At 44.7% G+C, this 113,605-nt stretch overlaps 4 protein-coding genes across 9 annotated transcripts; 3 read left to right on the top strand and 1 right to left on the bottom strand.

Moving 5' to 3' along the window:
* The first annotated feature begins 8,430 nt into the window (after positions 1-8,430).
* RPP14 (ribonuclease P/MRP subunit p14) lies at positions 8,431-19,424 on the top strand. 3 transcript variants are annotated; one of them, XM_080826376.1, is made up of 6 exons: positions 8,431-8,459; positions 12,089-12,186; positions 12,285-12,369; positions 16,448-16,524; positions 17,003-17,081; positions 17,780-19,424. In XM_080826376.1, exons 2-6 carry the CDS (start codon positions 12,089-12,091, stop codon positions 17,834-17,836), a joined length of 396 nt encoding a protein of 131 aa, XP_080682502.1. In that variant the 5' UTR covers positions 8,431-8,459; the 3' UTR covers positions 17,837-19,424. The 3 variants fall into 3 exon arrangements, with proteins under 3 accessions (XP_080682502.1, XP_080682501.1, XP_080682500.1); XM_080826375.1 differs by lacking the exon at positions 8,431-8,459 and adding an exon at positions 8,738-8,878; XM_080826374.1 differs by lacking the exon at positions 8,431-8,459 and adding an exon at positions 8,849-8,949.
* On the top strand, positions 17,956-18,462 carry HTD2 (hydroxyacyl-thioester dehydratase type 2; the record flags this gene model as incomplete). Its single annotated transcript, XM_080826359.1, has 1 exon — positions 17,956-18,462. The coding sequence occupies one exon, from the start codon at positions 17,956-17,958 to the stop codon at positions 18,460-18,462; it is 507 nt and encodes a 168-aa protein (XP_080682485.1).
* Positions 19,425-26,779: 7,355 nt separating the features above from the next.
* On the top strand, positions 26,780-105,733 carry PXK (PX domain containing serine/threonine kinase like). 4 transcript variants are annotated; one of them, XM_080811816.1, is made up of 18 exons: positions 26,780-27,006; positions 53,298-53,348; positions 55,433-55,480; positions 64,796-64,982; positions 71,691-71,768; positions 72,309-72,382; positions 73,035-73,109; positions 76,239-76,343; positions 77,148-77,249; positions 78,779-78,940; positions 79,353-79,470; positions 80,737-80,815; positions 84,317-84,365; positions 90,376-90,453; positions 90,991-91,077; positions 91,722-91,791; positions 94,425-94,484; positions 104,447-105,733. In XM_080811816.1, the coding sequence occupies exons 1-18, from the start codon at positions 26,905-26,907 to the stop codon at positions 104,662-104,664; spliced, it is 1,743 nt and encodes a 580-aa protein (XP_080667942.1). In that variant the 5' UTR covers positions 26,780-26,904; the 3' UTR covers positions 104,665-105,733. The 4 variants fall into 4 exon arrangements, with proteins under 4 accessions (XP_080667942.1, XP_080667941.1, XP_080667944.1 ...); XM_080811815.1 differs by having other exon boundaries at positions 94,422-94,484; XM_080811818.1 differs by having other exon boundaries at positions 94,425-94,488; positions 104,384-105,727.
* A 703-nt stretch (positions 105,734-106,436) lies between these two features.
* On the bottom strand, positions 106,437-112,243 carry PDHB (pyruvate dehydrogenase E1 subunit beta). Its single transcript, XM_080811806.1, has 10 exons — positions 112,143-112,243; positions 112,010-112,063; positions 109,985-110,092; positions 109,831-109,893; positions 109,695-109,730; positions 109,268-109,553; positions 108,746-108,856; positions 108,093-108,184; positions 107,283-107,424; positions 106,437-106,984 (listed from the first exon to the last, which is right to left on the bottom strand). The coding sequence occupies exons 1-10, from the start codon at positions 112,182-112,184 to the stop codon at positions 106,839-106,841; spliced, it is 1,080 nt and encodes a 359-aa protein (XP_080667932.1). The 5' UTR covers positions 112,185-112,243; the 3' UTR covers positions 106,437-106,838.
* Between the last annotated feature and the right edge of the window lie 1,362 nt (positions 112,244-113,605).

The following is a 113,605-nucleotide window of genomic DNA, read 5'->3' as shown; positions in this document are numbered from 1 at the left end:
AAAATGAAAAACCATAAATCAAAAATAAACCTAGAAAAAAATGGAGGGAAATAATACCAATGAGAGCAAAAACCAATGGCATGGAAGGAAGAGTGGATATTAGACACACTGCTTGTTCCAATCTTTCATGTTCATCGAGAACTCTAAGCTTTGCGGTCCTGAGGACAGGCATCAGTCTGGGTGGGTTTGGGTGAGTAGGGACGGTGTCCGGGGTGGCTGAAGATGTCTCCAGCCTGGGGTGAGTCCTGCAAATTGGAAAGCATACGAGCTACAGAAATTGTCATGCCCTGGGTGAACAGCCAGTGAGAATCATATCCACAGTTGCTGCAGCATCGCCCACACACTGGACTCATCCAGGCAGGGGTGTGGGCTGCCCGTCCCACCAGGAGGACAGCTGGCGGGGTCTGCAGCGGCAAGAGGCAGCTCCTGCCTCCTTGGCTGTCATGGAACGCGTCAGCTGGAAGTCACAAGAAGGGCATATGAAAGAGTCCTTTGGACAGACCTTGGGTTGCCTTGCGCCCGCACCTCTGGCCCCACTGTGTTAGGGAGACTTGAAAACAGACACGCACAGCTCCCTCTTAGCACCCCACTTTTTGCCCTTGTGATGATAGCGAGTTTGCTGGTGACCGCCAGCTGGCAGTCCCCCAAGCCACAGCCCACTGGGGCCTGTGGTAGTCGCCTATAATGGCAGTCTTGGAAAGAAGAAAAGGGTCATTCAGAACAGCCTTGCCTGAAAGACTGCCAGAAGTTTCTGAAGTAACAGTGGAAAGCCCCGAGAATCACAAGGGGCCTGGCTCTCCCACTTCCTGGAGTGGGGCCTTCAGGGCTGCCGAGAATGGACTCTGCTGGGCATGTACCGAGGGTGCTGAGGGACAGGCCGTGGGTGGCTCTCAATTTCGCCATCAGTCTGGGCTTCCTGTCCAGCGCAGATGCAGCCCCAGGAGTGACTGGTGCAAGGAACGCAAGTTTGATGGTGCTGCCCATGTGTGTCAGTCTGCCTTCCATTCGAGGCCCCGTGAGTACTCCCCATCCCAGGGAACCGTCCTTGTTGCTTTTTCCAAAGGAAGTTCTCAGAAGGTACTGGGAGACTAGAGGGTAGGTCAGGCCAGCTGATGCTCTTCAAGTATGTTCCCTGCATCACCTTATGAAGTTCTCACACCCCTGAAAGGTACATACAACCTGCGCCTGTTTCATTTTTATTGCTTTAAGTTGTGCCTATTTTCAGCCTGAAAACTGAGGCAGGGAGAGGTGAAGTATCTTGCCCAAGGTCACACAAATAACAGAGAGAGCCGCCTGGCTCTCTGACTCAGGGTGGAACGTGCAACTCTTGATCGTGGATTGTAGGTTCGAGCCCCTAATTGAGTGTAGAGGTGACTTAAAAATAAAAAAAATTTTTTTAAATCTTTTAAAAAAAGATTAAAGAAAAAGTAGAGAGATGGAGACAGTTTATGATTGAAGGTGACTCGCAAAAACGATGTTTTTGCTGGTTCAGGCAGGAGCTTTCTGGCCCAACTTCCGGTGGAGGCTGGGGCCCTTGTTGGCTCACCTGAACCAGCCAGCGTGAGGCAGCTCTGGCCGAGATCACTGAGGCCACACCTCAGGCCCCTGCTGAAGAAGGTAACCTAGTTGTTCACTCAGCAGTTAAGGCTATCCCAGTGCTGAGCCTCTGCTAGGTAGGAAACAAGCTTACCTACATTCGGGCATCTGAGGGGGCCTCAAGGGACAGCCTGAGCATCTCCCAGTGTCTTCAATAACTAGGACACGTGTCATGTCCACCCTGGAAGGGCTCATTCACCTTATTGATAACCCTCATCCCTCTGCCACACTCTGGAAATGATCATCAGTGTTGTTTGCCCAAAGGAGTTTTCTGAAGGGGAGGTCTCCTCTACGTCTTGCCCCTCGGGGGTGAGGCTTGGCAAATGGTCAGTTTATTTGGCTCTGCTCCTAGCTGCCATTTCAGAAGGGGCCCAAGGCTCTGCCTGGGATCAAGTTCAGTCTCCCTTTGAAGGGGGTCAATGCCCCGGACTTCATACCAGCCAGGGCTTTCCCACTGCCTTCAGAAAAATTTTAGGTTTTAATTAAATATAAATGCTAACTTTGGGTCTCTCATTTACTTCCTAAGCCCTTGATATATTGATCTCAGGACAATTATTTGTTGATTAGTGAAACACACATTGTTCTAAAATGATGGATGCAAATTTTAATATCCACACGTACCAACCTTCTGCTTTGGGGACTTCCTGTCTTAGATCGAGAAGTCTTTTATTAAAAGTGGCAGTTCACTGGGTCTGTTCCAAAAATGTTAGCTGAAATACTCTTTGGCCAGGTTTGGGAGTATTTTTTTTTTTTTTTTAACTCTTAGTCTGTCTCTGTCTCAACTCCTCTCCTCCCTCACCCCATCTGTTTCACCACTTGATCTGTCTCCTATCCATCTGTCTGGCTCTTACCCACGCACACAGGCACACAGAGACATACTCTCCCCTGACAGGTGGGAGCCCGGCTCTTCTGATCCTTCGTCTTGTAGGTCTTCAACACCACTCCTTTAACCATACAGACTGGGCTTTCTCACCAGCCGCTTCTCTCCCCCCGACAAAGTAGGATGATGTTCACACACAACCCCCATCTCTGAAAGGAGGCAAAAAAGTAGAGAGGGGGTGGGAGTGGTCACAGATGGGGCACTGGAGATGTCTTCACATTACCTGCTAAGTCAGGCCAGCTGCCGTGGGGCTCTGGACTGGAAGTCACCAGCAAGCGGGCTTGCGGTCGCCTGCGAGTGCCTATGATGGGATGAGGGTCTTGCGTGACCGCATTAGCCTAGTCAGGGAGAGGATGTCGGATAGCTCCTTTCAGCAAAGGAAGGCCTTCTCCCTTGGCGCCTAGAGGAACCTTGCCTTCATGACTTGTTGGATCTTTGGTCTCTCTATCCTCCAGGCAATGACTAGGAACCTTAGGGCACACCTAGGGGGTGTCCAAGCTCCAATAGGAGATGGGAGGAGAAGGAAGGATTCTTAGGGGCAAGAAAGGGCCAACTATTGACATGGGATAGGTTTACAATCCGTTACCAAACCTCCAAGAGCTAGATGTGCTTCTGAATTCAGAAAGTTTCCCATTTTAGAAAGGTGTTAGGGTGTGTACACCCCAGATTATGTAACATCCCCAGCGGGGTCTGGGCTTGCCTGACATGACCAAATGCATCGACATTTCTGCTGTGTGATGTAGGAATATCCACGGTAAATGGGACAAAAGCTATAAAAAGCTTCATCTGTGTTCAGATTAAACACTGCCTGCCGCATGAAGATTTGGTTTTCACATTTTTCTTGGATTTCAGAATTGCAGATAAGGGAACGGCAGGCCTCTACTCCCTGTTTCCTCTCTCCTGCCTTGGGGTTGGGCGGTGGGGGGGTAGGAGTTGGGGGGCAGGAGGGGGCATCTTGAGGAAGAGTCTGTTCTTCCAAGTGGGAGAGAGGCATACAGATGGGTGTGGTCCATGGCTCCCTCTTGTGACTGTTAGGGGCAAGTCCTGATTTTTATTTAACAATTTTTTATTTGACAAATATTAAATTATACAAATAATGCCCTGTCACTTTAAAAGAAGTCAAAGAGGGACGCCTGGGTGGCTCAGTCAGGTAAGCGGCTGCCTTCAGCTCAGGTCATGATCCTAGGGTCCTGGAATCAAGTCCCACATCGGGCTCCTTGCTCAATGAGGAGCCTGCTTCTCCCTCTGCCTGCTGTTCCCCCTGCTTCTGCTTGCTTGCTCTCTCTGTCTCTCTCCGACAAATAAATAAATAAAATCTTTTAAAAAATAAAACAAGTTAGACAAAATGAATGTTTAAAAAGTATGCTTAGGGGCGCCTGGGTGGCTCGGTGGGTTGAGCCTCTGCCTTCGGCTCAGATCATGATCTCAGGGTCCTGGGGTCGAGCCCCTCATCAGCCTCTCTGCTCAGTGGGAGGCCTGCTTCCTCCTCTCTCTCTGCCTGCCTCTCTGCCTACTTGTGGTCTCTCTCTCTGTGTCAAATAAATAAATAAAATCTTTAAAAAAATGCTTATAGGGTGGTTGGGTTATGGACATTGGGGAGGGTATGTGCTATGTTGAGTGCTGTGAAGTGTGTAAGCCTGATGATTCACAGACCTGTACCCCGGGGACTAGTAATACATTATATGTTAATAAAAAATAAAAAACTTTTTTTTAATTTAAAAAATATGCTTATACATACATATGTATCAACAGAGAGGTCTCCACCGTGGGTTTATTGGGGGGGTGTTTTACATAAATGGGTTATGCTGGACACTACTGTTGCCGACCCCACACCGCCTGCTTGCTCTTTTCACTTACATCTATGTCTTGGGCCTCTTATAGGTCAGAACCCACAGATCCCCCAGGTTCCTGTAATGGAGATGCAAAGGCCTCCAGGGAAAGGTAGGGTACAGCAAGGGTGCACTTCTTTGTAGGAAGAATCTTTTTTTTTTTAACATTTTATTTATTTATTTGACAGAGAGAGAGAGATCACAAGCAGGCAGAGAGAGGGGGGGAAGCAGGCTCTCCGCCACAGCAGAGAGCCCGATGCGGGGCTCGATCCCAGGACTCCGAGATCATGACCTGAGCCGAAGGCAGAGGCTTTAATCCACTGAGCCACCCACGCGCCCCTTTGTAGGAAGAATCTTTACAGGATTTGCTGAATCCCTCAGAAACAATCTCTGAATTTTAAGAAAGGCTCTTGGGCCCCTCCAGAAACAGGCTGCTTAATTACAGGGTGGTTATCCCCTCCCCAAATTCTCCCTTCCTAGGGTCCTAGAGCCTTTTTCTAGGGGAGAAATTTCTAACGTCACTTGTGAGGAAAGTTCCCTCCGTCATTTAAATGCATTTCAGAAATGCTGGATGAAACAGAGTTAAATAGCCTGGCTCCCACTCCGACCCCAACACAAGCAGGGAACTCACTGGGAAGGAGCAAAAACACCCTCAGAAGGCAGCCAGGGATGTGGGGCTGAGGCAGGAACCAGGCCATTGTGCTGCTCCCCTAGATGATGGGGCTGGTTTGGACTTGACAGTTCTGGGCAGGAACTTCTGGCCTTTTTTTTACCCTTGACTGGTGAGCTGCACCCCAGAGTACTTGCCTGCAGCATGTGCTGCTAATGTCCCTTTCCCAGATCCCCTTTACTGACTGCTGCCTCCCCACCGCTGCCGAGGAAACACACTGCCCTTCTCCAAGGGAACTGCCCTCAGACACAGGAGATGCCTGAGAGGTGGTGCCCCATCCTCTTCCTCTCACCTCCTGGGGTTGCCAGACAAAATACAGGCTGCCCAGCTAAATTTAATGTAGCATAAGGATATCCTATTCACTGTGTATCTGAAATTCAAATTTAACTGGGCAACTGTATTTTTATTTGCTAAATCGGGCAACCCTACAGCTGGCAGTCAATGACGGGGGGTGGGGGTGAGTAAGTCTGATGAAGGCTTTCCCCCCTTACCTCCAAGGCTGGAAGCTTGCCGGTTATCATTTATGCTCCAGGGCTCCCTGTGGGATCAGCCTGAGGCTGGGCTTCAGCGGAACCCACATCTTTGCTTAGCTTCTTCCCCTGCCCATCCTACTTTCTTCCCCCCTTGCAGGTTTCCCATGAGAGCTGCCCCAATAAATTACTTCCATGAGGATCCCTGTCTCATGCTCGGCCTCTGGGGACTCAAAAACGTGTCTCCCTTTCAATTTCCTTTGAGGGTTGCCTCAAGGAGCAACTTCCAGCCTTGTCATCCCATGGGTTCTGGAGCTTCTCACCACCTTAGACAAATGACTTACCCTCTCTAAACTCTTTTCTCTTTTTTCATCTGTGAAAGGCACTAATGTGACATTGTGGGGTAGATGGGATAATGTGAGCACTCTCTCCGGCACTTGGCAAGTCTCCCTAAATGGAAACAACAGCTGTCATCCCATAGCTTTTAGCTCCTGGTCATTCTCACTCCCTTTGTCCTACCTTCTCAATCTGCTGGCATCAGTGGATATGATTCCCATGAGTCTGATGGAGATTTGTGGCTGTAATCCTACTTACGCCTCCCTCTTGCCTTTTCTTCCCAACATTGTGAAAGCACCTCAGTTTTAGCAAAAGTCATTTGGCACCAGTTCACAAGGCAGGGAGGGGAAAGCTGAACACGGCAGTGGGGAGGAAGTGTGGCCTCAACTCTTTCTTGGCTGCCATAGCTTCCAGGAACATAAAACACTCCCCGACCTGCCCCAACAACTTGGCTCTGAAATGTCAGAAACACAGTTTCTGGAATGGCTATCTTGAGCCAAATGACTCCACCAATGCAATGCTGGGCAACGTCTATAAAGACTGAGGCAAGTTCCTGTGTTGTTTTGGAGTGATGTTAAGATATATTGTTAAGAGGGGCGCCTGGGTGGCTCAGTCATTAAGTGTCTGTCTTCGGCTCAGGTCGTGATCACAGGGTCCTGGGATGGAGCCCTGCATAGAGAGAGAGCACCGCCTGCTCCATTACAATGGGGAGCCTGCTTCTCCCTCTCCCTCTGCCTGCTGTTCCCCTTACTTGCACTCACTCACGCTCTCTGTGTCAAACAAATAAAATCTTAAAAAAAAAAAAAAAAGGATACATTGTTAAGAAGGGAAAGCCCCTCTACCCTATCTCTGGAAGGACACTTAAGAAACTCCTACCAATGGATGCCCCTCTGGACAAAGGCTGGCTGGGTAAGGGGTGGGAGGAAGACTTATTTTTCATTGTTTATCACTTTATACTATTTGAAATGTAGGCCACATGCCAACAGTATCTTCTAAGAAAATAGATATAATTTAACTGAGAAAAGTCAACTACTATCTTTATCATTCAAAGGCATCTCTTTTATCCTAAACTCTGAATTAATGAGGCAACACTGAGAAAATTCAGGGAACTTGGAAGGCACTTCATTTTCAGGGTTTGGTGCAGAAAAGTGAAAATTACCCAAGTTCTTTGAAGTCTAAAATACATGAGCTGCTCTGGTTTTTCTGGGCTGCAGCCTGGCAGGTGGATTTGCCAGGTGGCTGGTTTGGGGGACCTCTCCCATTGCAGAGTGTTTCCTGAGCCCGATACTTCACACCCAATATTTTCTCCTCACAACTCTGAGGTAGATGCTACTAATCTCTCTGTGTGACAGATGAAGAGGATGAATAAGTGGCAGAGGATGTATTTGGAGTGAGTTTGGGAAGTTTCTGAAACCCAACCTCTTTTAAGAAAGAAAATGCCACTGTCCCTGGGGTCTGTGTTGATTTCCTCTACCTCTCCCCCAATCTGGAACAAGTCCTGTCTCCTCTGAGGAAAGAAGGAAGGGAAGCAGAGCCACAGAACCAGAGAACATGACTATAGCCAAGGACAGGTTGCAGGATGATACAGAAGAAAGTGGGACTTGGAGAAAATACACAAGAGAGAAGTTCCCAGCTGAATCAGCCTCGTGCGCGCCTGTGCAGGGCAACCCTCTGCCCTCAACCCAGGCAGAATCAGCACACCCACCTAGGAACTACTGCATTCACTAACTGTGTGCTGTTTGTTGAGTGCCAGGCACTGGAATGCAACGGTGAGCCGCACAGACAAGGCCTCATGCTCATGGGGCTTACAAGTTTTGGCAGCCCCAGTGCCTCTCCCACACACCTCCCTGACTCATGCCACACAACTGATGGTAGTATGGGGCGGTATGGACGGCACCATCTAAAGTCAGACCGCCTGCTCCACTGTTTACACCTGGATGATCTTGGGCAAGTAACAGCCTCTCGGACCTCAGTCTCCACCCCAGTAAAATGGGGATGATCACAGTAATAGCTACCTTAGGGTTGTGTGAGAGTACCACGACTTAACATATGAAAAAGTTTTTTTCATGACGCCTGGCCCGAAGAACGTACTCGATAAATATTAGCTGCTATTATTGTTATTGTTATTATATTATTATTATTTACAAACACTATCAGTTTCACGAGTACAGGGCCATATCTTCTTGTTCTCCGCTGGGTTCCCAGTACCAGAACATAATAGGGACTCAGCATGAATAAATGCATAGATGAAACCTGGCTTACATGTGAAGACAGGACCATCTGGAGCTTATGTCAACCCAAAGGATGAGTAGGATAACCTACTATGGGCTGGGCGCCTCAAGGGACATTAGGAGTGGCTCCAGTCCTTGGCGTGCTTGATGGAAGATGCTCAGCAGAAGAGACGCTACATAGAAAGCTGAATGAATGCATGCATGGATAAATCCACGACTACGAAAGCGAGCTCCTGGGACGAATAAATACGTACAGAGTCCAGGACCCCATATACACATTTGGTCACAGAGCTTTCTCTGGAGTGGGCACCAGGGGGCACTGAGCTCGGCAAGTCTGGGCTCCTGATCAGGATTCACGCCCAGGTTCAAAGGAGGACGCCGCGCGGTGACGTCATATCCGCGCCTAGAAATTACGCTTCCGGGGAGCGAAACAGACAGGAGCCAAACGTAAGTAACCCCGGAGTTTTCTGGGCCCGGGGGGAGGGGTCTGGCCATGGCAGGGGAGCTCCCAGCTTTGGTGGATTCTTGCAGTGAACAGGAATAAGGGAGGCGCCAGGTTAATCTGACCGAAAGCAGGTAAGTGGAAGTCCATAGAAGAGCGGCTTTTTGCCGGGAATGAGCTCAGTCGGCCACGCTGGGGACGCATGCCCGTGCGCGCCAGGTGCGCATGCGCAAGCGGAGAGTTACGGCGGCCGGCGCGCGACCGTCTGAAATACTTACCTGCTCCGGCCTAGGACGCAGTGGCCTGCTGGCGAGCTGCGTCCTCGCACCTCCCGGGGCATCTGTACAACGGGGTCTCTGCAGCAGATGGTGGCTGCGAGGAGTGAGCGGAATCACGTGTGCAGAGCGCATGCGCCCGGCGCCAGGTGGGCGCCAAATAAATGGCCGATGGTTGTTAAAAAAAAAAAAAAGTTTAAAACAACTGAAGAGTCCAAAAGTAGGGGACTGAGCTTTTTTTTTTTTAAATGATTGATTTGGCCCAAAACTTATATATTGGATGCATACTGTGTGATGCACTTTTCGATATCTGCGAAACAGTCGTGAACAGGATAGAACTCGGTTTCTTGCGGAGTGTATATTCTGTTGGGGTGGGGGAGGGAAGTACAAAGCGAATAAATGAATTACGTAGTTGTGTTAGAAGGTGGTTAAGTGCTGTGGGGGAAAACTAGAACAGGGGCGTGGAGGGGCTGCCGTATTAGAACAGCCACCGGACCAAATCGAGGGGTGCGAGTTGATCAAAGCCGTCAAAGAAGCGAGGGAGTGAGCCATCTGGTTACCTGGAGGAGGAGTATTCCAGCGTGCGGAAAAGCTAGGAGCGAGGCGCAGAGGCGGGAGGGAAACGGTGTGTAAGGAGGAACTAGGAGTCTGGTGGAGGGGGTTGAGCAAGGCAGCATGGTCAGAGCTGTTGGAGGAGGCAGCGGTACAATTCAGGTAAGGCCTTGCAGGACCTGTAAGTCCTTTCGGTTTACTCTGAGTAAAACGGAAACCATTGCAAGGTTTTGAGCAGAGGAATTGGCGAGGGCTCGAATAGGTCTTAACTGGCTCACTCTGCCTTAGAGACTAGATTGGGGGAGAGTGGGCAGCAGGTGGAATTCGGGACACCTATGACTAATAGGTCATTTAATGAGCATCCCTACAGCCATTACAAAGGCTGGCTTCAAAAATGATGATAGCAAGAGCTATGGAAGTTCTTTCATTGTTACGGTGCGCCTGGCTGTAGGAAGGGTACCCAGGCATGCTCTCCCTTAATCTCGGGACAGCCTGCAGAGGGCAATACTGTCACTGCCTCTGAGGCTGAGGCCTTTGTGGAGGTCACTGCTCAGTAAACACTTGCTCCTTAAGTCTTTTTTCGTGAAATATACATAACATAAAATTGCCATTTTTAAGGGTACAGCCCATTGATGCAAAGTATGTTAACGCTGTTATGAAACCATTATCATTATAAAAAAGTCTTCATTGTTATTGGCATCCTGAGCCTCAGGCCAAATCTCATTCCCCTAGCTCAGACAGCCAACTCCATCAAGGTTGATGGTGACTCTTAAAAAACACCCATCAGGTGCCAGACAATGAATGAAGTGATTGAGGGCCCTATTCTCTCTGCCCTTCTAGTCAGGGATGACTCTAATGATTGGGAAAAAATCATCAGGTGGTTATTTCTGCAGTCTTTCTTGAAACCAAAGGTATCCTTGAACATACAGGCCTAATACTTCTCACATTCAGTAAGTGCTTATTGAATACCTACTCTGTGCCAGACACAGTAATTATTCATATTTCTAAGTGGATGCTTGGATGTAGCTCCTTAACCCTAACTTCTTCTTTTCTCTGAGGATATCATCTAGGAGTGGTTGGAACTGAGCCTGGTGCAAAGGTTTTGTAAATGCTGGTTTATAGCTATGTGACCTTGGCTAAGTCCCTTTCTTTGGTTGGACCTCAGTTTCCTGGTTTCTTTAGTGGGGAATCAGATATTGAACAAATAGTATTAAGAGATTGCAGAACAAGTGAATTTAATTTAGAATAAGGTGTCCAAAAGATGGCTTTCTTGAGAAGGTAAAGTTCCTGGAAGAGGTGAGCTTTAAGCTAAAATGCAAAAGATGAGTAGGGGCTATTCAGAGGGGGAGTGAGGTAGGAGTAGAGCCAGTGACAGATTCTCCCCAGGGGACCAGCATGTTCTGAATTCTTGAAGGATCCAGTTCTGTTAGAAATTATATTGATTGCCCATTCCAGGAATCCCTCTTCTCAAACCCCTTGCTCTTTAAGCTCAGCCCTTTGTCGGGGGTAGGGGCTTCCAAATAGCTCTGTATACACCCGACCTTCAGACAGAACAGGCAGATCCAGCATGGGATGGAACAGCAGAGCTACCACTCTTCATTCTCCTCTTCATGTTCTGTGTTGACTGAGAGCAAACAAGAAGATCCTACATTTTATTTCTGTATGCTATTTTTTTTAATAAAGATTTTATTTATTGGTCAGAGAGAGAGCATGCACAAGCAGGGGAAGCAGCATGTAGAGGGAGAAGCAGGCTCCCCACTGAGCAAGGAGCCCAATGCTCAGGATGTCAGGACCCTGGGATCATGACCTGAGCTGAAGGCAGATGCATAACTGACTGAGCCACTCAGGTGTCGCTTTTTTTTTTTTTTTTTTTTTTTTTTTTTTAAATTAGGAGGCATTGTACCAGAGTGGTCTTGAGGGGCTCAGGAGTATTTGGAATCTGTGTGTCCTTGGGCAAGCGTTACCTCTCTTTGCCAAGCCTCAGTGTCCTCTTCTCAAAAATGGGTTGGGGGGAAAGTGGGAATAATAAGAGCTTTTCCTCATGGGATCATTTTGAAAACTTATGACTTAAGGCATGTGGGGCTTTTAGCCCAGAGCTAGGTACTTAGTAAGGAAAAATGTCCATTGGGATTATATTATTAGGATTTGAGAGTACAACAATGTGGCATATAGAAAATCTTTTCTTTGCATCTTTGTGGGTAAATTTGGTTTGACCAGAAATAAATGAATTATTATACTAGGAGTTCTTTTAAAAATGAAATGGATTTTTAAAAAAAAGAAAGAAAAGAAAGGAAGGCAAGGGGTACCTGGCTCGTTCAGTCAGAGGAGCATGTGACTTGAACTCAGGGTCATGAGTTCAAGCCTCACTTTGGATGTTGAGATTACTTAAATAAATAATAAACTTGAAAAAAAATCAAATGGGTCTGGAATGCCTAGCTGGCTCAGTTGGTAGAGCATGCGACTCTTGATCTCAGTGTTGTGAGTTCAAGCCACACACTGGGTGTAGAACTTACTTTAAAAAAAAAAATCAGGGGCGCCTGGGTGGCTCAGTGGTTTAAAGCCTCTGTCTTCGGCTCAGGTTATGATCTCAGGGTCCTGGGATCGAGCCCTGCATCGGGCTCTCTGCTCAGCAGGGAGCTTCCCCTCCTTCTCTCTCTGTCTGCCTCTCTGCCTACTTGTAATCTCTGTCTGTCAAATAAATAAATAAAATCTTTAAAAAAAAATTCTCATTTAAAAAATGGGGAGTGGGGAGTGAAAAACAGCCTGTACCTTGCTAATTTGTAGCCCTCTTTACTTTTAATTTCTAGATGTGTTCAGCTTTGGAAAAGATGCCAACCCCAGCCACCACATATGAAAGAATAGTTTACAAAAATCCCTCTGAGTACCATTATATGAAAGTCTGCCTGTAAGTTCAGTCTCTTTAGTTCTATTTGTGATTACATTTTTATGAATCTGCATAGTATGGAATTTAATACATTTTTTTTCTTTTTGACGTATTTGTAGAGAATTTCAGGATCGTGGGGTTGGACTGAATGCTGCACAGTTCAAACAGCTGCTTATTTCAGCCTTGAAGGACCTCTTTGGGGAGGTATGAATCACTTGGTAGATTGAACATTCCCAAGATTTTTGTAAGAAATTCCGAAACAGTGCTTTTCCAAATGCTTATTTTAAAACTTTAGAAACATACTTGACACTGGGGAAGCAGACTTTCAGAAATGATGAGTTTTGGGTAGGTCTGTTCTAATATGCCTTTGTGTATGTGACAAGGAACGTGTTAGACAAATGTTTTAGTGCCGTGCTACACCCACTGTGGCCCAGACCGACAACCTGCAAATAGTTTTTTGGGGTTTTTGTTTTGTTTTTTTTTTAAGATTTTATTTATTTAGAGAGGGTGTGTGTGAGCAGGGGGAGCGGCAGAGGGAGAGGTAAAGAGAACCCCAAGCAGACACCACATTGAGCACAGAGTCCAACTAGGGCTCAGCCTCAGGACCCAAGATCACAATCTGACCCAAAATCAAGAGTCAGATGCATAACTGCCTGAGCCACCCAGGTGCCCTGTGCAGTTTTTTTGCCCATTGTGAAGATTTGTGACTCACACCAAAATCAGCACACTCCTTCCTTTACTGAGAAAGTCTCTGTAAGTAAACCTTGAGGTGAGCTATCAGAAGAGCTCGCAATGCTTGATCTTAGAATCATGAGTTAGAGCCCCACGCTGGTGTAGAGATTACTAAAAATAAATAAATAAACTTTAAAAAAAACTGAGCTGAACTAAACAATGTACTTAGTGATATTGTTGATTTACATTGTGTTACAGCCTCTTATTTTATCACAGACCAGCACACTGAATAGTCCCGTGTTAGCATTTACTTGAAAAGAAGCAGAATTTTGAGAGAGAACAAAGATGATTCAGGAAATTATTTCCTGATTCATACATTTTATCAAATCAAAATCTGGTAAGCATCTCATTAAAGTTAAAAACATGCTCCACAGAAGACTCAGTTAAGAGGATGAAAAGACAGATTACAGACTGGGAGAGACTAATTGCAAACCACATATCTAAAATGTAAAAAGAACTCTTAGGCGCCTGGGTGGCTCAGTCAGTTAAGCGTCTGCCTTGGGCTCAGGTCACGATGCAGGGTCCTGGGATCGAGCCCCAAATTGGGCTTCCTGCTCGGCAGGGAGTCTGCTTCTCCCTCTCCTTCCCCCCATGCATGCTTGTTCTCTCTGTGTTTCAAAAATAAATGAAAAATCTTTTAAAAAATTAAAATAAAATAAAACAAATTCTAAAAACTCCGTAGTAAAGAAAACCAAACATTTCAACTTGAAAGTGAGTAAAAGACACAAATAGACATTTTAGAAAAAAAGATGTACTGTTGACAAAGAAGCACATGAATGAAAAGATGTTCAGCCTTATTAGCCATTAGGGAAACACACATTAAAAACACAATAAGCTCAGGGTGTCTGGGTGGCTCAGTTGCTTAAGCAACTGCCTTCAGCTCAGGTTGCGATCCTGGAGTACCAGGATCGAGTTCTGCATCAGGCTCCCAGCTCCACGTGGAGTCTGTTTCTCCCTCTGACCTTCTGCTTTCTCATGCTCTCTCTCACTGTCTCTCTCTCAAATAAATAAATAAAATTTAAAAAAACAACAACAATAAGCTCAAAAAAACCCCCACAAAACAAAATGGGGGTGGGGCACCTGGCTGGCTCAGTTGATGGAGCATGAGACTCTTGATCTCTTGACTCTTAGTTGTGAGTTCGAGCCCCATGTTGGCGGTCAAGATTACTTAAAAATAAAATCTTTAAAAAACAAGTAAATAGGGGCGCCTGGGTGGCTCAGTGGGTTAAGCCTCTGCCTTCAGCTCAGGTCATGATCTCAGGGTCTTGGGGCTCGTCAGGCAGGGAGCCTGCTTCCTCCTCTCTCTGCCTGGCTCTACGCCTACTTATGATCTCTCTGTCAAATAAATAAATAAAATCTTTTTTTTAAAAAGTAAATAAAAAATAAAAACACAGCGAGCTATCACTACACACCTAACAGAACAACTGAAAATAAAAATTAAAAAAAAATAGTGATAATACTAAATGCTGGTGAGGATGTGGAGAAATTGGGTCACTCCTTCATTGCTAATGGGAATGCAGAATGGCATAGACACTTTGGAATACCATTTGACAGTTTCTTTTTTCTCTCTCTTTTTTTTTTCATTTGACAGTTTCTTTTTTCTCTCTTTTTTTTTTTTTCATTTGACAGTTTCTAAAAGCACTAAACATGCATATGCTCTACTACCCAGCAGTTACACACCTAGGCATTTGTCCTAGAGAAGTGAAAACTTAATGTTCACACAAAACTTGTATGTGAGTGTTCATCGTAGCTTTATTTGTAAGAGCCCAAAAGCAGAAATAAGCCAGATGTCCTTCCATGAGTGGTTAAACATTCATAATATATTCATACCATAGAATATAATCAGTAATAAAAAGGAACAAACTGTAGATACACATAAAAACTTAACCGAATCTCCAGAGAATTATGCTAAGTGAAAAAGCTAATCCCAAAAGGTAACATTCTGGGTGATCCCATTTGTATCATGCTCCTGAAGTAAGTAAGTATATAAACTGGAGAAAGATAGTGGTAGGGGTTGTGGGGAGGAGTGGGTGTGACTAAAACTATGTAGAAGGAGAGCGGCAGTGTGATGATGATCTAATTCTAGTGATGGTATCTCACCAGATGAGATACCATCTTGGTGGTGATGGTAGTAGTTGCATGAAACGCTCTGTGTGGGAAGATTGCGTAGAAGTATGCACACACACACACACACACACACACACGCACAGACAAATATGAGTGCGTGTATGACTGGCAAAATCTGAATAAACTGGTTTTTGGGTTCGATACTGTATTACCGGGGGTGCATAGAACTTTCCTCTAAAATACACTGTACCTTGTGATTCCAATTTTTCAAAATGAAAAGTTTAAGAGAAAAGTGTGCACCTTCTATCAGGTATAATATCCCGTTCCAGAATGAAGAATGTTATGAGAGAGGAAGTAGATGGTTTCTGTATGTGAAACAGCCTAGCAGGCAGTTGAGCTTAATCCTGGGGATCAGGGATGGAACTTTTTCTTTTTTAACCCTGAGATCGAAAGTCTCCTGCTTGACTAACTGAGCCATCCAGGTACCCCCAGGGATGGAACGATTTAAATGAAGACTTGAAGGGTAAAGAGTCATGAAGAGTTACAGGAAGAACATTCCGGACAGGGATAATTGTATAATAAGCAGTCCCAGTACCACAGCACCACTAAATAAAATACTGCTTTTTTAGAGGAGAAAAGCAGTTGACAGGATTAGTTGTAAGACTTTAAGACTAGTGATGATGAGAGCTCCTGGGTAGCTCAGTGTGTTAAGCATCTGCCTTCGACTTGGGTCATGATCCCAGAATCTAGGGATGGAGCCCTGTGTTAGGCTCCCTGTTCAGCAGGGAGTCTGCTCCCTCTGCTCCTCCCCCTGCTTATGCTTGCTCTCTTTCTCTCTTTTCTCTCTCTAGCTTGCTCTCAAATAAATATAATCTTTTTTTTTTAAGATTTTTTTTATTTATTTGACAGAGAGAGATAGCAAGAGAGGGAACACAAGCAGGGGGAGTGGAAGAGGGAGAAGCGAGCGGGGTTCCCACCAAGCAGAGAGCCTAACATGGGACTCAATCCCAGGAACCTGGGATCATGACCTGAGCCAAAGGCAGACATTTAATGACTAGGCCACTCTGGTGCCCTCTAAATAAATAAATAAAATCTTAAAAAAAAAAAAAGAACAGTGATGGTAGAAGGTACCCTGCTGCCTCAATCACTGGAGCATGCGACTCTTGATCTCGGGGTTGTGAGTTTGGGCCCCACATTGGGTAGAGATTACCTTAAAAAAATAAATTGCGAGGGGAGCCTGGGTGGCTCAGTTGTTAAGCTTCTGTCTTCAGCTTGGGTCATAATCCCAGGGTCCTGGGATCGAGCCCCACATCAGGCTCCTTGCTCAGTGGGAAGCCTGCTTTTCCCTCTCCCATTCCCCCCCTGCTTGTGTTCCCTCTCTCCCTATCTCCCTCTCTCTGTCAAATAAATAAATAAAATTTTAAAAATAATAATAATAGATAGTGACAATAATAGTCTGCTAATAGTATTTTTCCATACTTAGGTTGATGCAGCGTTACCCTTGGACGTCCTAACCTACGAAGAGAAGACCCTGTCAGCCATCTTGAGGATATGTAGCAGGTATGACAGACAGAGGCACCTTTGTAGTATAACAGAGGAGAGACATGGATGGAGAAATAGAGCAAAAATACTCTTCTGTAAGAAGAGGCTTGTCATGTGAACTCTGAGTAGTTTTTGGAAGTTTAAACTGGGATGGATATGAACATTAATCCACCAGGAGCTTAGACATAAAGAACAAAACTCATGATTTGCTTACAGCTATCGTGTTTCCCAATTGATGGCCATGGTTGCAAACTCAAAAATGTGTACTTTAGAAACATTCCTAATTGAGGTTTATTTTATTCTCTGCCTGTGAGATACTGTGCTTTTACTTTTAAAGTTTTCTCATTTAGGGCTCTCTTTGGCAGCACATCTACTCAAGTTTTCTCATTTAAATTAGGTTTTTTAGAGCTAATTTAACTGTCTGGCCCATCACAAACGTACTAGGGAGATGTCACAGAGACAAATCCTTATGCATTCGTTGTTGATCTCTCTACAGTGGTCTTGTCAAGTTGTGGAGCTCTTTGACTCTGTTAGGATCCTATAAAGGCAAAAAATGTGCTTTCAGAGTGATTCAGGTAAAGATTTCCTTCACATATTCCAGACAAGGCTGAGTAGGGGTCAAACAGCTTTTTCTTTTTCTTTTTTTTTTTAAGATTTATTTATAAGAGAGAACAAAGCAGAGTTCAGGCCCCAGCATGCTTGGCCCATGAGAGAGAACGAACTTGTGGGGGGAGGGGCTAAGGGAGAGGCGAGGGAACGAATCTCAAGCAGACTCCATGCTGAGCGAGGAGCCCAACACGAGGCTCAATCCCAAGACCCCAAAATCATGACCTGAGCCAAAGTCAAGAGTCAGATACCCAACTGACTAAGCCACCTAGGCACCCCTCAAACTGCTTTCTAATACATGTCCCATTTTTTGCTTGCATAAATCTAGTATGGTTAACATTATCCACTGGGGGCAGTGGGGAGGAATAAGGACTACATTGTTTCTGCAAGTGTGAGAAAGCACTTAGATTTTAGATTGTATGGGAGATGTTTGGGGATGAAACTTGGAACTCTTGTGGAAAAGTCTTAACTTTCCATTTGTTGCTTATTAGAAGACTCTTTCTAAACTTATGATGACTTACGTATTTGAGGCTACCTCTAAGGGTGCTCTTTGAGATGCCACTGCATCAGCCTCGCTTACCCTAGGAAACTAGGCACGTTTCCACATGCCCTGTGTTGCAGTACAATTTCTCCCCAGATTTCCTTAACTTTTTTCTTTCTCTTACAGGTTTCTCCATTTCTGCTTGCCTTATCTGGTAATAGTAGGGAACTAGTATTGGATTGAATCGTCTTCAATTGCAGAAACATTCCTCTGCTCTCAAAAGCACCTTTTGGTGACAATAAGCTGTCTGAAGACTGAAGCCATTTAAAAGCTCTGATTGCCGGAATTTGACAGTGCTGAAGATGTTCCCAGTAATTTCCCGCCATCATCTGTGGTGGGTTGGGGTTCAGAGGAGAATCTGCCTGAGCCAACCAGTGGTGAGCCGGCAGCGCGTTGAGCAGACTCACGTCAGAGTTGGAGACCGGGCTGAACTCAGCAGGGTCTTCACACAGAGGGATGTGGCTGCCTTCTCAGAATTAACGGGGGATGTCAATCCTTTGCATTTAAATGAAGATTTTGCAAAACACACCAAGTTTGGAAAGACAATTGTACATGGAGTTTTGGTCAATGGACTTATTTCGGCTCTTCTGGGAACTAAAATGCCAGGGCCAGGCTGTGTATTACTTTCACAGGAAATTAGCTTTCCAGCCCCTTTATATGTTGGAGAAGTTGTTTTAGCCTCTGCAGAGGTGAAAAGGCTGAAGCGATTCATTGCTGTTATTGCTGTGTCATGTTTTGTAACAGAAACTGAAAAGACTGTTATGGAAGGCTGGGTTAAAGTTATGGTCCCAGAAACTCCCCAGTCCTGAACTGTGTTTAAAGATGCACATTCAGGTGCCAGTGGTACTGTTCTAGAGCCTCTGAGGAAAAGGGATTGCTGCTCTTCCCCCAAGGGATGGCTTATAGGCCTAGAAGCCCATGTTGGGGGAGGGGAGCAGGTAGAGGGGCGTTCCAAGGTCCACTGTCCAATTTGGTTTTATGTTTCACACAGACTTGAGTATATTCATCATCTGTCTAGGTTTTTAAAATGGAAAAAATACCAGGAAGGTTATTTAGCCAAAGGTTTTACTTTTAGGATTTCACATGTAGTTAGATTTGCATTTGAGTAACAAACCTGCGTCTATCTGTGCAGAGTAAGTTTGTCACTGAATTTATAGCTAGCATTTTTTTTTTTTTATATAACTAGCATTTAATTACTGAAGGCAGCAGCAGAGGGCAGGTCGTCTTTGAGCACCTACCTTCTACCAGTCCGGGTACTTAGATCCCGTCCTTCAGCAGTTTCTGGGTCAGAGTTTATCGTAATTTGTTACTATTTACACCACAATGGCACCTTGTTCCATCTTCAGTGGCATTTGCCTTTCGGATGGTTTCCCCATGATTAGAGAAGGGCTTATGTGCACGTTTGGACTCATTTATGTAAACTCTCTCAGGCTCACGTATACAACAGGGATGAGAACACCTACCATACAGGACCGTTGGAGATGCTAGGTACAAATAGCTAAGCGCAAAGTCCAGCCACTCATCCATTCTCCCCGTGAATGAGGTTAGAGGTTTTCCCAAGTTTAGAGCAAACTAGCGCACAATTAAACAGGTGACAGACTCATTTTTCAAGATGTTAAGCAGTCTAAACCTGGAATAGAGTTGGAATACAAAATTTCTATTTTAGTAATCCAGATTATTTTCTCCCTCCTTTGAAAACACTGGATTCTCCCCTGTATAAATAATACATGTTTATTTTAAAGATATTATAAATAAAAAGTATGAGGAATGCTGTGGAGGCCAAGTTCTTAAGAATTGAGGGGTATTGAAAATTTAATCAGTATTAAGAAAAAAAAGTTGGACACTGAAGAGGAAACGTATCTAATGTGTTTGTGCTGAGTGGTCATCCCAACACAACCAACACTTACAAGATAATCTATAACAGAACATCCAAATCTCTGTGACTTTATTTATTTTTTTTATTTTTTTTAAAGATTTTATTTATTTATTTGACAGAGAGAGATCACAAGCAGGCAGAGAGAGAGGGGAAGCAGGCTCCCCATCGAGCAGAGAGCCCAATGCGGGACTCGATCCCAGAACCCTGAGATCTGACTGAGCTGAAGGCAAAGGCCCAAACCCACTGAGCCACCTCGGTGCCCTGCTATGTGACTTTAGATGGTGGTTCTGATTACAGCTAGATGCTTTGATCAGGAAGATAGAGCAAGAGTCATTGGTGAGATCAACCTCCATTTCCTGGGAAAAGGTTTTTCTGCCTGGTGGATCACTAACTAGATTTTTTTTTTTTTTTTTTTTTTAACGTCAAGGGGATAAATTAAGCAGATTACTAGAAAAAAATCATTCTAGGCACTAGAGGGCAATGATGTGTATAAATGGTATTTTTAAACTGTTGACTATTGTACCATATTCTAGTTGGTGATGGTGAGATGAAAATATTAAAATCAATGTGAGAAGCAAGGATGCCGTTCTCATGAGTTTCAGAATGGGCAGCTGTGCGGCTCAGATGCACACGAAGACTTATTCATAGGGGAAGGCTACACAAGCTAAAACTGATACAGTGTTGGGGAGAAAACGGAAACTTGAAGCACAAAATACAGACTCAAAAGCCATGACTGTCTGTTCCCGTAGAACTCATTCTGTGGCTCTAGTAGCACTCTTGAGGACTAGGTCCATAAATGGAGTATGATATGATTGTTAATAACAGTAGCTACCATTTTTTCTTCAAATTTCTACCTCCCTCTTTTTTTTAAAGATTTTATTTATTTATTTGACAGTCACAGCAAGAGAGGGAACACAGCAGGGGGAGTGGGAGGGGAAAAGCAGGCTTCCTTCTGAGCAGGGAGCCCAATGTGGGGCTCCATCCCAGGATGCTGGGATCATGACCTGAGCTGAAGGCAGAAACTTAAAGACTGAGCCACCCAGGTGCCCCCATCCCCCCTTTTCTTTTCTTTTCTTTCTTTCTTTTTTTTTTAAGATTTTTAGAAAGTGTGAGTAGAGGAGGGGCAGAGGAAGAGAGAATCTCAAACAGGCTGCACACTGAGCACAGAGCCTGACACGGGGCTCGATCTCCTAACCCTGAGATCATGATCTGAACCAAAGCTGAAACCAAGTGTCAGACACTTAACCAACTGAGTCACCCCAGTGCCCCTAAGATTTTATTTTTAAGTAATCTCTACACCCAATGTGGGGCTCAAACTTATAACCCCGAGATCAAGAGCCACAGGCTCCACCAACTGATCCAGCCAGGCGCCCCACTGAGTCATTTTCTACATTAACTCTAGTCTCTGAAAACTTTGTGAATTAAACTTAATGTCCCATTTTATAGGCAAGGGAACAGACTGATGCTGTGTGACTTGCCCAAGGCTGTACAGCCAGTATGTGGTAGAGCAGGGATGCAAATGGGGACCTGCCTGGTGCCAAAGCATTTCTTTGCTCCATCTCCCTGTGGGTTTCCTAACGTTCCCATTACTGGAGCACTGTCAGCTTCTGTAATAGTATTGCGTCATGTGGCATTACAGTATTTGGAACCACGATTCTATAGAATTCTCTTTATATTCAAAATGTGCTAGATCTCACTTCTGTTAGAGTTGCAGCATTTTCCTATATACTATTACTTGATGGCTTCTACTCATAACCATCACCTACCCTTTTCCTCAGTTGACCCTCAGTGATAACTTGTCTTTAGAGCAAAATCATCAAAAGGGTTATTCTAAAGGTGAAAGGTTATGTGTAGGCCAAGTTTGGTGGGGAAAAGGGGAAAGTCAGGCCTGGCTGGTCACTGATACTGTGTAATTCAAAAGTAGCTTCTCAATATGACCGTTTTCATTTGTAAAATGGTCCCTGAATGCCCTGGTCTCCTTTGATCTCCGTAAATCAGTACAAGATTGGACTAGAGGAGTAGGCAAGAAGGGATACTTCTCTGTCAATGATGACTTCTTGTTTTTACTCAGAGATGCTCAAGCCACTCATGCTTTGTGAAAGCTGGCTCTAAGGGAAACTGCCTGGTGGTTGTTTTCACGTTGAGCCCTGTGGGAGATGCCAAAAAGAATGTGGCTCTTCTGATGAAAGCAGGGGTGACTCTCAAATTAGGAAATTCTCTCCGGGACCATTGAGAGGCGGCCCTGACGGTACTAGGTCACAGGTGGAAGTGAGTATGAAAGTACTGACTAAGACAGCAGGCCAAATTGTACTAGCACTTTCCACATAGGGGCATTGTAAGACTGCAATTTATGTCATGTTTGATTGTTACAGAAAGATATACCCATCTTAAGCAATTTCAGCCTAATGTACTGGAAAATTGCTTAACAGATTTTTATATTCTATTAGAAACATTTCCATATTGGTGAGATGCCACTCATTTCTTTTTCTGAGCAGCAAATCTTGAGTAGCAGCAGGAAGAAAGCCTCAGCACAGCCTCCATTCATCTTGTGGACCTGACTTGCGTATTCATCTAGAAAAAGAAGAAATTGCTATATGCACACCGGTACCTCTTAGGTAACCACAGGCCTTCATTTGGTGCTGAATTATTAGTCATTTTTCTTTTATGTTCTTCGAGTATGATTCAGAGACCAATTTACTCCCAAAGAAAATTGCTATTAAATTATATCTATTAAGTTTTTATATTAAAACATACTCTAGCAAGGGTTGACTGTCATTCTGAGCCACTGGGCCCCTCTGAATGCCTCATGTGTTGGCATAATTTATTACCTGGCTGTATCTGAGCAGAATGGGAGTGCTGTGAAATGACTCGGGTTGCAGGATCTCCGGGTCCCAGATGTTTTACTTTCTTTGTTCTTGGCTTGCCTTCATTTGGATTACAAGCACAGCAGAGACAAGAATTCTCAACATCTTCAGAGAAATGTTGGGTTGGACCAAAATCAACTACAAGAAACTATTTAAGTTCAAAATCCTAAGAGAACCAAAGACTGATGTTGACACTACATAAATAGAACAGGATTAATAGGAGGCCCCACAAACAGTCAATTTCTAGGCCACAATCAATTTCCAGGGTGGCTTTTAGCTGTGTATGACCTTCTTTCAAACCCTGGGCAAAATTCCTCTGTGATATGATAGCAAACATCAAAGGGAAAGAAAAATGATCAAATGTGAGTTTGATCAAATTTTATTGTTTTCTATCCAGATCATGAATATTTAAAGAAATAAAATAGGGGCGCCTGGGTGGCTCAGTTGGTTAAGCAACTGTCTTCAGCTCAGATCATGATCCCAGGGTCCTGGGACTGAGCCCCACATCAGGCTTCCTGCTCAGCAGGGAGCAGGCTTTTCCCTCTCCCTCTGCCACTCCCCCTGCTTGTGCTCTCCTGCTCTTTTTCTGTCAAATAACTGAATAAATTCTTAAAAAAAAAAAAAAAGAAAGAAAGAAAGGAAAATAATTTTGAGTTAGGAGGCAATTCTGCTTAGGAAACACTGAATTTTTCACAAGCTTCTGTGATTTGCTTTGTAGAACAGTTGCCAGGTCTGGAAGCAACCTCACTAAAGCATCCTCATTATCTTCAGCCTGGCCAAATGCCAAGTTGTTAAACAACCTGTGGGCCATCTACACATTTGGCAACATATAGGGATATAAATCTTTTTTTTTTTTCCCCCTGCTAGCCTGAGTAGTTGTGTATGTGGCAAAAACCAAGGTATACATAACTCACTCGCTTTGCTGGGTCTGAGGCTGGAAGCAAAGCTGATTGGATTTAGATCAGCTCTGGCCTGGGGAGGGTTTCTCCACATTCAACAGGAGCCACTTCAAAAGCTGTCACAAGTTTTGGGGCCTGGTGTCCAGAAGATTTAGGAGCCAGTTAAATTCAGGATCCTCAGGGGATCACTGATAAGGCACTGATTTGGGCAGTTGAAAATGAAATGACAAGGCTCGCTGTAGCACTTATTCTGAGGGCCTACTTCAGGTGAGAATTTCCAGAGAAAGGGAAAGTCTGATTGAGAGTTAGTCTCTGGCTTCATTCCATCCTATATCCGATTTCTTGCTTTCAGTTTCTTTTCCCCAGTGAGGAATACTTAGACAAGGCTGTTATTTTACAAACTTCGCAACATGATTGTATATTATTTTTTTCACAATCATACAAGTAAATATCTTCATTAGAGACATTTTGGAAAATGCAGAAAAGCATAAAAATGGAAGGCATTCCTTCCTAGAGACCCTCAATTGATATTTTGGTGTTTTCCCTTGTTGTTTTTCTATATAAACATGTTAAAAACTTGGGATCCTACAAGTGCACATACTGCTTTTTTCCACTCATTATTACATCAAGAGCATTTCTCGGCATCATTAAATATCTTTTGATAATCTGATTTTTAATCACTGCAAAATATTCTACTTATGATTGTCCCATGATTTGTCCAATTCCCTATTGTTAGATATTCATCATCGCATGCTATTTATTTGCACAGATCTCTATTATTTCTTTAGGCTACCCTTCCAAATGTGTGATTACTGGGTGAGAACATTTTCAAAGTCCTTGATATGTACTGTCAAATCCCAGCTCCTAGCACTGGGTAAGGTAATTATTACGTGGTAAGTACTCTGAAAATTATTGTTGAATAAATGCCTTTCAGAAAGGTGGACCAATTTATACTCCCACCAGCAGTATTTGAGAAGAGCCTTATCTTGGTCGGTCCACATTATGAAAGGAATTATGATTCAAGCAGAATTTCAGTTTCTGTGATTGTGGCAATGAAATGATCGATTTGCTTTAAAGAAATGGAAGTGAAAAGTGGAGGGGCACCTGGGTGACTCGGTTGGTTGAGCGACTAACTCTTGATTCTGTCTCAGGTCGTGATCTTCAAGGTTGTGAGATTGGGCCCCATGGCAGGCTCAGTGCTGGGCAGGGAGCCTGCTCAAGAATCTCCCTCTTCTTCTTCCTCTGTTCCTGCCCCTCCCCCTCAAGAAAATGAAAATAAAAAGTAAAAATTAAAAAAGAGGAAAAAGTTGAATGGTCCCTAAATGATATATGGTTGTGTTTTAGTAGACTGCTGCTTATAAACACACGGAGACAAAAACTGAGTGCTGGAATTCTGATTATATTAGGACTGAATCATGAAGTTCCTTGTTTCCCTTTCACATGTCGATCTGTTGTGGCTACTTGCCCAACAATTGCTGTAAGCTCAAGATTTGGAGAGGGTATTCTTTGGATACTGTCTAGGCCTTTGCTGTCATGTCTAATGGTGGTTACCAAGAAACTTTATTCTTTTTTTAAAAATATTTTATTTATTTGACACAGAGAGAGAGAGAGACAGCGAGAGAGGGAACACAGGCAGGGGGAGAGGGAGAAGCAGACTTTCCACTGAGCCGGGAGCCTGATGCGTGGCTCCATCCCAGGACCCTAAGATCATGACCTGAGCAGAAGGCAGACGTTTAATGACTGAGCCACCCAGGTGCCCCGAAACTTTATTCTCTTGTCTAAAATGCAAAAATCTAGGGGAGACAAATTTAAGAGAAACTCTCCATTCTGTGAACTGTAGGGGAAGGAAGTTAACAAATATTGTTAAGCAAAAATGTGCTAAGCCCCTTCCTGTCCTACTGCATTCCACATCCTAACCCTTCCATACAGGTTGTAGTATCTCCATTTTGCAGATAGGGAGCTGGGGCTCAGAGAGGTTGGGTAACTTATTCAAGGTCACACAGTTGGTAAATACCAGAGCCCCAGTGATCCTGGTCCTCTGATTCCAAGTCTAACTCCACTGTCCTGGGATGAAGCCCTTGGAAAGAGCGGTGTGGGTGGGATTCCAGGGGTGGGGTGGGGGGGGGGAGAGGAGTGGGTGGCAGGGGGAGTGCCAGTATTGTGACCTTGGTTTCAGAAAGACTGTGAGGGGAAAACATGGTGCTGGGAAGTTGATCTCCAAGCTCTGGGGCTCTGGGGTTGAGGTTCTTGGAGCCAGTACAGTGGGACGGAAGATCCCAAGTCTGCAGGATCTTGGTTGAGAGTTTTCAGGGGTGAAGGCTGTTAAAAGAATTCAGCCAACTAAGTCTGAAGATCTAATAGGCATTATTAAGTGATTCATGACTCAGGCAGGATCCCATCTAGCAAGCAGAAAAGACCTCTGAGGAGCTGTACAAAAAGGAAGGTTTTGGGTTTTTTTTTTTTTTTTTTTTTTAATAGGAAGGAGGGTGGGGCAGGGAAGTTATTAGCAAAAGAAAGGATTATTTCAGGCAAGGTCACTTTCCCTTAGGGGAAAGGCAAGGGGGTCTTACGGTGCAAATTACCTCATCTTCCTTTGGGGGGTAGGGGGGGGATGGAGAATCTGAGCGTCAGATTACCTCACTGGGGCTGGCCATTAAATTCCTGACTGACTGTTAAAACTACATTTCTGGGAGAGTTTGAAACCACAGTTAGGTTAGATAGTAAGTTCTGGTTTGGTGATGTGGCCTAGCATAAGTGACTCCATTTGGGGTCTATGGTTTTCTTTTGACAAGGCTTTTGTGGCTGGGGCCAAGGGTGGAGGTTGGAGTCCTGGACTGAGGCCCGGATTTTAGGATCCCCAGTTCCAAGAACATGGGTCTGAGGGTTCTGGGGTCCGAAGGCAGCAACTGTGGGGTTCAATTCTGAGCACCTAGCTCTTAGGTTCTTGGGTCTGAAAAGCTAGGATCAAGGGTTCAGTAAAACCTGAATCTTAGGGGGTTGTTTTAGAAAGTTTCTGGGTCTGCAGGGCTCGGACTGAGAGTCTCATCCTGAAGGTCCCTTTTCTGGCTTAGGCTCCTTGGACCTGGGAGGTCTGGGTGGGAAAGGTCCAGCTGTAAAAGTCTCAAGTCCGTTAGTCCCGGCTTCGAGGGCCTAAAGTGAAAAGCCCAACGTTGCGAGGCTTGGTTTGGCAATCTTTGGGCCGGAGATTTCCTGGATCGCAGGGCTCAGGACGCCGTGTCTTCGGATCTGAGGATCTCTGGACGTGGTTGCTTGGGGTGGAGTGTCCCAGGTCTGAGGTTGGATGCTGAGGGTACCGGGTCTGGCGGCTGTGAGGAGCTTGGAAACGCGGGGTCAGGGCAGCGGCGACCGCGATAGTGTCGCGCTAGGACCCCGCGGGAGGCGGCGGCGGGAAGGGCGGCCAGTGTTGACAGCGAGGTCTGCGAGACGCCGGCGCTAGGACCCCGCGGGCGCGGCGGGTGGCGGCGGCGCGTGGGGCGGCGCGTGTTGACAGCGGCGGCGGCGGCGGCGGCGGCGGAGCCGGGCGGGCGGCGGGAGTCGGCGCGCCTGGTTCCTGCTCTTGGTGTCGAGGCGGTGGCGGACGGGCGTCCGGGGATGGCCTTCATGGAGAAGCCGCCAGCCGGCAAGGTGCTGCTGGACGACACGGTGCCGCTGACAGCAGCCATCGAGGCGAGCCAGAGCCTGCAGTCCCACACGGTGCGCGGCCCGCCGGTCGGTCGGGCGGCGCGGGGCGGCCCCGGGCGGCGAGAGGGCTTCGGGCGGCCCGGCGCGGGTTGGGCAGGGTCTCCCGGCCGGGAAGCGGGGCCGGGGGTCGGCTGCCCAGGCCGGGAGGGTAGTGCCGTGGCAGTGGCTCTGGGTCAGGGGCCCCGGGGCCCAGGTGAACTCAGGTCTGCAGGGGCCGGGGGTGGGGATCTCAGTCCCCTGGGCCAAGCAGGAGGAAGGGCTCGGTGGTGCCGCTCCGAGTTGTAGGATTCCCGGGCCCACCTTGGCCAGGCGGAGTAAAGGGAACAGCCGGGACCCTCTCCTCCACTTCTGCCCGCCGCCAGCCTTCTCTCTGGGGCCGAGAGTTTTCCTCCCTTCAGTTGGGTAGCTGAGTGGCGGCGATGTGGATGTGCCTGGCCAAATCAAAGTGTGACTTTAGAGCCTACTTCTTGGGATAGCAGAATGTAAATGGATGGTGTCTGCCGCCCCAGTTGGTGGGCAGTTGCTTGGCCTAGGCGCAGGGAAGTGGTGAGGGAGGCAGTCTGGGGTCCTGCTGAGGCAGGTGTATGAGTGTGCTCCTTCCCTCCTTTAACCTGCTCTTTAGTGGGCAGTGGTAGCATTCATTTGGGTTTAAAATCCACCAGAGTAGCATAAAGGAGTAATAGGTCCTCATAGTAAACACAGACAGAGTTCATTTGTTACATATACTGTCTTTTATGGGTCTTTAAAACCAGGATTGTTTTCATTTGCCTGTACCTTTTTTTTTTTTTTTTAAAGAACACTGTGCATTGTAATTTACAAGCAATAAACCTAGAAACCAGCAGAAAAACAGGAGCTGTCAGCCAGTAGGACTTTGTTTGGGAAATAATGAATGGGGAGAGAGAGATTCCTTAAATTGTAATGTTTTGTCAGGTCACCAAATCAGATTCCAGCTCTGAGGCTTGTTTGTTTACCATTGCAGTGTGTTTAGGGTTCATCATCTGGAGGCTAAAGCCCCACAATAGCCTTCTGTTTCTCTTTTTGTTCAAGCTGTTCTGGTGACTTCAAAGAGATCTTTTATTCTGTTGTATTGAAGTGGGACTTTTTTGAACCTCAGTTTCCTCTTCCAATAGCTGTGCTTTGTAGGGTTTGGATTGTTCAAAGTGTTCATTTCCAGTTAGGAAGATGATTATACATTTTAAAAATGTATTTCATTTTCTTATTTATCTTTAATCCTCTTTTACAGACTTGGGAGAAGGCACTGTGTTGGACAGAATTTTTACCCTTTGTAATGTATACCTGTGGGAGTATGGGTTAAAGGTTGAAATTTAGGGCAGGTAGTCAAGAATAAATTCTGATATTAAATTAGATTTTTGACTTGACTTTTGGCACGTAAATCGTACAAACTTCTGAGGAGAAGAGTTGAGTCTTTTAGGTTTATTTTGTGTTGAAAGTAAAGAGATGCTTATAAGTACTCACAGATCACTTCTTCCAGGAAGCATTCCATGATGGCCACTGCCCCAAGCCCTGTGCTCCCTTCCACCTTGACCTAGATCAGTTTATTCTGTAATCACTTATTCAGTTTTCCTCTCCACCAGGATATGAGAGTAGGGACAGGTGCTTAATTTTGGGTCCCAAATCCTGGTGTCTGATAGGATCTCATATGTGTTTATTGAATGAATAAACAAATGAATTGCAACCTTACTTTGCCTCTTTTTTGTTTGTGTAAAACAGTAGTGGTGAAAATTGGAACAATGTGGCATCTAAGGTGCTAAGTTAAGGGGGTCAGTGCTTCAGCAAGATAGTGAAAGATGTAATAAGATTCCATTTCTACTGCCGAGCTTTTCTTTAAGAAATAAAATAATTAGAGTAGCGAATGGGAGTCCCTATAATGATGACTGATCACAAAAGATAGTGACTCACAGGAGACCCATAGAGGCAGATGTGGTGGAATAAAAAACACTGTAGCATTGTCTTGCGCAATTTTTGACTGTTCTATGTTCTTGTCATTTTAGCTGTAGAATTGGAGAGTGGGAAATGTTGCATCAGCCCTGAACTTTATTGAGAAAATCATATGCTGATGCAGACTTTCTGGATTATTAGCCCCTTATGAGTAAGTCCCTTTAAAACAGGAACTGTTGGAAATTATTTTGGAAAGAAGTAGCTGTTAGTGGTGGCATATGGAAGAAAAGAGCATTGTTTTCTATTGGGAAAACTGAAGGTGACTTTCCTATTTGTCAGCTGAAGGGAGACGGTGTCCCAAAAGTCAGGGCAGTCCCCCCTCTGAAATGCTGAAAAATGGATGTTGCTCCTTGGCTATAGGATAGAAACATACAGAGAGAGTATATAGTGGACAACCTTTGAGTTGGAAGAGCAAGACGTTAATATAGTTTTGGGCAGACACTTGCTAGTCTGTGGACATTGGTTGGGCAAGTCATAAGAAGGTTAACTTTTTGATGTGTATTTTGATGTTGTAAAGAGGGTAATAAATGCGTGCTCTGCCTGCCTTCTAAGGCTGTTACAAAGATCAGATGAGACAGTCTTTATGAAGTATTCCTAAAGGGCATTTCTTTCTTTTTCCATCTCTTCACTTCCTGGTGAAATAACACCCAAAGCCTTAAACATGGTAAAGTGCTATTATCGTAAATAGCTAATTTCTGTCCATGGTTCCTTCCCTTTACCAAGGTTGTTTAGCTTTGGGAAACAGAATTTACAGCAGAAAATTTTAGGTTACATAGGATTTAAAATTTATGGACTTGGGAGGGAAACATTCTGTGGGTTGGAAAATACAGATGCCAGGATGGAGGGAACACAAGGTCACTGCGAGAAGGCATATTTGCATGAGAAACTGGCAGAGAGGGTACAGATTGGTAGATGATTCTGTTCCTGACTGTGGTTTGAATGATTTTATTTTCACTTTTATGGAGCACAATGAATTTGGCTTCAGGAAATAGACCAGGCCTCTGCTGCAAGGAAATGAAACTTCCATAAAATCCAGAGGGACTATAGTTAGGGAGGATGCTTTCAGCTTGGGTGGGAGGAAAGGGAAGGATTTTCCAAACAAAAGGAATTTGAATAAAAAGCCGTACAGGTGAATTGTGGGAAAATTGGGGCTACTGAAGAGAAGACAAGGGAAATAGAGATGTTCTTGGTGACGTGAAAGGGAAAACTTCTAAAAATCAATAGACTGAAAAAGTGCTTACCTAACTGAAATAGAAACCAGAGGAAACCGACAGTTTTGGAGAGGGTTGTTATCAAATATGCATATCAGGTTTTTGCTGGTCAGTGTGCTATAGTGTGCTAACGCTTCATCTCCATTTTTGCCTTTTAAAATACTCTTTTGTGGGGCTCATCTTAATCAAGGCCCATTTACTCTGCATTTGGTGCATTTTGTTTTTGAGAAACAAAAGATAACTTTAGTGGTATTTGAGGCATAACACAATTTTTTTTAAATCTGGAAAGATAATATTACATGTTGAGATCTTTACTGAAAATAGGTCTCTCTTTGAACCTTTGATTTTTGGAAACTGTATTCTTACACAGTTTATTTATTCAACAGCTCTCATTAATTTGAGAAAAATGTGTTGTGTACCTACTGTGTGCCAGACACATGCTGGAGATCTGGTGGTATGCTAGATAGCTCCTGCTTTCATTGAGCTTTTGTTCTGTGGGATTCTGAGGTCTTCCGTTTCCTGAGGTGTAGACAAGTCAGTCAGAGTCTTTACCTGTCATAACACAGATGGTTTTGATCTTCCTTTTGTGGCTTGGATTATTGAGCCTCCGCTTATTTTTATTTTATTTTTTAAAGATTTTTTATTTATTTATTTGACAGAGATTACAAGTAGGCAGAGGGGTGGGGATGCAGGCTCCCTGCTGAGCAGAGAGCCTGATGAGGGGCTCCATCCAGGACCCTGGGACCACGACCTGAGCCGAAGGCAGAAGCTTTAACCCACTGAGCCACCGAGGCGCCCCTTTATATAGTCTTTTAAACTCTTTTCATACGTCCTCAGAATAAATCAATCAAATGTGATGCCAAATTAGCAGACCTCATTGCCTTCAGAGCCTGACATTTTAGGCAACCCAGTGCTCAAAATCAGGATCTCTCTGGGCTTCCTTTTGGGATGCTATTTGGAAGTTTCTTTACAATTCCAAGTTATACTGAATACTTTAACAAAAAAAAATTCCTTGAAGATATTTGTATAGGCAAATGCAGACCAAATGATAGTTCCTCATTTTATATGAAGATAATAAGTTTTCTTGAAACCTTTTTTATTTTTTTAAAGATTTTATTTATTTGAGAGAGAGTGAGAGAGAGAGATGAGAGAGCACACACACAGGGAGAATCAGGCTCCCCGCTGAGCAGGGAGCCTGATGTGAGGCTTGATCCCAGGACCCTGGGATCATGACCTGAGCCACCCAGGTGCTCCAAGTTTTCTTTTCTTTCTTTCTTTCTTTCTTTTTTTTTTTTTTTTTTTAAGATTTTATTTATTTGACAGATCACAAGTAGGCAGAGGCAGGCAGAGAGAGAGTATGGAAGCAGGCTCCCTGCTGAGCAGAGAGCCTGGTGCGGGGCTCCATCCCAGGACCCTGGGATCATGACCTGAGCCGAAGGCAGAGGCTTTAACCCACTGAGCCACCCAGGTGCCCCTGCTCCTAGTTTTCTTGAAATCAAACCACTTGTCTTCTATTTGGTTATGTATTTTTCCCACTTGTTTTTGAAATCTGTGTTGGATAGAGTTGCAAAAGTCTGAGTTGGAACCTTTTAGATAATGGTAATTAGTTAATTTAGAGATTGTAAGTAAACTGTATGTATTTTTTTTTTTAAAGATTTTATTTATTGGAGCTCTTGGGTGGCTCAGTGGGTTAAAGCCTCTGCCTTTGGCTCGGGGAGGGGAGTGGTGATCTCAGGGTCCTGGGATCAAACTCTGTATCAGGCTGTCTGCTCAGCAGGGAGCCTGCTTACCCCCTCTCTCTCTGCCTGCCTCTCTGCCTACTTGTGATCACTGTCAAATAAATAAATAAAATCTTCAAAAAAAAAAAAGAATTTATTTATTTGATAGAGAGAGACACAGTGAGAGAGGGAACGAAACCAGGGGGAGTGGGAGGCCTCCTGCTGATCAGGGAGCCTGATGTGGGGCTCGATCCCAGGACCCTGAGATCATGACCCGGGCTGAAGGCAGACGCTTAACCGACTGAACCACCCAGGTACCCCTAAACTGTACCTATTGAAGTCAATTTTTTGCAGACTGATTTAGGGGCTGTCTGGTGTTTTTTGTTTTGTTTTGTTTTGTTTTGTTTTTGAGTGAGAGCATGCAGGTGGGGGAGGTGGGGAGGGGTAGAAGCAGAGAGAGAGAACCCTAAGCAGGCTTCATGCCCAGTGCAGAGCCTGATTTCAGATCCTGACCTTAGCCGAAGTCAAGAGTCCAACGCTTAACTGAGCCACCCAGGTACCCCTAGGGGCTGATGATTCTTAGTCCTCATCACTTCTTTTGAGGATCATCCCACTAGGAAGATTTTTTGTAGTAGGAATATAAATAAGAAGCTGGCTGTATTTACCTGGAAGAAATATAGGACTCTGGGACTGAGGTTTATTTTAGAAGAAAAGATCTTACGTGTTTTGCTCCTCAGGGCAATATCATAAATATTCACCATGTGTATGTAGCCTCCATGTAGTTTGTGATCTTAATAAGATTGTTCAAAATATAGATTGTTGATTGATGGTCTAAATGGGTTCATTTGGGCCAACTAGAACCAACCTGTTTTCTACTGAGGAGGTAGTGGTTCCTTTTCAAGCTGCTAGAGATTTCTGAGCGGCTTCACATGAAATGAGGCTCCTTTATGTTCCAGCTTTTGGCATCCTGAAGACAGGAGAACTGGACTCGAACATTGTTTTGGAATTCAGAAGTGCTTGAGTGCTTAGGGGTGTTGTAGAAGGGAGGGTAATAGTTTTTTTTCTGTTGTTTTCTCCCTAAAACTGGAAGTCATTCTTGTCAGTGACTTCTTTCACAAGTAAGATGCACATGGTAGGGGAAATTAAGGTATGACTGTCTTCAGAGGAGATGAGAGAGACCTTCATTTTCAGTTTGAAAATGTTGACTAAGGACTAAGAGACAGGCACTGTATCTGGAGTAAATACTTGTACCCTTGAGGGAAAGAGTTTATGTGGATTGACTATTCAGTCTCCAGCTGATCTTGCTGACTATCAAATTTGGGGTGAGTCTGGCCATTTCCAGTTGAAAAGCTGTCACACATTTCCTCCTGCTTACTAGAAGAGTACATTTTTCCTGTGGTCTTCAGATAATTGAGTAGTTACTTTTTGTTGGCTTAAGAGGGTATTCCTATTAGTATAATATTAGTTTGGGGAACCCATTACAACAGGATTCTTCTAGAATTTTTTTTGCTTAGTAACAGCTTTATATATAATTCACATACCATACAATTTACCCATTGACTATACAAGGCAATATAAGTGTATTCACAGAGTTGTATATCTATCTCCATAATCAGTCTTAAAATTTTATGTATTCATTTCAGAGAGAGAGAGAGAAACAGCAAGGGGGAGGGGCAGCGGGAAGTGGGAGAGAATGCTCAAGCAGACTCTCCACTGAACACAGAGCCCGATGCGGGGCTTGATCCCTGGATCCTGAGATCATAACCTGAGCCTAAATTAAGAGTTGGCTGCTTAACTGAGCCACCCAGCTGCCCATCCCCCCACCTTTTTAGATTTATTATTTATCATAATGAATTTTAGAACATTTCATTACCCTGAAAGGAAGCCCCATACCTTTTAGCCATCACCCTGGGAAGTTTATAACATTGCAGGATACTAAACTCGAGACACATTCTTAGCACAAGTTCTTTGCCTCTCTGGGTTTACCTCCTTTCACAATCTTTTCAGAGGGACAAATTCTCTGTAAATGTTCATACGCATGTTAAGATAACCTCCCAGATCCTCCCTGGCCTGAAGTCTGCTCTTTGGCATTGAATCTTAGGTTAAGAATCACTGCTGGAGAAGGTTTTTCGAACTGCAAAGTTGGAGAAGTAGCTCGTATCTAAACAGTTTGTTTTGTTGCTGTATGAACCCTGCTTTCAGGAAGCTGTGGCTTTGGAACCGTAGATGAATTCTGTCCTGTCAGTGGGAAGGAGTTACTCTGGGTTGCACCTTGCCGAGGACATTGAGGTGTAGGTGCTGAGATGACTTAGTAGAGGAGCCCAGCGGAAGGCAGGGGCCTCTGTGCGGGACAGCAGGGTGTTGGCGCCCTGGCCACCTCTCTCTTTATGACATTTCAACCAGACTGCCATACTGCTTCCATGTGGCTCCTCTGAAACTGGTTATCTCTCCGCAGTTCAGTCAAGGCTGTTTTGGAGTGGCGGGAGGAGGGAGTGACTAGAGCGTTGGTAAGGGACAAACCTGGGTCTAAGATGCCGCAGCTGTTTCCGAGGTGCAAAGGGAAGGCAGTGTTGTTCTGCATGCCTGCATTCCGGCCTGCCCTTCGCCCAGTGACAGGGGACTGGTGGGCGGGGACAGGTGCACTTTAGTCCTGCAGGGGGAAATGGAGCCTGAAGCGGGCCTGCTCACACCACACTGAGCACTCTCACTGTCCCCCCAGAGCACAGGGAAGGGCTGGCTGACACATCGCTGTGCTCCAGACATCCCCGTGTGTCCCCCTGTGCATACCACATTCACTAACAGCCTTCTGCTCTCCACTTCGTGTTGCTTCTCGGGTTCTGGCTCTGGCTCTCTGATGGCCAGTGCGGTCGGTGCTGGGGGTGGGATGGTGAGCAGGCCTGACTCCGGGAGCTCTGATCATGCAGGACACACCTCTGTTCCTTCCTGCCACTCAGATAGCAAGGGGCATATGGGTGGTGCCTATGGGCGGCTTGTTCTGCCTCTGTCCGTGTGTCTTTCTCTCTGAGATTACGCCCCACTCCAAATCCAGCCTTTCATGTCTGTGTATTGTTACTTTGATTCCATTTCAAACTAGTACATTCTCTAGCATATAATAGTAAGATTCAGTCCGTGTTTGTTGAGTAAATGGATTTGTTGTATGATTGCCGTTATCTGAGCTACCTCAGGGAACCCTCCCTGGGGACAACTACCTTAGCAAGCTAGATATGCTTTTCTTTATTTTTTTTTTTTAAGATTTTATTAATTCATTTGAGAGAGAGACAGAGCACAAGCAGGGGAAGAGGGAGAAGCAGACTCCCCACTGAGCAGGGAGCCCGAAACAAGGCTCTGTGCCACATCCTGGGATGATGACCTGAACCGAAGGCAGATGCTTAACCACTGAGCCACCCAGGCGCCCCTGCAGAGCTGGATATGCTTTTCCTTCCTGTGAAATTCCCATTGAGCTTTATTGGTTCCAAACGTGCAAGCATTTTACATACCTGCTCTTTCTTTCTTTTTTTAAAGATTTTATTTATTTATTTGAGAGAGAGATAGTGAGAGAGAGCATGAGAGGGGAGAAGGTCAGAGGGAGAAGCAGGCTGTCCGTGGATCTGGGAGCCCGTTGTGGGACTCGATCCCAGGACTCTGGGATCATGACCTGAGCCAAAGGCAGAGGCTTTAACCCACTGAGCCACCCAGGTGCCCCTCTTTCTTTCTTTTTTAAAGGTCTATTTATTTATTTTAGATGAATAGGGAGAGAGAGAGAGAGAGAGAGAGCACGTGTGCATACAAGGGGGGAGCGGGAGAGGGTGAGGGAGAGGGAAGGAGAATCTCAAATAGGCCCAGTGCTGAGCCCTATGTAGGGCTCAGTCTCATGATCCTGAGATCCATGACCTGAGCCAAAACCAAGAGTCAGTGCTTAACGGATTATGCCATCCAGGTGCCTCCATACCTGTTATTTCTTACTACTTTGTTTTCTATTTGTAATCTCCCCCTCCCACACACGTGAAAGGGTAAGGCAGGAGCAGAGGGACAGTAACCTTAGTGACCTTGGACAAATGGTTTAATCTCTGTTTCTTTGTAAAGTGCAGATGATAAGAGTATGTTAGTGAGGATTAACTGAGCTCACACGTGGAACGTTCTCAGCAGAGCTCAGCACGTAAGTATCAGCTGTTTTGATGTAGCTTATTACCTCTGTATTTGCCAGAACACTGGTAACTAACTTCTCAGGTACTGGTACTTGCTGGGCGCTCAGGTATGTTTAACAGGAAAAGGAGAATTATTTATTTACAAGTTTGTCTCACTGTCAGCTGTGACTGCTTTACTACCAAATGGCAAAAAAGAGACCAGTGACCTGTCAAAGAGCAACTCCCCTGCCGCCTTTTTCTTTTTCGCTCTGAAGGAACCTGTTTTGATAGCCAGGCTCGGGGGATGCAGCCCGAGGTCCCCTTTCTGGGCCCTGCCCGGCAGCAGAGCCGGCTGTTGGCGTTCAGAGACGGCGGAAGAGGTGGAAGAGGCAAATGGGCAGGCCACGGGGCTAGGCCACGGGGCTCGGCCACAGAATTGGCAGATGGGCTCCCAGAGGCCTGGCCTCAGGGGGAGGGGGGCGCGCCTGGCAAATGCCCATTTCAGCTCTTCACCTCGAAGCTTTTGTGTGTCCCCAGCATCGGTGTACACACATTTGACCTGTGGCAGCAGGGTGAGAAATAGAAAGCCCTGTGCTCTGTTCTTGCCCCTGCCAAGTAGATCGTGCCAGCCGATACTTGTGAGGGGGCGGGCTGGGGGGCAGCTGACCTCTTCAGAGCACCGCTTCCTGAGACATGCACTTCTGTTCTGTGGAGCCCCACTGACTTCCTTTCCCCTAGGCAGGCTGTGGGCACAGACTCCAGGTTTGGGTGTCTTTCACTCTGTGAAGCACAGAGCTTCTTCCTTGTTGGAAAGCTTCTACGGTGTTGGAAACCTTAGCAAGCACCTACAAGGAGTCTCCTGTGAACTGGGCACTGGGCGGTGTATTAAGATAAAAAGATGAATGAAGCAGGGAGCTTCTTTCCTGGTAGAGGTGCCAGATGTCTGAACCAAAGGTGACCGTGTTGAAAGTGCCCGCCGGCCTGGGAGCCCTGAGGGGGCAGTGGGAGTGGCTCCAGCTGCCCAGGTCTTTCCTGGGGCTTTGCCCTCAACAGCTTCTCAGAGAACAGGTTCTAAATCAGCACTCCCCAGGCTGTTGAATTTGCAGACTCCTTTCATCATACTACTGAATTGTAAAAAACCCCCTCTGGAAGTGATTTTGAATTAAAAAAATATTTTATTCAGATCAGTACATTATTAAAATTATATTAATGTTTGGGATCTGAATTACATTGTTTTTTGAAATACAAGAGGCAGTGAGAATTGTGATAAGATGAACACAGCTTAAGGCTCTGATAATGAGCATCTTCGGACATTTTGCAGAATTACCAATTTTATGATGGTTCTCACTTCTCGTGTTTCTCACTAACTTCTCACTTAACTCATATTTTACCATTGGCATTCCTAATAAAAGCCTGTCTTTAGTCATGGTCCATTAATGGGTATAAATGAAACCATGTATGACGCAGAGCAAAATCAATTAAAAAGCGGGCGCCTGGGTGCTTCATTAAGCTTCTGCCTTTGGCTCAGGTCATGATCCCAGGGTCCTGGGATCGAGCCCCAAAATGGGCTCCTTGCTCAGCAGAAAGTCTGCCTCTTCTTCTCCCACTCCCACTCCCCCTGCTTATGTTCCCTCTCTCACTGTGTCTCTCTCTGTCAGATAAATAAATAAAATCTTTCCCCCCAAAAATGAAAAGCTATGTAGTGGCCCAAACTGTGATAAACCAAATAAACCATGAACACACTCATCTGATTTCTATGACTGGCCCCATGTTTCCTGTAAGTTCACTTGGAGGCTCTTAGTCTGTTCTGGGCTAAAGGGAGAAAAAAATATATGTTTTTTAAAGATTTTATTTATTTGTCAGAGAGACAGCGAGAGAGCTCACAAGCCAGGGGAGCGGTAGCAGAGGGAGAAGCAGGCTCCCCTCTGAGCAGGGAACCCAATGAGGGACTTGACTCCAGGACCCTGGGATCATGATGTAAGCTGAAGGCAGACGTTTAACCAATTGAGCCAGCCAGGGGTCCCAAAGGGAGAAAATATTTAAATAATTACTTTATTGATGCATTTTAAAAAAAATTAGATATGTAAACAGAAGCCTTGTAACCTTTAACACATAAATCCTTCCTGAGACTCTAGTTGTTCATCCTCTTCTAAACTGTTACTAACCCACCCCATAAGGATCTCAGTTTAAAATACTAAAGAATGACTAGCTGTGTTCTCTGAGGCTGGGTTGCATTTGCAGACTTCAGTTAATTCAGCGGATGCTGCTGTGAGCATGCCCTTTGTTCCTGGCACCGTGCTACGCACTTGGGGGTGCACATCAGAGCAAGACCCATGTGGTCCCTGCCTTTGTTTGTTCATTCCGAAAGGATCTGTCATGGAGGATTCTGATGAGAAGTAGAAGATAGGAAGGGGAGATTGGGTCAGCTCTGGGGTTCCTTGGAGGCCAGGCTCTGGGATCTGAACAGTAGTGAGGGACTTGAGCAGGTATGTAGCATGCGGAAGTGGTTTTTAGGAAGCTTATTTTGCTGCTGGTGAGTAGGGGTCGGTGCAAAGTGTGAAGGGAGGGAAGAGGAGAGTTCAGGGTGGTAGTGAAGCAATGGGATTAGAAAGGCCACATCAGGTCAGTGGCAGTGGGGAGAGAAGGACTGGAGAGAGGCAGGAACGCAATAGAGAAGTCTGCTAGGTAGAGGCCACAAGGGAAACAAAGGCACCAGAAAAGAATAGAGAAATGATCCAGGGTAAGTGAGCAGTAGCTGGTTTACCCAGGAAGATCATGAGTCTGAGTCTGGTTCTAGAAGGTTCGGGCAGTACTGAAGAGGCAGTGGCACTTGCCATGATAACAGCTAGCAATGTTTAAGTGCTTGGTATGGGTGGGCAGGGCCCAGCCCTGTGGTAAGTTCTCTATGTTACTTATCTCACTTCCTAAGTTGGACAAATGCAGGCGCCCATGTAACCACTGTAACATTTTCATCACTCCAGATACTTCCTTGAGGCCTCTTTGAGTCAGGATCCTTCCTCTGATCCCTGGCAACTATTGGCCGGCTTTCCGTTACTGTCATTTCACCTTTTCTAGAATGTCGTATATATAAATGGCATCTCATAGGGTATAATGGTTTGCATCCGGCTTCTTTCACTTAGTGTAAAGCTCTGAGATTCTTTCATGTTGTCGCATGTTTCTTTTTATTGCCGGGTAATATTTCACCTTTTGTTACGCATTCATGAGCTGGTGGACATTTGGGTTGTTTCCACTTTGGGGCTGTTGCAAATAGAGCTTCTATGAGCGTTGGGTACCAGTCTTTGTGTGGACAGACTTTCATTTCTCCTGGGCAGGTATCTAGGAATGGAATTGCTTAGTCACATGGTGAGCGTATATTTAACTTTAAAAAAGAAATTGCTCAAACTTTTCTAGATTCTTACCTGATTCTCATGACAACTCTGGATTGAGCTATTATCTCCATTTTTCTGTTGGAAGAAAATGAGGTGCAGAGAGGGTAAGTAACTTGCTCCAGGCCTTAGGGCTGGGGGTGGCAGAATGGTCTGTAGGCCAGTGGACTTTGAGCCATCCCCAGCCTGATCTGTTATCAGGGCCCACAGAGCCGTGGACTTGTTTGATGTCTCCACGAAGCCACCGAACCAGACACTGATTTGGGTTGCCATTTTCTCCGTTCTCCCACCCAGGCTGCAGAGGCCTGGGGTTAGTTCATTACATGCCGTGGAGGCTGTAGGGCAGTGCTGTCCAGATCACGCATATAATTGTAAGTTTTCTCATAGCCACATTAGAAAAGTAAAAAGGAAAGGTGAAATGAATTTAAGTGATCTGTTCCTAACCCAGTATATCCGGAATATTATTTCAATGGATAGGCAGTATAAAAACTATTAATATGTTTTATGTTCTTTATGTCCTTCAAAGTTTTTGAAATCTGGTGTGCATTGTACAATTATAGCATACCGCAGTCGGGACTAGCCACATTTCAGATTCACGACAGCTACATCCTGCTTGTGGCTACTATCCTGGACAGCCCAGATACAGACATTAAATATAATATCCAGATGTGTGGTTGCTAATATGAAAAGAGATTTGTCTTATATTAAGTGGGGGGAGAAAAGCAAGTCATAACACACTATGTTTACTGTGCTCCCGTTTTCATAAATAACTCATGTGTATGTCTGCAAACAGTTCCTAACTTAAATTTAATAAAATTAAATAAAACTTAAACTGCAGTCCCCCAGTCAGTGGCCACTCTCTTGGACCTCACAGCCTTAGGTCAGGACTCTCTCCAGACTGCTGAACTGAGTGAGAAGAGCTGAGCAGGAGCACAGGACATGCCCGCCCTGCAGCCAATGAGGCTTTGTGACCATTGAGACCCAGAGCCTAAATGGTTTCTGATAGTAAAGCGCAGGGAGGACGTGCAACTGTTATTGGAGGTGAACAGGAGCATAGTGTGGAAACAGAAAGGCCCAGTCAAAGGCCCTGTTGCATTCTGGGACAGCTGAAGTTAACCACCATTCACATTGCTGGGTGCTCACTCCAGAAGCCTGATACCTGCTTCAGGACATCTAAAAATGTTCCTCTCTGCTGCTTTGGAAATTGCCTCGTGTTGGGGGGGGGATGCTTATTTAATACTGGGGAAAGAAAAGACTTTTCACATTTGTACATAGCTTCTCTGCGGTGCCCGGTTACATCCAGCCCGAGGTTTGTGAATGTGCAGGAGGAGGCAGCTCGCTGAGCGCAGAGGTCCTCGAGCTGGGAGTCCGGGCTGGGAGGTGTGGAGAGCTCTGCAGCTGTTTCAACTCTTGTCCCCCAGGCCTGGGTTCCTGTGGTCTGCAATCTGCCCTCACTCTGTCTGGGCTCCTTCCTCACTTGAGTGACTGGTTCTGCCTGTTTCTCTGAGCTCTCCTGCAAAATGAGGGGTGTGTGTTGTGGAAGCGTCCCGCCTCAGGCCACGCAGGGTAGGAAGTGCTGTGCCCTGGGTCAGAATGGCATGGAGTCCGTTCTCCTAACTTCCTAGCTGAGTGCCCTCATTTAAGGCACCTGCCCTCTGAGAGGAGTTGGGGTTCTTGTGAAAGAGATAGTGATGCGTACCTCCCAGCACTGCGGGGAATTGGGATAAGCTGAGGAACCGAAGAGTAAATGCTCCACCAGTGTAGCGGTTTCCTCCTTCAGCTCTGAAGAGGCCTATGGCCACATGGCGTGTAGAGTCACTACACGGTTATGATTGGAACTAGAGTCTCAGGAGGACACCGGGATGCTTTTTAGGCGAGGCAGAGTAAATTTATGTGCAGTCGGCCCTCCCTCATCCTTCGTGATGCTGAGCGGTTCTACTCCTTTGAAACCACTAGGGACTTCCCGAGCTTGACTTCCCCATAGTTTCAAGTGCCTTTCCCACCAAATATTTTACCACCGCTGAAACTAATAGGAGGGTTAATTTGTTTGACTTTGATCTTCTGTTTTTCCAATCTCCCCAGCACAGTAAAAGTGCTGGTGAGTCATAAAATGACTGAAAGTTCACTTACCAAAGGAAGAAAGATGATAGCTTGCATTCATCATGCATAAGGTACTGTGCTCTTCTCTGAGCTCAGATAATCTCAGTCCTTATCACTCAGGATTCTTTGTTTGAAAGTAGCATGTTTTAAGTTACATGTGTAGCAAACCAAGGAACTTTTGGAAAAATTTTTTTTCCTGATTAGGAAAGTAAAATATGCTCATTGCAGATAACCTAAAAAATATGCAAAAAAAAAAAAAAAATAGCCAGGAGAATTTAAACCACACATAATTTCACCCCAAAGATAACTACTGTTAACATCTGTTGTAGTTCCCTCTTCTTACCAATGTTATCAGTTTTTTATTCCTTTAGAATATTTGACATTATAGCATCCACATTGTCCTGTGTCATGAAAAATTCCTATAATACACCGTTCTAAAGGCTTGCATAGTCTTTCACTACATGGTGATACCATAAACAACATAACCTTTCTCTTACTGTTGATATCCGGCTTTTTTAAGGGTGAGGCTTTTTACTTAGCTTCCTTAAAAGTGGCTATAGCCAGGGTTCCGGGCTGGCTTAGTTGGTGGAGCGTGAGTTCGAGCCCCACATCGGGTGTAGAGATTGCTTAAAAATAAGATCTTTTTTCTTTTTTTAAAGATTTTATTTATTTATTTTGACAGAGAGAGAGAGCGCGCGCGGGCACAAACAGGGGGAGTGGCAGGCAGAGGGAGAGGGAAAAGCAGGCTCCCCGCTGAGAAGGGAGCCCGAGGGAGGGCTCCATCCCAGGACCTTGCGATCATGACCTGAACCAAAGGCAGACTGAGTCACCCAGGTGCCCTTAAAAATAAAATCTTGGGGCGACTGGGTGGCTCAGTGGGTTAAAGCCTCTGCCTTCAGCTCAGGTCATGATCCCAGATTCCTGAGATCAAGCCCTACATCGGGCTTTCTGCTCAGCAGGGAGCCTGCTTCCCCCTCTCTCTCTGCCTGCCTCTCTGCCTACTTGTGATCTCTGTCTGTCAAATAAATAAAAATAAAATCTTAAAAAAAAATAAAATCTTAAAAACAAATAGGTAGATAAACAAATAAATGTGAGCGTAGAAGCTGGAACAAGAGAAGCTTCTGCATGCTGTCAGAAATCAGAGACTGATACAGTTATTTCCTGTGTTCAGAGAGAATGGCTACTTTTTGTTGTTCCCTTGGTGCTCCTGACAGTGCTGTGGCCATCTCCTGGGCTTGCTGATTAGAGCCCTGGTGTATTCATCTGCACACACCTTGTGTTTGCTATTTCTTAGCAGGAAAGAAAACTAAGTTATGGAGCTGGCCTCTGGGCTGGGTGCTGTAAGTATACGGTTTCCTCTAATATTTACTGCCATCCTGTTGGAAAGGTATGCTTTTGCAGATAAACTGAGGCTCAGAGGCTCAGCAAAGTTAGGTCTCAAAACTAGTACCAGCTGGGGTTTGAACTGGGTCTCTGTGACTGGAAAACCAGGCCCTCTCCCCTTGGGGACTTGCAGTGGAGGCATGGGGGAGGGGCGTGCACGGTGGCCCATCCGCACATCAGCCTCCAGAAGGCTTTGGGGCCACGGCACAGAGCGGGGAAGGCAGAGAGGTGGCCCCAGGAGGAAGAACACTTCCTTCCTAGCTGGTACCCAGGTCGGTACTAGCTGTCAGATACCAGAGCCCCCATGAACATCATTATTTCCGACCAAATCGGAATTTTCTTGTCAGCCAGCTAAATAGTGGTTCCCAGAGGTTGTGTTCACTGCGTCTGTTTCTACACTTTTAGGGCATCGGCCCAAGAAATTTGAGGATTATTGGAGGTCATATTTCATTTTTAATTACTATTTAATTGAGCCCGAGATTTTTGAGGGTTTTTCCCCCTCTGCTTTGACGTAAGATGGTATTCATGTCCCATCTTAGCAAATTATGTGATTTGCTTTGGCGTCATTTAAGGGTCCTTGTACCACAGAATGCCACAGAAACTGCTGTTTAAAATGCCATGTTCATTCTGTAGTCATGTCTGTGGCCAAAAGGATTTTTGAGCGCTGCTTTGCAGTGTTGCTCCTAGCTGAAACATCGGCTGTCTTTGAAGTCAGGCGTGGAGACCAGCTCCCCTGGCAGGCCAGGAGACTGTCCCGCAGAGGAGAGCTTGGACTTCAAAAGGCCTGGAGAGGGAAGAAGCTTGCTCAGTAAGGTGGTGCCATCTCACTGCAGGCATCAAAGCACATTTGTAACGTGTTCCTTGCCCCTTCTGGGAACACAGAGTAGAAACTGGAGAACTTGCTTTGCATAAAGGTGAAGCACACAGTTCTATGATACATTTAGATTTTTTTTTTTTAAGATTTTTATTTATTTATTTGACAGAGAGAGATCACAAGTAGGCAGAGAGGCAGTCAGAGAGAGAGGAGGAAGCAGGCTCCCCGCTGAGCAGAGAGCCTGATGCGGGACTCAATCCCAGGACCCTGGGATCATGACCTGAGCCGAAGGCAGAGGCCCTAACCCACCGAGCCACCCAGGTGCCCCGATACATTTAGATTTTAAATGAGACTTATTTCACTTGGTTGAAAAGGAGATACGGTTGGCTTCACTCACCTGCCCAATATTTTATTTATTTATTTATTTGAGAGAGCGCATCTGCACACAAGTGGGGAGGGGCAGAGGAAGAGGGATACGCAGACTCCCTGCTGAGCAGGAAGCCTGATGCAAGACTTGATCCCAGGACCCCAAGATCATGACCCGAGCTGAAGGCAGACACTTAACCAACTGAGCCACCCAGGTGCCCCCTCATCAAATGCCTTTTAAAACACGAATGCTGGGGCACCTGGGTGGCTCAGTGGGTTAAAGCCTCTACCTTCGGCTTGAGTCATGATCCCAGGGTCCTGGGATTGAGTCCCGCATCGGGCTCTCTGCTCGGTGGGGAGCCTGCTTCCCCCTTTCTCTCTCTACCTACTTGTGATCTCTGTCTGTCAAATAAATAAAATCTTCAAAAAAACAAAAACAAAAACGAATGCTTTCATTGGTTTGGGGGCAGGTTTTGCACATTATTGGAGTGCACAACAATGAGAATAAAACACAGGTACATTTCAGCACTGAAAATCTACAAATGAAACAGCAATAGTAATGAATATTTAGCAGAGTAAGGAGTAATCATTTATTCTAGGTGAAATATTAAGAATTGTAAGCAGCCGGGCAGGTTGCTGGTGAGCTGAGCAGAAGTCCTGCAACTGAGAATTTCCTTCGAGACCTTGTTGTCCTTCAGGATGCTGTTGCCCAATACCTGTGAGCTGTGGCCCTTGTGCTGTGTGATACCATGGGTTTGAATACTGGGTTTATAAAGGGATGATAAATCAAAATCAGGGCTTGGAAGATCCATGGAGACTTTCTTTTCTTTTCTTTTCTTTTTAATTTTAAATTAATTAATTTATTTTAATAAACATATAATGTATTTTTATCCCCAGGGGTACAGGTCTGTGACCATGGAGACTTTCTTTAAAAAAAAAAAAAATCTGTTTTATTATTTAAGTAGAGTTGACATACAACTCTGAGAGCATGAGAAGGGATGAAGGAGAAGAGGTAGAGAGAGAAGCAGACTCTCCACTAAACAGAGAGCCTGATGTGGGGCTCTCTCTCAGGACCCTGGGAGCATGACCTGAGCCAAAGGCAGGTGCTTAACTGACTGAGCCATCCAGTCACGTGGCCTATTTATTTTATAACTGGAAGTTTGTACATCTTAATCCCCTTCATCTATTTCACCCGTGCCCCCACACCCAATGAGATTTTCTTGAGCATGCTGTTTGACTTTTCCTGTATGTAGGTGTGCATGAAAAAGCAACATGCTTCCTCCTTCCCAAAGGAGCAATCAGTCAGTTAATTAATTCCCACCAGTATTTGCTACTATGGGCCTGACCTCGTGCTGGGTGCTGTTTGCAATACAAAGAAATACGTTGATTCTAGCCCTTGAAGAACTTAAGTTAGTTGGAGAGAGTTCCTCCTCTCCCGGGACATAGGTAGACATAGGACAGAAATAGCAGTAACATGATTAAACAGCTGACCTTGCCAGGTGTTGACTCGGTAGAACAGAGAAAGAGGGGAATCAGTAGGGGATGTTTAGGACACACAGAATCTGACTGAGCAGAGGCAGGTTTGAGGCGGAGGAAGAGTTAGGACACTTTAGGTGGGTGAGAGCCGAACATGGAAGCTAGGTTAAGAGTTGGGTTTTAGTCTCTGGCCAGTGGGAACCCTGGAAGGTTCCTGAGCAGGGAAGTAGGATGATGTTGGATGGCCAGCAAGTTCACCCGTGCTCAGCGTTCTTTGCAGGCCTTCCTATGAAGGGAAAGTGTCAGGAGGAAGTGGGTTTGGGAATGAACCCAAGAGAGTGGTGGGGCTAGTACATGCTGGAGACTGGGCCTTCTACCTCAAGCTATCACTTTCTTTCTAGTCAACGCATTTGCCTTTTCAGAGACTCATTATCCCTAGCTACAAAATGAGGGTAATGGTTCCCATCCGCAATGAGGGGTGAGGTGGGGGATGGAGGAGGCTGTGAGGTTTGGTGGGTGCTTGGCTCATTTGTTTCCTTCCTCTCTTGAGCGGGTTTTTATTTTTACAGTGTAAAGCTGCTTCCTTTTTAAGAGGTTTTAGAACCATGGTTCTCGCCCCTGGCTGCACATTAGAATCACCTGGGGAGCTTTTAGGACCTACTAATGCTGTGTTTCAGCCAGACAAGTTAAATCAGAATCTCTGGGAGGGAGGGTCAAACCATTAGTATCCTTTTATTTTTTTAAGTTCTCTAGGTGGTTATCCAGTGCAGCGGCGTTGGGACCCTCTGCTTTAGAGATGGTGATGTGGGAACACACACAGGTGAAGTACCTCCAAAAAGCTGCCCTCTTCTCTCTGTACTTTGAGTCTCATCTGTACCAAAAGGGAAGGAAGAATTATGTGGGTTAATCTGGTTTGAAGGGTTTGCTTAAGTTTGGGTTTTAGTTCCTTTAACACATTTTTTTCCCAGAGTGATCTGTGTTTGTAACCTCATTAAGGTAATATGGGGCCAGACAGATTCAAGATAAGTTTTCCTTCTCATTTTGTTCCTAAAATTTCATCAAACCAAGGCATCTTTGAATGTCAGCTATTGTGCAGGGAAATCTTAACTGCGTTTCTGAAAACTTAGGAAACAAAATGCCAGTGAGGATGCTTACTTGGAAAACGGCCTGTATTGGGAACATTAATCAACAGTTGTGGAAATGACAGCCCCCCCCCCCACCCCCGCCCAGTACTAGAGTCAATAGGTCACCATCATTAGAAATGGACCACTTGGGTGCCTGGGTGGCTCAGTGGGTTAAAGCCTCTGCCTTCAGCTCAGGTCATGATTCCAGAGTCCTGGGATCATCAGGCTCTCTGCTCAGCAGGGAGCCTGCTTCCCTCTCTCTCTCTCTGCCTGCCTCTCTGCCTACTTGTGAACTCTGTCTGTCAAATAAATAAATAAAATCTTAAGAAAAGAAAAAAAGAAGAAATGGACCACTTGAGTTGCACCCACTAGTGAGGACTCTCATCTTTCAGGGCTGCAGAAAGAGCTCAGGGCGCCCCAGGTCACCGAGGGCTGCCAGCCTGGCAGGTGGGAGGGTCTTGGGAATCTGCTACTGAGGTTGCACTTCCCACTCAGCGGCTTCCTAGTTATGTGACCTTGGACAGCTCACTCAGCGGAGCTGAGATCTAACCTCTTGGCCGCTGTGAGAATTGGAAAGAAGTGTAAAGGGCTTAGCAAAGTTCCTGGCACAGGATGGGTGCTTGCTTCTCTCTAACCTCACTTAAGTCAGAAATTCCGTGGTCCTGGTGCCTTTCCAGTTTGAAGAACTTCTGCACCAGTCCACACCAACTAGCCAAAATGCTAGGGCTTGACAGGGTGGCCACCCTGCCCCACCGAGATGGAGGGTGTGGTGTCATGAGGGGGAGCAAGAAGAAGGCCCTTTGGGGAAGTGGCAGCAGATGGCAGGGTTTGGGGACAGGTGTAGATCTGTGAGACTCAGGGCTGCACTACAGAGCCCTTCATTGCCTGATGGGCCTTGGTGGTTTATTGTCTCTTTGATATACACGGCAGTTTCCATTCTGCTTAGAGATGGTGGAAAAGATGAGAAAGATTTGCTGGAGGATTCTGGGCTGCTGACTGCGGTGCAGGAGGAGGAGGTCTGACTTCAATGTTGGGTTTCTACTAGTCCCCAGGGCACTCTTCTCGTTGCTTTAATAAGATCTACAGCCTGGTTGCCAGCAGTGGACAGCTGTGCTGTGTTTAGTTTAGAGATTGGAAATTTGAGGTGAAAATATTTCCTTTTGGTCAAGTGGATGGTGGTATCAAGCAAAATAAAAAAAATTCAAACATTTTATAGTACGGGACTAACTTGCCTTATTGAACTGGAGTAAAAATATTTCTGAGCAGGGACGCCCGGCTGGGTCAGTCGGTAGAGCGACTCTTGATTGTGGAGTTGTGAGTTCGAGCCCCATGTTGGGGGTGGAGTTTATTTAAAAGAAATATTTTCAAGCAAAATCACCTTATATTCTCCCGTGTCTTTCTGTATCTGTTACCAGATGGCATGTGGGACTTGGGAGCCACAGTGAAGCCTTAATGGGTCCCTGATGTGTTTTTACACAATGGTCGTGCTTTCAGGCCACCAGTAACTAAGTAAAGTCTAGGTGGACACAAGTGGTGTTGTATATGAGATACTAGTAGGCTATGGCCAACTACAGATGATGACAGAGGTAGCCCCCAGCACCACCCTGTAAGCCAAGCCTCCATGGATGGGGATGACTGGTTTATCGATGCACCTGAACCTGGGTGTCTCAGCCTTGGTACCAAGGACGTTCGGTGCCAGGTAGTCCTTCATTGGGGGGGTGGGTGGGCTGTGCTGTCCGTTGTAGGTGTTTCGCAGCATCCCTGACCTCTATCTACTGGATGCCAGTAGCTCCCCCATCCCTTGTGACAACCATGATGTCTCCAGACATTGCTAAATGTCACTTGGGTCAGAATCACCCTCTTTCTAAATCACTGGCCTAAATTTAAAGAATGTCTTGGCACAGACATTAATGGCGATATCACTTTGGCTATCACTGTCTGACAACATGACCCAGGCATTATCTTGTAGTTACTGCTTCCCTCTGTCACATGCTTTTCCCAGTCATTATTGTGTGCTGCTTTATAGACAGGGTCTTTTTTAAGACAGTGTAATAATCATAATCACAATAGACAACTTTATAGGGTATCAATGAAGAGACTTCAGGAATACCTTAGTGAGAATTATTAGCCTGATAGTCCTGTGATCCTGGAGTAGAGACAACGGTAAAGGCTCATGGAAACTAGAGCACATAATGGTTACTGTCAGTTGCGGGGAGGGGAGAGGAATAAAGGGCAAAGAGCATATAGAAAGGAGTAAGGTGAGAAGATGTTTGCCAGTTGACCAAATAGTGTAAACATAACCTATTCTGGCACAAATGTGTGTTTAGGAAGTTCTGAATTTTATTAACTAAACTCTGCTCTCAATGTGGGTCTCAAACTCACGGCTTTGAGATCAAGAGTCACATGTTTATAGACAAGTTTGTTTTGTTTTGTTTTGTTTTGTTTTGTTTTAATCTAAATTGTGTGTCTATGAAGGAAGGAATGGAATCAGACTGTACCTTTCTGTTCAGACTTATACCCCAGCATGAATGAAGTATAGAGATTGGAACGTTATGGGTGCTTTAGTTGATATTTACAGTTGGCAGCAACGTCTTTGTAAAGCACAGGTCTGAACTTTAAACTCAACATATGTAAAGTGTGACAACAGTGTTTTTACTCAGTACCTACAAAGTGCCCAACACTGAACTGGAATTTTTTTTTTTTAAGATTTTATTTATTTATCTGACAGATCGAGAAAGCACTAGCAGGGGGGACAATGGGGAGAGAGAGGGAGAAGCAGACTCCCCACTCGAGCAGGGAGCCAGATGCGGGGCTCAGTCCCAGGACCATGGGATCATGACCTGAGCCGAAGGCAGATGCCTAACCATCTGAGCCACCCAGGTGCCCCTGGAATTTTTAAAATTAATATTATTTGAGGGGCGCCAGGGTGGCTCAGTCGTTAAGTGTCTGCCTTTGGCTCAGGTTATGATCCCAGGGTCTGGGGATCGAGCCCCATGTTGGGCTCCCTGCTCAGCAGGAAGCCTGCTTCTCCCTCTCCCAATCTCCCTGCTTGTGTTCCCTCTCTTTCTGTTTCTCTAGAAAATAAATAAATAAAATCTTTTTAAAAATTTAATTAAATTAATATTATTCCTCTGATAAATCATAGTGAAATAATAGATGCTAGAAGTGGTTTTTGAGAATCAACATTTTCCCTCAATTTTAGACATCAGAAGAGCTTGTCTTTTCAATGTGTGGTTGTTTGGAAGTACTCAATTATATATGCTAATTTCAGCTTGACTCTGAGAATGTAAAAGCCCAGAAAATTTGCCAGTAAGACAACCCTGGAAAAAAGAAAATTTCCACCATAAAGGATCGATCCCCCAAATTTAAGAATGTCAGAAGCTTTCAGCATTTTATCTATATGGATTTAGAAATAATTGCATTAGCATATTGCTTAAGAGATTTGCCACACTGCACGAATCAGTCTTAAAATATTTATTTTATGGGATGCCTGGGTGGCTCAGTCATTAAGCATCTGCCTTCTGCTCAGGTCATGTTCCCGAGGTCCTGGGATTGAGCCCTGCATCGGGCTTCCTGCTCCGTGGGAAGCCTGCTTCTCCCTCTCCCACTCCCCCGCTTGTGTTCCCTCACTTGCTGTCTCTCTGTCCAATAGATAGATAAAATCTTTAAAAAAAAAAAATAGGGGCACCTGGGTGGCTCAGTGGGTTAAAAGCCTCTGCCTTCGGCTCAGGTCATGATCCCAGGGTCCTGGGATGGAGCCCCGCATCGGGCTCTCTGCTCCGTGGAGAGCCTGCTTTCTCCTCCCTCTCTGCCTGCCTCTCTGCCTACTTGTGATCTCTGTCTGTCAAATAAATAAATAAAATCTTAAAAAAATTTTTTTTTAATTAATTTATTTATTTATTTTATACCCCCATATGAACCCACCTCAGCATGGCTGCCAGGTACACAGCTGATTCACTCATAATTGAGTGGATATTGTTGAATTGCCCTCCTTAACATATTCCTGAGGAGGCGGGAATTCCTGCTATGAGAACTTTATCCACTTTTCTTAAATACGCGGAGTGGAAATGAATGATAGGTAATAACATCTATTTTAAAATCCAGTCACCAGGTTAACAGTGTTTATTTGGCTTTGTTTTCTAACTCACCTATTTAAATGAGAATTCAGTAGAAAGGATTTGTTGAATACTTTGTTGATAAGCATTTGTTGAGTAGTGATTGTCGGTAATGCCTAAATCATACCATCCAAGGAGATTAAAACAATTCTGAGCCTTTGAGGAAAGAATGTCAGCATTCTTATATGATTTAATCTATACCTTCATCATGAATCCCCCTGTATATAGACAGAAGGCTGGACTAGGTCTGTGTTTCCTGCTTACTGTCTTAGTAAGAATTATGTGGGGTGGGGCGCCTGGGTGGCTCAGTGGTTAAGCGTCTGCCTTTAAAATCTTAAAAAAAAAAAAAAAAAGAAATTACGTGGGGAGGCTGTTAACACATCTAATTCCTAGGGTTCTATCTTAGAGATTCTAATTCAGCATTTCTGGTGCAAAGCCTGAGAATGTGTTTTTTGTTTTTTTTTTTAAGATTTTATTTGTCGGGGAGCGAGAAAGAGCACAAGCAGGGGAAGCTGCAGGCAGAGGGAGAAGCAAACCCCCCGCCGAGCAGAGAGCCTGACTTGGGACTGGGTCCCAGGACCCTGGGATCATGACCTGAGCCAAAGGCAGCCGCTTAACCACTGAGCCACCCAGGCATCCCAAGAATATGTATTTTTAATACCCTCTCCTCTCCCTCCTCCCCAGGAGCAGAGAGATGTTAATGATCAGGCAGGTAGGGGGTTTGGTCACTGGATTTGGTTTCTTTGGAAAATGCCATCACTGCCTCTCTATTCTACCCTTTCACTTGCTTCCCTAATCCGGGCCTTCTCTAGCTGGGGACACATATAGAAAGCAAACTCTGAACACCCAAAATCGTGTATCTTAGTCTTCCGATTGCAACCACTCCTTGTTTGAATACCTAAGTTTAAACTTTTTATTTTAGGTAATTACAGATTTACATGCTGTTGTAAGAAATAACACAGAGAGATCCCATATGTCCATCATCCAGTTTGTTTCAGTGGTACTGTCTTGTGAAACGGTTCAGTATCACAGTCAGCACATTGACTTTGATACGGTCTAGATCCAGAACATTCCCATCAATCCAAGCATCCCTCAGGCGGGTGTGGATGGCTGATGCACTATAGAAACTTATTTTTCACAGTTCCAGATGCTGAAAGTCCGAGATCAGGGGGCCAGCGTGGTTGCCTTCTGGGGAGGGTCCTCTTCCTCGGTTCATAACTGGTACTTTCTCAAAGTATCCTCTTGGTGGAAGGGGCAAGGGATCCTTCTGGAGCCTCCTTTACTTGGCACTAAACACATTCATGAGGGTTTCACTCCCATGACCTAAGAACTTCTCACAGGTCCTGCCTCCTAATACCATTATCTTTGGGGTTAGTATTCAGCATGAATTTGGGGGGGAGGGACACAAACATTGAAAGCATAGCCCCTCACTTTTGCTTTCCATAGCCACACCTGCATCTCTCCCCCCGACACCCTACCAATCCAGCCTTAACTCCTACAATACTAATTTGTTCTCCGTATCTATCATGTTGTCATTTCATGAATGTTATATAAATGGAGTCATACGGTTTATAATCTTTTGGGACCGACTTTTTCACCCAGCTTAACCCTGGAGATTCATCCAAGTTTTTACGTGAACCAGTAGTTTATTCCTCTTTGTAACTGAGTATTGCTGTGTGATACGGATGTAGCAGAGTTTAACCACTCACCTGTTGATGGACATCTGGCTGGTTTCTAATTTTGGACTGTTACTAATGAAGCTGCTACAAACATTGGAACAGAACATTCCTGTACAAGTTTTGTGTGAACATAAATGCTCATTTCTCTGGGGTAATGCCCAGGAGTACAATTGCTGGGTCGCATAGTAGTTGCATGTTTATTCTTTTAGGAAACTGCTAAACCAGAGTGGCGGTACTGTTTTACATGCCCACTGGCAGTATATGTGTGATCCAGTTTCTCTGTGACTTAGCCAGCATTTGGTATTATTTTTTGTTTGTTTTAGTCATTGTGGTAGGTGTGTAATAATATTTCATTGCGGTCTTTGTATGCGTTTTCCGGATGACTAGTAATGTTGAACATCTTTTTCTGTGCTTATTGCCATCTGTATGTCCTCTTGAAAGGAATGTGTATTCTGCTGTTGTTGGCTGGAGTATCCACAAATCCTCATTAAAAATGTTGGTTGATGTATTGTTGAGTTCTTCTGTGTCCTTCCTGTCTAATAGTTCTATTAATCACTGAAAGAAGGGTGTGGAAGTCTCCAACCATTACCATGAATTTGCCCATTTCTTCTTTCAGTTCCATCAGTCTTTGCCTCCCATATTTTATATCTCTGGTGTTTGGTATATACACATTTAAGATTGCTGTGTCTTGCTGGTTGATTACTGCTTTATCTTGATGCAATATCCTCTATCTCTAGTACTTTTCTTTGCTCTGAAGTCTACTTTATCTGATATTTTCAATTAATTTTGATTCTCTGATTTGGGTGTCTTATAACAGCCTCTTTCTTTCCCCTCTCCTCTTTTTTTAGGAGTATATCATTCGGGTGCAAAGAGGAATTTCAGCAGAAAACAGTTGGCAGGTAAGCATTTTTTTTGTCCCTAGAAAAATGTTTAACTGTTTAAATAAAAGTCTGACTCAGGTCATCCAAAAATGTGGGAAAACCAAAACATGCATAAATATGAATCCTGTTTCTTTTAGATATAAACCTTCCAGCTTTAAGATTTATATCCAAAGGGTTTTTTGTTCCCATTTGTTTGGTTTAATTTGTATATGGTGTTACCACAGAGAGTATCTAGGAATTTGTTCTCTAGTTTGACCCAGAGTAAGATAGATAGTAGGTAGATTACTTGTTTGTTCTTAGTAATTCATACTTATCCCCTACAGCCATGTGTAGGTGGGGCCCGTTAGAGTGAGGTCCATCGGATGGAAAGGCTAGAGGGGACCCTGGACATTGTACAGCTCAGAGCCTGTGCATTTCATGGACTCCCCATGGACTTGCCGTATAGCCCTAGGGTCTGTGCTCTTCCCTAGTGGAAGGAGAGTAAAAACTGCCTACTTAGATCCAGAAGTCCTTCCTATGTCGATTGACTTGCAGAGGGTGGGTGACTTCTCTCTAGGGGCCATTTTTTCTTGCTTTTGTAATTATAATTACCCTCCCCCTCTCTGCTACAAAACAGCTTACCTTGTCCTTCAGGCCTGAATCTTAGCTCTCACCCTAAGCAGTCTTGGACCACAGTGGTCCACACTTGGTCTTCTCTTTGCCCAAATTTTCAAACTGGTTTTGTTTTTTTTTTTTAATCATTATTTGTTTATTTGAGGGAGAGAGAGAGTGAGAGAGAGCATCAGAGGGGAGAAGGTCAGAGGGAGAAGTAGACTCTCTGCAGAGCTGGGATCCTGATGCAGGACTCGATTCCGGGACTCTGGGATCATGACCTGAGCTGAAGGCAGTGGCTCAACCAGCTGAGCCACCCAGCACCCTCAAACTGCTTTCTGCGTGAATAGTTACACTATTTAACATCTCTTGAACACTTGTTGTCAGGCACTGATTCAGGCACATTAATTCACTCAACCCTTTAAAAATATTTCTGCATTAAAAAAATAAATAAAAATACTTCTGCATGGTTGGAGCTCCCTGTTTTACATTCAAGGGTTACTAACTAGGCATTGGTCACATGCAAATCAGCGACAAAACAGGGTTGGAAACTGTATATTTGCCATGATTAACCGCTGTGTACCTTTTGCTCCTTTGCACTTATGAGGGATGGCCTTCTATTTAACTCTTGGATGTGTATTTGACAAGCAGGGCAAGAGCATTGTCCTACCAGGGAAGTCAATCTTTGGGGTAGTTTTCCAGAGACAAGGCATTAGAATCCTGGGGATACTTCCCCAAAACATAGACTCTGGGGCCCCACTGTGGACCTACTGTGGGAGATTCTCCGAGGGCAAAGTCCTAGAAGATTGGTAGGTAATTCTGCCCCCTAATATTTGAGAGTCCTCAAGAAGCGTTGAAGTCAAATCATTCAAAAGCAAAATAATTTCCTTGCCCAGAGCATGAAGAGCTAGTGGAATTTGACTCTGGCTTAATCAGTGCCATCAGCATAACTAAGAAAGAATGTATAGACAATGGAAAAATGGACTGTCTGCCAAGAGGGGAAACACAGGGAATTGGGAAAGGTGTGGCCTCTCTGCCTGCAGGTACAGTCCTCTCTCTAGAATGGTGGGTTCTCAACTGGGGGAAGTTTTATCCAGGGCAAGGATGAAAGGGCCTCAAAGCTGTTCACTTCCTTTTACTTTGATTTCATGTTCAGTAAAACTTCTTTGGGTGGAGGCATAAATCATTAATTCATCTTTCCAGGTGCCTGGTTAATGAGAAAGATATTTAAAAGGCTATTCACCCTAAAAACAAATACATCATCATTCTCTTTTACCTGTTGGCATCTTGTGTGTTTAACTGGTGTTAACCAGTTTCCCTTGGGCCCAGCTAGCTCTGGGCACTGATAGGTCTGTTTTCTGGGCCTGTCAGTTAAGCAAGTTAAGGACCTGGTATAAGCCCTACTACCTTTAGTTCAAGTGCCTCAGCCCTAGAATGCCAATAAATATTAAATAAGGAAATGAAAAGAGGTGGTCTTTACCAAATGAAAACACTGCTGTCTTATCTTACAGATCGTTAGGAGATACAGCGACTTTGATTTGCTGAACAACAGCTTGCAGGTAAATATTTGAAAACACTGATGACACATGGTCATTGCTTGGGGTGTCCTAGAAACTGGTTGGAAAGGGCAGTATCAAGAACAAAAAACTAGCAGATCTTCCTGGTGGAGGATATAGACTTATACTTTAAACAGATGATGTGTGGCTCTAAAAATAAACTTTGGGAAATAAACATCTGATTTACAATAGTCACAGGCAAGTGAGTCCCTGTGTGCGAGATGACATCCTTACCACAGTCATGGGATGCTGTGTGTCCTCTCCTCCGCACAGATAAGGAATGACTGGCTGGGTTGCTGGAGTCATTCACTTAGAGCTGGGACTATCTCAGACTCTCACCGCTGAGCTGAGCTAGACTGCATAGTCAGCCTTGCAGATCAATACTCAGCAGGAGCTAGAGATAGCCTTTTTCAGTGTAACTTTTTTCTCTTAAATACCTATTTCTAACTCCCTTTGATTTAAATGTTCCTAACTTGGTGGCCACAATGGAAAGAGGGATGAGCTGCAGAATCTTTTCTGGAAATAGCTGTGCTGGTCATGATGGAAGGGTCTAGAGGGGCGTTAGCACCGTAGTAAGTACTGGCAGTAGCACCCACATCCCCATTCAGCAGATTGGTCTTCAAGTGCCATGGGTGATTTCAGACCACTGGGCCTGGGTCACCTCTCAGATGATTGATAACGTAAACCCTGAGCAAGTGCGCTTGGCTTACTACCAGTTCAGCCAGGAGGTGAAACACTGCTCTCCCTTCATTGATGAGCTTGTCATCACTTATTACCTAGTCTGAATGACCGCTGGTCCTGTCCACAAAGGTCAGGAGGACTGCTGGCTGAGAGCGAGCACATGCTTCCTTTCCTTCAGAATGCCATGGTTATTATTATTATTTTTTAAAGATTTTATTTATTTATTTGAGAGAGAATGAGTGAGAGAGAGCATGAGAGAGGAGAAGGTCAGAGGGAGAAGCAGACTCCCCAAGGAGCTGGGAGCCTGATGCGGGACTCAATCCTGGAAGTCCGGGATCATGACCTGAGCCGAAAGCAGTCGCCCAACCAACTGAGCCACTCAGGCGCCCAAAACGCCATGGTTATTGATCAGGCTTTGGAAAACAGCATATGTAGAGTCCAAACTACAACATTATTTACAACCCTGCTGAAAACAGAAATGCCTAACTTGCTCTCTGATAGAATTGGCCCGAGTGTCTGCAGACCTTTATGTAATTGACAGATGGTCGTGCATTTGACAAATTGTGTCTCTTTAAATTTTAATTATAGTATGACCAATTTAAATCTTCAGATAAAATATTGGGAGAGATCAAATTCTCCTTATTGATGGGTTTAATTGGTTTCATTTATGGATTTTTATAGCATATTCTTTCCACTTAGACAAAAGCTGGGTCTCTGATGATGTGGATAAGGCACCGATGTGTAGTTCATTCCAGCAGTGGATTTTCTCCACAAGTCTCTCCAGACGTTCCCAGGCAGCATTTCCACAATGGCATTTGGGAGTTAACATTGAGCCTACTATGTGTTTTCACCTTGATGCACAAGAGAACCTTTGTCCAGCGATCTTCATACAGTGTCATTCAGCCGGGACTGAGGAGGACTCATGGGAAGAAGGGCTCTGAAATTGAAATTGTCTAGGCCTAGCCCCCAAGAATGGGTCAGGGACGGGGGAGAGGGTTTTTTCCTCTATTTGTTTTTGCTTAGGGGATGTAAGGTTGGATCTCTATGACGATTCAGTTATGGCCTTTTTAATATAATAGAATTTTATTTTTGCTTCAGTGTAATTTTCCCTTTGAAAATAGGCACTTTCACTGTGCATTTTATTTCAAATGCAAATATCCACGTGTATTGATGTTGGCTTATGCTGGGCAGGATATGGCCAGACATCATTTCAGTGGGAGTTTTTCTAGATCCAAGTAAACAAACAGAAGAAAGTACATACAGCTTTTTGGCAAGAAAATAATTTCAAAACAACCTCCATAAAACAGACCAAAAAGACTCTAAAAACCACAAAATAAAACTGTGACCATGCTTTTTAGTGTCTGATTACCCTTTCTGACGGATAAATGAGTTCCTGCTGAAGAAAGAGAAATACAATACACATACGCAGAGTTGTCTGTCTCCAGTAGGAGAGATGCCAAAGTGAAAAAAAAAAAAAAAAGCAGAATGTAAAATTATACATGCAATATAATAGAATTACATGAAGAATTTAGAAAGAAAGATTGGAGGGAGATATGCCAAACTGTTAACAATGGTAATCTCCAGGTGGCAGGACTATGGGTTTTATGGGTTTTTTTCTGGCTCTTTATAGTGTTTCGTACTTTCCAAGTTCTCTATAAACAAGCAGATACAAGCCAAATAAGCAAAGCTAAGGAAGGTGCATTTTCATAACTTTATATAATGAGCATATTTTGTGGTAAAGAAGAATCACTACCTTATTTTAAAGATTTATTTATTTATTTTAGAGAGGGAGAGATGGTGCATGTGAATGGGCGGGAGGCAGAGAGAGGGGGACAAGCAGACTCCCTGCTTAGCAGGGAGAGCCTGCTGGGGGCAGGCAGGGGGTCGCTGATCCCACGACCCTGAGGTCATGACCTGAGCCAAAACCAAGAGTCAGTTGCCCAACTGACTGAGCCACCCAGGTGTCCCTGAATCACTAACTTATTTTAAAGGCAACATGAGGTGAGTAACCATCCAGGGAGACCACAGAGCAAAACAAAAGAGAGGACCAGGAGCTGAAATGATGGGAAATGAGCCGGGAATGCTCATGTTGGGAAGGAGCCCAGAGCCTGCCCCTTTCAGCAGGGAGACCTTGGGTCATTCATTTTCCCTCTCCATCCTCACTTTCCCCATCTGAAATGAGGGGTTGAACCAGGTGACTTCTCATGTCTGTTGTAGAATGGATGCTTTGTGATTTGAATTTCATTGCCCACTGTTGATATAGGAGAGACTCTGTGGTACACTGGGGACAAATTAAGGGTCCGTTGAAAGCTTAGAACCCCCTAGAATACTCATTGGAATATGGTTGAAGGCAGTTTGTAGACCACTGAGATCTGATCATAAAAATGAAGGATTAAAAGATTCAGAGTTTGAAGGTTCCTCCTCCAGACAGAACTAGTTTTCTTGAAACTACGGTAGAGTTTGTCATGTACTTTAGAGGCCTCTACGAGTGGGTCAGATTATGGGATCTAGACCTCACTTTGGCAATTATTCTCCTTCGTCTTATCACTCTGCAGGTAAAATGGATGTGTCTTTGGGGACTTCTCCACTGACTTTCTTATTCCCTTCCCCATACACAGGGAACTCAAGAAGGGAATCCATAGGACATGTTAAAGAGGAAAGCTCTCAAAAATGGGATGGTGAGGGGCGCCTGGGTGGCTCAGTGGGTTAAACCTCTGCCTTTGGCTCAGGTCATGATCCCAGGGTCCTGGGATTGAGCCCCTCATTGGGCTCTCTGCTGGGCAGGGAGCCTGCTTCCCCCTCTCTCTGCCTACTTCTCTACCTGCTTGTGATCTCTGTCAAATAAATAAATAAATAAATAAATAAATAAATAAATAAAATCTTTTAAATAAATAAAATGGGATGGTGAGCTGTCATGGTTTGAAGCCATCAGTGTGGAGGTGTCTAGGAAATCATTGCCTAGAGACTTGATTGCTCTCTGTACTAATATTCTCTTTCCCTCCCTCCTAATGAGTCATTGGACTTTTAAATTTTATATTCTATAATTGGCAAACATTTTAGAAATTCTGGGAGAAAACTGAAAGAGTAAATATCTCTCGAATGCTAGTCTTTTTTAAAAGGCAAGCTTTTAAAGTAACACACATATTACATAGTAGTAATGCTTGTAGAAATATTTATTGTGAGATCTTCAGGCAGAGCAGGAAACAACCTGCAGTCTGTCCAGCTGACCAGCGTAGTAAACATAGCAAAGATACTATAATTGTAGCTGTTGGCAAAGAATACTTTGTTTCACCTGATGATTTGGGATCAGATGATGGGATGAGCTGATGGGATGTCTGGGCAGATCAATACATTTTCCTAAAGTGAAATGAAGCTTGAACAAATAGATTGATGGAAGCTTGGAGGCCACAAAGTTCAAAACAAATACCTTATCGAACTCATTTTCATATCCTCACCATGAATGAAAAGTAGCCCTGTTGGGGTTTGAATCTGATGATATAGATGTGACTCTCCATTCTGTTAATTTTTTTTTCCATTCTTTTAATTTTTTAAAAAATGATTTTATTTATTTGACAGACAGAGATCACAAGTAGGAGGAGAGGGAGGCAGAGAGAGAGAGAAAGAGAGAGCGAAGCAGGCTCCCTGCTGAGCAGAGAGCCTGATTCGGGGCTTGATCCCAGGACCCTGGGATCGTGACCCAAGCCGAAGGCAGAGGCTTTAACCCACTGAGCCACCCAGGTGCCTCAACTCTCCATTCTGAGTCATGTGGATTTCATCTGGGTGTGCTGTCAGGCGGGTAGTGCAGGCAAACATGCTGATATTGGTACATGGTGTACACACACACACACACACACACGTATATATAAAAATACATAATATATATACATATACATATGCAATATACACACATATACATATATAAAATTATATATGAAATATACATACATGAAATATATATATACATATATATATATATATTTAAGATTTATTTATTTGAGAGAGAGAGAGACAGAGCATGGGGAGGAGGGACAGAGGGAGAGGGAAGGAGAATCTCAAGGAGCTGTCCTGAGCAGAGTCTGATGCGGAGCTCGATCACAGGACACTTTTAAGACTTTATTTATTTGAGAGAGAGAGAGAGCACAAGGGAAGGGGAAGGGACAGAGGAAGAGGGACAAACAGACCCCCAGCTGAACAGAGAGCCTGACTCAGGGCTTGATCCCAGACCCTGAGATCATGACCTGAGCCAAAGTCACTTAACTGACTGAGACACCCAGGTGTGCCACCCACCCCACAAGAGTTGGACACTTAACGGACTGTGCTTTTTCATGCTAATTTTTAAGAATCCTTGGTGTGTATATGGTCAGTTTGATAAGCATGAATTTTTCTTTCCTTTTTAATTAAAAAAAGTGGCAAATGAGAAAGATTTTATCGATCTATTTATCAGAGAGAGGGAGAGAGAGCACAAGCAGAGGGAGAGGCAGGCAGAGGGAGAAGCAGGCTCCCTGCTGAGCAGGGAGCCTCATGTAGGACTTGATCCCTGGACTCTGGGATCACAGCTTGAGCCAAATGCAGACGCCTAACCAACTGAGCCACCCAGATGCCCATAAAAAAATTTATTGACCAACCCACTCCCAGAGTTAACTGTTCTCGAGGAGATAGTGTGAGTCCTTTTAGACATTTTTTTCGTGCATATATAACCATATCCATGGGCTTAAACACACACATATATGCATGCACACACACAAATGAGATTATATTCTGCAACTTAAGAAAATAATTTTTATTTTTTGTTTTATTTATTTTTTTAAGATTTTATTTAGTGGCACCTGGGAGGCTGACGGTTAAATGTCTGCGTTGGGCTCAGGTAATGATTCTAGGTCCTGGGATAGAGTCCTGTGTCAGCCTCCCTGCTCAGCCGTGCTCCCTTCTCCCTCTCCCTCTGTGTGTTCTCTCTCTCTGAAATAAATAAATAAATCTTAAAAAAATAAAATAAAGAATTTATTTGAGAGCAAGAGTGCATGCAAGGTGGGTGGGTGGAGGGATGGTAGGGTAGGGAGCTGACTCCCAGCTGTGCAGGGAGCCTGATGCAGGGCTTGATCCCAGGACCCTGGGATCATGACCCGAGCCCAAGGCAGATGCTTAACTGAGCTACCCAGGCACCCCAGTAAAAGAACTTTTAAAAGAAATATCAGTTGTATTTTTAGTAGTACCTTTGATTACTCTATATTACTCAATGCTCTGGAACAACAACAACAAAATCATAATAAAGTGATTCACTTGGATGTGTACTAGCTGAGTGATGTGCTTTCTTCTTAAGTATGCTTTTTATTTAGTTAATAAAGAAACTGCTATTTGGTAAAGCCTAATTGTATGAGTGAGGAAAATGACTTGAAATACATGTGTCTTATCTGGCAGTGAATTATGCCATGATAGAAAATTCATTCTAAGTATGCTCTGACACGTTTTCATAATTATGTTGGAGAAATAGGCAATTTAGAATTGTCAGCCAACCTTTTCGTCTTGTCCAATGTTGAGTTCAAGGTCTTCACTGTTTGACAAATATAGAGTGGAACAGCTAAGTTAGATTTGCCCACATGGGTGGTTTAGATTACATCCTTTCCTGAATTAAAGATGCCCTTCTCTTGAGACCTTCCCATCAATCAATATGCATGTCTCACTTGGGCTATTCTAATCTAAGCATAAGTATAGAATACATGAAAGTGATTTTGCTCATTAAATTAAGATACCAATCTGATACTTTTTTAAAGAAAGATTTTATTTATTTGTCAGAGAGAGAGAGCGCGCGTGAGTGCGCACAAGCAGGGGGAGCAACAGGCGGAGGGAGAAGCAGGTTCCCTGCTGAGCACGGAGCCTGATGTGGGACTTGAACCCAGGACCTTGAGATCATGACCTGAGCCAAAGACAGGCATTTAATAAACTGAGCCACTCATCTCCCCCCTAAGGAACACTTATTTTTTAATTTTTTTAAAAAGATTTTAAAATTTACTTATTTTTGAGACAGAGAAAGAGCATGAGCAGGGGGAGAGTCAGAGGGAGAAGCAGGTTTCCCGCTGAACAGAGAGCCTGATGTGGGGGTCAGTGCCGGAACCCGGGGATCATGACCTGAGCCAAAGGCTGATGAGTAACCGACTGAGCCACGCCAGCTCTCAGGAACACTTAAAAAAAATTTTTTTAAAAGATTTTATTTACTTATTTGACAGAGATCATAAGTAGGCAGAGAGGCAGGCAGAGAGAGAGCACGGGAAGCAGGCTCCCTGCTGAACAGAGAGCCCCATGTGGGGTTCGATCCCAGGACCCTAGGATCATGACCTTAGCCGAAGGCAGAAGCTTTAACCTACTGAGCCACACAGGTACCCCTCAGGAACACTTTTAACATTAAAGATAACAATGAAAACAAACAGGAAAAAAAGAAAAGAACCTTCAGGAAGGAGAATATGCATTAAGAGGAACATCTCAGGCTCTTCAGAAAAATTATCTTTTATATCTCAGAGAGATAAGAAATTGCATTACATTCAGGATGCTATTAAAGGAAAGAGTAATCAGAAATTAAAAAAAGATAATAGAAGTGAAACCTCTTGGGTGCCTGGGTGGCTCAGTGGGTTAAGCCTCTGCCTTTGGCTCAGGTCATGATCTCAGGGTCCAGGGACCGAGTCCTGCGTCGGACTCTCTGCTCAGTGCGGAGCCTGCTTCCCCCTCTCTCTCTGTCTGCCTCTCTGCCTACTTGTGATCTATCTCTGTCAAATAAATAAATGAAATCTTAAAAAAAAAAAAAGAAAGAAAGAAATGAAACCTCTTTGGAAGAGCTGAATGATAAAGGAACTATTCCTGAAGATTTTTTCAGTAGGAAAAAAATACTGTCTAATAAAGGTGGGAAATAGGAGAGAAAAGGTGAGAATAGAGGACCAGTCCAGAAGACCGAACACTGGAATAAGAGTTCCAGGAAAAGAAAGCAAAGGGTACAGAGGGGAAGAAATAATGACCTAATACCAGAAAATACCAAAAAACAGAAGGATGTTTGTTTCCAGATAGAAAGGGCTCAGTATGTAATGCGGAGGGTGAAAATAGATCTGCAGAGGGGCCCATGGAATTCACAAACTGGGGTCAAGGAGAAGACCCTAGAAGCTTATAGAGGGTGAGGTGGGGGCAGGGAACAAAAACGGAAGCAAGAATCTACTGCTAATAGCACCAGAAACTAGAAGACAGTAAAGTAGTTCTTAAAGATTCAGGAGGAAAAATATTTCCAACTTAGAATTCTACATCAAGATTCTCTTATTATTCAAGTGTGAGGGTAGAATAAAGATTCACACAAGCAACTTTTCAAAAAAAAATTGACCTCCCTGGCTCCCTTTTTAGGAAGCTGACAGAGGGTATCCTCACCAAAAATCAGGGATTCTTCTACAAAAAAGGAAGGTATGGATCTAGAAGTGGGGTTCAGCAGGAGACAGGCAAGAGCATCCCTAGCGTGATGTGCCAGGATGCCAGCCCACGGGGGGAGGGACCACCAGTCCTGCTTGAAGCAGGCAGTCCTCAAGAAGATGAAACTGATGCATCTTTGTGTCTGAATATGTTGAGAAAATGCTTAGATGGAGAGTTTGGAGTTGAACAGAAAACTAAAACAAACAAAAAGGACCAGTTGATAAAAAGCATGGCTTTCTGGCTCCGTGGTGCAGATCACCTAATGTAAATAGGAATATTGCACTAAATAAAATTATAACTATATTGGAGGGATTAGGAATAGGTTGCATGTGAGGTGAGAAGAGGATTGTGAAAGAGAACTTAATCCATAATGGGAAATTAATAGATTAATACCTAACATTGAATATCAATTCATAATGAACCTTGTGCCAAAAAGATGGGCTGAGAGAATTCGATGTGGCTGTCTCTGGGGAATGGATAATGGCTTGGTTACCTGTTGGCAGAGGTGGTTGCGGGGGGCAGTGTGGCAGGGTTGCTAATAATAAAAAGACTCTTTGATTCTTCAAAATTATATTCATATGTAAGTTTGATAGAAAAACGTTTTAAAAAATTAAATTTGGGGGCCCCTGGTTGCTCAGTAGGTTAAGCCTCTGCCTTCAGCTTAGGTCATGATCCCAGGGTCCTGGGATTGAGCCCCATGTTGGGCTCCCTCCCTGCTCAGTGGGAAGCCTGTTTCTCCCTCTGCTTATGTTCCTTCTCTTGTTCTGTCTTTCTCTGTCAAATAAATAAATAAAATCTTTTTTAAAAATTACATTTTAAAGTTGCTATGCTTCATATAGCATTTTATGAATTCTGAGTTGCGGGGTTTTTTTTTTTTTAAGATTTTATTTATTTATTTGACAGACAGAGATCACAAGTAGGCAGAGAGGCAGAGAGAGAGGAAGGGAAGCAGGCTCCCTGCTGAGCAGAGAGCCTGATGCGGGCCTGGATTCCAGGACCCTGAGATGGTGACCCGAGCTGAAGGCAGAGGCTTAACCCACTGAGCCACCCAGGCGCCCCCTGAGTTGCAGTTTTTTCACATTTTTATCATTGCACTGAAATCAGTATGCATTCTCAATGAAATGTAGTGGCTCAGGATTCTGATACTATATCTTCTGTGGAGATGACAGGAGTATAATACTTTTTGTCTTCTAATTAAAGATTGCAGGCCTCAGTCTACCTCTTCCTCCCAAAAAATTGATTGGTAACATGGACCGTGAATTCATAGCTGAGAGGCAGAAAGGTCTGCAGAACTATCTCAACGTTATCACCACAAATCATATCTTGTCTAATTGCGAGCTGGTTAAGAAGTTTTTAGACCCAAACAACTACTCTGCAAACTACACTGGTAAGCAAAGCCATCTCTGAGGTACGGTTGCATGACTGTAGAGACACTGTTCTTGGCTGGTGACAACATGTGGGAGAAGTTATTTCCAAATGGCGCTGTGTGTACATTTGTTATAGGGCATTATCTGCTTATTAATACTTTACCCAGTTGTAATTTACTGTAAGAGTGTAAGAAGAAGATAATTCTAAAATGTTTGTGATGTTTGCACAGAAGAATATGAAAGAGAAGTTATTGGGTCCTATACTTAGTCTTGTCCTATCTTCCCTGACAGAAAAGAAAGTAAATAATCCACAATAATCTGTACCATACTCTCAATTTGATTTTTATTTGGGTCTGTTCCTGTATTTACAACATACAGTATGTCTGGTTTTTCTCGGTGTTGCTTTATACCAAGTGGTTCCAAAGGGTCCTTTCTGTGTCTTCCCATTTGCCCCCAAGGCAAAGCCTGAGGAGGAGCTAGTTTCTTCCAGACCTTCCCTGGATCAGTCAGGGACTGAGGTGGAAAGGGTGCCAGTTACACACAAAGCTAACGTCAATGACCTAAGCCTCTTGTCAGCAGAACAAGTGATTAAACATTCAGTGTTCCCTGGTGTGGCCTTGAAGAGACCAATGGAAACCGTCATAGAATTGAACCAGTGACTAGAATTCGACTGATTTGTTAAAGCTGAGCCATGCTTAAAGTCTTAGTGGAATTCTGGGTATTTTTAATAAGCTGATTTCCTTGCTGAGAGAATAGATTGTGTAAACGTTACATTTCAGGTCCTCAAAACACTACTTTTGAAGTAATTAGAGGAAGGCACTTTTATACCTGGTTCAGAGAGAGGGAAATAGGGGACTGCTTGTCCCCTCTCAAGGGAGGGCAAGGGAGCTTTAAAAAATTCTGATGCCCAGGTACTCATGCCAAATAAATGAAAATTTCTACGGCAGGGTGGGCGGGGCGGGGGGGGGCGCGTAATTTGGAAAGCTTCCCGAGAGATTGCAGTACGGGGCCAGAGTTTGAAAACCATAGCCCTGGACCTTGTTCCTCACATCCCAGTGTGGTCCTCTGACCCACAGCATCGGCATCACTGGGAGCTTGTCAAAAACGCTGAATTCAGGCCCCATCCCAAACCTACGGGTCAGGATCCGAGTTTATCAAAGTCCCCAGGTGATTTGCGTGCACACTAAAGGCTGAGAAGCCTTGCTTTAGAATGTACCTCCTGTCTTCTAATGGAAGTACCTGCAGAGGTATGAAAAATGCCTTCTAGAATGCAACCAAATGAAGGAAAGTTTCGTTCAAACTCACATTTACTCTAAGTGACAAAATGGAGCATTACGTTATTACAAGGCTGTCATTCTTCCCCCCGGTTGTTTCTTGGTTCACCTAGGAGAAAAGGTATCACAGGCCAGGGGCTCCCAGGAGAGCATAACTCCTTCCAGAGTAGCATCTCTCGTGGCCTGCAGTCACCAGGCTTCACCTCCGTTGTTCCCCACAGCGTCTGATGGTGAGCCGTCTGGACCGACTGCTATCAGATCAGCCCTAACCTAGCCCCATCCATTGGTCTGTCCCTGTATTTCCCAAGAGTGTCTGCGCATGTGTTCCCTCAGGGTGCAGTGTGCACGGGCTGATGCAGCCCAATCTGGAGACCTTCCCCATCCGCTCTGCATGTGCCCTGTGCCAGGTATGGGCCTGGCTGGTGGCAGCGCAGGTGCAAGGAAGACGTGCTCGAGGAACACTGAGTTACGTGGGGTCAGAGCTAGGGGAGTTTTTGGAGCAGGCATACCCAAACTAACCCTTTCATTTCACAGGCGGGAGGTCACCTGAGAGGAAAGGCCTTACCTTGCTAGGGGTGCACATGCGTTGGACTGTGCAAGTGTACAACATCTGAGTGTTTTCCAATTAAAATGCTGCTTTGCCCCTCGAAGATGATCTGATCCCTGTATTTCCTGCTGTACCCCCTCACAGGCTGCTGTTGTACTTGATCTTTTCTGTCCCCCTGCCCCCGCCCCTGGCATGGCAGACAGTCAAGAGTCCAAAGCAGATGTGGGCGGAGATCTAAGAAGGCTGCCAGGGACTCCCACCGGGATCCAAATGCTCAAGAAGCTGCAGCTATTTAGAGGACACAGCCCCGTAATGAAACAATAGGGGATGGATGCTGTTTTCAGAGAGATGCTGATATATAATTCAGAGATTGCCCCCTTTGAATGAAACATCAGAACTTGCCTTGCCTCTAGGCTGATTCACTAGCACCCTCAGGAAAGGGAAGCCCAGGCAGCCTCCTCTGCACCAGCTTGACTGAGCCAAATCCCCAGAAAACCAGGCCGACTTGTCTGGCTTCCTGCAACTCAAAGCTCGGCCTCTGATTCCTGAGGGCACTCTGCCTTACCGCCACCCTGTGGCTCCTCTCTGGGCAAGGCCACTGCCCCCCTCATATGGATAAGGTCGCCACCTCTTACCATTTCCTAATGGTCCATGGTCCCTACCCACTCCACTTCAAAGGGATCTAAGTTCTGTGCTCATGTGACCAAAGTCACCAAGGCTGCTTTTCCTGCCTCTTGCTCTGAGGTTGAAGATGCCTAGTTGGAGGGGGACTGTGATGCCAGCCCCGTCCCCAGGGGGTGGGTAACTAGGAGCTTCAGGGCATCAGCAGCTGCCTCCTCTCTCCCTGGGGCTCCAGTCTGGGATTTCTGATCTTTTCTTTCTTTTCCTGGTGTTCTCCAGATGACCAAGGAAATAGAGGTCCCTGGTGCTCTGTGGGGGAGTTAGGAGGTGCCCATTGGTATTACCAAGTCTGATGGAGGGCCAGCTTTTGTTACAGGGAGAACAGGTGTCTCCTAGTCATGAGGGCCTCGTATCGGAAAACACACGTGCACACATTCCCCACCCCCACACACCTCGCCTTATTCATCTTATTGACGGGGTGCTTCTATCATTTAAAAGCGTTGTGCACTGTAGCCATCTTCCCACTTCAGACCTCAGACCCCCTCAGAATAAGGGGATTTTAATGTCCATACAGAAGTCACTTGGGCCAGAAATGAGGAGGTTTGGCTCCTGGGCTCCAGCTTTGTCATCAGCAGCATTTTTCCTCTGTGAGCCTCTGGTCCCAGCCTAGAAAACAAGAGGAGAGGGAGCGGGGATGGACAGGGAGTGTACAGGCTGTCTTCTAGTCCTGAAACCCCAGGAACCCTGTGAGTTGGTCAGGTAGTAGTGGGGTCAAGGATAGAAGGAGGGAGGGAGGGAGGGATGGGACGGGAGTGGGGATTATATTCAGAACCAGGGCAGGGCGCTCTGGAGAGCTGGTAGCCCAGGTTGGCTGTGTGGGCCTCTGTGGCGCCACCTGCTGGAGCAGATTGGAGAGCTGAAGACCAGTTGCAGGGCCGGGGTCTGTTCTCTTGTCACGATGATGGGGCTGGGACCTGGGAGCTCAAAGGCTGCACACAGTGGGGGCAGCTGGTTCGTTGTGAGCTGACAAGTCAGAGCTCTGCGGGAAGCACAGGGTGGGCCTGAAGGCCTCGCTCTGCATTTCCTGTCTGGAAGTGTTGTTTCTCAGCATTTTCCTGAGCATGCAGTTTTTCCCCATGTGTCCGTCAGTATTAAGGAAATAGAGGGCAGATGCCTTTCTTTTCATGGATTTCATGTTCTAGTGGAAGAGAGTGTCCACATCCATCGAACATGTACTGAACCTTTAGTTCTTGGTGCGTCCAGTATTTATTGAGTGCCTGCTCTGTGTCAGGTGCTGCAGATAGAGCATTAAGGAAAGGGTAGCCCCCTACCCCGACCCCCGTTCTGCAGGGGGATTGACAGGTGAAGGCTATGACTGAGTAGACATGACCCAGCACCTTGAGGGTGGGAGTAGGGGTTTTGAACATGGAGGAAGCCTTCCAGAAGAGTTGATGCCTACATGGAGATTTAAGGATAAATAGAAGTTAGTCACGCCAAGAGGCAAGGGCCAGTGCTCCAGGAGAGGACAGAATATTTCCATGTGGCTGTGGGATTTTACCCAGATTAAGACGTAGCCTTCACAGCCAGAGTTCACAGTCTAGTGGAAGAGAGTAGCCCTAACACAGGACAGACCTCAGGTGAATCCCATGGGGGAAGGACACACAGAGCTCTAGGAGTGTACAGAGGATGGAGGGTGGGGGGAGACCTGGCTCGAGGAGTGGCAGCTTTGGGCTGAGCCTTGTGGAGTAGGTAGACAGGGACAGAAAATGTGGAGGGGTGGGGTTGGGCCTGTCTTCAGGGGTCAAGGCAGGTAAATCTAGGCATTGCACCACTTGTGTGGAGGGGTAAAGACAGAAAGTCAAGGTAAAGCCAGATCTGGGGTAGCACTAGGTTTAGAAATTTGGCCTTGATCTTGTAAAGAGGTGGGGTGTGGTAAATGCTTCTAAGCAGAGGAGCAAATGCTTAGGATTGAAGTGTATTGCCTGAAGCTCGGGAAGGAGGGGATTCATGTTGGAAGTATGCTCGTCATGGGATTTACTTGACAATAAATCATAGTTCAGGGGAAAGAAAATGTCCTTTCTACAATTTCCTGATTCCCCAAGGTAAAAAAAAAAAAAAAAAGGCTATTTCCCAGTCCTCAGTTTATCAGTAACAAATCTAGCATGTTCTGTTTGTTGACAGCCATCTCCCCATTCCTAGAACAATGTATGGTACCTAGTAGAATATGATAAATGTTGTCAAATAATGATTTTGTGGGGAATTATGAGGCACTTTGAGTTATGAACCAACTGTCCTTTACACTGTCTTAGAATGACACTGTACTGTATTTAGAAAATTATTTTTCATGATCCTTCCCAAAGTTGATACGATCTTAACTGAAAATGATGCCTTTTTAAGCTGTTTATGTTCAAGTTTTTTTTATGCTTATTTTTGTTCAAGTTGTTTTGGAAAAGCTAAAAATATTTTATATCAACATTATGTCAACATTAACTCAACAGAGTTCCCAGCATTGATTAGGAACATTTTATATGCTTCTGCCACACCTGATCCCTCCAAGTGGTTTGTCCCTTTGGGGTAGTTAGAACAAATGTAAATAGAGTCAGTTTTGTATCTGGTCATCTCAGGTTTTCTTCTGTGTGGACGGCATCAACAATTTACGCGTCGAGTCAGTAAACCACTAGTTAGTAGATTATTTTCTTCCCTGAATGTCTTAACTCATAATGTACTGTAAAATATATCAAAATCGCATTGCCTGCCAAGCACTAGCCATCGTAATTCCAGATGAGGTCAGTCTGACATACGGAGAACATTTCTGCCGAATCTCCCACTCCTCACAGGTCGGCCTGGAATGCTGCCGATGCTAGGCAGAGGTGAAATCCCACAATGAATTTGCAGTATTGCTGTTTGCTTTCAGGGATCTAGAGTGGCTTCCTTTTTCCATTGTGTTGAGGGAAAATAGCAAATTACAGATGTCTCTTTTGCAGGAAATGTAAAAGCACAGTTATTCTGATAATTTCTTAATGCAGTGAACTTGAAAGAACTTCCTCTTCTCATTGTCTTCTTAAAAAGGGGAAACGTTCTCATGATAAATGAACACAAAAAGGGGGATGGATTTTTTTTCCAGTAAACAGGGCTATGGTAACGTCCCACAATAGAACTGTGTTGTTGCTGTACATAGATGTTTTTCTAAAACACTGGCTTTTATTTCCAATATATATTTAAGGCTAATCGCTTCTTTGTTGGTGAAAGCTTTAATTCCATGAGGAATGAAGACAGGATAAATATCAGTTAGAGCAACATAAATACTGTTCTGAGCTGACCTCAGAACACATTTTGAGTTTTGTGCTTGGGCTGTGGCCTGACGCATATATTGAATTCTTGGCTCAGGCCCCCTAGTTTATTTACATATTTTAGATCTTTCAGTTAAAAAAAAAATATGTATTTTTTTCACATCATTAGTAATTACTCTTCTTTTTTTTTTTTTAAGATTTTATTTATTTATTTGACAGACAAAGATCACAAGTAGGCAGAGAAGCAGGCAGAGAGAGAAGGAAGCAGGCTCCCCGCCGAGCAGAGAGCCCAATGTGGGACTCAATCCCAGGACCCTGGGATCATGACCTGAGCCGAAGGCAGACGCTTAACGCACTGAGCCACCCAGGCACCCCTCTTCTTTTTTTTTTTTTTTTTTAAGATTTTATTTATTTATTTGACAGACAGAGATCACAAGTAGGCAGAAAGGCAGGCAGAGAGAGAAGAGGAAGCAGGCTCCCTGCTGAGCAGAGAGCCCTACGTGGGGCTCAATCCCAGGACCCTGAGATCATGACCTGAGCCGAAGGCAGAGGCTTAACCCACTAAGCCACTCAGACGCCCCAGTAATTACTCTTCTTAATAATCCTTTTACTTTGGAATAATTTTAGACTTACAGAAAAACAGCAATGATAGTACAAATAGGTTCCTTATACCATCGCTCACCAAATTTCCCCTAATGTTAACATTGTACGTAACCATGGCATATTTATCAAAACTAAGAAGTCAACTTTGGTGTGTTTCTATTAACTACAGATTTTATTCAAATTTCACTTGTTTTTCCACTACTGCCCTTTTTCTGTTTCAGGTTCCAATCTAGAATCCTACATTCTCTGGCTTCTTTTGTTTTTTAATTCTTGTAATTAAGCTTTTTAAGAAGGTCCTAGACTTATCAAGATTTCATTTGCAAGAATAACATCTTAAGCATGTGGTACTTTGCTGATAGGTTGGACTGATGAGTTTCTAAAATGTCTTTGCAGAGATTGCCTTACAGCAAGTTTCCATGTTCTTCCGATCAGAACCAAAGTGGGAGGTGGTAGAACCATTGAAAGACATAGGTGAGAAACTGGCACGTGCCTGGTCTGTTCAAACAGATCACAGAACTGGACTCTTTGTCACGCTTTCCTATCTGTAGCCCAAGAAAGCTCTTCCACGCAGGTGATTTCTTTTTCTTTTTGCCTTCCTACTGCTTGAAGACGCAGTCCGTAACTTGTATACTTAATGAATCTTGGGTAACGTGCCACCTGGAGACTTGGGGGTAGTAATGTGTATTTTCAGAGCCGCCCGTCATTCTTCATCTCTCTTTCTCACTACACCTTAAGTGAAGTGCCCATTTTCCTGTGCCCGTGAATAGTTTCTTCGTTTGCAGTTGTTTTGGTGTTTTCTGTGGGGCTTTTTGGCGTTGGGGTTTTGTTTTGTTTTGTTTTTCTTAAATACCATCTTTCCCATGTCAACATTACCAAGTGGTGGTTTTACTGGTGCCTGTATTGCAGTGGGTAAGATTGCCAACCTTGATTTTTAAAATTACTTAGTTGGTGATACTTTTTTCTATTGGTGTAAAAATTATTTGCTATGACTGCATCTCTGCTTTTATGCAGGTTGGAGGATAAGGAAGAAGTATTTCTTGATGAAGATTAAAAATCAGCCAAAGGAACGGCTAGTGTTAAGCTGGGTGAGCTGGTTTTTTTGCTTTGGTCCCCTTTCATGGACTTGAAATGGGTTTATAAAAGCAGATATTGAAAAAGGATAATTAAGAAATTGCACTGTTCTTCTGAGTGATGTTGTAAAGGCCTCTTCAGTCCCACATCAAAGGAGGGTAATTTCGAGTCACTTTGCTTATTCACTTGGTTATATCCATGTGATTGTATTTGATTAATTAGTAAACATCTGGAAAGAAACAGAACAGCTTAAAATAGTTCGGAACCTCTTTAGGATTGGGAATTTTGCAGTCTGTTTTAAAGAAAAAATACGCGTTGCTTTATGTTCTCTCTTGCTTCGGGAGTTCTAGTGGTTTGGCTAATGGAATTTGATAAAAGCATAGTTTTTTTTTTTTTTTTAATCTTTTTGCTTTTGTTTTTGTTTTTTTAATTTTAGGCAGTTAACATACGGTGTAGTATTGGCATTCAGTGATAAATCACTTACACGTAACACCCAGTGCTCAGGATAACAAGTGCCCTCCTTAATACCCATCACCCGACTTTGTGTGGCTTGCACCTTTGGTTTACAGTCATATTTGGACAAATGAAATAAAGGGAAAGGTTTACAAGGAATTTGTCTTTTGGTAACTTAAGGCAACAGCCTGATATTTTCCCCCATGTTTCCAGGCTGACCTTGGTCCCGACAAGTTTCTGTCAGATAAAGATTTTCAGTGTCTAATCAAACTTCTGCCTTCCTGTTCGGTGAGTACGAGCCCTTCTATTCTTTCTCTTTTTTTCAGTCTTTTATTTTTAAATAATCTCTACAGCCAACGTAAGGCCCAAATGCACAGCCCCAATATCAAGAGTCGCATGCTCTACTGACTCAGCCAGCCAGGTGCCCCAAGCCCTTCTGTTTTTCTAGGTGCTGCTGACAGATTCAGAGTGTTTTCTTGTAGGTGACCGTGGACAGAAGAGCTGGAAATGCTCTGTAGGTCAACAGTGTGGAGAGGTATAGTGGATTTCCGTTCACACTAAAATTGCTCAGGGCTGCTCCTGTAGCTCAGAGACTAATTTTTTTTTTAAGATTTTATTTATTTATTTGACTGAGAGAGAGAGCACAAATAGGGGGAGCGGCAGGCAGAAGGTGAGGGAGCAGCAGCCTCCCCACTAAGCAAGGAGCCCCATGTGGGGCTTGATCCCAGGACCCGGGATCAACACCTGAGCCGAAGGCAGACACCTAACTGACTGAGCCAGCCAGGCACCCCCAGAGGCCATTTAAATGGCATTCATGACATCGGCACAACCCATGAAACTTGACAATTATTTTAAGCAAATATCCGAGTAAGAAAGTACCCACTTTGTTCTCAGTAAGGATGTTTGTATCAGTGGAATTGAAAGATCTGTTTCTAGTCTGAGAAAACAGAACTAGTTTGGATTTAGATAAGCTGGGTGAGGGAAGGCACAAAGAGCCCTTTTGCTGTCTGAATCACTATTCTCACAGGCCAGCTAGTTGGCCTTTAGGAGTGCCTGGCATTATTTATGCTAATGTACAGTTCTGATCCAAGGCTGTTAGTGGAAAGAAAATACATCACTGTATTTCAGAATATATGCAGAATGTCTTCAGAAAAAGACTAATCTGGCCAGAAAAGCGAGTTAATATTGATATTCTTTATCTGTGGTCCGCATGAGGATGTAGGGCCCTAGAATGAGTCATTCATGAGCACAATTATGCTGACCTATCCAGTTGGGTAGGCAGGTTCATTTTTGAAGATAGAGTGTCTTGTCAGGCTAGCAAAACCAAGCTTCTAATGAGGTGTGCAGTGTAGCCAAGAAAAATGCTGTGGTCTTTGTGTGTGATTAGTTGTGTGCCACAGGCTCTCAGCATTCAATTCCAAATTTCCTTTAAAGGTTGTGCTTTTAAAAAAAAGAAGGTGGTACAGATAAGTGGTGCATATTAATTGTAGAAAAGTTAGAAAATATGGATAAGCAAAAATAAGAAAAGAAAACTCACCTGCAGTCCCAAGCAAACCAAAACGTCTAGAACTTTATATGGTTATTTTTTGAAAAACTACACTCATACTGTTTTAAAACCTGATTTTTTGATTAATGGTATATCATGTACATCTTTTATGGAATAAATATGGCATAATATCATTATTACTGGCTGCATAGACTATCGTTGGCCTTACCTCCGTTTATTCAACTAATCTTCTACAAGACATTTGGACCACTTCCAGTTTTTTCTTCTTATTTAAAAAGGAAAAAAGCCACAATGAACAATTCAGGCTAAATATGTGTACCCATCCTTAATTACCTTCATCAAATAAATAACGAGAATTAATAAGGGAGATATTTTGAGACTGTATAAATATCCTGTTCTTACCAAAGCCCTACTAGCTTTAGCTTCATTGACATTTTCCAACACCATCATTCCTCTTAGGTTTATCAGTTGGCATACTGTAAGGAAGAACTTCCTATTCTCTCCTCTTGGTCTGTTTATATCAGTATGGACTCAACGATTTTTATTTTATTCATTGGGTTCCTTTTTGGGGTGATGAAAGTGTTCTAAAGTTAGACTGTGTGGTAGTTTGTACAGCTCGGAATATACTGAAAACCATTGAATTGTATACTACAAATAGGTGAATTATAATGGTATATGAATTATATAGATATGAATATATATGAATATATGTTGTATGTTAATATCATATATATCATATGTATAAGAATTATATTTTAATACAGCTGTTACAGGATCAATAATAATCATTTTGATGTGATGGTCAGAAGAAACTTCATGATCAAGGACTATATTTTCCTGGGCATACCTTTCCATCACTCAGCCCACTCAGTCCGAACCCTCCCAAACCTTTGCACAGCTCAGCTCCTATGGGTTTAAATTATAATGGTGCTCGTTTGAGCAAATGGACATGTAACACCTGTTTGAAGCCATTTGGTTCATGTAACCAGCCCACTCAGCCCACTCAGTCCGAACCCTCCCAAACCTTTGCACAGCTCAGCTCCTATGGGTTTAAATTATAATGGTGCTCGTTTGAGCAAATGGACATGTAACACCTGTTTGAAGCCATTTGGTTCATGTAACCCACTCAGTCCGAACCCTCCCAAACCTTTGCACAGCTCAGCTCCTATGGGTTTAAATTATAATGGTGCTCGTTTGAGCAAATGGACATGTAACACCTGTTTGAAGCCATTTGGTTCATGTAACCAAAATTCCAGGTCATATGAGAACTTTCAGTCATTAAATAATTAGTCTTACTCTCCACCCCACTTGGTTGACGTCAGTGGCCCCTTCTCAGGAAGACACCGTGAGTCATCACACTGTGCCCTGCAGAAGATGGATGGGAAGATTCATGCTAGCTGCTTTGGATAAGGGCTAGGATGCCAAAAGATGTGGCTTTTTTGCTTGTTTCCTGGCTTTTACGCTCCCTGGCTTGGCCCCAAACAGCAGTGTGAAATGTTACGCAGCGGTGCAAATGAAGACACGTTTGTCCTGGTCCTCACTTGGCTGTGCTAGGTTTGGCTGTATTCTCTACCAATGTACAGAGGCAGAATATTAAAGCCATTATCCCCCAGACCTCTGCCTGAGCTCCGAGCATGTGTATCCCCAGGCACATACCTTCGCGTGGAGAGCTCGCCGTGCCAGCTATCCATGTCCCTTTGTCTGTATAGTTTAGGTTCCTTCTCTCATTTTAAGAACGATGTGTTTGTTGATCATCTGATAAGAAAATGCCACATGTTCAGGGAACATCCCCACGTTCATGTGTGACTAAAGTGCTGTGATGGTACTTAAGTCTACGTAACCAGATTCTTGATCTCAAAGGACCCAGATGCTGATGCGAATAAATGTGAATTTCTTTTTTGTTTTGGCAGCACCCTTATATCTATCGGGTCACCTTTGCCACAGCTAACGAATCCTCTGCATTGCTTATTAGGATGTTTAATGAAAAAGGAACTTTGAAGGACCTGATCTACAAGGTACTTGTGGTGCAAGTTCATGGTCATAAAGAAGTTCTCAAGTCCCTTTAGAACCTATCACAGATTCTTGATCTCTCAGGTTCCGGAAGTTAGGCCCTGAGGGTTTTATTTTAATTTTGATTTGATTTGGAATTTATTTTGATTTTAGCAGTAAAACTACCCCATCTGGTTAAAGAGCATTCCTTTCCCAAATGAAAGAAGGTTGAATAGGTAATGGTTATGTACATGACATTGTAGGCTGCTCTCTCAGGTCAGTTTTAAAGTTTGTGTCTTTCACTTAACGAGCAATACTGAACTATCTCAGTAAAGTTGGAAAATAAGACTCTGGGGTCTGCTGAGGCCAAGACCAGGCCCATCTTCACTGGACCAGAGAAGGGATGCAACTCAGGTCAGCCTCTTTCTTTTTTTTTTTATTTTTTATTTTACTTATTTATTTTTTTTAAGATTTTATTTTATTTATTTGACAGAAAGAGAGAGAGATCACAAGTAGGCAGAGAGGCAGGCAGAGAGAGGGGGGAAGCAGGCTCCCTGCTGAGCAGAGAGCCCGATGTGGGGCTCGATCCCAGGACTCTGAGTTAATGACCCGAGCTGAAGGCAGAGGCTTGACCTACTGAGCCACCCAGGTGCCCCTGGTCAGCCTCTTTCTATCAACTGTACAGACTCTTGTACTTTAAAAACCCACATCTTGTGAACTGACCTCATCTGGCACCCCCAGCTGCTTAGAGCCCTGCCTGTTCCAGGAGGCTACATGTGGTATTCAGACCCGCTGCTCTTCTCTTATATGCTCTTTGTGCTTTTCCAAAGGCAAAACCAAAAGACCCATTCCTAAAGAAGTACTGCAACCCTAAGAAGATTCAGGGCCTTGAACTCCAGCAAATAAAAACATACGGACGGCAAATATTAGAGGTAAGAGGCATTTAATATTTTCTTAGGTTGCATTGGGATTTCACTCAGATTACTGTATTCCTTTGGGAAAGTTCTTGGGATTGCTTATAAACCGATGGCATTGTCCTGTTTTATCCCCAAAAGCAAGTATTTGAGACTAAGGCAGCCAATTCAGATCTACAGAAATTCCAAAAGCTTAGCTATTAGAATTTAGTGTCTGATTTTTAAGAACTTCACTGTGCAGATACCAACTTTTGTGTTATGTTTGATTGACCTTTATTTTTGTGCCAGGATTGTTGATTTTGTTATATCAATACATAACCATCTGGCTCCCTTGCAGAAGTGAAACTAGCATGAAAAGCCTTTCCCATATCACTCTCTAGAGCCTTGTTCTCCAGGCTTCTTGGATTGTCCGACCTTATCAGTGAAAACAGTTTAAGCATAACCCCCCCCAATAATAACTTATATGCATGCACTACTACTAATATATGTTGTGTATTATAGGTTAAGTTAGGAAAGAAGGAGTGTTTTTTTTTTTTTAAGTAGGCTCCACACCCAGTGCGGAGCCCAACACAGGCTCTCATGAGCCTGAGATCAAGACCCAAGCTGAAATCAAGAGCAGGACACTTAAGCAACTGAGCCACCCAGGAGCCCCAGAAAGAAGGAGATTAAAAACAAGCAAATAGAAAGAGAAGTTGTCATATTTTCTTCCAGTCCTTAGTAGATTGTCCTGGGTACCCCCTTTGGCTAGCACTGCTCTAGTTCATGAGGTCGTTATGGGTGTATCTCCAAGCATCTCCCTTTGTAGGTGAGCCTCTGTTTAATAAATGACAGCTGAAAGGTTTGCTTCTTTCTGTGGGAGCCTGTCATGTGTTCCTCTTAATAAACAGCCTAATATATTCTTTTTTTTTTTAAGATTTTATTTATTTTTTTGACAGAGAGACACAGCAAGAGAGGGAATACAGGCAGGGGGAGTGAGAGAGGGAGAAGCAAACTCCCTGCTGAGCAGGGAGCCTGATGTGGGCCTTGATCCCAGGACCCTGGGGTCATGACCTGAGCCAAAGGCAGACGCCTAACAACTGAGCCACCCAGGCGCCCCAACACAATATACTCTGAGAAGAGATTGGACTAGGGATGTTTTTCGCTCAACCCCTTTTCCTGAACAACTAACTGGCTGATGCCCTGCCATGTTAGCCTTACTCATCTGTGTGGGAGGATCAAGACTTTGGCCTGCAAGGAGCTGGCCTGTTGAGATAAGAAAGTGCTGGAAGTCGAACATTTAAGCTGTTAACCCCAAGCTTTGGGTTAACAGAAGCTGCACCTCTGTTCTTTGGAAATGAGGGAACTTGGAGTTGGGTCTCACAGCTGGAAAGCATTCAGCATCACCCCCATTTCCAAAGAAATGGATGGAGAGGGCATTTTTCTTTAGGAATCTCCTCAGTGACCAGTTTTGTTTCAAAATATAGTGACTTAAAAAACGAAGTTTAACCTGTCTCATAGCTGAATGAGTTGGGGGGGAAATGTAACCTATACATATTTTTTTTTAATAGGTACTGAAGTTTCTACATGACAAGGGATTCCCTTATGGGCATCTTCACGCCTCCAATGTGATGCTAGATGGTGACACTTGCCGGCTGCTAGACCTTGAAAACTCCTTATTAGGCCTTCCTTCCTTCTACCGATCCTATTTCTCACAATTCAGGAAAATCAACGTAAGTTGCTAGAAGTAACGAAAACAGAAAATTCATTTTTAGGTATAAATGATCCCCCTGGCAGGACCCATGATCTGCCCATGTAAGAAATATGCAGGGTAGGCCATGCCTATTGGCTCTGTTCTCTCACAGAGTATCGCTCTATCTTTAAGTGCCTCGTTGAAATGGTAGATGAGATAAGGAGGGACATAGAATCATGGACTGGAAAATAATGGGGAGTAGGACCAGGACCTTGGGTCAGAGAAGTGCCCTATGAGCTTTTGCAAAAGGCCTTGGAGTTGTGTTTTCACTACCAGTAATGAGTGGGGTTGCCCCTGGGCCATGTTTTTCTTGGTGAAAGCCTAGGGAAGGAACACTGGGATTCACAAAGCCAAACTGAAAGGTAACCACCCTGCTCTCTTGTCTTCCACAGACATTGGAAAGTGTGGACGTCCATTGCTTTGGCCACTTACTATATGAAATGACTTATGGAAGACCGCCAGACTCAGTGCCTGTAGATTCCTTCCCTCCAGCACCGTCTATGGCTGTGGGTCAGTATGGGGTTTGGAGGAGTCTAATGGGCCCCAGTAGTCTGCAGAGCTACTCACCCCCTTTCCAAAGTCCAGGAAGGACCCAGAGGAAGTTGCCATGTTCCATAGCCAGCCAAATCCAGTTTATAAAAGTAAACCAGGTCTGAGTGATTTATTTAAATTCACCTCACTAAAAATTCAGATGGTTTGTCCATTTGTCGGGCTATCTAAAACCTCAGGAAACATACTGTGACTGCGTTTGAATTTTGGAAGCAGGAGGTTGTAAAGAGAAATCTGCCCAGATCGAGTCTGATATAGAAGCAGAAGCTAGGAGCAGGCAAATTGAAGCCAGCCTTTCAACTGGGACAGGTGTCAAGGGCCAGACCAAGGCTGGAGTGGGACCTGCAAGGGACAAGAGAGCCACGGGCTGGACATCTGGTAGATAAAAGGCTGGCAGGCCGAGAACAGGGAAAGGGAGGCAGGAATATAGACACCTGGCTGATTGGATCCCAGTGTTCTTCCAGCCTTACTTAGGGGACTGAGGAGGGCCAGAGGACAGGTGGGAGACACTTTTGGGAGCAGGACATAGGGACTGATGCAGATTCATCCAGGGACCCTTTCATCCCATCCACAGTCTGCCCAGAACTTACTGTTAGAGCAACACCAAGAGGGGAGGGCAGGGTAGCTCTTGGACCACTGAGCCTATGAGGTGTGCAAGTTAACCCCCCACCAAGTGCTAGTTTTGTGTCAAATTAGTGGTTCAAGAGTACAGGCCCCGAGACTACTGGGCCTGTGTTGAGTGCGAACAGCTGAAACTGAACAGTGACCTGTGAGTAGAAAAATCTGGCTGCTTTTGTTTATATCATCCAAGGTGTTGGATGATGAGACGTCAACAATTGGCATTTTGTGTGCCAGTTTTGATTAAAAAGCAAGCAAGCATCAAAATGTCTTCCAAGTTCAGAATTTTCTGTGTAGTGTTTACTTTTCTTTTAAGAGAGCAAACACTTCTATGAATGATATCTGGAATCCTTCCTCCAATTATCTTTGAAATATATTTAGCTTTCTGTCAGCATGTGGTTTCTGAACCATTTATTTTGAGCCATCGGTAACATGGTGTTGCCAACATTCCCCTCCCCCATGTATGCCATCTGTCTGTGCGTGAAGAGTTTTGACACCGTCCTGATCAGCCTGCAGACAGTTGTTGCAAAGTGGTGTCAAACTTTTCATCACCAAGCGAATTTGCCAGCATGTTCTGTGGAACTAAAATGTGTATCTGTTCATTTCAAGTGGCCGTGTTGGAGTCCACGCTGTCTTGTGAAGCCTGTAAAAATGGCATGCCTGCCGTCTCCCGGCTCTTACAGATGCCGTAAGTCAATCACACGCCTTGGTTGTCACCTTCCTAACTGTGTAGAACGCTGGACCACAAAGCCAGGGGCCTGGCGCCATAGTAGACTCAGGTGTGGTCCTTGCGGAGCCGAAGTGACATGCTTGTTGTTGGTCACTTGCCGCATGATATCATGAGCTGTCCGCTGCCGTGGTCTGATCGCTGTCCCTTGATGTCTGCATCTTCACGTGTGTCTCTCCCTGTCGATGTTAGCATCACGTGTGTGTACGTGTGCCCCTCCCCCCCTCGCCCACCCCCGTTTAGAACATTCTGAGGGACAGCCTGCTGGAGCATTGTCCTTCGTGGCCCTGTTCCGCGCACCAGCTGGCCCTCAGCTGTGGCTGGTTGTGCCCTCCGGGAGGAGGGCAGCGGGTTTCTGGCCCCCCATACACACCTTTGTTCCTCTGCTCCCTGGGTAACATGGGTTACACATCTGACTTGTACTAGGCATTGTGCTAGGGGCTTGGAGCGCAGAAAACATTCTCCCTTAGACTGGGTTATTCTCCCTTAGACTAGAATATGACTAGTTCATCAGGACCATTGAAATAGTGCTGCAGGGCCTTGCCTGTAGCTGTGCTTTCTGTCCCTTCTCAGAGAGCGCAGCAGCATGGCTGAGAAGGGTGTGTCTGAGGTTAGACAGAGCTGGGGATGCACCCAGCCTCTCCACTTCTGGGTGGGGAGGGTGACCTGGGGCAGCTTTCCTGTGTCTGGAAGCCGAGGCTCCCCGTCTGGGAAATAGGACTGGTAGTGGGCCCCACCGGAGAGGATCGTTGGGAGGAGTGAATGAGGCAATTCCTGGTGTAGCGCTTAGCGAATGTTAGTCATAATGACTATTGATTCAGCGTCTATTTTGTGAGTGGCACATATCCGCGGCACACCCAGTGCGTCGTCTGTGCCAGCTTGCCACATAGCAGATGTTCTCAGGAAACAGTGATTCGGGGAAGCAGGGCAGGGCTTAGCTTGAATGCATAAGGCCAGAGCTCAGAGGAGCTCCATGCGGTTAGAGAGTGTGGGAGCTGCCCCAACCCCTGACCCCACCCCTGCCCCCCCGCCCCTGCCCATGGATATGACCTTTTAACGTTCAGCTAACACTGGTGTGTCCCTCTCCCAAGCAGCCACCTTTTTTTTAAATTAATTTATTTATTTTAATAAACATATAATGTATGTTTATCCCCAGGGGTACAGGTCTGTGAATCGCCAGGTTTACACCTTTCACAGCACTCATCATAGCCCATACCCTCCCCAATGTCCATATCCCTTTAATAACAGTGTGAATATGGAAGAATAGACCCAATTAAGGAAATGAAACAATTTTCACACAAACTCATTTTTTTTTAAGATTTTATTTATTTATTTGTCAGAGAGAGATAGAGAGAGTGAGCACTGGCAGACGGAGGCAGAGGGAGAAGCAGGCTCCCTGCCCAGCAAGGAGCCTGACGTGGGACTTGATCCCAGGACGCTGGGATCATGACCTGAGCCGAAGGCAGCTGCTTAACCAACTGAGCCACCCAGGCGTCCCAACACACAAACTCATTTTAAAAGAAAATGCCTTTGGGACGGCGCCTGGGTGGCTCAGTGGGTTAAAGCCTCTGCCTTCAGCTCAGGTCATGATCCCAGGGTCCTGGGATCCACCCTTGCATTGGGCTTTCTGCTCAGCAGGGAGCCTGCTTCTGCCTCGCTCTCTACCTCCCTCTCTGCCTACTTGTGATCTCTCTTGGTCAAATAAATAAATAAAATCTTTAAAAAAATAATAAAAAATAAATAAAATGCCTTTGTAGTTGGGGAACAACCCGGATTTGTGCTGATGTACTTGGGTTTGCATTTGTAGCCCCCATGGTCCAGACCTCTTCCATTCTCCTCCCAGCCGTCCAAGTCTAAAGGAAAGCCACACTGTTTTTTCCTCACTGAGGTCTTTCTACCCTGTGGCCTCCAGTCTTGAGAAGAATACTTGAAGAGGCGTGAACTCTGTTCAGTTAAAATGCGTTTTCTGGAAGTAAATGGGCCTGTGCCCTTGATGAAGAGAGTTCTGTCTCTACTGCCAGAGCCGCCCAGGGAGTACTGTGGGGAAAAGTTAACTGTATCATTTCTACTTGTGAAGTATTTCCTGTTTTTTAAAAAGGGGACTCCTCAAGGCAAGGCTCCCGCACAGCCATGGGGGCACTACCCAAGCAGCCATGTAAATTCCCCCAAACTGTCTTGGCTGAAGTAGCTCAGAATTCCTCATGCTGTTGTTTCTAGTCACATAATTTTGGAAGAGAGAATTGATATACTCTAAAAGCTGCCTTTAAAAAAAAAAAAAGATTTTATTTATTTATTTTCTTTATTTATTTGACAGAGAGGGAACACAAGCAGGGGGAATGGGAGAGGGAGAAGTAGGCTTCCCGCGGAGCGGAGAGCTTGATGTGGGGCTTGATCCTAGGACCCTGGGATCATGATCTGAGATGAAGGCAGACGCTTAACAACTGAGCCACCCAGACCACCCTGGTTTGTTGTTGTTGTTAAGATTTTATTTATTTATTTGACAGAGAGAGAGATCACAAGTAGGCAGAGAGGCAGGCAGAGAGAGAGGGGGAAGCAGGTTCCCTGCTGAGCAGAGACCCTGATACAGGGCTCGATCCCAGGACCCTGAGATCATGACCTGAGCTGAAGGCAGAGGCCTTAACCCACTGAGCCACCCAGGCACCCCAGTTTTTTTTTTTTAAAGAGAATATAAGAAATACTTCTTAGAAGAAAATTATTTTCTTGTTAGATTCCAATCAGAACAGTGTCTTTCTACTTAACATTTTTATTTTACTGAGCTCTAGAATAATTTTTTTAAAGATTTATTTATTTAAGAGAGAGAGAGCGCAAGAGCAGAGGGGAGGGGCAGAGGGCAAGGGAGAGAGAGAGAGCATCTTAAGCAGACTCCACGCTGAGCATGGAGCCCAGTATAGGGCTTAATCTCACGACCCAGAGATCATGACCTGAGCTGAAACCAAGAGTCGGACGCTTAACTGACCGTGCCCCCCGCAGAATAAATTTTATCCTTTTCTAGGGTTTAATTAAAAAGGGGGAAAATTGGTTATTCTGTTCAGAAATATCTACTGTATAAGTTATTTGCAATATAATAAATATAAATATAATAATATAATAAAATAATAATTTGCCAAACCAATTTTTAAAAGTGTTTATTACTTTATTCTATAGCATAAGAGGACCGTCGCCCTGCCATGTGGGGAAATAGTCTTCAGTACAGGGCTGACCCAGTCTCTGCTTGGTAGCACCTCTGATACTGGGGGGCAGTGAGGAGGTACTGAGCTTTTTCTGTGGTCACAGTGGGTGGCCTGTAAACTTTGAGTGTGTCGATCAGCATGAAATGGTGGACTGGGCCAGGGCTGGGGGACGTGGGAACCTCATGGCCTAAAGATGTCTCATTCTGTTTTGATCCTGTTCTGAGAGGACATCTGGCTTAAGAAAGATTTTGTTTGTTTCTTTTCTTAACAGATTATTCAGTGATGTTTTACTAACCACTTCTGAAAAGCCACAGTTTAAGGTAAAGCAAATCATACCATTTTTTTTGGTTTGTGATGTGTATAAGTTGATGTTGAAACTTAGTGCTTTTAAAAAAATTATTGAAGTAGAATTGACATGCCACATTATGTTAGTCTCAGTTGTCCAACAACATAATGACTTGATATTTGTGTACATTATGAAGTCACCTCCACAGTAAGTCTAGTTAACATCTGTCACTATATATAGTTAAAATTCTTTTCTTGTGGTGAGATTTTTTAAGATTTACTTTCTTAGCAACTTTAAAGTATACAATATAGTATCTTAATAATAGTCACCATGCTGTACATTATGTCCCTATGACTTAACTTATTTTGGAACTGGAAGTTTGTACCTTTTGCCCCCTCCACCTGTTTCATCTGCCCCACCCTCCCGACCTGGCAACCACCATTCTGTTCTCTGTGAACAGTGTGTTCTCTATGAGTTCAGGTTTGGTTTTGTTTTTAGAGCCCACATATAAATGACATCATACAGTATTCGTCTTTCTCTGTCTAACTTATTTCACTTAGCATAATGCCCCCAAGCTCCATTCATGTTGTTGCAAATGGAAGGATTTCCTTTTTTTTTTTTTTAAGATTTTATTTATTTATTTGAGAGAGAGTGCAAGTGAGCAGGAGCAGGGGGACAGGCAGAAGGAGAGGGAGAAGGAGGCTGCACACCGAGCAGGGAGCCCCACGCAGGACTTGATCCCAGGACCCTGGGACCAAGACCCGAGCGGAAGGCAGCCGCTTAACCAACTGAGCCACCCAGGCATCCCAGGATTTCCCTTTTTATGGCCAAGTAATATTCCATTGTATATACCCACATTTTCTTAATCCATTCATCCACTGGTAGACACTTAGACAACCATTGTTTCCATGTTGTGGTATAAATAATGCTACAGTGAACATGGGAGTGCATATCTTTTTGATTCAGTGTTTTCATATCCTTCAGATAAATAGCCAGAAGTGGAATTGCTGGATCATTTGGTAGTTCTATTTTTAATTTTTTGAGGAACCTCCATACTATTTTCCCAATTTACATCTCCACCTATAGTATAAAGGTTTCTTTTTTCTCCATATCCTCACCAGCAGTTGTTATCTTGTCTTTGTGATACTAGCCATTGCAACAGATGTTAGCTGATACCTCCTGTGGTTTTGATTTGCATTTCCGTGATTAGTGATGTTGAGCACCTTCTCATTAGACGTTGGCCATCTGTGTGTCAAGTTAGTGCTTTTTTTAATTAAACAAGAGAAGGTACAGTATTTTTTTTTAATTGACATACAGGTAACATGCAATATCCTCTTAGTTGTGTACATCAAAGTGATTTGATATTTTTTATATATTATGAAATGATCCCAACAATAAGCCTAGTTACCATCTACCACCACACAAAGTCATTAAAATATCGACTATATCCTCTATGTTGTAATGAACGTGGCTTATTAATTTTATAACTGGAAGTTTAGGTACAGAGTTTATAATAGTGAAAATCTGAAAACATTCTAGTATCTGTGCTGCCAAAGCAAGCACTTGAAAACAATCTAAATATTCTACAATTAGGGACTAATTTAAGAATTTATGGTGTATCTGTTTGACAAAATGTTTTTTATCTAATGAAAGTAAAATTTATAAAGACATTGTAGTAGCATGGAAAACGACTATTTGGGCTAAGGGGGAAAGACAAGCAAGATAAAAATACAATGTGTAAAAAGAATACCTTGTCTAGCAGAAAGTCAGGAAGGAAAATCCTGGGAAGTAGCAGCGTCGTGTGGTATCATGGGAAGAGTAGGGGCTTTAGAACCCGAAAAAACTCAGGATGATGCCTTACTTCGCTTTTTTTATACCAGCCATATATCTATGGCTGCTTTTCTCAGACATGACATTTTTTTCAAGATTTTATTTATTTGTCAGAGAGAAAGCACAAGCAGGGAGAGCAGCAGGGAGAGGGAAAAGCAGGCTCCCCACTGAGCAGGAAGCCCCATGGGGAGCTCGATCCCAGAACTCTGGGATCCTGACATGAGCCAAAGGCAGACGCTTAACCAACTAAGCCATCCAGGTGTCCCATCATACACGACATTTGACATTTTGGATCAGAGAGTTGTTTGTTGTGGGGGCGGTCTTGTGCATTGTCGGACATTAAGCAACTTCCCTGGCCTGTACCCACTAGATGCAAACAGCACTTCCCTTCCACCCCACACATTGTGATGATAAAAATGTCTCCAAAAATCGGCGAATGTCCCCTAGAGAGGGAAGGGAGCAAAACAACCCCTATTTGAGATCTCTCATCTATGGGCCTGGTCTTTGAGTTGATGTTTACTCAGTGTGTACAACTGGTGAGTAACACCTGTTTATTGTTCTTGGTCAACTGAGATGGTCCACATGGGCACCTAGGCAGCGTGGGGGTCAGGACTGGCTCTCCTCAGGGCTCGAGGTCAGTTCTGTTCTGGGCAGTAGGATGAAGGGGGATTCTTCCTCCTCTCCATAGTCCAGAAGAACGTGTGATATTATTATGATGAAATTCCGTTTAGGAAAAACAAGGTGGAGTCTGAAGATTGTCCAGGAGAGGAAGACATTTTCCTTTGTCCTGTTTTGCCAGTCAGAGGAGTTCTGACAAAAATAGCTTGTTTGATTCTGAAGTAGGAAAGAAAAACATTTAAATCCATCTCTTCTTCACTGAAACTCCCCAGGAAATATACTCGGCCTTGTAAATAAATATGCTCTCCCCAACCCTGAATGTCCAGCCTAGGAATTATTACTAGACCTTGTTCTTTCTCTGAACCAGAGAGTCTGTGCAACAATGACAACGTGATTTAAAAATCAAGGTTAATTTCTTGTGTATGTGCTTTCTTTCTGGAAAGATACACAAGAAACTGGTGACATCGGTTGCCTCCATGAAGGAGAACTCATTGGCAGACTCTTTACTGTGTATGTATCCTTTCATATCTTTGAATTTTGAACCATATTACCTATTCAAAGGTTTTTAAATTTAAAATTTTAAAAGAATAATAGAGACAGGGGTGCCTGGGTGGCTTAGTGGGTTAAAGTCTCTGCCTTCGGCTCAGGTCATGATCCCAGGATTCTGGGATTGAGCCCCGCATCAGGCTCTCTGCTCAGTAGGGAGCCTGCTTCCTCCTCTCTCTCTGCCTGCCTCTCTGCGTACTTGTGATCTTTGTCTGTCAAATAAATAAAATCTTTAAAAAAAAAAAAAAAGGAAGACGAAGAATAGAGACAGGAAGTTCAACATGATCCAGCTGTCTGTTTCTCAGACCTGAAGAAATAACAGGCTCAGAAGCATACCAGGTACCAGGCTAGAAGAGTATCTTCCGGAAGAGTATCTTCTGGCAGGGGGCACATGGGAGGCTCAGTCCATTGAGCATCCAATTCTTGATTTCAGCTCAGCTCATCATCTCAGGGTTGTGGGATCAAGTCCCACATCGGGCTCTGTGCTGGAGCCTGCTTAGGATTCTCTCTCTCCCTCTGCACCACCCTCTAGCTCTCAAAAAAAAAAAAAAAAAAAGAGTATCTTCCGGCAGGAAAAAGCTTAAGCTTATGAAATACGGAAAGTAAATCTTTCACAGAGAAAATTTCTCTGAAGTTATAAAATACTACGATTAATTGAATTGGTTTGTGTGTGTTCCAATAAGCTGTATATATCTTTTATTTTCATTATGATAAAAAAACATAAAAGTTATCCTTTTAACCATTTTTTTAAAAAAGTTTTATTTATTTTTTTGAAAGAGATCACAAGTAGGCAGAGACCAGGCAGAGAGAGTGGAGAAGCAGGCTCCCTGCTGAGCAGAGAGCCCGACGTGGGGCTCGATCCCAGGACCCTGAGACCATGACCTGAGCCAAAGGCAGAGGCTTAATCCACTGAGCCACGCAGGCGGCCCCCTCTTAACCATTTTTAAGTGTACCCTTTAGTAGTGTTAACTGTGTTCACATTTGTTGTGTAACGTACTCCTAGAACGTTTTTATCTCAGTGACTAAAACTCAAGACCCATCAGACAACTCCCCCATTAACCCATCCCCAGCCCTTGGCAAGTACACTTCTTTCTGCTTCCATGACATTTCAGATGGCTTATATACCCGGAAGCTTACAGTATTTGTTCTTTTGTGACTGGCTCATTTCACTCAGGGTAATATCCTCTGTGTTCATTGGTTCGTGTGACAAGATGTCCTTTTTTTTTCCCCCTAAGATTTTATTTATTTATTTGAGAGAGAGGGAGAGAGCAGAGAGGGAGAAGCAAGTTCCCTGCTGAGCAGGAAGCCCGATGCGGGGCTCGATTCCAGGACCCAGGATCATGACCTGAACCGAAAGCAGACACTTAACCCACTGAGCCATTCAGGTTCCCCAGGATTTCTTTTCTTTTCTTTTTTTTTTGAAGGCTGAATACCATCTACTGTATCCACATACCACATTTTGTTTATCCATTCCTCTATAGATGGACATTTGAGCTTTTTTCACCTCTCGGCTATTGTGAATAATGCAGTGAACTTGGGTGTGCACATATCTCTTCAGGACCCTGCTTTCCAGTCTTTGGGATATGTACCCAGAAGTGCGATTGCTGGATCATGTGGTATTTCTATTTTTAGGCTTTTGAGAAACTTCGTGGTGTCTTCTGCAGCAGCCACACCATTTTACATTCCCACTGTCAGTGCACGAGGGCTCCAATTTCTCCCTGTCCTCGACAACACTTGTTATTTTCTGCTTTTGCAATAATGACCATCCTAATGTGTGTGAGGTGGTATCTCAGCATGGTTTTGATTTACATTCCTCTAATGAGAGATGTTGATTAATCTTTTCATACACTTGTTGCCCATTGTTAAATCTTCTTTGAGGAAATGTCTCTTCAGGTCCTTTGCCTGTTTTTTGTTTTTTTTTCCTCTTAGATTTTCTAATCTTTTTTTTTTTTAAGCTTTATTCTGGTGTCATCTATTTTTTTGTGACACATCCGTTTTTTTCCATCGGGTTATTTATTTTCTTTTGTCAGGTTATAAGAGTTCTTTGTATATTTTGGCTCTTACCCCTTGTTAAATATATGATTCCCAATCATTCCTCCCATACCATAGGTTCCTTTTTACTCTATTGATTATTTCCTTTGATATGTGGAAGTTTCCAAAAAGTTCCATCTGTCTGTTTCTGCTTTTCTTGCCTGTGCTTTTGGGGTCTTATCCAAAATCATTGTCAGATCCAATATCTTAAAGCTTCTGTTGTGTTCTAGGAGTTTTATAATTTCAGGTCTTCAGTCCAGTTTTGAGTTAATTTTTGCACATGGCATAAGGTGAGGGTCCAGCTTCATTCTTTCACATTCAATTTTCCTAGCACCATTTATTGAAGACACTGTCCTTTCTCTACCATGTATTTTGGGCACCCTGCTCAAATATCATTTCACCATATACCACATGAGAGTTTTATTTCTAGGCTCTCTATTCTGTCCTCTTGGTCCATGTGTCTGTCTGTATGCCAGTAGAACATTATTTTGATTATTGTAGTTTTGTAATATATTTTGAAATTGAGAAGTGTGATGCTTCCAATTTTGATCTTCTGTTTCAAGATTGTTTTGCCATTTGGGGCCCCTTGAGTTACTTGAGTTACTTGAAACATGTCATGTTTATTTATGTGTTTCATATATTCATGGTGGGGATGGATAGTATTCAAGTGGGTATCTGTGACTGGTTCTTTTTTTTTTTTTTTTAAGATTTTATTTATTTATTTGACAGACAGAGATCACAAATAGGCAGAGAGGCAGGCACAGTGAGAGGAAGGGAAGCAGGCTCCCGGCTGAGGAGAAAGCCCGATGCGGGGCTCGATTCCAGGACCCTGAGATCATGACCTGAGCCAAAGGCAGAGGCTTTAACCCACTAAGCCACCCAGGCGCCCTCTGTGACTGGTTCTATTGCAGACTCGCTCCTTCGTGATAACCAACCAATTAAGTCCTGTATTAAAACCAGGGCTTAAGAGAATCTCTGGCCATTTTACTCAGTGGGTTATGTACTTTCTCTTCTTTCAGATCCCCACAAAGTTAAAAGAGGCATTGAGAATCACCAAAGAATGTATAGAGAAAAGACTAATTGAAGAACAGAAACAGGTACATGTTATTAGCCCCTTACTGGCTTTTGATCTTTTAGTGTCCCCATCCTTTGCCGCCGTATTCCCAGTGACTTACCTTTGACTGGTTGTTCATTCCATAAACATTTCTTGCATCCTTGCTCTGAACCAGGCTGCATGCTCAATGCTGTGAGGTAGCCGATTACTTCACAGTCCTGCCCTCAAGGTGCTGAGCCTGTGGGGGAGACAAGCACATCCATAACACATGGTCTTTCTTTATGGTTGGGGCAGGCAGGGTAGTGGTGGGGGGGGCACACGTGGTCCTTGCTCTGAAGGTGCTGGGAGCCACACTTGTCTTCCATAGAGGAGCAAAGGGCAGGAAGGAACAGGGGGAAAGGAGAAAGGTCTTCAGCTTCTGGCAGACTCTTCTCTCAGACATCCAGACCCAGGCTTGGAGGTGACAGGCTGAGGAAGGACAAAATTTTCATCCAAAATAACTTGATTTGGCAAAACATGTTAGAGATTTTCACTGATGTAGGATACACTTACATTTGTGATGAATTGTGGTCTCTCAAAGATTCACCAGCATCGAAGACTGACAAGAGCTCAGTCTCACCATGGATCTGAAGAAGAAAGGAAAAAAAGAAAGATTTTAGCTCGAAAGGTAAGTGTGGTATCTCTGGATTCTCTGTGAATTCTTTTTTTTTTTTTAAGATTTTTTTTTTATTTATGAGAGAAAGCATGAGCGGGGGAGAGGGAGAAGCAGGCTCCCCACTGAGGAGGGAGCCAGACGGCCAGGCTTGATCCCAGGACGCTGAGATCATGACCTGAGCCGAAGGCAGATGCTTAACCAACTGAGCCACCCAGGCATCCCCTCTTTGCGAATTCTTGGCTACATGTGAAGAAAGCTGTAGGTTAATAGTGCACATTTAGTTAATGACAAGATTTTGTGCTGTATCTCCTTGAAAGCTAAAACTATTTCCAGATGACTGGTTTGCAGCTTTTAAAAAAGAGCTGCATAATATCAGTGGAGAAATGGACCGTATAGTTTCCTGGCTTGCTGGGATGATTACAGCCTAATGTAATTGGGGAGAATGACTGGCCTGAGATAGTAAACTCAGCATTCTTGGTTTTATTCCCCTTTTTGGTTGTGGCTCGTGGCTTCTTAACTGTATTAAGTTATGAGGCCAAATATGACCTCGTATGTAGCTAGGTTCACTGTGTGCCTGGGAAATATTTGTGTTCTAACTCTCGGCTTCAATGTGTTTATCTTTTACTGCCCTCCATCTCTCTCTCTTATTTTTAAAGAAGTCAAAACGATCTGCTGTTGAGAACAGTGAAGAGCATTCAGCAAAATACAGCAACTCCAATAATTCAGGTAACTGGTTATAGATTGTCGTGGGGTCTCCGGGCCCAAGGGTCAGGACGAGGCATCAAGAGTTTTGGGCTTCTAGTGGCCAGATACTGAGCAGTGTAGGGAACAAGAGAACCCTGCCCCTAGTAAATTCACGGGCTCACAGGCTCACATTCATGGGCTCACAGGACTCATGTGCTGAAGAATCCTCAGAGGTTATGGGGTAACCCAGCCTCTGCACTAATGGTGAGACTTGATCAAAGATGAGCATGAGGCATGGATGAAAAACCAACCCAACTTACAACATGAGGCCTCCTGTTTGTTAGTAGAACCTTCTCGAATAGAAACGACCCTGAGTCTTGCCTTCTACTCTGGTCCCTACGTGGTGGGAGAAAGTGCCCTTATACGTGGGTTGAGGAAAGCACTGAACAGTGTGTGGGTGTGGTGTGGGTGTGGTGGCGGGAGTGGCAAAGAGCGTCATTCCCGAAGGGCTGGGGTGGCACAGAGCATGGTCCTCGCACCCGCTCCTGGCTGCCCCTCGCCCAGCCCCGCTGGCTGTGGACCTTAGTGTCTCCATCTTCGGAAATCAGGGCCAGATTGAAAGACCCTTTGGGGACTTCAGTTTTTCCACCTTATGCATCCTATGAATCTTTCTTTTTCTTCCACCTTATGAGTCTGTGAGGTAGAGTTCCACATAGAGAAAGGCATGGCTTCATCTGAACCCACACAGCTCAAGCTTAGCCCAGAGGTCCAAGGAGAGGGGAGGTTTTGTTGGGTTGAGGGATAGCTGCGTATACTTTGAGGCGGGAGAAGGGCTGAGCAGAGAGGGAGAAGCTGAAGATGTGCAAGAGAGAGCAACTGGGAGGCCAGAAGGCCAAGAGGTTAGGCTCAGGAGCCCAGCTGTCAGCCTCACTGAAGAGGAAGCCCATCCATCTCTTCCTGGGAGGCAGGAGCCAGGAGAGCCTGTTGAAGAGGCAGAAGCATTTAAAAGTGGAAAGAAGGGAGGACATGGAGGATGTTCCCAGCTCTGTGTCTGCTCGGGTCTTCCCCTCGCAGTCAGTGAGGAGATGCCTGCCAGGGCGCACAGGACGCGAGTCCTGGACCAGCCGCAGCCAGGGATGGCAGGCGGTGCGGGTGGGGCTGGAAGTCGGGAGCGGGGCTGTCAGGGAAGGTGGTGGACTTCAGGAAGAGGCGGGAATGTGGTGACACCACTGCCTGCAGACTTGAGCCACAGAAGGGAGAGAGGTGGGGAGGCCCCCAGTGAAGACCAAGGCCGGCTCCTCAGGGATAGTGGCTGCTGTGGCCAGTGGGCATTTCCAGAGTTGGAGGTCTCCTTTCTCCACACTTGATGAAATGGATATGGGCCAGTCATCGTCAGCGTTAGGCTGAGACCATGTCTCTACCCAGCATGGCGGACAGATACTCTGTCCAATGGCTCATTCCTTATCAGGCAGAGAAAGCCTGGCTCAGTGTTCCCCACCTTCCCGAGGCCCTGCCTGCCTGCAAGGCTCTGGGCCCCTTGCACCCGGATGAGACTCCATGGACTCCCAAGACCCCACCACGCCCTCGAGAAGTTCAGGAAAGCCATGTAGCCATTGGTGGAAATGGACAGATCATCTCCAGACCCCACTGGAATCACAAATGCAATCTCCCCTTTACATATCTCCGTCAGCACTGGGAAGCAGTGGAAACACAGGATGCATTGGGTTTTACCTCATTTTTCAGTGTGAGAGAATATTGCGAACAGTGAAAAGCTACTCCGCTTGAGGGAGATGTGGTTTAACTGGGACCTTTCTCCTCACGCCCAGTGTCCGTGCTGTGCCCAGCCTGTCCTGTGGGTGGTAGGTGAGGTGATGGTTGGAGGCTTCTCAGAGGCCTGATCGCGGCCCTCCCTGGAGCTTCGGTCACTCACTCCAGAGGACCTCTGTGGTGGGGAGGGGGCTTCCCGTGGCCATAGAAAGGCTTATGTAGGAACCTCTCTGCTCATTGGGCCACTTTCATGTCAGGCCAGCTGGATGTTCTCTGGGGACTCCTGAGCAAAGGGGAGATGCTGAGAATATGGGAATATGCAGGTTGTTTTAATGGAAAAGAAGGTTCTTACTGGATTTCATCTAAGAAGAGGCCTGGGAGATCTACAAACCAAACAGGCTGACCCTATCTAGTTGAACGTAGCTGCTGATTAAATGGAACTTCTGCAGAGAGCACTGCTAGTGGGATGCTATGGAGAATTCTTGCTTCCTCTAGAGTGGCCTCCCCTGGATGGTTTTGCCCCCTGTACCGCTTGTGGCCACTGTTGTTTGTCATTCATTATGCAGGGACAGAGGCTGTGTCAGGAGGAGATACCATAGCCAACTGCACAAGCTGTCGACAGCTCAGAGTTGGTTTCAACCCAGGCAGGGCATAGAGGGCAGAGGGTGGCAGAGGGTGGCAGGGAGCCCTTAGTGGCCTGGGGACGAAGCGTACCCTGCACCCTGGGGGAAACCTGTGGTCACTGGGTCCAGGCTCTGAATTCTCTGTCCCTCCTCACCTTTTACCACAAGACCCACCCACTCAGCCAAGTGCAGATTCTCAGACAACAGTGGGTGCCCTGCTCAGGCCAGATTCCAGATGTCTGTCATTGGTCCCCAGGAAGGTTTGTCTGTGTTTTCTTTTAGCAGGATCTGGGGCCAGCTCACCTCTCACATCCCCGTCGTCACCGACTCCACCCTCTACAGCAGGTGAGTGATGAAGCCACAGTCCCTGCCACCCTCCTCTCGCCCAACAGGAGGAGTGGGGCCCTTTGCCTTCTGGCCCAGGTGCAAGCATCACAGGGGTCAGCCTTCTCCAGGGAACCCTGGGGGAGTGCACACTGGGAGAGCTGAGGGTCTTGGTGTCCCAAGTCCCACTTCACGGGGAGTGGAATAGTTGGTTTCAGAGGCAGCAGCCACCCTCCACCTCCAGCCTGCTCTGTGCTGAAAGGCCTTATGCTGGGCTCCTCAGATCAGGTCTTGTTGCTCCCTGGTGGTCTAGTGGTTAGGATTTGGCGCTCTCAGATCAGGTCTTGCCCCAGTACGTGCTGAGCCGATGGAAACACTTGTGCCACTGCCGGGGCGCCTTGTCCTGCCAGAGCTCTCCTCTCGGGGAGCCCAGCCACAATGTCATTTTGTCACCGAGCAGGACTGTTTGTGAAATGCCCAGGTGTGGGAGCGACAGAACCACCCAACTTCTGCTTTCCTGGTGACTGTTGGTGCTCTCTTCTGCTCTGTAATGTGTTTACTTGCCAGGGTAGTTTTCTGTGACTAGCCTTTGTTTTGCCCTTGCGAATTCAATCAGATTACCATGAGTTTGGTTTGAAAAAAACATAGAAAGAATTGGTCTTGGGGAATATTTATAAGAACAGTCTCTAATTCTTCCCCTCTTTCTTTTTTGAATTAGTATCTCTTTTCTGACCATTTTGCTTGCCTCAGAAAAACACACTGGGGGACCAGTATTTCTTTTCACTTCTTAAGGGAACCAGATGTTCTCAACATCCAAGGAGCCGGTTTTGCCTCTCAGAGCTTGTCAGCTGTGCTTGGAAGAGTTGCTGCAGCTGTCTGGAGGGAGGGTCACTGCCTGGGGTTGATTTATGAGTTGACAGTTCCATATTCATCAAGGCCTAAGGCAGCACCCAGGAGCTATCAAGAACGTTACCCATCTACTCTCAAATCTTCTAACTGACCTTCCTGAGAAAATGACAGGCTAGTGTAAAGGGAATAGTTTGCACAGCTTACTTCTGGCTGGTGGTGCCTCCTCTTGCTGACTGAGGATGGTTCCTGGTGGCTTGCTGCTGAGTGTTCTGGGCCAGGACCTGTTTTGAGGAGCCAAGTACCTGGTTCATGGGAATGATATTCTTTTCCCTGGCCGACTTTATGAGCAGCTTTTACAAGAAAGCCCCCAAATATTGTTCAGGAAAGAATACAGTCTTCTCTCTCTTGCGTAGGGGTGACTTGTATAGGCTAGTCAGAAATTTCTGGAACTCCACTGCCCAGATCATGTTCAGCCATTTAATGGAAGAAAGGATACTAATTTCACACCACTTAGACATTTGAAGGAAATTGAGAGAATGAAGAGTGAGAATCCATAAATGCTTCTTTAATACACGAGATGTCTCTTTAGTTATACAGAGCACCTACTGTATGCATTAGAGTGGTTGTGGGAAGTTAACTTCCAGTTCTCATTTTTAAATGCCTTGGGGAATTCTCAATCTATTTGGATTTTTTCGTGAACCCTCTGATTTTACCTGTGTTTTGAATTCGAGCTATCTCATACTGTAGCAGGTTTACATGAGATGAGGACATTTTTAGAATGAGAGAAGAAGAAGGGATCTTTTGTAATTGGAGGCAATGTTGGAAAAACGTTGAGGTGAGTGGGAGTGGCAGGGGGCGTTACTGTGAATTCGATCGGACCTGTTCTGAAAGGGAGTTGTAAGGATTGAGCGGGAAAACATGTGAAGACCCAAGCACAAAGCCTGGCAGAGGTGGTAGGTTCCCAGCAATTACTGGCTCCTTTCCTTTATCTCCTCTCACGATTTGTTGATGAACTGTCTCAGCCCTGAAGACTCTACTCTGACCTCTGCTGGGCACTTACTGTAATGCATCTCTTAAAAATGATTAGCATTCGCTTGTCAACCTAGCATTTCAGGCCCTAAATGGTGAGTTTATTCATTCAGTTACTCAGGATGCGTTGAATGAGAGCCTGCAATGTGCTGGACACTGTGGTTGGTCCTGGGTTACAGGGATAAATAGACAGGGCCCTAGCTCGTGTGGAGTCCCATTTCCAGTGCCTCTCAAGAACTCCAAGAACTAGACATAATTAAACAAGTGCTTTCCTTGGGGTCCAACTCTGGTAATTTTTCTCCTCCCAGTATTTCCCCTCTTTCAGTAGAGAATCTCTACCTGAAAAACTAGTGCACCAGCTTCTGTTCTGTGCAGGGCAGAAGGGAGCCACAGACAGGTAGTGGCTTGGTGCTGCTGTGCCCGTGTTTGCTGCTTGGTAAATCCTTGTTGCTGGTTTGCCTGGGTTTGCTCTGCCTTCAAGGCCTCTGCTGGGTGAGAGCAGACTCCCAGCCTACGGGTGGCATCTTCTAGACTCCCTGCCTAGACTGATCCCTCCTTCTAAGACAGGAGGCCAAGCTTCTCAGTGGGCTCATCTTTCTCACTGCTTCTCTGCACGCTGCCCATCTTGTTGCTGGAATCACATTTACTCCAATTTATGTCTTTATTTCTAGGCCAAGCTTATCATTAAAAAAAAAAAAAGTCATGCTTATCTGGGAACCAAGTGAAGAATAGTGTCTTCTAGCTTTATGATAAAAGGCAGTTTTCTCAATAAAGGAAGGAAAAATCTTCACTTTCAAGGATAGTATTCAACTAACAATTCCTGCTCAAGGTAGCATCTCAAACACAACTCAATCTGGGAGCCCTTGGGAACTATGCTTTGGGTCAGGGAACCTAAACTTGAGGGTGAACACTTGCTAGTTCTGGGACATTGGACCAGACAGTTGGCCTCCCTTTTGCTTCTGGTTTCTCATTTGTCAGTGAGGATAGTAACAGTGCCTGCCTACAGGAGTTTTTATGAGGACCCAGCACATTCCATGTGTATGGGGTTAGAACAGCACCTGCCATACACAAGCCCTCACTACACTGTTCCTTATCAGGAGACCTTGATGAATCACTTTACATGTTTGGGTGTTGGCTCCCTTCTCTGTCAAAGGCAAAAAGGTCAGAATTAAGGGGAGACTGTCTCATTTTCCCTTCTAATCAAGCATACTGTAAATCCACTGGGGATCCCGTTTGCTCAGCAACAGATCAACTTAGGCAAGTTCCGTTGGCCACATTGTCTTCCTCCCGAAAAATGTCAGCTTTAAGCACATTCGTGATAGCTGACAGTGGTCTTAGGCTCCGTGACTTTTAGTATGGGGTAGAAGGACATATGATTCTAAGCTAAGCGGTCTGCCTCTCATGAGCTCTTTCCAGCAAGCACGTAAGTACAGGGGCCTCCCACATTCCTTACCGCCCCTCCTGCCATGGCGCCTCTTGCTGAGGTCCTTACCAGATTGATGGAAGAAATGCCATTTCCCTAGGTCTGCTGGTCATTCCTTTGGGAGGAGTGAGATTCTCTAAAACTTCTGCTTCAATTCTTATATTTTCAGTGAGACCATTCCTTTCTTTTCTGCTGAAGGTTATACTTCCTGCCTCTGGAAAGTCACTCTTTCAAGAGCTTTAAAATTCTTTGTCCTGACTCATTTCATGGTAAATATCACCAACTTGTGTTTACACTTTGTATTCCTAGAACTGAGTAGTTTAGAAGGTCCCAGTTTATACACACACACACACACACACACACACACACACACAAATACACCCTAGCATTCTCTTTGGGAGTAGATAGGCCTGTTGTCTTGCTATTGTGTGTGTGTGGGGTTTCTTTTTAAAACAGGTGTGCAGGGGCGCCTGGGTGGCTCAGTGGGTTAAGGCCTCTGCCTTCGGCTCAGGTCATGATCCCAGGGTCCTGGGATCGAGCCCCGCATCGGGCTCTCTGCTCGGCGGGGAGCCTGCTTCCCCCTCTCTCTCTGCCTGCCTCTCTGCCTACTTGTGATCTCTCTCTGTCAAATAAATAAAATCTAAAAAAAAAAAAAAAAAAAAAAACAGGTGTGCAAAAGAGTGTTTGGGAAAGCTGAGTGAGAAGAGACCCTCAATTGTTGTTGTTTTTAATAAGCACATCTAACATATTTTAGGCACTTACTTTGTGCAAGGCACTGTTCTATGTAATTTAAAGTCATGGTTTGATTTAATCCCCATGAATACCTTCCTTTCCAATGAGAGTAGTTCCTACTAAAGCTCCATTTTAAAGGCAAAGAAAACGGAGGCCCTAGTGAGGTTAAGGGACTTTGACCAAGGTCACACAAGTGGGGGATGCTAGAGCCAGGATCCAAACTTGGTTCCAACCTTGCACATTTACCGGGTTGGTTTTTGTTAAGATTTTATTTATTTATATGACAGACAGAGATCACTAGTAGGCAGAGAGATAGGCAGAGAGAAAGGAGGAAGCAGGCTCCCTGCTGAGCAGAGAGCCCAATGTGGGGCTCAATCCCAGGACCCTGGGATCATGACCTGAGCCGAAGGCAGAGGCTTTAACCCACTGAGCCACCCAGGTGCCCCTACTGGGTTGGTTTGGATCAAGTGCCTGTTCTCTCGGGTGAAAGGCAGGGTGTGTGCTATTAAACACTGCTCTGTGGCCTGAAAAGAGCCCTGAAGGTAGAGTCGGAGCACTCTGGGCCAGAGTCCTAGCTCTGCCACTTTACAGCTGAGACTTTGACAAGTAATTTCCATTCTCTGAAGCTGACTTCTAAAAGAATTCCTGGTCTTTATTAGGTCTTGTACACCACAAAGCTTTATAAGCGGTGATGTGCTATAAAGTAGAAGCCATGAATGACCCACAAGAGAACTCTAGCCCTTTTGCTTGCAGCTGGTAATTTAAAGGAGTCATTTTGGAGAGAAAGCTGGCAATTCATAGAAAACTCAGTGTGTCAGAATGAGTGGGGATAGAGGGCAGTTTCAAATCTAGAGAGCTGGACGAGGGAAAACAGAGCTTTATGGGCACAGAGTGACTGAAAGCTTGAATAATAGGAAGGGTGGTTGAGAATAAATAAGACACAAAAAGGAGATATATTTATTTAGAGTGTTGGGAATTTCCAGACTCTGTCTGGCCAGGTGAAAGTCTGAACCCATTCTTGGCTCAGAATCCGTGTCTCCGGCCATAAGAATTGCTGCTTTTTCTTGAAACCTCCACACCCATAAGAATTGCTGCTTTTTCTCGAAACCTCCACACACACAAAGCAGTTGCCATCTTTGGGATGAGCAGGTCGACCTTCAGTGTTTCTCTGAAGAGTGTGTTAGCTCTGCTCTCCTGCCCTCGTTCAGCCCTCCTTCCCCACCTCCACATCCAAGGGGGTAAAGCTGGTGTGGGTGGAGGTGGCGCAGGGCAGAGTGTCCCCAGCATCCTCCCAGAGCTGTCCCTGGGGAGTGGTCAGCCTACCCAGCCCCTCGTGGGCCTCATTTCTCAGCCCCTCTGCAGACAAAGCGATTCTCCCTGTTCATCAGGACCTCTGGGATTCTGTCAGGAAGAGCATTATCCTTCACATTTAACCTGGAATCTAGTCAGTTAAAAGGAAGACAAGAGCCATGTTTGCCTGGCTTGTTTTCTCTTTAATAGTTTTATAGCCACAAGTAAGCAAATGTCACTCCCTGCCCAAATTCAGCCTGTAGATGGTGGCCTTGGGGGAGCGGCCACTTGCCCCTGCCCAGGAACTCCGCCTTCCACCAACCCTGTGCTCTTGCTCTTCCCGACTTTAAAAAGACAGTCTCCATTTTAGGTTATAGAAGATTTGAGGAAAAGTGATGAGTTCTTGATAAACTGTCCTTATTTAGCAGTAGAACTAATTGCACTTCCTGTACTCACTCCACTTTGTGGGGGGAGGCGGGGATTAAAACCTACACAGGTCTTCTGAAGTGAGTGTTTTGCTTATAAACAAATAAAAATCCCATCTAAATGGCTCCGGGGGCGGGGACACAGAAAAAAAGTATGAAGAGGAAAGCGATTCTCTGGCAACTCTGTTAGCATGTTGACTCGCTGATTACTGTCTGAGCCTATTTTCCGTGTTCTAAAACGGTCACCGTCTTGTTTACAAACCAGTGCATTTTGCGGTGGAGTGGGTCTTAGTTTGGCAGTGAGAAGAATCAGCATGTGGTGCAGACTAATATTTTGCTGTCTCTTACTATTTGATTAACAGACACTGAAATCCGAATAATGACATATGTCCCCTCTCTCTCTCTCTTTCTCTCTCTTTGCTGTTTTCAGTAGAGCATGCACCATTTTGAACGTGAATTTTCGGTAAAGTAAGCTATACTGATTTCTCTAACTTTAAAGATGCTCTGTTTCTGGATGTGAAATGGGGCCCAGTGTGTGGATATCGCTGAAGCGATGAACAAATGGGAAAGCAGATTTGGGACGATTTCCTTATCTGAACATCTAAACGAAATACAGCATCTTTAAAAAGCACCCAAATGACTTCATCTACATTCATTTCATTTTCACCGTGACCTTCAAAATCTTCATTTCCACTCTGATTGTAGTTTTAAAACGCAGCTCAAAACCTGCAAATCAACCGCATGGCATTTTGTTATATTTTCATTTTGGGAAGCAGGATCCCACAGTGTTGGTGCAGCAAAAATATTGGTTCCCTGTTATTCTGATGCAGGGAAAGACTATTAGCTGATTGAGTTCTTGATTTCAGGAAGACAGTTCACTGGATTTTATGACGGACAGTAGAGAAAAACAGTTCTCTAGAGCATCCCTACTAATTCCTGAGTTAGGACATGAGTGCAGCCTTCTCGTCTACCTGAGGAAAAATACAAAGGCAGTTGCCAAGAGCTGGGAGCGTGGTCTTTTTCCAGGGGTCACTGCTCTCTGCTCCCTCTCGAGGGTGGCTAGCAGGTCTGGTGTTGGTTTGGTGGCCCTGTGGTCTCCCTGCTTCTATTAGCGGACCACAAAGACAGACCTGCAGAGACTTGTAGATGGCCCACTGCTAAAACTGGCCCTAAAGACAGGGCAGTTCCCAGATGTCCTTTCCCCAAGGCTGGTGAGGGTCTGTCTGGCAAGGCTTTCCACCCTAGATCTTACCGAGACTCTGGATTGCCAGGTTCTCATTAGTTTGGTGAATGGGACTCTGGGGAGGATAGAGTAGCTGGCTTTTGGGATTTTTGTCTAAGAGTAGGTAGGATGGAAGAGAACTATTTTGGAGCATCCCTCATCCTGGGTTTGGAAGCCAGTATTTTTCAAAGCTGGGTGAATTTAGTTAGCAACCAACCATCCCCCCCCCTTTAAATTTTTAATTTAAATTCTAATTAGCAACCAGTGTAACACAGAATCTGTCTGGTCTTGTCTGTGGCCTGGGGCTAAGGGCTGTTGGGTACCTGTTGGTGGGGAGGAGTCAGTGGCTGTCAGGCCTGCCTCAGGCCACATAGCCAGTTCTGAATTTGGCCCCTATCAGTATTGCCAACTGTTAGAACGTGTTGTAGCTTAAGCCCCAACAAACTTTAAAGGAAGCTTGTGGACTATAGAGAAGGTAAAAAGAAAAGGCCAAAAAATCTTGGTGTTGGGCCTGCAGTCAGTGGCTGAGTGCCTGGGTCTGTTCTTGCTTCCTCTACTCCTGCCCTTCCGACCGTGGGACTTCCTCCCCACTTTCAGAGTGTTCTGAGCTGGCAAGATGAGGTTTGGCCTTGCCCTGGTTGTACACCTGAAGATCGGCCCTCATTGTCTCAGGCCCAGTAAGGAAAATGGGCCTCGTGGGACATTTAGGCCCTTTGGGTCTGGTCCGTCCCCCTGGGGACAGATGCCAGGGTGACTTTGTTCCTTACCCTTGGATGAACAGCCTCTCCTTTTGCACAGACCTCCACGTCTCATTTGCTTTATAAGCACAGGTTACTCTTTGACACTTGGGACTATTTATTTATGCTACCTACATAATCAAGGAGATTCATTTAAAGCCATAACAATCTCAACCTTTATGTGGAAAAATACAGATCCATGTACTGAGTAACACCCCCAACTCCCAAACTCTGAGATAGTCAATTTGCACTTTTAATTTTGAGTGGCTGGTAATGCAGCCAAAGTTGAGGGTGGGCTCCTCATGAGGGCCAAGCAGATTTGCTCTGTGCCAAGAGGCAACCCAGATCCAGGTCCAGCAGCTGAGACCCATTCTAGCCTCCCAGAATCCCAGGCTGGAGGGGTAGCAGGTCTCCGATGGCTCTTCTGTGCCTTTAGCACAAAACCAGTGCTATTGCAGCCCAGAGCCTGTCTTCCCTCTTGGAACCTGCAGTGCCTCTTCTCTCTGGAAACTCTGGAGCCCTTTCTGATGCACAGCAGGCCCTGAATGTCAAACCCAGATGCTGGCCGGTGGGCGGCACTGTGGGGCCTCGGCACCTGCTGGCTCCTTGGGGCACTCTTGTTGCTGCTGTTGAGTCCCAAGAGCCTTCAGAGACACCCCCTTCCTCCTGGGATTTCACTGGCCACTCTCCAAAACCGCCTTCTAGCACGCTTATTCTCCCTGGTCTTCTCACCTCAGCAAACATTGTGGGTTTAAAGTCCTTTTTATCTTTGTAACCCTGTGACACACAGCCGCGAACATTTTTCCCCAAGTCACCCTGGCAGAGAACATACTAGGACTTCATTCATTGGTTGTTACTATGTAGAACCAGTGAAAATTACATTTTGTTCATTTGTCTGTATTTAATGTTTATTCATATTGCTGTATTTTCATCGTTTGAGAATTCTAAGATTGCAGAGCATGAATGTATGTGTCTGTGTGATTCTTTAATTGCAGCTGGCTTAGGTTTGAGTAAAATATGAAAGGAAGGTAAGTGGTCTTCTATGAAATACAAGACTTTGAACTGTTATGTGTCACGCTTGGTGAAAAGAATGCTCTTAGCTAAGTATTTGGTGATCCTGAACCACTCATCCGTAGAAACTCAGGTGGTGATGGGTATGTTTACTTGTTACCAGCACAGCTCGGCAGCAGGTTTTAGGGGAGCAACACCTAACGGGATGTGTTGCTGTGTAGCCCTAGGAGGGGCTGAGACTAAGGCCAGAAACAGGGGAGTCACCGAGAGCTACAGGATTCCCAGGTGACAGGACACGTAACTGCCGCACCAGCAAGTTCTTTAAAGCAGGTCTTTGGCTGTACTCAGCTTTTATTTTGTCCTAGGAGAGTAATTCATTAATTGATTCAAAACTGTAACCGCCACATGTTGGCGTGCCTGGAAGCTAAGGGAAGCTTTAGATACGTGTCCAGTTCCCTTCTCCTTGCCTACGCGGGTGGAGTCTCTCCTGACGCTCAGCGAAGGTGTAGGGTTATTGCAGCTCCGTTCTGTTCCCAGGTGAAGCCCCATGGAAAGAAGGTGCCGAGGACGACTCCTCCCTGAGAAGACCGTTGCCAGGGAGAGAGCCTTCTGCCCCCTGCTTTGCGCTGCTAACAGTTACTAGCATTTTAAATTTCTTTAATGCAGCCTAATAGAAAATGATTATTCAAGACACACGCCCCTGGGGAACCCTCAACCCAGCAGGCACTGTTCTTTGCCTAGAATCCTGAGTGGCTTGTCATTTTCTGTTAAATCACATCCTTCAAATATTGTGTGTGTTGGAGCAGCTAAAGAAATGTTCGTCCTTTGTCAGTGATTGATACTCAGGTAGCCCAACTCTGTGCATACAAAACTTGCTGGCTCAGTAGGTGCCCTGGACCTGCCTGAAGCAGCTGATGGAACTTTTCTTTGGGGACCACTGCTAAAATTTGGAAATGGAGTTAGAGCCTCACCTATGCAGGGAGAATGTCACTGTGTAGAGTTTCATGTCATCTGTGATATTCAGTCTTAGATGACTTATTACCTGGGGAAAATGGCAACCTTTAATTAATTCCCCTTTGATGCTTCTAGTTTTCTTGTTCAGCATTTAATAAAAAAACACACAGTACTGGGTATCTTGGTCCCTCTGCGGGAAAACATTGGCAGGCTCATCGAAGTCCCTTCTACCCAGGACTGAGCAGTAGCATGTGTGCGGGGGGCTTGGGAGAGATGATACTGACTATCCCCTTTCTCCGCCCGCCACCCAGGGATGTCTGCATTACCTCCACCTCCTCCACCTCCGCCTCCGCCTCCACCACCAGCAGCTCCCTTGCTTCCTGCAAGCACAGAGGCGCCTACACAGCTCCTGCCCCAGGCTGTGAATGGTGTGAGCCGCGGGGCCTTACTCAGCTCCATCCAGAATTTCCAAAAGGGAACTTTGAGGAAAGCCGAAACCTGTGATCATAGTGCTCCTAAGATCGGCTAAAGCTTCGTGTTTACATTTGGAGGGAAAAGTTCTTTGTTTTTTCCTCCCACCTCCAGCCCCCGAAGTACTCTGTTTCTGGATGAATGAGCCAGGACAGCCACTTGCTGTCTTGCAGATGCTCGTACAAGAAGCTTCTCAAGAGGGAAATATTCAAAATAGAATAAAGTCAGGCTGGCATTTCTGCCTTAAGAAATATTTATTTTGCTCCTTTATTGCCACTTTAAAGGAGTCTGGTTCATCCTCTAATGGGCATCTTTCGGGGGCAGCAGCATATTGGAGTCAACCTTTTCACCCACTGAAGGAAACAGACACAAAAGCAGTGACCACGTCCAGTCACAGCAGTGAATGACCTTTGTGTTGCAATCCCTCCTCTCCCAGAAACGTTCCTCTCATTTCTCTATAAAGCATTTTCTGGTTATTTCTTAGATAACTCCCATTTTTGCTGCCTTATTTCATCTTAGACATTATTGACACTGTAGCCTAAAGCCTAGTTATGTCATGGAGTGAGAGAAGCAACTGAGTTCTTACTTTTCCATTCAGATAGACAGGCAAGTCAAGTCCGGAACCTTCTCTAGGTTCTAACAGGAATACCGTTGTGGTTATAGAACTCAGGGCTGTGAAAGCAACCACTTGACTCATAGTTCCTTTTAGTTAGAGTATATTGGACAGGCAGAAAATGTTAAGATCAGGAAAAGCGCTTTCCAATTAGAGGATCTCCTTAATCCTCAGCAATAAAATCAAGTTTGTGGTTTGCGGGGGGGGGGGGGGGAGGGGGAGGGGTTATTATAAACACAAGTAAATTTGGCATCCATAGAAATCAATTCTGATTTTTGAAAGATTTATCCAAATACATCATCTTTCTAATGTTACTCATTTATTAGATCCTTTATCCTATGATTTGTTTAAACCCTTAAATAAATTGCACTTTAAAGGATTATCAGTAATCCATTTAAAAATTCAAGTACACACATCAGTGTTGGTTACTATGCAGAGAGAATGTCATTGTGTATAGTTTCATTTAATCTGTGATAAATGTTCAGCTGTATTTTTTATTAAAATAAACCATGTCAAGAAAATGTGTCTGTAGCTTGGCTAAGCATTTGAAGTGGGAATTTTTTGTGGGAACTTTTATAAAAAATAGATCCATGCAGTATTTCTGGTTTCCTTCTTACCTACCTGATGTCTATTTCTTTTTGTAAAATTTCCCTCTTAATTACTAAAAGCTAACAATCCTGTACTGCTATTTAAATTAGGCACCCTTTGTATGTTTCTATAACTAATTGTGTTTTCTGTCTCAACTTCTAAAGAGGACAGCATATGGGAGAATGTCTGTTTTTTGGCAATGGGAAAAATACTTGACATGAATTTTGGTTTAATTTGGAGGGGAACCCTATTACAATTGGGCATTTGAAGAGTCTGTGGACAAGTTCCTGTTACAAGTGTGATGGCAGTCTAGGTGATTAGTGTCGCTCATTTCTTTCTTTTTTTTTTTTTTTAAAGATTTTATTTATTTATTTGACAGACAGAGATCACAAGTAGGCAGAGAGGCAGGTAGAGAGAGAGGAGGAAGCAGGTTCCCCGCCGAGCAGGGAGCCCGATGCGGGTCTCGATCCCAGGACCCTGGAATCATGACCTGAGCCAAAGGCAGAGGCTTTAACCCACTGAGCCACCCAGGCACCCCAGTGTCGCTCATTTCTTAACAGAAATTCTTAGCAGAATTTTAAGACCTCCACCCACCCCGTGTTTATTACTTCAAGAATATAAAATTACAATTAGTCATAATTAGGAATTCCTTTATTCCTTATCAAAACAATTTAACAGCAAATGTAGATGATAGCTTTTACCTTTACATACAAGTTGTCCTTTTTGGATACATCTTTCTGCAGAACTCTGCCACATTCATACCTTGTCCTTATGAGAGGTTAAAATTTTACATTAGCCTTATTCAAAGAATGTGGTGATTGTAACAGACCAGAAAAAAACCCCATGGAGTCTAGGGCAGGAGAGGAGTTTTTTCCACATACAAGCACATTTAAATTCTTCCAAGTACAAAAACATACATGTTGTTGCTTTAGAGATAACTTTATGAATCATAAGGTCTTACAGTACAATCCAGGTGAAGTAGACAGCAAGTATTTTAAGTAAATCCCAACGACTTGAAATTCAAGTCCAAACTAAATATTTAATGTTTTCTTTATTGCAAATATGATGTCTTTAACCTGAGGTATAGAGTTGTCTTCTAGAATCTTTGCATAAGGCATGGGGACGTCAGCACCAGTGACACGAACTGCAGGAGCATCCAGGAAATTGAATGCAGGGCCTAGGAGAGAAGGAGGCTCACTGAGAGGCAAGAAAAGCCACTGAGCACCACCACCTTCCCATAGGAGGTATGGCTCTCCAAAGGAGAGAAAATCTAAAGGAATACTCATTACCAGGACTGTTTCTGGCTTTTTAAAAAATATTTACTCCTCCCCCACCAAGAACACTCATTGACCCAAACGAAAAATGCTAAGGTGACAAGTTAAGACTGTTGGCCTAGCTTCTAATCTCTGTCCAGTATCCAGGTACACATTGTTTATTACAGTTTGGGTATTCTAGAACCAGTTTCTCTGAAATACCTTCCATGATCCTGGCACAAACTTCAGCTCCTACTCCAAACTGTGGCCAGCCTCCTTCCACAGTTACAAGATGATTGGTCTTCATGACACTGGCTTCTATTGTTTCAATGTCCATTGGTCTGATGGTTCGCATATTTATCACCTAAACAGACAACATAGATATGTTTTGTAGAGCCACTGCACCACAAATGTAGTCTCATCCCCATAATACCACTCCCTCTCTTGTTTCCTGTTAATCTCTGGGTCTAGGAAAATCAAATCTGCCTATCCCAGAACAAAATGTAAAATGGGAAATTGTAATTAAAACGAAAATCTTTCTCTCTACCACAAGTGGTTCTGTTAAGAATTCACTTATCCTCCTGTGCTAATTTAACTTCCTTCTTGTCAAAACAACTAATAACTACCAACTGACTGCTCACTGTGCACCAGGTGCTACACTACGTGTAATTCCCACAACCACCCCAAGAGGACAGTAAATGTATTCTCCTCAGTTTACAGCTGATGTGGCTGAGATTGAGAGTACAGATCTTGCCCAAGTGTAACCAGCAAGTGGCAGGTCCTGGACGTGAAGGAGTTAGACCGTCATTTCTAAGTTTGCCCCTCTCCCGAACTCCAGCTCCAAGGCTGGATCCCAACTTGAGAAAGCAGGTACTACTGTAACAGATCTAGAGCCTGCACAGTAAAAAGCTAGGTATTTGCAAAGCAAGATTTTACATTCAGTTAACCTGTTAAAGAATTCAAACTCCTATTTCTGGGTCTTAATTTTAAAAGGAAACTTTCTGATTTTTCCAGAAGTGAATGTCCACATACCTCACATTCAATTCCCTCTTTGGATAGCACTGTTGCAGCTTCTAAGCAGTGGCCCACAGGTCTTGAATGGGCAACTACGGTTATGTGTGTCCCTGAAACAAAGTGGTCACAGATCAGAGGCCAGGTTGAAACCAAAGATGCTGTACTGCCCCGCAGCCACTGTGGCTCTTGCTCATTTGTAAAATCTTCAACTCAACTCTGTTCCAGGGAGGCAAGGAATGTGGTAGCCTTCCTAGAAATGAAATACAAATCTACTGGACTGAGAATTAGGAAGCATAAATGTATAAGCAAAACATGACACATTTCTTAACTTGAACTCATCCTATAATTTCCTAATCAAAGTAAAAGGCAATAACTTCAAGAATGAATTTGACCAGGTACGCCTGGCAGGCTCAGTCACTTAAGCGTCCAACTGTTGATTTAAGCTTAAGTCATGATCTTAAGGTAATGAGATCAAGCCCTAGTCAAGCTCTGTGCTGGGCATAGAACCTGCTTAAGATTCATACTCTCTCTCTCTCTCTCTCTTTCTCCCCCCCCCCCCCCCCACCACCACCGACCTTCCCCCACCTCTAAAAAAACAAAAAAGAATTTGACCAACATAAATACAGGGGCTAGATTACAAATAATATTTAAGATGTACTAAGTGCTCTTACCTTGCCTTTCTATTTTGGCTTTTCCAATGGGAATCAGAAAATCTTTTGACTGAGCTTCTGAGGGTAATTCAAAAGGAACTCCATACATCAGTTCATTCTCTAGCACCACCACTGAAAAATACAAATATTTAACAGAAGTAACTACATGACCAAATGTATATACAACACTATGACTCATTTTGCAAAAAGTTTCACTGTGCCAATAGGAAGCCTCACAACTATTGTGTCTAGTAGCCTTGAGAGGATTGTTTAGGTACCGGCATTTATATTCTGGTCAATCCTAATTTTATCTGTTGTAGTTAAATCAGCGTTGTAGGTTCCTAGCAGACCCCTTTACAGTCAGAAAAGCAAAAACAAAACAACCTTTTTGAAAACGGTCCTTACCATACCTCTAAACCATTAATTGACGTTTTATATGATACGTCTAAGCCTAACTAGAAGCCTTTAACGGCTTCCCTCCAGGCAAAGATTGCAACTTAGTTCTTTAAGGTTCAAAAGAGACCTGAGGGTCATTCTACTGACCTGGATTATTATCCCGAATGGCTGATTTAATAAGTCCTTTTGCATCCTCTGAATTCCAGGGGCTGACCACCTTTAAGCCTGGGCAGTGCCCATACCAGGCAGCAAAGCACTGTGAGTGCTGGGCAGCCACTCCTGCTGAGGCGCCATTGGGCCCCCTGAAGACTATGGGCACAGGCTGAAGGCCCCCCGACATGTAGTAGGTCTTGGCAGCTGAGTTTATAACCTGGTCAATGGCTTGCATAGAGAAATTGAAGGTCATAAATTCACAAATGGGCCTCAACCCAGCCTGTCAAATCAAAAAACAAGGATCTTTAAAAAACTAAAAAGTGATAAAAAGTGGCAACCACTCCAAAATTCAAACAATGTTTTTAAAAGGTCATGTTAAAAGAAATATCTTTGGATGAGATTCATAGAGAGGACTACATACCATAGCTGCACCCACGGCAATTCCAGCAAAGCCCATCTATAAGTAAGATATAAACACAAGTGAAAATGCATAAAAATCAGAACAGTGTACACTTTAACATGCCCCTGAAAGGTCCGCTTCCTGATGGAAGACTTACCTCAGATATGGGAGTGTCTATGATCCTCTTATCTCCGTATTTCTTCCACAGGCCTCGACTAACCTAAAATTACACAATGATCTCATTACTTTTAAGTGTATATGGGGGCCAACAGCCACCTCGGTTTATATTGCTTTATTGTATTTTGGGTTACCTTATATGCCCCATCATACTGGGCAACTTCTTCCCCAAGCAGAAATACCTTCTCATCTCTTTCCAGCTCCTCATCCATACCTTGGTTTATAGCATCACGAACTGTCACCTGTCACAGGTATGGGGAAAACAACCAACAAGGATTACTGCAGAATTATTTCAGATACTACTGAGGTTCTTTCCTTTTATAATTACCTAGGCTGCCTACAGCAAATAATATAAAAACTATTGCTAGAACAGGCTTCTCTTTAAAAGTTCAAAGAATTCAGGGCGCCTAGGTGGCTCAGTGGGTTAAGCCACTGCCTTCGGCTCAGGTCATGATCTCAGGGTCCTGGGATCGAGCCCCGCATCAAGCTCTCTGTTCAGCAAGGAGTCTGCTTCCTCCTCTCTCTCTCTCTGCCTGCCTCTCTGCCTACTTGGGTTCTCTCTCTGTCAAATAAATAAATAAAAATCTAAAAAACAAAAAAAAAAGTTCAAAGAATTCGAAAAGTAACATTTTTATCATACAGCCTTACTGGATTTGTTAATGAGTTTACCGAACACTTTTTTTTTTTAAGATTTTATTTATTTATTTATTTGACAGACAGAGATCACAAGTATGCAGAGAGGCAGAGAGAGATAGAGGGGGAAGTAGGCTTCCTGCTGAGCAGAGCCCGATGCGGGGTTCAATCCCAGGACCCCGGGGATCATAACCTGAGCTGAAAGCAGAGGCTTTAACCCACTGAGCCACCCAGGCGCCCCCCGAACACCTTTCTTGATGTGCATCTGGGCTTAACAAAATCTGTTTACTGGCCAGACCAGCTCATAAGTAGTTTCCTAAGTAGAAATTATACTGGATTGTTTATTTCCACACTTGGTATAGTGTGGGATGGAGAACTGTTAAGGAGGCCAGTATAAAACTATGTTTTGAGCACTCACTAGGTACCAGGCACTTCCAAACACTACCTTCAGAATCTACAAGTTATTTTACTAAACAGATTGGTAGAATCCTCAGTAAAAAAAAGGGGGGGTGTGTGGGAAATTCCTCAAAGAGTTGAACACAGAATTACTATATGATCCAACAATTCCACTTCTAGATAGATGCTCAAAAGATATAAAAGCAGGGACTCAGATACTTGCACACCAATGTTTTCAACAGCATTATTCACAAATCCAAAAGGTGAAAACACCCAAATGTCCATCAACAGATGAATGGATGAACAAGATGTGGTATATGCATAAGAGAGAATATTAGCCTTAAAAAAAAAATGAACGGCGCCTGGGTGGCTCAGTGGGTTAAGCCTCTGCCTTCGGCTGGATCTCAGCGTCCTGGATCGATCCCCGAATGGGGCTCTCTGCTCAGCGGGGACCCTGCTTCCCCCTCTCTCTCTGCCTGCCTCCCTGCCTACTTGTGATCTGTCAAATAAATAAAATCTTAAAAAAAAAAATGAAATTCTGACACATGCTGTAACATGCGTGAACCTTGAAAACAACCATGCTAAGTGAAATAAAGCAGACCTAAAAGGACAATGTAGGATTCCACTTACAGGACGTACCTAAAATAGATAAATTCACAGGCACAGAAAGTGCAACAGAGGTTACTAGGAGCTGGGGGAAATGGGAAGTTCCTGTTTAAGGGGTAGAGTTTCTGATTGTGATGGTGACAAAGTTCTGAAGACGGATGGTGGTGACGGTCTCACAACGTAGTAACTGGACTTAGTGCCGCTGAATATACACTTCAAAATGGTAACATTGGTTATATGTATTTTACTACAGTAAAGATTTAAAAGGAAGGTGAGGGAAGAAACGTCAAGTCTAGGGTAGTCAGATCGCCCCACAGATTCCCAATGAGCCTGGCAGGGGTGATATGCTGGTGTGTCCGGTGCTGGGTCCCAACAGAAGGACGACGAATCCCACGCTGGACCTAGGAATCCGATGACTCCAGGGCCCGCTGCCGTCCCTATCCCCACGGCGCAGGCGCGTCCCCGGCCTCCGCCCCGGGATGGATGGCCCCCTCCCCGCCCCGGCGGGCGTCCAGGCCACTTACCTGCAGCGCCGCCGGCGCCGTCCGGTGGAAGCGCCTCCTCAGCAGCCCGGAGACCTGGCGGGGGGAGAGAAGACGCTGAGAGGGGACGCAAGGTGGGCAGGAATCGCGCGCAGGCACGCGTGCCGCTGTCTACCTGTTCAAGGGGTCTCCGCATCAGGCCAGACACTGCCGCCATCTTGACTGTGTCCTCTAGCCGTCGCCGAATGACAACACAGCAGGACCGCAGTCTGGTCAGGCCCCGCCTCCCCCGCCAGCTCGAGCCAATGGCAGGGCGCGGCGCCTGCGTGCCCTGCCCATCCCCTCACGGGTGAGGGGCCGAGGGGCGGGGCTGAGGTGGCGCGTTGGGTGGTTCCACCGCTGTTTCTGGGATGCACTCCAACTAACTTCCTCGGTCGCGGGAGGTTGCTGCAATGCGGGCTGCGTGTCGGGGACACTTTCATAAGTGGTGGTGCTTGAAGCACGGGGACGAAAAGTCAGACTCTAAGGAACATAACTTGAGGCTGTTAGGTCAGCCTTTTGAGGGCACTGAAACCCTCAGGGCACCAGGTGTCGCTTGCGCACTCTCTAGTGACAGGGAACTTAACCACCTTATGAACGAGTCCGGTCTTCCCGGGACCGCGCTAGGTCTGCTCCCTAGAATGCGAACCAGAGCTTTCATTGATGCATTAAGCTCCTACTGTGTGCCAGACATTGTGGTAAGTGCTTTACAGCTCATTTAATTCACACAGGAACCCTCTCAGGTGATTACTGTTATTATCTCCAGTTGTCCTCAAGTCACTTTGGGTTGTCAGTCCTCAGAAAGTCCTTCATCCAAAATTTTCAACCTTCTATGGGCTTGACCAATTTTTTTTTTTTTTTTGGCTTGGTCATTTCAAACAAGATTTATTAAGAGGGATTTTTCACTCACCCTACCCTTTTAGACGTAATTTAAACACAGTAAAATGCACATTTCTGCCACCTCAGAAAATTCCCTCAATGTTTCCTCCCAGTCATTCCACACACATCGCCGCACAGGCAACCACAGATCTAATTTCCATCATTGTAACTTAATTTGCCTGTTCTCGAACTTGAAATAAAGGGAATTATAGAATGTGTACTCTTGTGTCTGGCTCAGCAAAGTGTTTTTGAGATTCATCCATGTTGTTGAGTGTATCAGTAGTTTACTAATTTTTTTTTTTAATAATCTTTATACTTGGCATGGCGTTGGAACTCATGACCCCCCTGAGATCAAGAGCTGCAAGCTCTTCTGACAGAGCTGGCCACTTGCCCCTCCTCCATTTGTTTCTGATTTAACATATCTAAGAAATCATTCCTAAATTCAATATCATGAAGAGTTTCTCCTATATTTTCTTCTAGGAGTTTTATAGTATTAGCTCTTATGTTTAGGTCTTTGACCCATTTTGAGTTAATTTTTGTATACGATATAAAGTCGGGCCCAATTTCATTTTTTTGCATGTAGATATCTAGTTTTCCCAATACCATTTGTTGCAAACATTGTCCTTTCCATGTTGACTGTCATGGTACCCTTGTTGAAAATGATTTGACCATATATGGGAGAGTTTTCTTTTGACCTTTCTAGTTTATTTTTTGGTTTCC

Source organism: Martes martes (genome assembly GCF_963455335.1).
Source record: "Martes martes genome assembly, chromosome: 1".
NCBI lineage: Eukaryota > Metazoa > Chordata > Mammalia > Carnivora > Mustelidae > Martes > Martes martes.
Note: the sequence above shows the minus strand (reverse complement) of the source record. Positions and strands in the feature narration are given on the sequence as shown.

Coding starts and splice junctions, on each gene's coding strand:
- PXK (XM_080811817.1), top strand. CDS start 26,905: ATGGCCTTCATGGAGAAGCCGCCAGCCGGCAAGGTGCTGCTGGACGAC. Junction 55,481..64,795: donor TGCTGAACAACAGCTTGCAG/GTAAATATTTGA, acceptor TTCTAATTAAAG/ATTGCAGGCCTCAGTCTACC. Junction 94,489..104,383: donor CCACCCTCTACAGCAGGTGA/GTGATGAAGCCA, acceptor ACTGAGCAGTAG/CATGTGTGCGGGGGGCTTGG.
- RPP14 (XM_080826374.1), top strand. CDS start 8,863: ATGCGCCCGGCGCCAGGTGGGCGCCAAATAAATGGCCGATGGTTGTTA. Junction 8,950..12,088: donor AACAACTGAAGAGTCCAAAA/GTAGGGGACTGA, acceptor TTTAATTTCTAG/ATGTGTTCAGCTTTGGAAAA. Junction 17,082..17,779: donor GTGCTTTCAGAGTGATTCAG/GTAAAGATTTCC, acceptor TTTCTCTTACAG/GTTTCTCCATTTCTGCTTGC.
- PDHB (XM_080811806.1), bottom strand. CDS start 112,184: ATGGCGGCAGTGTCTGGCCTGATGCGGAGACCCCTTGAACAG. Junction 110,093..112,009: donor CGGCGCCGGCGGCGCTGCAG/GTAAGTGGCCTG, acceptor TACCTGTGACAG/GTGACAGTTCGTGATGCTAT. Junction 109,894..109,984: donor AGTATGATGGGGCATATAAG/GTAACCCAAAAT, acceptor GTGTAATTTTAG/GTTAGTCGAGGCCTGTGGAA.